The sequence below is a fragment of the Triturus cristatus genome, chromosome 1_2 (genome assembly GCF_964204655.1).
Source record: "Triturus cristatus chromosome 1_2, aTriCri1.1, whole genome shotgun sequence".
NCBI lineage: Eukaryota > Metazoa > Chordata > Amphibia > Caudata > Salamandridae > Triturus > Triturus cristatus.
In genome coordinates, this window is record NC_140580.1 from 951,011,781 (window position 1) to 951,155,959 (window position 144,179).

Consider the following 144,179-nt stretch of genomic DNA (forward strand, 5'->3'; position numbering starts at 1 on the left):
TGACAGGTGGTAGGAATTGTGTGGATCCACAAAGATTCAAGAACCTTCCATCACAGAAATGGAGAGAAAATGTGATTTTTTTGGTCACATTTTGAAGTTTGTAACAGATTCTATGTAAGAAAACCTGCTGACAGCCATGCACGCTACACCACCCTGGATTTACCCGGGTATCTAGTTTTCAAAAATGTGCAGGTTTGTTAGATTACCCTGGGTGCAGACTGACCTAGGGCCCAAAATTTACAGCTACCCACTTTGCAGAAAAAAGAGTCAGTTTTCTGTGGAAATATGTGATGTGTTGATGTTGCATTTTGGGTCCTTTCCTGTTGCAGGCACTAGGCCTACCCTTACGAGTGAGGTATCATTCCTATTGCGAGACTTGGAGGGATGCTAGGTGGACGGAATTTTGTGTCTACCCACAAATTTCACAACTTTTCATTACAGAAATGTGAGGGAAATGTGTTTTTAGTGAAAGTGTTAGGTTTGTAAGGGATTCTGCGTCAAAGAAATCTGGTGAGCGCTATGCAAGTCAATCCACCCTGCATTCCCCTAAGTGTCTAGTTTAGACAAAATTGCCGTTTTGCCAGGTTCTTTTGGTGCTACCTGAGTTAGGGCCCAAAATCTACTGATACCCACATAGAAAAAATGGGTCTGCTTTCAGTGGAAAAATTTAATGCGTCAATGTTGTGTTTTTGCCCATTTTCTGTCGCAGGCAGTAGGCCTACCCACACAACTAATGCACTATTTTTATCAGAAGACATGTGGAAACATTGAATAGGGAAACATATGCTATTACCAATAGGATTACACTGCATTTGTGCCTTCCAAATGTTAGCCAGTGTGTAAGAAAGAAGACATTTTTAAAAATGCCCTCTGAATCACATGGGTACCAACAATTATGGAGATGTACCAATAACCTCTACTCCTAAACTCCATGGGCCCGATTCACAGAATTAACTTAAGACAAAATCCTAAACTTACTACTTTTGGTATTCACAGAATGCACTTACTACTTTTGGTATTCACAGAATGGATTTACGACTACTAACTTTACGTCCGCACTCGGGCCGGAAATTCCGGCCCGGAGGCGGAGCTTCCGGCCCGGAGGTGGGGATTCCGGCCCGGAGGTGGGGATTCCGGCCAGTGGCGGATATTTAGCCATGCGAAATCTCTACCGCTGAGCCGGAAGCTCCGCCTCTGGGCCGGAAGCTCTGCCCCCGGGCTGGAAGCTCCGCCTCTGGGCCGGAAGCTCCGCCACTAGGCCGGAATTTCCGGCCCGAGTGCGGACGTAAAGTTAGTAGTCGTAAATCCATTCTGTGAATACCAAAAGTAGTAAGTGCATTCTGTGAATACCAAAAGTAGTAAGTGCATTCTGTGAATACCAAAAGTAGTAAGTTTAGGATTTTGTCTTAAGTTAATTCTGTGAATCGGGCCCATAATCTTGTACCCATTTTAGAAATACATAGGTTTCCATGATACCCATTTTTCACTCTCCATATTTATCTATATAAATTGAACTACACTTAGTACACAAGGGACCTCAGATTCTACAAACCATATGTATCTGCACAACCAGAAGGGACTAGCAAATGTAATGATATAATGTTTTTGTAAACTGGCCATTGTGACAGAAAAGTTACAGATGAAAACCTTGTCACAAATGGCAGATTTTTCATACTCATTTTCAATGTTTCTTTACTTCATCAGTTAGTTTCTTTTGGAAAACCTTGGAGATTCTAAACATATGTCCACTGACTGAATTTAGAATTGTGTCCACTTTTCAGAACTCTATAGCTTTCCTGGATCAACCATGGGCTTCATACTGGTTACCACCAGAAACTGAAAGTAGGTTGAAAGCCCCAAAAAAAGGAAAAATGGGCCACCTCTTCAAAAAATGGCAAAACTGTGTTAAAAAATTAGCTTTTTTGATTCAGCTCTACAGGTTCCTGAAAACTGGGATGATGGTGACTTTAGCACAACAAAACATTCGTTGATGTCATTTTTAGGAACAAAAAACCTACTCTTTTATTCACAGCACTTGTTTCATATTTTCCCGCAAAAACTCAAAATATAGCTTTATTTTGCCTATTTTCTCGGTTTACTCCAGGGGAATCCACAACCCCTGAGTACCTAACATCCTCAGGATGTTAGAAAAAAAGGATGCAAATTTGATGTGGATACCTTAAGTGGGAAAAAATTATGGAGCCCTTAGAGTGAACTACCTCAAATAGCCAAAAAGGGCTCAACACTAGATGCGGTTGGGGAGGAGCCCCAGCATTAAGGAGTCAAACATTCAATACATTTGGAATAATAAACAAACTATATTTAAAGAATTGTTCAAACACAAATCATCTTGACTAACAAAATAATATATTATGATACATAACAAAACAAATCTGAAGTTCAAAGATTAATCTTCATCCTCTGGGATAACACAAACTCAATTTCAACTCAAGGCTTGCTTCAGAAGCAAATGAAATCCAGGCACGAAATTTCAATTATGTTTAGGGCTGGGTCGGACTTGTTTTACTGGTGTAAGAAAATACTCTTCTTGGGAGGAAGCTTGAAGGGAAAAATTAGGTGGTGTGGTATGGGTGGGTAGTGGCAGTTGTGTCAGTGTGTGGTGATGATTGCATTGTGTTGTTCGTGGGTTGTTTGTTTTTCTTTTTCTTTTTCTTGTGTGTGTTTGTGTGGATGTGTGTGGAAGTTCTTAAAAGTTGGTTTGTGTTGATGTGTGTGGTTGTTAACCCCTTCAGCGCGGCGCGGATTTCCGCGCTGTGCTGAACGTTCGGTGCGCGGGCGGGGCCATGACGGAGCGGTTCCGTCATGCGCACAGCGCAACTGACGCGCATGACGGAACCGCTCCGTCATGCGCATCGAAAGGGTTAATATGTGGGTGTTTTTGTTGATTTCTGTGGATGTGTTGTTTTGTGTTTTTGGAGGATGTGTGCGGATATACTGCCTTGCAGGTATGTGTGGATGCATGTTGTTTCGGTTCTTTGGGTGTATATGTGGATGTTTGCCTCTGTTAGTGTGTTGGTGTTAAAATGGAAAAGTCCCTCGCACAGTGACAGACATACAGCCCTGCCCTGAGCACCTCAGCTGCACTGATTTCGGGATCCCTGGTGTTCAATCAATCAATCAACTTGGATTTGCAGGGCTTGGCTAATCACCCATGTGGGTGTCCAGTGATAGGTTCTTGCTGGGATCAGTCAAAAGAGCCAGGTCTTGAGTCCCTTTCTGAATCCCAGGAGAGAGGATGTTGAACGGAGGTGAGGGGGAAGGTCGTTCCTGGATTGTCCTCCACTGTAGCTTTGGCGGATGCAGGGAGTGTGTGCAAGGGCTGGTGGAAGTTTAGGAGGTGGTTGAGGTATGCTAGTCCTTGGTCGTAGAGGGCCTTGTAGGTCAGTGTCAGAATCTTGATTTGGTATCTTTTCTGGATGGGGAGCCAGTGGAGGTTCCTGAGGTGGGGCATGATGTGGGTCTGTTTGGGGAGGTCGAGAATGGGTGTAGCAGCTGAGTGTTGCATTGTCTGGAGTCTCTTCAGGAGTAGGGCAGTGATTACTGTGTAGTGTACATTGGCGTAGTCCAGCCAGATCGTGACTAGGGTTTTTCTGGTGTGGACGATGAACCATCTGAATATCTTTTGGAGCATGCAGAGGTTGTGGAACAGGCGGTGGAAACTGCGTTGATCTGGCATTTCATGGTGTTTGCTGTCCAGGATGATGCCAAGGTTGCGGGCGTGGTCTGTCAGTGTGGGTCTGAGTTCGGAGGGCCATCAGGAGTTTTTCCACGGGGAGGGGTTGATGTTTGTTGTTATGAGTCACCTGGAATAATGGGTGTGGGCCATTATAAAGGACTATCTTATGGATTGTGGTCTTTTTGGACTAGGTGGGGAGCCCAAAGCGCTGCCCTCATTGTGGTGAAAAGCACTGCCTTTCCCAGGAGTCGCACAAGCGTGGTAGTGGCACATACCGTGTAGTGATCAGTAGGAGTGAACAGGGCTTTGGGGTGGGAGGGTTTGAGGTCAGGCTAGTTTTATGAACGGGGGATGTTTTAGGGGTTAGAGTAGTTTTAGGAACAATGAAGGATTTAGGGGACTGGGTATTTTAAGGTTTAATGGTAGTATTTAGCGTTACAGGAGGAAGTGGAATGGGTTGTGGGTTTCGAGTAAGGGTAGTTTTGGAACAGGAAAGGGTTTAATGGTAAGGGTAGTGTTAGGTTTATGGGGGCTTTAGAGGTATGGGAGGAAATAGGTTGGGTTCTGGGTTTAGGGTAAGGGTAGTTGTAGGAACAACGGAAGGGTTAGGGCATGGGAAGATGTAGGGTCCAGCCATGTGTGGTAGTATGTACTGATGTTATTTTGCTGTTTGGTTGCATGTCTGCAAGTCTGTTCCTTGTATGTGTGTGTGTTTGTGTGCCTGTAAGGATTTTTATTTTATGGCTATTGTGGGTATATTGTGTAATGTGTATTGTGTCTCTGCAAATAAGGAGGTAGTTGGGATGGGGTCAAGACTTTAAATAAGAGATAGAGAACTGTACACGTTTCTGTAGACAAGTTTATCACATGAAAAAACTATAAAATGTCTGTTTGATAACAACAAGTTTTTTAAAAAAATGTGCGAAAGGATAAAAGACTGCTTCTGCCTAGCTTTGTTGTTACTTTAGGGGCCAATAACAATCTTAACTACTTTGACTTACTTTCGCCTTTCTCCCTTATACATCTTGACTCCTAAGAGGAGTATTCCTTTAAGGATGCACTGTTGTAAATGAAGGTTTGTCTTTTAATTTTATAGACATGTTCCTTTGGTTGGCTTAAATACTAATGCGGATTTGGTGTCGCATTCCTTTGATATTAAAATGAATTAACACGGTGATATGTGTTTGTATGATTCTGATTCAAATATCGTGGTGGGTTATGGTTACACACGGAGGATCCGCAGCCACTAGCCTAGATAATTGATCAAAGAGTTAAGTTATGGTAAAAATAACCACTCAAGATAAAATCACACATCGACTAGCATACAACACGATACTTATGGTTCTCAAAACTGTGAACTTCACATTTTTTAACGCATTGTCTTTTTCTTTGGAATATCTTATAGCCATTCCAAAATGGCGTGAAAAGTTTCGGGTATTATAACCCAGTCCGCTCTCTATGTTCACTTTCGCGGTCGCGTGGTTATAATTAGAGACGTTAGAAGCTGTAGATACGTCTTTTCTTGGCTCAAGAGTCGAGACGCCAACACCGGCTTTTTGTACAGGTATGTTAATGAAATCCAGCCACCCTTCGCTATTTTAAAAGGTAGCATGACTGTAGTATTGGGTGTGTTATCTACACTCGGGATAACGTGTGTAGAGGATATAATGATAATATGGGTGGTAATGTGCCGCAATTATAATATAGAAACGTTGTAGTCCCGTATTAGTTTTTCACGGTTTTTGCATAGCCAAAGTTGTTTGATATCAAGGGAAGGGGTAATTATAGCGATTCCCCTTTTGTACTAACGTAAAGCTGCCCCTCCGTGTACATAACAATGGGGTAAACACGTTGTTTAGATTGGCATATTATGTTTCTATAGTCAAACTTTTTTAAAGTTAAAATTTTCTTATTGCCTATAGGTATATCACGACCTGATGGCCACTCTAAATATGGATAGGATTTAAATTGAGAGATGCGATTACTTGTCCCACAAAGTAAGGATCAATACAGACTTTCAAAGGACTTAGCTGTCTATATATGGGCAATCGACGAAGGATGTTCATAACTTCCAACTGAATACGTAGTAGGTGAGGAAGTACAACTTGAGCTTTTCTGTTTTCGTTTTGGTGTGTTATTCACACACGGGGAAACGTGTTTTGAGATAATAATGATAATATTGATGGTAATGCGCCCTACTTTTAATATAAAGATGTCGGAGTTTCTAATTAACTCTTTTTGGGTTTTAAATATGTATCTGCGTAACTGAACGTACTTCCTATCAGGGGATGGTATTAATATAGCGATTCCCTTTTCTATTAACATCAAATTGCCCCCTCGTGTATATAAGAATGGGGCTAATACATTGTTTAGACCATTATACCAATTTTTTTTTAAAAATTCAAATCTTTCTATTGCTGATAGGTGTACTATGACCTGATGGCGTCTGTTAATATGGATAAATATTAAACTGGGAAATGCGATTACTTGTTCCATAAAGAAAGGATCGATACAGATTTTCAAAAGAACTAAGTTTTCTATAACTGAGTAATCGACTAAGGAGTTTCTTAACTTCCGTCCGAATACGTAGTAGGTGAGAAACTACAACTAGAGATCACTTGATTTGTTTGTGTCACTTCTTGCACATGATATTTGGTTGGTGACAGTATAGGATTCACTTTTTCCTAGACACTGTGTTTTTTTTGTGGTGGTTCTAGATCAGTTTATTACTGGTCAATAATAAGGTACTTCTGTCTGAGGTATTTTTCTTTTTAACAATCATTGGACACAAGCCCCTTTGGCCTGATCTTTGTTCTTAGAAATAGCCATACAGTTTTAATGCCTTGACACTAGCATATGTTGATGATCGTTACGAAAACAATGTTTTTTTAATTATTAAATCATGTAAATGTGTTTGTTTTTAAGATTGTGACTGTTTATTTGTATATATTTGTCTACAGCCTTGAAAAAGTCCTTATGGACGAAACACGTGTCGGCTGTTTTTGTACATGCATGTGGGCATGACAAGAAGGAACAATAAAGAATAAAACCAAAAGAAAATTGTGAAGCTTTTTGTGGACTTTGAATATATATCAACGCACAGTGGAAACCATCTTTACTCGGCTAAACTTTTGTTTATGTGTGCCTCGACTGATGTGTAATAAGAGATAGAGTTGGATTGGGCACCTGTGCGGAAAGAAGGGTAGAATCAGGAATTGGTGGAGGTGTGGAAGAAACACTGGTGTCAAGTGAAGCTCTTGGGGGACACAAACCTCTTTGTAGGGTGAATATGGCAGCTGAATGTCATCCAGGATGCTGATCACTTGTGTAAGTTGTTGTCCAACGTCCTGGATGGCATTGAGCAATGCAGTCTGCTCAACAGAGGGGCTTTTGAAACCTTAAGTGCCTCTTTTGAAACCAGTTCTTCTGACATGATGGCAGGGAGAGAGGTGCCTGGGATAAATGGTACCCCAGCTCACCCAGGGACTGGGGCCCAGATTTGCCAAAGGACTGCATTGCTCTTGCATCACTCAAGGTGATGCAAGGGCAACACATTCCTTAAGTCAGATTTACCAAGCCAAACAAAATCACCTTGCGTGACTGTGCATGGCTTGGTAAATCCGGAATAACACAAGGCAGCGCAAGTCTCTGCCCCACATTACTCTGCACTAAGAAGGCATTACATGGGTGGAGCGTGGTTGTTGCCACGCATCCACCCATGCTTTTTGGCAAACAGGTGGGGCTGGCACAGGTAACACTGGTGAGGTGGTAGGTTGGTGGCGGGGAAGGGCTGGTGGGGGGAGGTGGACAGACAACAAGATAGGGAAAGTAAAATAAATGAAACTACTTACCTTGCGCTCGCTGTATCGCCAAGTCACTGATACAGCGAGTGCAAGGTAAGTGGTTTTAGTTATCTTTTATTACTTTCGTGTTGGTCCATTTTTAAATGATGTTTGAAGGGCTGTAACATCTTTTGAAAATGCTGAAATAGGACTTAGGGCCTCATTATGATGGCAGGTGGACTAGAGTCCACCCGCCATCGTAGCAGGGACTGGGACCGCCCGCCTGTAAGGCAGTGGTTCTGCAACACCGATTACGATGCGACCGCCACAGCGGTGGTGGCATCGCCCATACTTTGCATTGTGGCGGGGATACGTTCAGCAGCCCCCGCCACAATGCAAATACGAAGGCACTTGCATATCCCTGTTCTATGTGGCAGGCCCAATGCAGAGCCTGCCACATGGTGCAGGTATATGTAGGGGGGCACCATAGGTGCTCCCCAGTGCACTTGTCCCAGGCCCAGGGAAGCAGGGGGCCCGCTACGGGCTCCCGAATCCGTTTCCGCCTGTCTTTTCATGGTGGGTTGACTGCCGTGAATAGACCGGCGGAAAGGGCTATTGTAATCCCTACGCCGGTGCCGCAATGGTGGCCTATGTTTTTGTTCCGCAAGGCGGTCGGGGAAGGATTGCCTTGCGGATCCATGGCGGGCAGTCTTTGCGCCGCCACACTTCCCCATTGATTCCCCCTGCCATCATAATGTGGTGGGGGAAAAATAGCAGTCAGATGGTGGAGGGTCCGCCACAGCATGGCTGGCGGTGGCGGACTCCCGCCATCATAATGAGGCCCTTCCTTGTAGTTACAAATTGTAGATGCCACTTTTAAATCCATATAGGAACCTTAACTTCAAAATTTGACTTTTGCAATGTCAAAAATATTTATATATTTCACCAAGCACAGACATTTTAGGGCCTGATTACGATGTCCGACACTATTGCGGTTTGGATACGTCCGCCCTTAGGGAGGAGGTTCTGACCCCATGCTTATGAGGTGACCACCCATAGGATGGTCGCAAACATTCATTTCACAATAGAAGCTTGTGCGGTGGGCGTAAAACAACATTGTGGTGCCTGCCACATGGTGCAGGGATGCTTAAGGGGCACCTATGGCCCTATTGCAGAGGGCCAAGGCCCCCCAATGTCACTTTCCGACAGCCTTTCCATGTCAAAAAGGCCAACATCGAGTGGTTGTCGGAAACGAACATCAGAATCTCGATGGTGGAACCGCCCTGTCATTAAAGGATTATGCTGTCGTTGCTATGCATCGACGGGCTTCTTGAGCCCGTCGGAACCATGTATGAATCTACCCACAGGTTTAACTCTGACCCCGTCCTCCTAACATGGCAGACAGACTGTAAACCTACCATGTCAGGCAGAAAGACTCCGACCGCTGGTCGGAGACTTTCCCCTGGACATTGTAATGATTATTTAATATTAATAATAATAAAAAGGTATTCTTTTGTAAGACAAATACACGTTACAAAACAGATAAGTTGTTTTAAAAAACACCATTTAAGTATTTGACATACTTTGGACATTTGAAATAATTTAGCACATTGATATGTAAAACATATTCACAATTATTTAAAACAATGTTATAGTAAAACATTTGAAGACTAGGAGGTAGAGATAAAGGGCCTAATTACAATGTCGGTTGGAAAGCCTCTGCCTGACATTGTAGGTTTAAAGTACAACCGCCGTATTATAATGACTACGGTCAGAGTTTAAACCAGCCGGGAATCCGATGTGGTTCTGATGGGCTCAAGAAGCAAGTCTGACAGTCGGACAGTCGGAAAGGCCTCATAATCCCTTAAGCACAGCGTTTCCGCAATTGGGATCATGATGACACTTTCTAGCAGCAGTTCAATGCCGACCTTTCCGACTAGGAACTGCTGTCGGAAAGTGTCTTTGGAGGCCCCAAGCAGGGCAACCATCCCTCCGTGGCCTCCGCATACTGTCCTGGGGGCACCTCATGGTGCCTTCCACATTTTGCAGTCGCATCCTAATTACGGGGTCGAAACCGCCAACCCGAGGTCAGTTGGTTCCCAATGCGCAGCGATGTCAGTTGGAGGCAACTCCGACCGACATCGTAATTAGGGCCAAAATGTCTGCAAGGATGCATGTAAGCCTACGTGATGGATATTTATGCCAACGTATGAAAAAATGCATGGCATAAAACATCTATCATGAAAGTATAACATCAAACAGTAATTAATAACTAACTAAAAAAAAACATGCCACACTGATGTTAACAGTTCGTCTTCAATGATGAACATGACAGTCATCTGACAGATAAAATAAATATACCCTAATCTGAATTTCCCTCCCTGACAATATGACAGACAAAATTTACAAGGTAGACACAAGAATCCATAAGCCTTTATGCAGCTCAATAATACAAACACCATAATGCTTCACAAAGTCAATTATAGTGCCTATAAAACAACAAAAATATGAAAATATTTAATTAAATATATTACAAATAAATCCAAAGTAATGACATACCCATTTACTTAATTTTGTTATATAAAAACTCAATAAATAATGTATAATATTTCCCTTCACCATTGAAGTGCAGCAATTTCACAATGAAAAGAATAATAAAAATGAGATAACATGTATGATAATGTATATACAGATATTTTACAATGTATAATGTGCCACTATTTGTTAAAGATGAACAGGACTTGTATTTTTTTTCAAAATATATATTTTTTAAATGTATAACTTATATTGTTGAAGATATGTCCGTAGAGCACTGCAAGGGAGGAGAAGAGACAGTAGAGAAAGAGTTCACAAAGATTTTCCTGGAACGGATCCCATGCAAGAGAGAAATATAATAAAGAAGTTTGGATTAAACAGACCAACTTTTAAAAGCATTAAGCCAACAATGGATAGGAGATTTGATGCTGGAAATCAGAAATCCAACTTTTATCCCTCCTATTGCAAAGATAATGTCTGTGTTATATTTTTGTGCAAGTGGCTCATTCCGATATATTGTCAGTGAATCCAATGGAATGCCTCAACCAACTTATGCATGACTACATTCAACTTCCAACGGGTAGAGCAACATTGAATAAGCCCAACTTTTTTTTATTGTAAAAACATTTCAGTGCATCCACCTTCAAAGAAATAGAAGTTCAACTTTGATTTTTAAAAAATGCCTATCAAAGAGCACAAACAAGAAGCCCACCATCGGAACAAAAATATTCCACAGAAATAGTAACACACCAGTTAAAAATTAAGCAAATTACCTTAAAATACAAATGCTTGTAAAATAAATCAAAATTAAGCCTTCCACACCCTAAATTAACTATAACCTAAAAAAATCATATTAATATGCAAATACTAATCTTTCTAACAATCTTCCATGTCCTCGCACGTATACAATCCTTACAAAATTGATAAAAATTAACCTTATATAGAAAGGAAAAAGTATGCAGTTCCTCAAACAGAAGGGGGGGTGTAAAGGAAAAGAAGAGACCGTAAGGAAGAGGAATTCCTCTATTCGGAACTAGGGTCCTCACACACCCAGCAAGCTAGGTGTCATGCTTCATCATATGGACCTGCTCCTCGTCGGGCCGGCGCTGCAATGCCCGACGGGCACCCTAAAAGGGGCTCTTTAGCGGAGATCTTCAGTTCCTGGCCGTATGATGCAGTGTGTGTGAGAGGGACCTAGTAGTGTAGATGTGAGTGCAGGTAAGTGAATTAAAACAAGTTAGAGAGTCCAAAAATAATTTTATTGGGGATGGCTCTCTACCTGAATAAAAAGCGGAAGCAGAATGGCAGCTAGCTGATGTTATGATTCAGCTTGGCTAAGCTCATCTGTGCTGGTCGACATGTTTCTTGTCTAATGGTCCTAGTGATCCGTGGCAATTCCTCAGGACCTATATAAGCTGTCAATAATCTACACAAAGCGGTAAGTACAGCTGTTACCTACTACCTGTTATATGGGAACGGTCTCGCCATATGCCTAGGGGAACCTAAAAGGAAAGGAGATCGTAAGTAAGGCATCCCAAGCAAAGGCAATATAAAAAGTGAGTACTGTACAGGTCTAAATCACATAGTGGTGGTAACCCCCTATTGACTAAATGGTCTAACTTAACGTCCTTATTCACCATGTGTCAATGACTCTATACAGTGAGTAGTGATACTCCTACAGCTAGTGAATTTAAAACCAATCTAAAAACAATTAAAACAGAAGACTGGAAGTGTCATGGTATCCTAATGGAAACTTGGATAAGGTGACTACAGGTATTTTAAGGTTAAACTCATGGGACACTCACCTAATATAGTTTAGTACCATGCTCCTATCCGTGGCCGTGGCGCCACCTGGACACCAAGATTCTGGTGTCCTAGTGAGAAACAAAGTAATACATGGGATGACAACAACAAGTCCGACAAGTATTGTCAGCAAATATAAACTATAAAGCCCATGTGTGATCCTGTCACATGAGCTGCTGTGATGCGAGTCTCAGACCGCAGGAGGTAATCAGATGATAAAATAGCACCACGGAACGAACTTAAAAATAAAGAAGAAGTCACAGAAATTGTAAATGCCAAGCCGGTAAAGGTATCAGCCAGTAAAAACTGCTAGACCATCGACTACAGGTAACAACTCACACTCGCTCGCTCCACATGGAGAGTCCAGGGCAAGTCCGGATCTGCCGTGAATGGTAATCGGCAAAATACCAGGGAACCGCCAGCTCTCCCCGAGTATCGAGCGAGACGCGTAATTCTGCCCATAGCTTGTGTCTCGTGTCGCTCACTTGCAAAATATGGTGACAGTACCTAAAATTAAGCAGGCACTGACAACATCGCGTCTAAGTCATGTATTGTCAGTTCGGCGGCGGAGATATGACCACCAATAAACATCCCAACAGATACAGAGAGCGCACAAACACCACTCACCTGACCAGTCATTCACCTCAGGGCGCGTAGCAGTATCGCTGATATACTTACTTAAAGGTTGTTGCCGGAAAGGGCTATCAACCTACCCTCGCGCCACTCGACCCGGGAATACTGATGGCCGGTATGGTGCCAAAACAGATATACCAGCGGAATCGTTCAGCAGGGGGCGTGTCTCTTACCCGGAAGTGTGTATCATGAGAGAGTGTGGGCAGAGCCTCGCATGAGAATGTCAAATACAGCGGCCATCTTGGAACGGTATCTATGCACATTCGAATCTAAGTATCCCCTTGAATACGAATGTGGTGATTACGTGGAACAGTGTGGCCGGAGCCTAGCATTAGGGTGTCAAATACAGCGGCCATCATGGAACGGTATCTGTGCACACTGGAATCTAAGAGACCCTATGAATATGGGGGTAGTGGTTACAAAGTAACAACGCGGATAATGTTTACCGCTAATAACATGGAAAACTGCTTTATCTGTCCACAAGCGCTGCCCACGGGATCTGATCATTCAAGCCTTCTCGGTCTGTCCTGAGACGGTGCACCCATCGCTGTTCGATCTTGAATAGTGCTCTCTGTGTAATCCTAGGGTGTGCCTCAAGGATTAACCATCTAAGGGAGTCTGGTGTGTGGTTGTTCTCTTTGCAGTGGGTATACAGTTTCGTAGTAATTCTCTGACATCTCACATTGCTCTTGTGCTCTGTTATGCGTGTTTTTACTGGTCGCATGGTCATGCCTACATATCTCTGTTCACAGGGGCCGGTAATTAAGTAAATACACTGCGTGGTGTTGCAATTGGTATGACGTTGTAACCTCCATGTGAATGAGTCTGAAAAAACCACCTCTTTAATCACCGCAGTTTGATGGCACACAGCACAGGAACCACAAGGGTAGTGTCCTCTCACTGGGGGGAGACCCCAGAGGGTGCTTTGGTCATGGTGGTTAGTCTGTCTAGGCCTCGTGTTGATAAGAATATCTTTCAGATTTTGGGTGCGTTTGAAGGCAAAGCGAGGGGGCGGGATAGTGAGGTCACCCGCGGTGAGAATACCCCAATGCTTCTTAATTATACCCTTGATGGTAGTGGAATTGGGAGTAAATGATGTGACACAGGTCAAAGTTTCTGTCCTTTCCTTATTGTTAGGTTGTAGTAAGACTTCTCGCGGGTTATTACGAGCCCTCTTCAATGAGTTTTTTACTTGGCGCTCAGGGTAGCCTCTTTGCCTAAGGTTAGAGCTCAACTGGTCAGCTTCAATTAGGTAATCATTGGTGGTAGAGCAGTTCCTCCTCAGGCGGAGGAATTGCCCAAAGGGTAAATTGTCCCTAAGGGCCTTAGGGTGATGGCTACTGTATAAGAGTAAACTATTCCTATCAGTAGGCTTTTTGTAAAGTGTGGTGCTCAGGCTTGTGTCCCCTAATGTGACCATAAGATCCAAGAAAGGTACATTAGAGTCAGAGATAGTGTGTGCAAATTTCAGGAATGGATTCTGGGCATTAATCCAATCGCAAAATGCTAGGCATGTCTGTTGGTCTCCTTTCCAGAAGATTAAAATGTCATCAATAAAGCGCCTCCACAAGGTTAGATTGTTGATAAAAGGATTACTGGGGTGCCTGATGACTTCCTCCTCAAAGCTGGCCATGTAGATACAGGCCACACTAGGGGCAAAGGTGCTACCCATCGATGTACCCTGTGATTGGTGGAATAACTGTGTATTGTACTCAAAGTAGTTTTCAGTTAGAGCCAATGTGGCGCACTCCATTACAAAGGGAATGGGAGTAGGTGATGTCCACTCCTCTTTCATAAGGGCATTCTCGATTGCCACCAAGGTGGCACGTTGGGGGATATTTGTGTACAATGCCTCCACATCCAACGTTACCAGAAGGTCGATATTGCTTATGTCATGTGTCTCCTCTATGATTTGTAAGATATCCGTAGTGTCACGGATATAAGATGGAGTTTTTTTGACCAGAGGTTGTAAGAAATGATCAACAAATCTCGAGAGGGGTTCCAGGAGTGAACCTATACCCGATACAATAGGTCGTCCCGGGACTGGTGTGGTGCCCTTATGTATTTTGGGTAGAGTGTAAAAGTACGGGGTCTTAGGTTCCCTGGTATTAAGGAATTCAGCTTCCTTTTTGCTGATCCAACCATTACTCTCAGCTTCAAAAGTGATGGTCGCGATCCTAGTGGTAAGCCTCGGTGTGGGGTCAACGGAGATCCGGGTGTAGTACTTAGTGTTGTCAAGTTGTCGTCTACACTCTCGGTCATAGTCAGTGGTATTCTGTATCACCGTCGCCCCTCCCTTGTCTGCCTGTTTGATAATAATGCTATTATCATTGGCTAAGGTTTTAGCTGCTGACAACTTCGCATTGGACATGTTGTGGTAAAATCCCCTAGCAGGAATTGTACCCAAGTCACGAAGCACAGCTTTCTCAAATGTGAGTACTTCAGGGGGCACCATGTTGTTAGTGGGGGTAAATCTAGATGGATTACGTAAACCCGTGTCCATAGACTCAGTGGCTGGTTGGTCTTGGAAGAATGCCTTAAGACGTATTTTTCTAAGGAATTCATGGATCTCACAGTTATCCCTGAAATTGTCAGTTCTCGGTGTGGGGACATAGCCGAGTCCTTTCTCGAGGACTTCCTTCTCCAAAGGACTCAAGGGTCTGTCTGACAGGTTCACCACTAATTCTTTTTCCCTCTGTTTCTGCCCCTGGGTGCTGACGGGAATTGTTCCTGGTCCTGCCACTGAACTCCTTTGGTTGGCCCTCTTTTTCGACCTCTTCCTCTGCCCCAACCTCTGTCTAAAAAAGGAGGGTTGCCAGGGGGATAGAATTGGGGCTGGCCATGTGGAAACATAGGGAACTGCCTGAAAGGAGGTTGTGGTGGACCCGTATAGACCGGGGCGTTGCTGTAAACAGGGTAAGGTGATTGAAAGTTCCTTTTCTGTTGGTTCCCTCCCCAGCTATTGGAACTCGAGTCACTACTCGTTGACCCCCTTCTCGAATTGTCTGGACTCTCATCAGATGAGTAGCTATTCTTAGTTGCCTGGAAGTCTGCTCTCAAATATGGATAGATCTTCTCTTTATCAAACTTCTGAATGTCCTTCTGAAGTTTGTTGATCTTAAGTTTGAGTAGATACTCTTTGTTTTCAGCGATCTCATTGTTTATTTCCGCCAGTTTCGCTTTAAACGCGGTATTCTGGGTTGTGGATTTTAGTGCACTCTCTGCTGCCTGGATCCTCACTAATAGGGCGTCTGCTAATCTCTGGGCCGTGTTAATAATGAGAACCAAGAGATCTCTGGTGCATTTCCACGAGACTAGACTCCATTCCTTCTTGAAAGTCGGGTCTTCCAGGAAAAGTCTAGGGAAGACGTTAATGATGAGTCCACTGGGTGCTATATTCGCTCTTAAATATTCCGTCATAAGGGCCCCATGTAGTGTGATCTTAATCCACTCCCTTTTTAACGCTGTTAGAGAAGTCCAGTCTTCTGTTTGTGACCCTGAGGCCACAGAACCCCCACTCCCAAGAAGGGAGGGAGTTTTTCTTAAAATGTCAGCTACTGCTTCATCATTGAAGCTAAGCCCCAGGTTGTCCTCCATGACAGGTAGGTCAACACAATGAAACCGTTGGATGAGCGGTGCTTTGAAGATGAGAATGGTCCACTCAGCGCAATTACACCGTGTGGTATCCTAACTAGTGTCCCACGGGGGTTGCCCGTGCATTAGACTATGTAGACAAAGGAGGGACTGATGGGCTTTTATTTAAGGAGGTCCAGCATACATGCCCAGTTAGTTATATAGAAAGGAAAAAGTATGCAGTTCCTCAAACAGAAGGGGGGGTGTAAAGGAAAAGAAGAGACCGTAAGGAAGAGGAATTCCTCTATTCGGAACTAGGGTCCTCACACACCCAGCAAGCTAGGTGTCATGCTTCATCATATGGACCTGCTCCTCGTCGGGCCGGCGCTGCAATGCCCGACAGGCACCCTAAAAGGGGCTCTTTAGCGGAGATCTTCAGTTCCTGGCCGTATGATGCAGTGTGTGTGAGAGGGACCTAGTAGTGTAGATGTGAGTGCAGGTAAGTGAATTAAAACAAGTTAGAGAGTCCAAAAATAATTTTATTGGGGATGGCTCTCTACCTGAATAAAAAGCGGAAGCAGAATGGCAGCTAGCTGATGTTATGATTCAGCTTGGCTAAGCTCATCTGTGCTGGTCGACATGTTTCTTGCCTAATGGTCCTAGTGATCCGTGGCAATTCCTCAGGACCTATATAAGCTGTCAATAATCTACACAAAGCGGTAAGTACAGCTGTTACCTACTACCTGTTATATGGGAACGGTCTCGCCATATGCCTAGGGGAACCTAAAAGGAAAGGAGATCGTAAGTAAGGCATCCCAAGCAAAGGCAATATAAAAAGTGAGTACTGTACAGGTCTAAATCACATAGTGGTGGTAACCCCCTATTGACTAAATGGTCTAACTTAACGTCCTTATTCACCATGTGTCAATGACTCTATACAGTGAGTAGTGATACTCCTACAGCTAGTGAATTTAAAACCAATCTAAAAACAATTAAAACAGAAGACTGGAAGTGTCATGGTATCCTAATGGAAACTTGGATAAGGTGACTACAGATATTTTAAGGTTAAACTCATGGGACACTCACCTAATATAGTTTAGTACCATGCTCCTATCCGTGGCCGTGGCGCCACCTGGACACCAAGATTCTGGTGTCCTAGTGAGAAACAAAGTAATACATGGGATGACAACAACAAGTCCGACAAGTATTGTCAGCAAATATAAACTATAAAGCCCATGTGTGATCCTGTCACATGAGCTGCTGTGATGCGAGTCTCAGACCGCAGGAGGTAATCAGATGATAAAATAGCACCACGGAACGAACTTAAAAATAAAGAAGAAGTCACAGAAATTGTAAATGCCAAGCCGGTAAAGGTATCAGCCAGTAAAAACTGCTAGACCATCGACTACAGGTAACAACTCACACTCGCTCGCTCCACATGGAGAGTCCAGGGCAAGTCCAGATCTGCCGTGAATGGTAATCGGCAAAATACCAGGGAACCGCCAGCTCTCCCCGAGTATCGAGCGAGACGCGTAATTCTGCCCATAGCTTGTGTCTCGTGTCGCTCACTTGCAAAATATGGTGACAGTACCTAAAATTAAGCAGGCACTGACAACATCGCGTCTAAGTCATGTATTGTCAGTTCGGCGGCGGAGATATGACCACCAATAAACATCCCAACAGATACAGAGAGCGCACAAACACCACTCACCTGACCAGTCATTCACCTCAGGGCGCGTAGTAGTATCGCTGATATACTTACTTAAAGGTTGTTGCCGGAAAGGGCTATCAACCTACCCTCGCGCCACTCGACCCGGGAATACTGATGGCCGGTATGGTGCCAAAACAGATATACCAGCGGAATCGTTCAGCAGGGGGCGTGTCTCTTACCCGGAAGTGTGTATCATGAGAGAGTGTGGGCAGAGCCTCGCATGAGAATGTCAAATACAGCGGCCATCTTGGAACGGTATCTATGCACATTCGAATCTAAGTATCCCCTTGAATACGAATGTGGTGATTACGTGGAACAGTGTGGCCGGAGCCTAGCATTAGGGTGTCAAATACAGCGGCCATCATGGAACGGTATCTGTGCACACTGGAATCTAAGAGACCCTATGAATATGGGGGTAGTGGTTACAAAGTAACAACGCGGATAATGTTTACCGCTAATAACATGGAAAACTGCTTTATCTGTCCACAAGCGCTCCCCACGGGATCTGATCATTCAAGCCTTCTCGGTCTGTCCTGAGACGGTGCACCCATCGCTGTTCGATCTTGAATAGTGCTCTCTGTGTAATCCTAGGGTGTGCCTCAAGGATTAACCATCTAAGGGAGTCTGGTGTGTGGTTGTTCTCTTTGCAGTGGGTATACAGTTTCGTAGTAATTCTCTGACATCTCACATTGCTCTTGTGCTCTGTTATGCGTGTTTTTACTGGTCGCATGGTCATGCCTACATATCTCTGTTCACAGGGGCAGGTAATTAAGTAAATACACTGCGTGGTGTTGCAATTGGTATGACGTTGTAACCTCCATGTGAATGAGTCTGAAAAAAACACCTCTTTAATCACCGCAGTTTGATGGCACACAGCACAGGAACCACAAGGGTAGTGTCCTCTCACTGGGGGGAGACCCCAGAGGGTGCTTTGGTCATGGTGGTTAGTCTGTCTAGGCCTCGTGTTGATAAGAATATCTTTCAGATTTTGGGTGCGTTTGAAGGCAAAGCGAGGGGGCGGGATAGTGAGGTCACCCGCGGTGAGAATACCCCAATGCTTCTTAATTATACCCTTGATGGTAGTGGAATTGGGAGTAAATGATGTGACACAGGTCAAAGTTTCTGTCCTTTCCTTATTGTTAGGTTGTAGTAAGACTTCTCGCGGGTTATTACGAGCCCTCTTCAATGAGTTTTTTACTTGGCGCTCAGGGTAGCCTCTTTGCCTAAGGTTAGAGCTCAACTGGTCAGCTTCAATTAGGTAATCATTGGTGGTAGAGCAGTTCCTCCTCAGGCGGAGGAATTGCCCAAAGGGTAAATTGTCCCTAAGGGCCTTAGGGTGATGGCTACTGTATAAGAGTAAACTATTCCTATGAGTAGGCTTTTTGTAAAGTGTGGTGCTCAGGCTTGTGTCCCCTAATGTGACCATAAGATCCAAGAAAGGTACATTAGAGTCAGAGATAGTGTGTGCAAATTTCAGGAATGGATTCTGGGCATTAATCCAATCGCAAAATGCTAGGCATGTCTGTTGGTCTCCTTTCCAGAAGATTAAAATGTCATCAATAAAGCGCCTCCACAAGGTTAGATTGTTGATAAAAGGATTACTGGGGTGCCTGATGACTTCCTCCTCAATTAACCTTACCTTTACAGGGAAGAGCAATGAATAACAGCTAACCTGCTAGCATCCTAAAACATAGAACACAGACTATAAAATAAAGCAAGCAGTTAAAAGAAATTGCAGACGATTTGACATGAGAAAAGTCTTTCAGACAATGAAAGACGATCCAATAAATAAATGCAATTATAGGGTATATATACTTTTTAATGGACACAGATCCTGAAAAAATTGTGAATATATGTAAGAAATATTCTAATAAATGCCTCACTTAGAAATGTAAATATTTATCAAGCAATACTAAAAAATGATAAATAATTTATTGAGGTACTTTTTAATATATTGCACCTTGAAAGGATAAAATTGTGACAAAATTTAAAAACATTTCTTAAAAAAGATGAGAAATACAAAGTATGAAGAATTTTATGAAAATGTAAATAAAACATGTTTTTTTATTTAAATATACATACATTTATTTTATTTAAACTTTAAAAAATAAAACATATTATTATCAGTAAAGATAGTTAAAATAAACGTTGTAGGAAAAGAATAAATGTGAAACCTTCCACACCCTAAATTAACTATAACCTAAAAAAATCATATTACTATGCAAATACTAATCTTTCTAACAATCTTCCAAGTCCTCGCACATATACAATCCTTACAAAATAGATAAAAATTAACCTTACCTTTACACAGAAGAGCAATGAATAACAGCTAACCTGCTAGCATCCTAAAACATAGAACACAGACTACAAAATAAAGCAAGCAGTTAAAAGAAATTGCAGACGATTTGACATGAAAAAAGTCTTTCAGACAATGAAAGACCATCCAATAAATAAATGCAATTATAGGGTATATATACTTTTTAATGGACAAAGATCCTGAAAAAATTGTGAATATATGTAAGAAATATTCTAATAAATGCCTCACTTAGAAATGTAAATATTTATCAAGCAATACTAAAAAATGATAAATAATTTATTGAGGTACTTTTTAATATATTGCACCTTGAAAGGATACAAATCTGACAAAATGTAAAAACATTTCTTAAAAAAGATGAGAAATACAAAGAATTTTATGAAAATGTAAATAAAACATGTTTTTTATTTAAATATACATATATATTTATTTTATTTAAACTTTAAAAAATAAAACATAGTATTATCAGTAAAGATAGTTAAAATAAATGTTGTAGGAAAAGAATACATGTGAAAAAAATTGAAAGATAAAAATAAATGTTAAAACTAAACTTACTTTCTAATATTATTTAGTAAAATGCTTATACTGTTCATTCAAAAGTAACCAAATTAGCGAAACTGAGAATAGTTTTGGAAAGTTATATTCTCTGTTCCCACTATAAACTTAATATTTTTTGAGGAAAGTGTTTGACTTAAGTGAGGTTATATTTACTACTCCTACAAATGTAACTGCACTGGGGAAAGTGTTGGACTTTGGAGGGGGGGTTGAAAGGTTAGATTAATTGTTTTCACTCGAAACCGAGTCACATTACAAAAGTGTAAGATTTGGGGGGTGGTTAGATTTGCTGTTCTCACTACAAACTTTACCACGTTGGGCAAAGTAATGGACTTTGGATGGGGTTTTATTAGATTTTTTCAATTTAATTTTAACCACACTGGGGACATGTTGGGCTTTGTGGGAGCTATATTTACTATTCCCACTCCAAATTTAGGGCAGATTACGAGTTTGGCGGTCCAATAGCTGGGCTGCCATTTTGGCGGTCAGAAGTACGCCACCAAGCAGACGGCATTGTGGCTGCTGTATTCTGATAAGATCGCCGGGCTGGCGGTGTTGTGTCTGTCGTGCAACGGCAGCTGCATAGAGAGATTGAAGCATATGCTGCCACTGTGGCAGCACCGCCGACAAGTCAGTGCACTTTGTGTCATGCACCATGTCATGCATGGCAGACAGTGCATGCACAACAGTGAAAGTAGAGGGGGGCACAACATTTGCCCCCATGCACACACTCCATAGGCTAAAATGTTCTGGGGCCCAATTTAGGGCTACTTTCCCTGACTTTTCATCTGCCTGTTCATGACTGGGTCCCCTCCATGAACAGCTCATTGGAAAGACAGGTCGTGATCTGCATGCCACTGCTGCTGCAGGATGCCACTTCTCACACTGTTGCCCCATTGGGATCCAGGATCCTGGTTGTGGGGGTGGTCTTGTATCGGGCTTGTGGTGGTCCGGCCACCTACCTTATAATTGGGCAGTTGCATACACGAGGAGGCAGTGGTCGGACCACCACCGCTGTTATGGCAGTCTTGGGACCGCCGTACTCGTAATCATGCCCTTAGTCACACTGGGGAAAGTATTGGATTTTGGAGTGGTTAGATTAATTTTACCCTCCCCAATTTAGTCACATTTTAGAAAGGGTTGGACATTAGGGTGGGTTAGATTTGCTATTCCCACTCTAAACCTGCTCACATTGGGGCAAATGTGGACTTTGGGGGTATTCCTACCCCAATCCTAGCCATATTGGAGTAAGTGTTGACTTTGGTGGGGGATGCAGATTAACTATTCACACTCTAAACCTAGCCACATTGCGGAAAGTGTTGGCTTTTGGGGTGATAAATGAACTATTCCCAATCCACACACAACCACATTGGGGCATGTGCTGGATTTGAGGGGTTAGATTAGCTATTCCCACTCCAAAAGCATCCACATTACTGAAAATGTTGGCGTATGGTGGGTTAGATGTTACAATTTCCGCTCCTAACATTACTACTTTTTAAAAATATTAGTTTTTGAGGGAGTTATAATCACCATATAGATTTCAAAATTGCACAAAAAAGCACACCTTCTTTACAAGTAAACAAAAAAAAATGGAAAAATTAAAACAAAACATTCACTTAAAATAAATTACTACAAATACACATTTTTTTATCAAACCACTAAAGTACCACTTTAAAGATAATTCTAATGCAAACAAAATAATAAATCACAATTATAAAATATTAACAAATAAAATGTAGCTCAAATATAAACTAAAACATTTATTAACAACTATTTGTAATGTAAAACAATAATCCAAATAGTGTAAACATTTTAATAATTTACATTAAAAATGTGGGAAATTATTAATAAAATACATGTAAAATTTGATTTGATATTTAACAAAATAGTTACATGTTTAATTTTTGTTTTCCAGAAAGCACAATTTTAAAACATTTTAATTGACATGCATTCTAAAAGTTTTAATGAAACAAACTTTTCCCAAAAATATTCAAAACATATATTTGAAATATAGCATTCAAAAATAATTAAAAAAATTACTAAAAAAACATTTAAAATGCTTCCAAACATATTTCACTACAAACCATGCAACCCACTCTTAAATGATTAACATAATTAACATACATAATGTATATTACAATTTTTAAAATAAAAGAAATAATTTAAATAACAATAATAATAAGCATAGTAAAAACAATATTTTTAACAACAATATATAAAACTGTAATACTGATTTCATCGATATTGAGGAAGAAAAATACTGTAGTCTTACCTGCAACATACAATCCCCCAACATCTATGACTTCACAATATCAGTGCAAGATATTAAAGGTTGGCAATATTTTTGACTTGGGATTAAAGTAGAACAGTATCTTTATTGAGAGTTAGTTTGTGAACTTACTGCTTTGGTATGTTCTCCACATAGCAAGGCTAGGGATGAGTATGAGGTCAAGAGGTCATGCAATTATTACTTGCAACTCATCTTCATTACTCAGATTACCCTTCCTCTACATACTACCTATGTCCCGCCATTCTCCCCATGGTCTCCAATCTCGATCCCAGGTATGCTTGGTGATGACAGGGTAGGCTATGGACAAAAATAATAGCTAGGAATGCAAAATCCTATTTCACTGTAGCACTTTCTGCTTAATTAATAGGAAACAGACAAACAGTAATTGAAAGGCTTACAGTTGTAGACTCCACAATCATTTCTGTGAGACATTTATGAAACAAGTTCTCCTTATTGATCAACTTTGGGTATTGACTCAATGTGATTCCCATTAGTCGTTTCAACAGACGTACTGCATATAAGACAGCCAGCACTTGTTTTGTCCACTGAAATCTGAAATATTTGGAACAAGGAATATAGCTCTCCAGGTCCATATCGTCTACCCAAGGCGTCTCACAACACGTATATCTGAGGAGCATTTTAAAAAATGAGCTGCTGTACAGCAGACCCAAACATTAGGAAACATCCTGAATACTAAGGATAATGGATGGTGTGAAAATATAATCACCCAATTGGTGGAACGCCTAAGGATTAAAAATAAAACCAAGTAGAACAAGGTGATGGTAGGAAAAATAGAACCCAAAGATAAGATCTGGTTCGATGAAGAATGTCGTAAAGTAAGAGCAAGTATTAGACAAAGGGAACCCTCTATTGGTTGAATTATTGCATTAGATGTTATCAATAGAAATGTTTGAATGACTACGCAGATTGATGTGAAATGGTGGAGTGAAGCCATCTGAGTTGTATATATGCAATTTATATATTTATGAAAAATATAACTGTGCACTACTGTCAAGGCCGTCGATTCTCCACAGAGGCAGAAGAAGCTTATTCCCAATTCCTTCCTCTCAGAACACACTGCGTTAAGCAGCTGCTCTAAGCAGGGGGAAAGGGGAGTGGACAGAGAAGAGAAAGACACTCGAGCTGGACCTGAATTCCCTTGTCTTCTGTTTTCCTGTCTTCTGGGATTCCTAATGCACATAAGGGGAAAAGAAGCATTCAAATACACATAACAGTTCTGCTCATTACTAAACTATTCACTTCTTACTCTATCCTACCAGGTATGGCTGGAGTATAGGCTCCTCTTCTGTATTGAGGTCTCTCAGTCCCAACAGGCCTGGAACTGCAGCTTCCTAACACATATAGAAGACACTACATTAATATCACAGCACAACTTTCTACCTTTCTTCTACTGACTGGGAAATGGACGTCTCCTACCTAAATGGTAGCTAGACCTATCTCATATGGTTCTCATCAAATGTTCAGGATACTAGTCTAATTGAATGAAAGTCTCTCACGAAGTCTCTCTTCCTGAAGTCTGGTTCAGTTCACCTTGACATAGTGAAGATAAATGGCTTCTGGAAGGTACGCGCAAAAAGGATCAAGGAAGGAACTTGCAGTCTCCTTAGTGCAGAAGCTGGATAAATTCTTGGCTTACTTGGCTGTAAAGAATCAGGGCACACCAACCTTGGACCCTCGAAACTCCTGGAAGGCTTCAACAACTGGCCTCTCACAATGCGGATTTAGCAATGTCCCAAATAAGAATTGGACACTAGTACTCCGCCCACTTGAATGGGAAATAATTCCCTCTGTGAAATTATATCTTTGAGTAAGCGCCGCTTCCGCTAATTACTTAAAAAGAAGCGCGCTTTGAATTCGGACTTCTCTACCTCAGGTACAAATTGAAGTGCGCAGTTGAGCGCGCTCGCGAGCCACATCATTCCGAAAAGCCTTCAAGACTAGAACGTCACTTTCGGAGGCTCTGATACTTTGTGGGCAACACGGTGGCCATCTTGAAATGGTCTTTTTCGCCGGGTTTACATTAAACCAATAATTCACAGTAGAGGGTTTGATTACTACTCTATGTTTCTTGGGATAACACTGCCCTACGGTAAGGGCATTCACCAGGTTCCTGACAGTACCCCCTCTCAATGACCGATTTATCGGTCTAGGTTTGAGAGGATTTTGCAAATGGAAGCGTTTAACTAATTGGGAAGCATGTACATTTAAGGCCAGTTCCCAAGATCTCTCTTCAGGTCCATAACCCTTCCAGTCCACCAAATAATATAGCTTACTTCGAATCCTTCTTGAATCTAAGATTTCCTTGACTTCATATTCTGTTTGTCCTTTGATTCTCACTGGAGGGGGAGGAGTACCTTTGCGAAGATGGGAGACTGCTGGCTTAAGGAGGGATACATGGAAAACTCAGTGTATTTTTAATTGCGAGGGCAATTTTAGCTTAACTGTCACTAGCCCTAACACCTGTTCTACTGGGAAGGGACCAATATACCGTGTTTGAAATTTTCTATTCCCCTTCAATCGCAGGTGACGAGAGGATAACCACACTGAATCTCCCACCTGATACTGAGGGGCCTTCTTTCTGTGTTTATCTGCTTGTCGCTTATAACTCTCCTTAGCCTTTAGAATATTGGACTCTGCAGATTTGTGAGCTCAGGGTAATTCTTTCAAATACTGATTAGCTGCAGGAACCCCAAACTCTTCCACACAACTGAAGGGATTCGGATGTCTTCCAAAATTGAGGTAAAATGGAGTGAACCCAGTGGAGACATTCATCGCATTATTGTGAGCGAATTCTGCCATCCACAGCAGATCCGACCACTCGCCATCCCGAGCCAAAAGGAACAGGCGAAGGTATTGTTCCAACTCTTGATTTACTCGTTCCGTTGGACCATCTGTCTCGGGATGATAACTGGTAGAATGCCTGATTTCTACCCCTAATCCCAGCATGAAGGCCTTCCAGAATCGAGAGACGAACTGAGGGCCACTGTCAGATATCAAGATCTTAGGCACCCCATGAATCTTAACTATGTGTTCACTGAAGAGTTTGGCTATTTCTCTAGCTGTGGGAACCCCTTTTATAGGAATGAAGTGACTCATTTTAGTGAAGGTGTCCACTACAACTAAAACGGTATCATAACCCCTGCTTACTGGGAGGTCTACAATTAAATCTAATGTGACTGTGTGCCAGGGTTCTGTGGGAGTAGGTAGGGGTTGTAAGAATCCTTGGGGCGCTTGCCTACTGGTTTTCCCTCGAGCACAGATATCACAAGATTCCACATAACGTTTTACATGAGCTTTCATATCTGGCCACCAGAAGTATCGTTTGACTAAGTCAAGAGTCTTGACCATGCCTTTATGCCCTGCTAATGGTTGATCATGACAGTCTTTCAAAGCTTGTTCTTGGATTGCTTTGGTGGGCAAATATAACGCACCTCGATGGTAAGGCAAAGAGTTGACAATCTCTCGGTCTGTTTCTTGATTCGCCCATTCTGACATTTCCTCGGTAGTCATTTGTCTTCCAATTTCTTCTTTATAGTTCGTGAAACTAAGAGTGCATACAATCTTGGATTCAGGAATAATTGGATGTGGTTCCACCAGATGTTCTGTGGCCTCTGTTTGAATTCGGGGACAGTGCGTCCGCTTTGCCATTCTTACTGCCTGGGCGATAAGTAATCACGAAATCAAAGTCGGCAAAGTAAAGGGACCAACGTAGTTGACGGGGAGTCAAAGTTCTGGCTGATTTCAGAAACTGAAGATTTTTATGATCCGTGAAAACTGTGACAGTATGCTTGGCTCCTAATAAATAATGCCTCCATTCCACGAAAGCATCCTTTACTGCTAGCAGTTCTTTCTCCGCAATAGTATAATTCTGCTCTGCTGCATTCAACTTTCTCGACCTGAAAGCTACTGGATGTAGTTGTCCAGTAGATCGTTGTTGCTGAGACAGGATTCCACCGATGGCTTGATCTGAGGCGTCCGCTTCAACAAAGAAAGGTTCAGAAGGATCTGCATGAAGGAGAATTGGGGCCGATGTAAAACTGGTTTTGAGATAGACAAAGGCCTGTTCCGCCTCTACCGTCCAATGAAATGTTTCTCCTTTCTTTAACAATCTTGTGATGGGGAGAATCTTTTGAGAAAAACCTTGAATGAATCGACGATAAAAATTGGCAAATCCCAAAAATCGCTGTACCTCCTTAACATCTGTGGGGGATGGCCATTCTACCACAGCCTGCACCTTCTTTGTGTCCATGGTGATTCCGTCTGGTGACAGTACAAACTCCAGAAACTCTACTGTGCGAACACTGAACGCACACTTCTCTAATTTTACATAGAGCTGATGTTGTCGAAGTCTTTCGAGGACCAACTTCACATGCCTCGCATGTTCTTGTGGGTTCTTAGAAAAAATCAAGATGTCGTCCAAATAGATCACCGCTACCTTATCCAACAAATCTCCCATGGCATCATTAATAAAATGTTGAAAGGCTGCGGGAGCATTGCACAGCCCGAAGGGCATCACCTGATATTCGAAGAGCCCGTACTTGGTTCTGAAGGCAGTTTTCCACTCATGGCCCTCCTTCATTCGGATAAGATGGTAAGCTCCCCGAAGATCTAATTTCGTGAATATCTGAGCCTCTTTGATCTGATCCAAAAGAACGGAAATCAAAGGTAATGGATAGCGGTTTTTAATCGTTGCTCTGTTGATTGCTCGATAATCGATGCAAGTCCTCAAAGACCCTTCTTTCTTTGGAATGAAAAATAAGGGAGAGGAGACCGGAGACTGGGATGGTCTAATGAACCCGTTAGCCAAGTAACGATCCAAATAATCCTTCAAATACAGTTTCTCGGCCTCCGTTAATGCGTATATCCGACTGCAGGGCAAAACGGCCCCGGGTTCGAGGTGGATGGTGCAATAATAAGAGCGATGGGGGGGGGGCAATCGTTCCGCTTCACGTTCACTGAACACATCTCCAAATACCTTGTATTCATCCGGAACAAGAATAGACTCGACAACCCCAGTGGAATCTCCCCCGTAAGACAACAAAGTGGCCGTGGAAGGTTCAAGATTCTTCTCGTCTGAAGAGAAACAATGTTCAGAACAAACACAAGGAAGTCATCTCAACAGTCCGATTCTCCCAGTCAATAGTCGGATTGTGTGTGGTGAGCCACGGAATACCCAGAATGATCTGAAAGTGTGGCGCATCAATCAGGTTAAACTGAAGATATTCTCGATGTCCATTTGATTGGACCAATTCTAACAACTCAGTGTGATGGGTGATGGGACCTGACGAAAGGTTGGTCCCATCTACAGCTCGAACCAACTCTTTCTTTTCCTTTAACATCGCTTGGATTCCCATCCTCTTCGCATACTTGATGTCACAGAAGTTCCCAGTAGCTCCTGAGTCAATCATGAAGGCAACTCCTGTGATTTCTTGTTCACGGAACTTCAACGTCATCTGTAGAATCAAATGTGGTGCTTGAGTTTGAAGGGTGTTCATTATACAATGAGATTCTGGAACCTTCTTCTCACATTTCGCCATCTGAGCGGCTCCTCCTACAGATGGTTTTGAGAGTTTCCCGGCACAACAGGTTTAGGTCTTTTTGGACACTCTTTCACGAAATGTCCTGATGCTCCACAGTACATACATAATTTCTTTGCTCTCCTCGACTCCTTTTCTTCTTTACTTAAGGGACCCCTCACCGTTCCTATCTGCATTGGTTCACTCTCTGATGTGGATCCATTCGTTTTACTCCCTTCAACTCTAGGTCTGTCAAAACGTGAAAAATTCCATTTGAAATCTCTAGACTTCTTTTCTCCTTTTCGCTCCGCGCAGCGAAAATCGATTTCTAACACTAAATCTACTAATTCTGTAAAATCAGTAGGTCGGTTTGGAATCTGTGCAAGCGTGTCCTTTATCTCATCTCGTAATCCTCTATAGAACAGTGCAGCCCTCTTCTCCGGTGGCCAGTTAGTTTCCACCAACAGTTTGTTAAATTGAGTTAAGTACGTGAGGAGATCTTTGGATCCCTGACGCAGTTCCAAAAGTTCGTTGTCAGTGGCCTGGGAAATTCTTCTCCTGTCAAAAATACGAAGAAACTCAGTCTTGAACCGATCAAAATCATATAAAAAAGGATCATCTCGGGAAACCAGAGGCATAGCCCAATTGGCGGCATCCCCACTAAGTTAAGACAAAATGAAAGCCACCCGGGATTGAGCGTCTGGAAATAGGGTTGGGCGACACATAAAATGAAGGGAACATTGTGTGAGGAACAATTGGGCCTTTTGAGGATCCCCGCTAAACCTTTCGGGTGATGCTAATGGAATAAGAGGGGAAACCGAATGAACAACTTGGGCCACAGTTCGGGGGTTAGTATCTGGCAAGGAACCCTTTAAATCTGCTACGGAAGGAGGAGAAGCTGGGGACGTCATCTCACTAACTCTTTGGAATAGCATCATTGTTTCCTGCCGCGAAGCTACCATTTCTTGTTTAAGACTCTTATTCTCAGCACTAAGATGTCCTACATCCCGCTGAATTCTCTCTAACATGTCCCCTAACGCCTTCAAACTAAAACCCTCCGCCATTCTGCCTGGGTGGAGTGAAGTCGTGGGCACTTCAATCTGTCAAGGCCGTCGATTCTCCACAGAGGCAGAAGAAGCTTATTCCCAATTCCTTCCTCTCAGAACACACTGCGTTAAGCAGCTGCTCTAAGCAGGGGGAAAGGGGAGTGGACAGAGAAGAGAAAGACACTAGAGCTGGACCTGAATTCCCTTGTCTTCTGTTTTCCTGTCTTCTGGGGTTCCTAATGCACATAAGGGGAAAAGAAGCATTCAAATACACATAACAGTTCTGCTCATTACTAAACTATTCACTTCTTACTCTATCCTACCAGGTATGGCTGGAGTATAGGCTCCTCTTCTGTATTGAGGTCTCTCAGTCCCAACAGGCCTGGAACTGCAGCTTCCTAACACATATAGAAGACACTACATTAATATCACAGCACAACTTTCTACCTTTCTTCTACTGACTGGGAAATGGACGTCTCCTACCTAAATGGTAGCTAGACCTATCTCATATGGTTCTCATCAAATGTTCAGGATACTAGTCTAATTGAATGAAAGTCTCTCACGAAGTCTCTCTTCCTGAAGTCTGGTTCAGTTCACCTTGACATAGTGAAGATAAATGGCTTCTGGAAGGTACGCGCAAAAAGGATCAAGGAAGGATAGAATGGAAGGAAAGGAAAGGGAAGTACGCAAGGAAGGAAGGGTACAGAGGCAAACGCGCTGCTCCGAACTTGCAGTCTCCTTAGCGCAGAAGCTGGATAAATTCTTGGCTTACTTGGCTGTGAAGAATCAGGGCACACCAACCTTGGACTCTCGAAACTCCTGGAAGGCTTCAACAACTGGCCTCTCACAATGCGGATTTAGCAATGTCCCAAATAAGAATTGGACACTAGTACTCCGCCCACTTGAATGGGAAATAATTCCCTCTGTGAAATTATATCTTTGAGTAAGCGCCGCTTCCGCTAATTACTTAAAAAGAAGCGCGCTTCGAATTCGGACTTCTCTACCTCAGGTACAAATTGAAGTGCGCAGTTGAGCGCGCTCGTGAGCCGGATCATTCTGAAAAGCCTTCAAGACTAGAACGTCACTTTTGGAGGCTCTGATACTTTGTGGGCAACACGGCGGCCACCTTGAAATGGTCTTTTTCGCCGGGTTTACATTAAACCAATAATTCACAGTAGAGGGTTTGATTTCTACTCTATGTCTCTTGGGATAACACTGCCCTACGGTAAGGGCATTCACCAGGTTCCTGAAAACTACTTTAACAGGGATGGACAGTCCAACTGAAGGAGATTTGAGGTTATTTGGAAGAGGAGAGATGATATTTGTTGTTAACCAGGTTGAACTGACAGCAGTGACGCTTAAAGGTCATTGTGATATCGATTTGCATAATCAGTCAGATTAATTGTTTACCGGGTCCACATGGTAACATGTAAGATTGTCAACTGCTTGTTTTCCTTTTTGTTTTCTTTTTCCTATGTACAAAACTTAATAAAAAGATCAAACAAAAAAAATAGGCAAAGGGAAAGAAGACTTAGGGGAAATTATAATGTTGAATCATTCCACAACCTCCAGAAATTAAGGATAAAATATAAAATAATTATTATAAATAAAAAAAGAACATACAAAGAGAGCTGCTGGGAAAATGTATTGTCTGTAATAGAATCTAAAGACATAAAAGGCTTTTGGAAGCTGGTCCAACAAAGTTCAGGCATAACACTAGGGTCTTTGAACTGCGTAGTACCAGAAGATTATTGGGTAAGGTATTTGGGGGAAATATATGGAAAATGGCCAGTAAAAGAGATATTTAGAACTATATTATGGCCAGGTGTAGGGAGGAGATTAAGGAACACTTCACACCTAGTAATATTAAAAAAGTACATCTAACTTAACCTTGACTCGAGTGCTGGCCCAGACAACCTCCCTGCAGTGATCAAGAAAACCAGATCAGAGTGATGGGAAGAATTCTTTAAAAAAGGTTCCTTGGGATTCTTGATAGAGGTCATATACGAGAAAACTGGAGAGGAGCAATCATAAGACCCATTCACCAATGAGGAGATACAAAAGCTCCGAAGAACTATAGATGAATTAATCTACTGGACGTAGGAGAAAAAGTATTTGCCAAAATAATCTTGAAAAGACTCAAGAACTGGGCAGAAGCCAATCAGGTTGTGCCCCCGGAACAGGGGGGGTTTAAGGAAGGGCACTCTACAGTCGACTGCTTTGTGCTCTGGTCCATTACGCGGAAGTCAGTCGAGCAGAGGGGCAGTTTGTTCCGCTGCTTCGTAGACTCCTGTGCAGCATTTGACCTAGTGGACCGCGAGACGCTGTGGGAGCCGTTGATCGGATACAGCATCCCAAGGGATCTGCTAATGTTAATACAAGCACTACATACTTATTATTGGGCGCAGATACTTTTCAACATAGAGGGGAGTCTATCACAGAAAATCCCAATTGGAAATGGGTTAGGACAGGGATGCGTACTGGACCCCCACTTTTCTCCTTATTCATAGCAGGCTTACCTTCAGTCTTAGACACTGCACGGGGGACCAGCCCAAAGTTAAACGGAAAACATATTGCATGTCTATTATATGTAGACAACCTCATAATAATAGTACAAACAGAGATCGGCCTGCAAAGAAAGATGAATATGTTCAATGAATATTGCAGTCTTAAAAAACTTGTAGTAAATATGGATAAGACAAAGGTACTAAGCTTTGGAAGAAGAAAAATAAGGTTCTACTGGTTTTTGGGCTTCACAAAGCTGGAAAAGGCAAACTAATATATGTACCTAGGGATGTGGTTTGAGAAAAATTTGAAATGGCACACCCATCTAGATGCATTAAAACTGAGGCCATCAGCTTCTGTCAGTAGTCTAAACAAATGTAATGGAGTCTATGGTGAAAAGTCTGACAGACCAGTTTTAAAAGCATATATAGCCATGATACCACCACAATTCCTATACGGAGCAGAGTTGTTATATTTGAGTGGTAAAAAGGGATGGGATGCCGAAGAGGGAAAATGCTTGAAAAACGTATTATCATTGACCATGTCCTCAATGATCCAGGCAGTAAGATTAGAAACAGGAATGACATCATGGGATATAATGGCATGCATGGCGCTATTAGGATTTTGACAGTGCCTGGGCAGTGGAGAAGAACATAAAACTCGCAGCGGTGTAGAAACGAGATACTGAAGAGTGAGTTAATGTGGGCAAAAGGGATAAGAGAAACTATTACTAAAGCTTGTAGAATTATGATTATCCTCATTATGAGAATTATGAGGATCAAGCTGTGCCCTCAGACTTTACAAATCGAGGTTGATAAGAGGGAACTCAGGGCCCAAGGTAAAGAAATCTCTTGTGCTCACGACCAAGATTATCTCATGGGAAATAAATGTGTACGTTTTATGGCAAAATAAACGAAATGTCCTTTGTATTAATAGACTACCCTGTCATTGGATAAGAAGAGAATTACTAAGGTTAAGAATTGGTGTTAACCCTTGTAATGCTAACAACGGGGTAAAAAAATCAATGATTGATAGCAAAGTGAAATGTGTTTGTATTCGGGGAACTACGTGAGATATAGTACATATTTTATTGGACTGTCAGAAGGTTTTGGATATACGGAAAGTTTTTTCATGCCCAATTTTTAAAAAGTATGGTATTAAAAATAGGATTCAAGCAGTAGATCTTCTAACTGAAATGAGTAATCTAGATATAGCTTTCGCTATGGGGAAGTTCATCCAAAGGACTGTAATACTTGTTTTAAAAATATGATATGACATACAGTACGTTAAACGGAATGATGGAAGGATCAATGAATTTTAAATGTATGAATTTTATGACAGATTTATTCAAGATATGTGATTTTATGAGTCTGTATTTATGGAGATTTTAAATGTTTAAGGACTAATTAGTCCAAATAAACTTTTGTTTGAACTGAACTAAACTTGTTTTGTCCACTTAGTGGTGTGCATTCCTGGGGCATCTTCAAGACTAATGAGTCAGTCTCCTGTCCAGAACAGGGATGAATGATAAATAGGGTTTAGAAACTGTTGAATTCTGGTGCGGTTTCTGATGCTAGCTACGTTAGTAATGAGGGACAGTGAAGTGAAGTGAGGTGGTGCTTCAAAGGGCCTAACTCTAGTCAGCAGGAGGGTGGTGCAAATGCGAGCTGACCAGACCTGGGTTCCGAGGTCAGCCTGACCCCACGCTGCCTCTGCACTTTACTGAGGCAGCGGTTCTCAAGTTCCCGCACAGACCAGATGCATGACCTCGATGAACCTCTCTATCAAAATCTTCCAACATTTTTAACATAGCTAGGACATTCTTATTAGAAGGCACAATAAATGTCAGCATCTTCGAAATCTGATTTTGATGCACTCCTATCTAGGACCAGTGCTTGATTTGAGCCGGTGGTTTCCGGTGCTCGACACGGCACTTAATTGTCAACACCAGCACTTGGTACAGTCTGCCACAAGGTGGCGCTGTCTGGCTGATTTAGAGATGACCACAACAATGGTTGATTATCAATGCAGTGTACATTAAAAAATTACCTGCCACCAAAGCTATTCTTATAGCTTTGGGGGCCTGGAATTGCCCGAATTGTCACACTTGTAAGAGTGTGATGGTTAGTAGTTGTGTAATTACTTACTATCATTGGCACCATAGCAGGGGCAATGTGTGATGCTAGCTGCAGTGGCCTCCTGACGAGAGCTGTGGCACCTATTCTTTTACAAATTAAGCACTGTCCAGGACAAATGAGTGACACTTTATCCTTGAGATGCCCCCGGCCTGCAAGCTTTTGATGGGTGAAACATGTGTTGCCTTTCATAATTCCAGAATGTCTGTTGAAACAACTGATGGGAATAAAACTCAAATAGAGTGAATAGGGAAAACAACATGTTAAAAGTGTCCCACAGATGTTATTATGGAATTTACAAATGTATGCTTTTCAATTATTGTTTATGCTATATTAAGTAAGCAAAAGTTGCTACTGTTAAATTGGCTGATGGCATTCCTCGTGTTTACATTTGTATATCTCTGGGACAGAAAGCCTCAAACATGTACTAAAAGGAATGTGTGCTTACACCAACCATATTGCTTAATCACACCAAATTGGCTATAAAGTGAGATACCAAGGTTCTGCTGTCCTTCATCCTTTTTTAGGGGCTTCAAACAAGCCTCCCTTCATGGGTCCATCCAATATCGGGAGTGATGTAGGGTCAGAATAGACCTGATGCCTGGATGGAGGTGAACATACCTCGCTTTAGAAAGGATTGAAACGAGGAAGGGTGATCAAAGTTGTGAAGGTTACCATTTATTAATCATTATATTAGCCAGCATGGGAAAACATTGTGAGTTAGATAAATGTGCTATATCATTGATAGCAATAAGGAACCATGGAAACATCAGGGGCGTAGCAGCATAGTCGGCGTAGCAGCATAGGGGCGTAGGTCAGCTCCCGCGGCACAGTTTGCCCCCAACCCTTCGGGGGCCCACATATCTCTCATGAGGGCCCCATTCTGTCCCAAATCAAATGAATATCTGTGAGATATGGGAGACTCAGGGGCCCCTCTTTACATTCTGCCGGGAGGGCCATCATTTTACATTATGCCACTGAAGAACATGGCTAGCACAAATAGGGGTCGCTTCCACAAGAGAAATCCAATGGCATTAGCGCTATCTGACTAATAGTAAGAGTGGAGGAAAGGTGATCCCACTTAGAAGTGGGTAGGCATGTGAAGGACATCCAGTGCACAGAACTGAAAGCCTGACATAGTGCATAGAAGACATGGTGTACCAAGGGACTAGTCAAAGAATGAAAGGCTGTATTCACAGTCATACAGCGAATCATGGGCCTGGTGTACAAAGCCCTTTTGTGAACATAAACCCTATGATTTGAATAATTTCCGGATTTGTGATTGCAAAAGTGTTTTTTTTTATGTCAGGGACGGCTCCTCCGAGCATCGCCCCACTGCTGTCTGAGCAATGAAAAAAGGATAAATAAAATGATAATAACGGAACGTTATTGTCATTTTATTTTTCCTACTGCAGTGGCTCTGTTGTTTCCTGCTGGGGGGCTGGGCTCCGTGACTGCAGAGCACTGCAGGGGGAGTGGTGGCACTCTCCAAGTGTGCATGACAGTTTGGCCAGCCATCTCCAGCCGAATAAACAGTCATACGCATTTGGCATGTTCTCCACCCAGGTTGCATTACATCCTGGATGGGGAACATGCCCAGGCTCCCAGTCCCTGCCTGAGTGCCGAACTGCGGCGCTCAGACCAATCACAGCGCTGCATTGCAGTGTTGTGATTGGTTTAAGGGGTTCTGGGAGCCCGGGTACTCTCTGCTGACAGGACTCCAGACAGGAAGACGACAAGTAGATGAAGAGGACGGAGGAGAGCAGGCGGCCGGCCGTAGCCAGGTAAGTGTTTATTGTTGTTGTTATCCTTTTCATTACTCTCACTCCCCCTGCCATCCCCGCCTCACCACCCCCGGCCGGTAGCAGCCACTACTGCTTTATGTACAAAAGCCCTTTTACGAATAGGAAAAGGGCTTTTGCGATCTTGTCTGAATTGCAAATAGGCAGGGTTATGAAAGGAGCGTCCCCCTCCTGTTTATGAATTGGAGAGAAATATATCAATGGTTTGTGACTGCATTTGTGGTCACAATCCATTGATTAGATAGACACGCATCAAAGGGGTTGGCCTCTGATTCCCGAAGGAGAATGGGTTTCTTTGGGACCTTCACCTTCCCCTTTATGAATCATCAAAAACGTTTCAGGGAAATTCGACACTGGACCTGTAGTCCACTGCCATCTCAGTCAAACTTTACTTTTTTTTTTCTTTCCATTTAAAAAAAAAAAAAAAGAAAATATCTTTATTGAAAAGCAGTCGGACATGGTGGTCTGCTTACCCCAGTTGGCCATAATCCGTGACTGTGATTGAAAACAATCGTAGTCCATCGCAATTTGCGACCTACCAGAATATTATTTATGAGGTAGGTCTACTTGAGACCCTTAGTGATTTTGTATTTTATGACTACACCTTTTACTACTTAAGTCTGTTCGCAAACTAAGAATACATTCGATAAAAATTACGACCCCGAGGCCCTATGTGTTTTTCATAAACCCCCGGCACCCCTGGTCCTTTTTTTGTGCACCCATATAACCACACCCCGATCCAATGAGTTTAGGAGACACTCCCCAGAGTAAGGGGGGCGCCATAGGTGACCATCTGTGTGGCTTATATATAGACAAGGCCATGCCAACAGGGTTTCCCTGAATCCTTCTATCATATTTTTGACAGCTATTTTATTTGCCAATTAAAGGCTTGTTTTTCCTAAATCTGTTCCTTTTGTAGTTTGTGTTGTGTGCGGTTTTTCATCTCCTTTTCACATTGCAAACCTTCTGCCCAGACCTCTTCCGAATTCATCTCTCTACCCATCCCCTCTCCCCCTCATCTGTATCTTGGTTGCTTCTTTGTCCCATCTGATCACCGGTTCGTTCTATTTGTATGTAGCGCATTGAACTTGCCCCTGACATAAGTGCTCCGAACCAAAGGATGCTCTCATTCATGCTGCAGACTTCTCGGCCCTGCTCCCAAAATAGACCCGGCGCCCGGTGGCAACTTGCCTGAGTGCATCTAATGTGGGCGCTTGGGAAACATGGCATACAAGAGATTTCTGTGCTCACCGCTTGTTTCTTGTTATATCTGTATGGCCGCCAAATAGTTTGTGCAGCGCACACAGCATTCAAATATGTCCACTTGCAGACACTCATTGCTTTGGCTTTGTGTAACTAATGGCGCATAATAGAAGGGAAAAGTGAGTAAGAGCTCGAAGACGGGAAGAGTGACCGACGGGTAATGAATTTTCTGTCTATTTTGAGAGCACAGTAAATGAGTGTTTTTGAAGCTAGCATCCTCTCCACGATTCTTAATTTTAAGAGACAGGCAATTAAATGTTGTATATACTTTGTTTATAACTAGGGCTTTCTGTTTTATGGTATTTATTTATTTAACATATCCGTCTGTTTGTATCCATATTTTTTTTTTGGGCCATTCCAGTGATATTTATACATATTTATTTTGTGTTTGTAGAATAAATGGAGTCGTAAAATGGTGTATTTCCACATTTATATAATTGATAAACATGCACTTATACACCAATGCCTGTCTCGTGTTAGCATTAAAGCAGCCAAATATAATCATTGGTAAATATTAACATTATATACAACTATATATATTAAGATATATCTGTATATAAGTGAATTTCATCTTGTATTTTAACTCCCCATGCTGTCTATCTGGTCAGCTTGGAATTCAAGGACACCATGGAGAGTCATTCAAAAGAAGCTCTATTTTCAGTATTTTTGTACTTTAAAAAAATAAATACAGTCAGGAAACACATTGTTTTCTGTCTATATTTATCTGTAAAAATCGGGAAAAATTAAAAACTGGAAGCTTATTTATAACCTCAGCATGGTAAGAGTTTGCCTATTTTTATTTCCAATTTACTTTAGCGCACACAGCACCACACAGATTCCCCATTTATATAGAAAATGACATGATTACACTCATATTTGTAAAGCTCCTTGAATGTGCATGCTGTTTATTGCAGAGTTCATGACTGCACATAACTTTAGTAGCAAGAGACTGGGCATGCAAAAAGACGGAATACGAGCTCAAGTTACTCAAGTGACCAAGTCCAACTCTACAAGAATAAGCACAGACCCTTCACCAAGAGAGTAAGTATTGTACTTGAAGGGACGATTACCCGACATCACTCACAAATGGTCAAATCTGAAGACAACATCTTCCCACTCCACCAAATTCGTGGTTCACCTGTCCCATTATGAAGTGGGGGGGACACCATGTTAATGACAGTGGCTACATCAACGTCACCTCACTGCACCGTGGGGAGCCTTTAACCCCGTGGCCTGCCTGCCACAGGTTTTCTGGGTCGCAGTGTGGGTAGTGGCTACTGCCACTGATTTTTTGTGGGCCAGGACCACATCTGAATGAGACTTGTTAGTCCCAGGCAGAAAAACCGAAAACAATGTTTCTTACACAGTTCCTAGGTATCAAGTGCATGATATTTTTGTTCTCCACAATTAGACCTAAATTTTAGGAGGTTTATTTTATTGTGCAGGTTAAAATAGAATGCAAAGTGAACCACTTAAATATGGTGCCTGCTCGACAATCTGCACTTCTGCAATTGCATTCATCACACTGGTAAATGTGCTTAAGGCTGTGAGATGTCTTCCAGGCAGGCAGAGATATCGTAACATGGGCAGTGGGAGAGAGGCCAGGGCTGGGAGGCTGCCTGCCGAAGTCAAACTGAGATCCTCAGTCCCAAGCAATATCTATGCACAGTGGTTTAAGTTTTGATAATTTGAATAGGCCTCCCAAAGAACCACTCAACTTATTTCTGGATTAGCCCCCTAAACCATATCAAGCCAACATCCTGTTCTTGGATCTTGGTCCTACTATATTGAGGTGAGGTTGCAAAGCAGTTCCTGGAAAGGACAGAGGCTCTTTTGAAGTTAAGGTTAACATTTCTTGAATGGCATTGAGGAGAGGTTGCAGTGGTCCCCTAAACTTCTACTCCCTATCCTGGAAGCCACTAAGCACCAGGTGGAAGCTGTCCCTTAGGAACAGCATCCATTTGTAAATGCCTTGAGCCCATCTTTTAGGAGGCAATGCAAGATCAATTATTTATGAACTGAATTGTGGCTGGAAACCATTTATATATTGCAGAGCAAATCCCCAAGGAGAAGGTCCCATTACAGGGCTCTTTCTTTTGAGATTTGTTAACGGTTGCAAAGATCCCTATGCGAGTTGGATAAGCATTTTGGACTTGCTATGTGGCTTTTGTCCATTGCGACCTGCATTTCTGCTGTCGCTAAAGGCTGCAATGTTGCGAATCGCAGTCTTACTACCACAAATTTGCTTCTCTCAAAAAGCACCTTTTCAGAGAAGTACTTTTACAGAGAAATGACTGCAGAGAACCTCTGAATTTCAATGTTTCTTTATTAAATAATCCAGAATTTTTTTTTTTTTTAAATGAGTTACATTTTTTTGCTGCACAAATCTAACATTATTTATTTTTCTTTGCAGTGATTTCTCGCTTTTAATGGTTTGTTTATAAAGGCATTTCTGGCTAAAAGCCTCTCTTTAGTGGGTTCTCTCCAAATGCATTTCCTTGCTCAGCTTACTCTGTAATGCCAAAATGCCTTATTTAAAGTTAGAAGAAAAGCCTAAACAAGGTTTCAATTTACTAAACATAAATTCCAAAATGCAGCCAAGGGATATTAGGTGGCACTGCCTGCTACGTCATAAAAGTCTAGAAAATAATTGTAAAGAACAATGTTGCCCACCTCAATGGCCCGCTGCTCATAGACCATTCATTATAAACAATACATTCATGATAGAGAAACAAAAAACATGTGAGAGTAATAAAAAAGATGTTCTTGAGTCTTCAGTGTGGAATCCAACATTTTTCTTTAATATATGTTTTCATACAAGCACAGCCAACGGGTTTCACCTTCAAAAAGGCTTCATCAGGGCTGCATATATGGCACAATCACATTTCTCACAATTAGAAAAGTGTAAATACTGGTAAAATACAAACTTTTAGTTCAAAACTTACTATTTTTAACATTTGACCATTATATTTTTATTAAAATCCCATCCAATGCCACTAGTCCTAAATTTGCATCAAACACTATCATTTACGTGAGAGAACCAACATCCACAGTTACAGTTCAGACATGAACAAAGATTGACAAAATACATCGAAAATGGTGAGAAAGCTAGATTATTCCAAATGAGATATATTTATAATGTTCTTAAACACAAACCAAAATGCCAGTACAGATACTTCTTTAGAAACTCCATCCAAACACGCCGGGATTTGCAGACTAAGATTGGTACAAATTGGTTTAAACTCTGACAATGAAATGCATTATTTCTTGCAATAATATACATTGTAACAATATTTTTTATATTAACTTTGGGTTTATATGCAATGTATATTGATAACACTAGATATTGTATTATTTTGTTCAAGGGGACTTGTTACACGGTATGACATGTCATTTTGTCATTTATTATGTTCAAGTATATCATCTGGTCCATGTCATGGAGTGGGAATTATCCAGCCCCATTATGTATATTAATTATTTGAAATATAGATTTTTAGACAATCAAATGAGTGTGGAAAAACCACTTAAAATATAGGTTTAAGAATAACTCATCCAGTCTCAGAATAACAATATGTCTTAATTTTGGACTTTGATTTGTTGTAATGATACTGTTGCTTTATTACATGTTTTCTGTAAAATACTTCTCTTAATAACTCACAAATTTCCTTAGGTGCTGTCATTGTCCGTTTTATGGTTATTCATTTCGGGTCCCCCTTGTTGGAGTCCTGTGACTTAGCCAGTGAATTGTAATTCACCTTTTTGCTATAAAATGGCTAGGATAGCATATCACCGACTGAGCTTTTTTGGGGGATTCTCCGAGAGAAGGCCCAACAGACACCTCTTTACTGCCTGTGGGATCCTCCAACCTGTAGTCTCCTGCAACTGATCCAAAATCTCCGTCCAGAAATGATGTAATACGGGGCAGTACCAGTTCATATGCAAAAAGGCTGCCGGTACCGAGTGACATCTCGGGGATTGTGGGTCTCTAGTGGAGTATATGTCATGTAGACTTTTGGGGAATAAATAGGTCATATGTATATACAAACAAACCTTTATTAGCAACGTCAGGATAGAAAGACTGGAAAAAATCATAACTTTCTAACCTGTATCATGCAGCTTGCAGCAGTTCATAGCTCACTGTGCTAGATTACGAATGTAAATTATGAACTGTACAGTAACAACAGAATCTCTTTGACAAAAGCTTTAACCCACTGAGCTATCCACATAGCATATTGATCTTTGATATGCATGGTACATGCTCTTTGCAGCAGACATATTAACCTTCTGTGCTACCTGAGATAAGTGAAAACTGTCACTAGACAAAACTCCCATCTCGATTCAGAAAGTACAATAATAAATCACCAGGTTAACTTGACACTTTTGTTGTTGCCCGAAAACTAGTGAATATACAAGGAAGTTTGCAGTGCTTTTAAAACTGCTGCACTGCTACAAAACTGGCCCCACTAACAAAACCTGCCCTCCACCTTTCCAGCTTTAACCCACTGAGCTATCCACATAACATATTGTTCTTTGATATGCACGGTACATGCTCTTTGCAGCAGACATATTAGCCTTCTGTGCTACCTTAGATAAGTGAAAACTGTCACTAGACAAAACTCCCATCTCTCTTCAGAAGGTACATTAAAGAATCACCAGAGTTAACTTGAAACTTTTGTTGTTTCCTGAAAACTACTGAATATTCAAGGAACTTTGCAGTGCTTTTAAAACTGCTGCACTGCTACAAAACTGGCCCCCACCAACAAAACCTGCCCCCAACCTTCCAGCCTTCCGGGAAAATGCCCACACGTCCCTCGGTGCCCGGTGGGGCCATTCCGGCCTTAGTGGTATTCTAAACAGACAATGTCTTGCTGGCCAGTCCACCAACACTGACTGGCATGCGCATGCTGTGGCTACACGGATGCAGTGTTCTACATAAAACAACAGCAGTTAACCCCTTCAGTGCCACGCCCTTTCCCCCTCCTGTGCCGGGCGTTTCATTAGTGGGTGGGGTTCATGACGAGATAGTCTCGTCATGGGCACAGCGCGACCGTGCTCCATGACGAGACTATCTCGTCATGGGCACAGAAGAGGTTAATGTGTTATCCCTTTACCTAAACGAGGGCTAGACCGCTAGAAAGGATGAACCTGAAATGCATGCTCTTTAACAATCATTTCTGAAGTTTTGCAGTAGGCCATTTGAAAATCTTGTGTAAACTCCAAAAAACGATAATCTTATCTTACTTTACATGTTGCTTCTGTTAGAGGTTTGCACAGTGCCTGCAGCTCACAGGAGTCACAATGACTGGCATCACCACAGAGGGAGTCGGAGTGTCGAGATTCTAGTCGAGTTTATGTGAAAACTCAGTCAGTTTCACTCTCATACGACCTCACCTGCCCCCGCGGCCTGCACGAGATCCGACCATGCGACTCATTCAGAGAGTGACAACAAAGTGAAGCAAGTCACTCATGGCCCAGCCCCAAACTTGTTTTGATTGTAGTCAGTCACTCTAAAGCAGGAGTCTCCAATGTTGGTCCTGAAGGGCTGGGTGGATGCCAGATTTTAGCATATCCAAATATAGATAAATGTAGTTATCATGAAATTCTGGCATGGGTCCGGCCCTTCAGGACAGGCATTGGAGAACCCTTCTCTATATTCTTGACACTCAGCACCCATGCAGCAGGCACGAGTCCAACTAGACTCCAACTCCGAGGCTGTGCCTCATCAGCATGGCTTTTTCTGCAGTGTGGGGGCTGTTCAATAATTTTTGTGTGGGCTGTCATCATTGGTAGCGCTTACGTGCTACCAGATTGTCAGCCCTGGGACCCAGTTGGCAGTCCCAAACATGGTGGTACACATACGCACCAGTCACCGTCTCCTCAACTAGGGTAAGGTGCAGCAGGTGCGTGCTTGCACTTACTTGTGCTGCCAGCCGCAGCATGTGCAGTTAGTCACTGTCCAATAATGTCCAGCCATGCTGCACTTCGTGGTCATTTGCTCAGCTTCCTGACCCAGGCCCGCAGCAGATACTTACAATGTTTTTAATCAAGGACTGTGCTGGCCAACCGCCAAGGTCGCTATAGCAACGAATGAGATGAGTTCTATCCCCCACCCAGGACCAGCTTGCAAGCCATCATGATGTCGCTACTGGCAGAACCTCAGCACAGCAGTGCAATCCAGCGCTGCTCACACTGTGGCTGATTTTATGCCACCTGAGCGCTCTCCAATGCTGAAAAACAACCAGGGGTTGCAAGCAAGGTGGCAGGGGTCACAACAGGTGGCTTAGGGATTGCAGTTGAGACCCCTGTCCACCCCTAATTGATGTCTATGCTTTCTCACTCCAGACCAGTGCAAGGCCTCCGGCTTTCTATTCCTTTACATACACTTAAAATGCCTTCTATTTCAAAAGTACCTCACTTGGATGACATAAACCATACTGTTAGCAATATTAGGCCTAATTCTGCACAAGCTGTAGTGGCTAGCTAAAGACACTGTCTCTCTCTTGTATTTTTTTTTGTTTAAATCAAAATCCTTTTATTGAGCATTTTCAATATCACATGGACAAAACCATTTACAGTAAAGTATCGTACATTGTCCCGCTCTCTTGACAAAGCCATTGTACAATTACAGTTGTCTTTCCGTCTGGGACTAGATCCTCCTACCTATTTACGCATGTTATAGAGCTCAATTTTTTAATATGGTGAATATCAACTTAAGAGAAATCCCTCACCCACCCCTCTCCCACTTCCACCCTAACCCAACTGCCGCCCGTCAACATTGATTTAGTGGCACTTAAGAGGAAATGAACAATAAAGAAAAGAAAAGAAAAATACGAAGGAGGAGTCTGTGCTAAAATCGCTGTGTCAGATGTCAGGGGCTACCTAAAGTGAGCAGCTCTCTCCATTTGGTCACTACTATCTCCGGAGTGTGTATGTATGGTGAAGGTGATGGTGCTCGTGCAGGGGGACCCATCCACCTGACAATGGTAAGCTGCCCTGTGTGTCCATCTAGCTTTAAAACTGGAATAGGTGAAGTGCTCTAACGGAGGGTGGGCATAATGTCAGCGGTATACTTATAGATAGATATGAGACCAGAGGGCCCCAGCTGAACTCGAAATTTTTAAAACTATCTCGAAAGATGTCCGTCATTCGTTCCATTATGAGCGTCCGCCATAGTCGAGTCTGCCACTGAGTCAGGGCCGGGAGGTCTTTTTTCTCCCAGGCCGCTGCTATTGCTAATTTGGCCACCCCAAGCACATCCACATAATTGCCTAGTCTCCCTTTGTTTGATGTTCTAGCGTCTCGTCCCTTACTCCTAATAGTGCAAACTGCAGCGTGGTGGGAATTGGGTAGCCGAGAATTTCTTTTATTTGGGCTAGAATCTCTGTCCAGAAGGGTCTAATAGTAGGGCCTCAGCCTCTCAAGCACATATCTGAGGCCTCTGGAAATATTGTTTTCAGCCTCACCGGATGAAGATACCAGTCATAGAATATCTTATAGTGAGCTTCCCTCATTCCTGTGGAGTGATTATTTTTTACTATATCTCTCCATAGTGACTTCCATTGAGTCTCTGAGAATCCAGTCTCGCACATGGTCTCCCATAAGGTGATGTGTCTGGCACATGGCGAGTGCAGGGTAGCGAGGACGAGTGTATATAAGAATGAGATCACTCCCTTCGAGGTGCCCACTCTCATTACGAATCTCTCTATTTGAGTCAGTTCCCTGGTGGCTGCCTATCGCAAATCAGGGTGTAGAGCCCAGTGTTTAAGTTGGAAGTAATAGTAGTGTTCGGAAGGTCAAAATCCCGTCAGCAATTCTCTAAGGTAATTATATCATAATTATGAAATAAATTAGACATGATCAGACAACCTCCCTTTCGCCATTCATCAAACGGGCCTGGGTTGAGCGCCGGGGGAATCTCCGGGTTAAAGTGAATCGGTGTATGTGGTGAGGGATATGATGCCCATCCTGCCCTGCCCAATACTGCATCCCACACTCTCAAGGGTGCCTGGGTAGGTGAGATAAGCATTACGAGGGTGGTCCCTCTTGGGTTTCCATAGCAAGTCCTAGATGGTACGCCCCACTATAGCTCTAGCCATATGCAACCAGTGTTTATCTGATTCCCCTAGGAACCACTTTGCTATTACCCGTACCTGAGCTGCTTTATAGTATAACTCTAAGGGGCATATCATCAACAACCGGCGATAATTGTCGCTAAGCGCACTTAGCGCTAGGATAATTATCGCCGGCTATTGCTTGTTTTTATCGCGGAGATAGCGCGCTATCAGCGACGCTTATCTCCGGAGCGATAAAAATAACTGAGTTAGCTGCCAAATGTGCAATTATCGCTGGGATTCCAGCGATAATGGCACAACGTTTGGCGCTACGTTGTTGATAGGGCAGGGCATACTTAACCATGATATCCACCTTCCATTGGATATCATGGCTAAGTCAAACTAAAAGCAGGCGTAAGGAAAGTAGCGATAACCGCGGTTAGCGCTACTTTTCTTATCGCTATGCTTGCTAGCGTGCCGATTAATAATTGGAAAAATGTCTCATTAGAGATGCAAAGGGAGGCGTAGGGAAAAAGGGTGCTCACATGCGATTTCGCATGTTAGCACCCTCTTGTTGATAGGGCGATAGTTTTATCTCCGTAAAGCGTAGATAAGGCCCTTGATGATATGCCCCTAAATCTGGTAATGCAACCCCTCCTGCATTCCTGGGGCGTCTGGGTAGAGCGAAGGGTAGTCTCGTTCATCTGTTCAGCCTGATGTATTGTGTGATTATCGTGCATACCTTGGGGCGAAAGTTTTTGTCCAAACCTATAGGAAGAGCTTGAAATAGATATCAAAATTTCAGGAGTACTGTCATCTTAATTGCGTAGATACGGCCTAGCCACGATATATACATCGGTTTCCAGCATTTCAGCTCTTGCTGTACCTGTTAGAGTAGGGCAGGGTAGTTAGATTCCAATTCCCCAGTAGACAGCGTCAGATTCAGTAGAGAGGACTTGGATGTGTTGATGCGGAAGCCCGCCACCTCTTCAAAAGCCTGAAGGTCTTTCTAAAGCTCTCTCAGTGAGGCGCAAGGCGACGACAGTGTAAGCAGAACAACACCCGCAAACAGCGAAACCTTGTGTTATAGTGACCCAATATAGGTTCTCGCATGTCTTGTGTGTTTCTCTAATCCTAGCTGCAAGGGACTCTATACTGAGGGCAAAAAGTGGTGGTGACAGCGGACATCCCTGTCTTGTCCCTCTGGTAAGGGGAAACATATTAGATCATGCTCCATTCAGCATCACCCTTGATGTGGGATAAGCTTAATGGGCCCTTACCATTTTAATAAATGATTCTCCCAATCCGAATTTCCCCAGTGCACGAAAAAGGAAAGATCACTCCACCCTGTTTCTCCGCATCCAGGCCCAAAAGGACTGCAGGCAAGCAGAACTTAGAGTTACTTTTTATATCAGATGGAGAACCCTCCGAACATTATCATGTGTCTGCCTTCCCTTGATAAACCCGGATTGATCCGGATGAATCAGATTTGGCAATATCTCCTCCAGCCCAGTAGCTAACATCTTTGAGTACATTTTTGCATCGATATTTAGAAGTGCTATCAGCCTGTAGGAAGAACAGAGTTGAGGGTCCTTCCCTGCTTTTGGTATGACAGTGATCATGGCCTCTCACATCTGCTTCCAAGGCCATGTAGTTAAACAGCAGAGTGAGGTGAGGTGAGGTTTGATTTCTGCAGCATATGTCTTAAAGAAATGAACCGTTAAGCCATCCGGCCCCGGAGATTTATGAGCCTTAAGCACAGATATTGCCGCCTGTACCTCTTCGTCAGACATAGGAGCACTGAGTGCTTCATTTTGGACCTGAGTCACCTGTGGGAGAGTCACTGAGTCAAGGTAAGCGTCCTGGGCCTCTGCTTCTGTGGATGATGCTCAATACAACCCCTCATAGAATTGCATGAAAAATCATGCCTTGGATTCTTCAGAATCATGTAGGGTGCCCCCTTCATCGCGGATCCCCCCTATGTATTACCTCTCCCTTTTCAACCTAAGTTGCCACGCTAAATGGGATTCTATTTTGTTACCATGCTCATAAGAGAGATGGCGCAGAAAGAGGAGCTGGAGTTCTGCTCTATTTGTGTATATAGCAATAAGTTTCCCTTTTACAGCCATTAATTTGCGGTGTGTTTCCCGTGTTGGCATTTGTTTGTGTACCTGCTCTGCTGTTTTTAGGGCTTTCTCTAGATCTGTGCACTCCCTAATTCTTTGTTTCTTTAATCTAGAATTAAGTTCCATACACTTGCCTCGCAGTACTGCCTTAAAGGAGTCCCAGTTATTTAGGGATGAAGTATCTATCGAGCGATTCAGCTGGAAAAATTCCTTAATTGTCCATCTCAGCTCGTCCCTGAGAAGCCTATCACCTGTAATTGATGCGGGAAAGAACCATTATAGAAACCTGGGGGAAAAGGGGCCCCAATGAAGGCATATCAAAGTGGGCTCATGATTAGAGATTGTTATGGAGTGGATCTTAGTTTCCTGAAGGGTGCCCAATATTTCCTGACTGATGAAAATGTAATCTAAACAAGAGTAGGTGCGGTGCACGTGAGAGTAAAAAGAATAATTTTTCATCGTAGGAAGTGCTCTCCTCCAGGTGTCTCTCAGGGCCAAATCGCGTATTTTCTTCTTGATATTTTTCGGGAAACTACCTGTGTGGGCTCACTGTGCGTGTGAGCTATCTACTTACGGGTGCCACATGAGGTTGAAGTCCCCCATTATAATAATCGGGCCTTCAGCAAACCCTCCAAATAGATTCAAGAGATTATCCCGGTTCCCTATCGGGTGTTCGTGTTCTGGGTATTGCCTCCTCTTAGTGCCTGGTGCTTTTAAAGTTCCCTCTACACCGGGCTTCTTGTTGTTAGTGTTGCTGCTCGCTTTCAATAGGTTGAAGCCGCCATCTTAAGGCCAGGCATCTTCTCCCTCATGCACTAGTGTTATGGCTATTCTCCTAAGGCCTGCTGCTCAGGGATCTCATTATATCCCCTTTTGCCTTTGTACCTTTCTCCGCTGGTGAAATTTGGCCTCTCAGCTCAAAGCACTCATTGCCGCCCGCCTCGTCGAGTCGGCTGGTCGCGGTCAGGCCCCCTCTCTTCTCTGACTTTCTCTTCCCGCCGGCCCAACCCTCGTCACGCTGCTGCAGGGTGGTTGGATAGAGTAAGACTGGTTGGACTTAAAAACCACTGCCCACGTATGACTACCCCACCCCCTTGTTTTTATCTTCTCTCTACCCACAGATTTTCTGGAGTGAGTTACTGAACGGGTCCCTATCTCTGAGAACAACTTGTTCTGGAGTCCATAAACACGGGGTACAGAGGGACTAATAAATATTTTGGAATCAGAAAGGTCCTGATGAAAGCTGTGGTTACCTAATATTGTAGGCACAAGTTATGCAGCTGAAACATGTCGACAACCTGGCAGTAAGGAGGGGTGAAGGAACTCCTAATACTTTCCTGTCACCACCATCCTTCACGTTTTTAATCCTAGTCAGTGGATCTAGGAATAAATTACTTATAAAAGATACCACTGAACTAGTTTTAATCTTCACTGCACTTTTTCTTTTGGTGATCCCAGTATCCATTACTTATATTAATATTTTTATATGTTTGTAGTGTCTTCCCCTCCCTTTTGCTCCACCCCAGGCGTTGGTCTGCGCAGGGGTGTATTGAAGCAAGCCCGATGATGAAGCATGTCACAATTTTGTGAGTGAGGGCAGTATTTTTTCAATGAGCATGTGCCACCTCTTTTGAAAAAATGTATACACACTACTCCCCTCTGTGTGTGCTACAGTATGATGACAAGTTTCGAAAGCGCATGCCACATGACACAAAAGCTAAATTTGGGGTGATTGATTCTGATTTGTGACAACATACGATGGGGCCCTCCAAGCTTGGAAAAAACATATTTACAGCCAGTGGTTTACCTATAGTATGCCAGCCCTTTCAGGGGTGCCCCACCCAGGTGGGGGTGACAACGAAGAGACAGATGTCCTGTTGGGAGCCTGCTGGGACTTCAACAAAGGTTTATGCACATGGGTAAGTTTAGGCATGACTGCTCAAAATGTGCAGAGAAGCATGCATTCATACCTTGCTCCCAGTCTGCGGGAGGATACCAGGGATCACACTCTGGACAGTGAAAGGAAAGGTGTGAACACACACACACCTGGATTAGACGTTAAAGGTTACGCTATAGGAAGTGAACTTAGTTAGATGTGGATGCAGTGATAAGCTGTGGGGGGAAGTTAAAGGTTACAATTACAGAAGTGCAGTGCGAGTAGGTAAATATAGGTGACAATTTTGCATAGTGAGGTTTTAGTTTTGTGAGGCGTCACACCTAGGCATTTTGTGACGTGCTCCTGTTTCAATAAAAGTGGTCTTTTTCACACAAAGATGCGTCAGTGGTCTGTGCTGCGACTCTCTCCCCCAAGTACTGCCTAGTGTGATGTCATCAGCACTCACTTACTTCCAGTGTATCCACAAGAGCTACTGTACTGTAGGTGTTACTGTTTTCACACACATGTTCTGCAGGAATAGTGCCCTCTGATTCACAAAGGCATCTCACAATGACTCAGGAATGTGGTGAGCTCCTCGGGCACGTCTGCACCAACTCATTTCCAGTATGTAATAATGGCTTAGGCTGTGTCAAAGAACGCTTATTTGTTTAATATTATTATTATGTTATTTGCCTTTTATGATTTTTACTTTCTTTTTGTTTGTTTGTTTATAATGAAGGGAGATGTTGTATTCTGTGAATATGTATTAGAATGTTAGCTTTGTTTCTGCTCGTGCTACCTACCGTCTGTGGCAACGTTCGTGTTCTGATATTGGCAATTGGGGAGTTGGCAGATTGAACTCACAAACGCAGGATGCAAATAGGTGAACTCCTGGTGTTTCCTGGAGTTCTTCAAATGAAAAAGACTTACCTTCAACTTCTTGTCAAAGACACAATTACACTCTCTCCATCACAAGCTTTCCACTTGCTCCTCTCTCTAGTCCAGGTCTATTTACAAGGCGGCGATAGCAAATTATCGCCGATTTTGCGGCCGTTTTCGGACGAAAAGCGGCGATAATTTTATCGCCTAATTAGCAAAGTCATGCTAACGCGTGAAACCTTGCATTAGCACACCTATTCTTAACGCCCAGCTTTGCATCTCTAATGAGATGCAAAGTGGGCATTCCTGACCTGACATGACAGGAGAAATGTCGCTAAGCGACATTTCTCCTATCATCAAGCCCCACGCTATGAAGCATAGCGGCAGGAAAAGTAGCAATAACCCCTGTTATCGCTACTTTCCTTACGCCTGCTTCAGGGCTGACTTAGCCATGATATCCTATGGAAGGTGGATATCATGGCTAAGTTTGTGAGTCCCTATAAACAAGCTAACGCCACATTTTGTGACATTATCGCTGGGTTTCCAGTGATAATCTCACGTTGGGCAGTTAGCGCTAGGATTTTTATCGCTTTTGAGATAAGCGTTGCTAATAGCACGCTATCTCATCGATAAAAACGCTAGCCGGCGATAATTATCCTAGCGCTAAGTGCGCTTAGCGATAATTATCGCCGGTTGTTGCTGATATGCCCCTAAATGTGTTCAGAAATGGATACCAATTCAGTATTTGGAAGGGATGTTTTGGAGGTGCCCCTTCCAAATACTGGATTGGTATGCTATGTATCAATGTTTTGGGACCGAAATCTGGTTGCAAAACATTGATATTTTAAAGACACCTCAAAGGAGGTGCTAACACAATCACAAAAAAGAGGTTTTCTTGGGACACCTTCCCCTATGTAAATGTAAAAAAAAGGTTGTTTAACAGGAGGCAGTGGTCCTGTGGACCACTGCCTCCTTTGAAAAAATATATACTTTTTGAACACAACCCATTTTTCTTTGACGAAAACGGGCAGCATTTAAAAAAAGATATTGCTTTATTTAAAAGCAATTACAGACATGGTGGTGTGCTGACCTCAGCAGGCCACAATCCCTGTGATGCCAGCATATTGTAGCGCATCGCAATTTGTGTCCTACCTCAATTATATTAACGAGGTAGGTCAAACTGCAACCCACTGCGATTTTGTATTTTATAAACCAACCGATTAGTACATAGGTCGGTTTGTAAAATGCCACACTGATTGCATAAATAATGCCCGCAAATTGCGACCAGTATTTTGTGATCAGCGTTTAGTGCATCTGACCCTAAGAGTCCTATACCCTCATCAACTTTTTGAAGCAACAAATGTATTTGGAAAAGAGATGTATCTAAATAATAATGTAATAAGGGCCATATGTGGGAAATCTCGGATTTGTGATTTCCAAATTGTAAATCCATAGACATCACCATTTGGGAATTGCAAAGCAGTATGTATGTAACCACCAATTCCACAAATAACGATTCCTACAGATTTGCAATTAGGAAATCGCAAAATAGGAAATCGCAAACTAGGAATGTGAGCTTTCTGGATGCAGAATGATGGTATCAGATCAGTAAGTTTACAAATATAAGGTGTGGCCACATCCCAGAGGCCTAGAAAGGTGCTCAAAGTGAGGAGTTCTCCTGCATCACTTCTGCCAGTGAATCACACCTTTCCTTGAGAAGACCTTGGCTACAGAAGAAGGGAACAAGGACTAAAGGAGCAGGAAGAGGAAAGTAAACTTATCTGAGAAGGAGCTGGAGCCCCTGACAGAAGAATGTGCCTCCCATATGGGCCAACTGTTAGAGAAGGCCTTCTTCACAGTACCAGAGAGCCAAAAAAACAAGGATCTGGACCTGCATCCCGAAGAAGTTTAACTCACTAGGAGTCATCCAGAGGAGCATCCCAGAGATCCAGAAAAGGTGGTATGACCTGAGGTTTTGCACAAAGGAAAAGGTGGTCATCAGGATGGCTGAGCGATGTGGAACAGGTGGAGTACCCTCAAAACACCCCCCTCCAACTACCATGGAGACTCTCATAGAGGGAACCCTGGAACTAGAGAATGTGGCGGGAGTAGCTGACATTGACACTTCCAATCCAGCAGGCACCATCCAGGGTACGTCACCTTCCCTTTACTTACCTAACTAAACATAATGTTAGCAAATCCATATATCAAACATCGCAGCATGAATAACTCCATTGAGATGCTTACCCCACCCTGGCATTGCATCATGGAAGTTATAGTACACATCAGTTGATTGCTGTACTGTGTACTGATGACTACACCAAACATATTTATTCAACATGATCATGCCACAAACACATCAAGCAGAGCCACAACAATATTGTGGGCGAGTATTAACCATTTATTTACACTTACTATTTATATGCATTTCTACAGATCACAGCCCAGGATGTGCCAGGAACCATTTTAGCCAAAGAGGCTATTGACACTGATTTGGTCTTTGAGGACACAACACCACCACACCTCAGCCCATCATCCAAACTCCAACTGGCAGGAGAGAAAAAATCTCACAACCGACAGAGTTTGTGGACAGTGATGAAGGACAATTGCAGTCCAGGGACCTCACTAAATCACAGTGCGGGATGCACAGACAGTGCAGAGGCCAAACATTTGCTGTACATCCTAATACCATGTGAGTTGACATGTTGGAGAGTTCCCCTGTGCATGGTGGCTTGTAAAGGTCCATCATCTCGGTCCAGTGCCTGCAGACCAAACAAATGTGTGCTGTCAGTTGGCATCTGCTATGAATGTCTAGATCAATGCAGACATTTGAGAAAGGGCAGGACAGGTGGCTAGCAGCAATTGAGAAGGAGCACCGTGTGAAGGGTCAGAGGCACAGGCAGTACCTGGCAAGGTTTGATTAATTCACCCAGTCTATGAACCACTTGGTTGTGCCACAATGCTAGCAAGGAGGACTGTGAACATTCAGAATGACATGGGGCACTGCTGTCAGGACTTTGCACGGGGGCTAGTGCAAGTGACCACAGCCCTTGAGAATATTCAGCCCCACAACCTCTGTATTCCCAGGATCCTGCTTCCACCTGAGAGCGAAGAGGACTCTAGCCTCAAGTGGCACACCCATTCAGGAGGCATGCAGTTCCAGACGTTCACGCTGACACACTTCTGGGACTGACAAGTGAACAGTCCCTCAGTCCAGTGTTGCTGACAAGTCACCCAAACCCAGAGGCTGAAAGAAGTGAACCACTGTACATTCAGAGGAATGAATCACCTTTATTTTGTTTGACATTACTTACTTTGTTGCTTCTTTTAAACTATGTTACATCCACAAGGATACAGTTGATCCTTAAGTGAAACAATGTTGTCGCTACCTGAATAAAGGGTGATCTCTCAGTTATGCAGCAAGCATTACCATCATGTGTGATGTCTCATTATTAGATGTTTTAATTACTCTTAACTCTGAAATAGTTGTTAGTGATCTATGTGCATTGTGCTCATCCATCTGCTACACGTGTACCCTCCTGCTGCACCTGTAGTGGTGGTAATTCATCATCAGATTCGGAATCAGGTTCTATGGGGATGTTGTGCAGACCCTTCTTCTTTGCGATATTGTGCAGTATGGCACATGTGGCGATGATCTTGCAGCATGTGTCCGGTCTGCACAGTAGTGCCCGCCAGACTTGTGGAGGCAGCAAAACCGGGACTTCAGGACCCCAAAGGTCCTCTCTATTACTGAACGGGCTGACCAGTGTGCTCTGTTGTACTTCCTTTCATTTGTTGCCCTTGGAGTCAGGCATGGTGGGAACATCCAGGAACGTAAGGCATATGCGCTGTCACTTAAGAGCATGAGAAGGAACATCATTAGGTCACATTACACATACTGTCCTGGCCACTGTATTCTAAGGGTGGGCGGACAACTCCGTTCCGCCCACGGAATGTGCGGAGATTTGCCCTTCCGCCTTCCGCGATAATAGGCGGAGAAACAGGGCAAATCTCCGCACACTCGGGGCATAACGGAAGTTGTCCACCCGCAGTATTAAATACATAAAGAAATAAATGTTTGAATAACCTTACCTGTTGGGCGGCGTCCCCGGGCTTCAAACCTCTTCCAGCGCGTCTTCTTCTGAGAACTGCGCATGCGCGGGATACCGCGCATGCGCATCCCTGCCAAGGAATGCGCATGCGCGGGCTCCCGAGCATGCGCAGTTCTCAGAAAAAGAAGCGCTGGAAGAGGTTTGAAGCCCGGGGACGTCGCAGATAAGGTAAGGTTATTTAAACATTTATTTTTTTATGTATTTAATACTGCGGGCGGGAGGCGGGCGGGAGGCGGGATGTGCGTAAGGGAACTATGCGGAGAGTGCGGACATTGGTTCCATCTCCGTGCCTCTCCGCGTAGGTCCCTTACGCACATTACGCCCACCCTTCCTTGAGTCTGTGATTCTCTTACCTACTAGGAAACCATTGCCAAATTCACCCTGTGACAGTCAGGATTGTATTCCACTGTAGTGGAACATTAATGAGTCATGGGTGCTGCCTGGGAATCTGGCCACAGGTTCGGTTATGATACAGGGAACATCACGCACTACCTGCACATTGAGTTGGTGTGAGCTTTTCCTGTTCCTGTAGATGTATTAATTTGCTGAGGGGGGACAAATGTGCAATATATCTGACATCAACACAGCCAATAATTTTGGGGAACTGTGCTAACCTGTAAAACATCAATCTGGTTTATTGCAATAATCAGGGGGTATTGGGGAATGATATATATTGGTTAACTTTGCTCGCCATGATGTCCCGAAATCTGCAAAATAACCTGGAAAAGGAACTTTGTGACACCCCCGCCACTGTTATGACCCCCTGGTAACTGCCAGAAGCTAAGAGGTGTAGGCAACACAATGCTTGCATATGTGGTGGGATTGTGTTGCATCTCAGTGTTCTGGCCTGTATCTGAGGTTGTAACTCCACAATTAAATCAAGTATTACCTGACTACTGAATCTGTACATCTCATAAATCTCCCATTCTGTCCATTCAAACAGGGTCACCATCACCCTGAATATCCTCTACAGTCTCCCCCTCCTTACCTGCCTTCAAAATCCTCATCCTCCTTGCCAGAACGTCCAAAGCTACCATTGTGAAAGAGCCTGATGCATTTTGGGTGCCTTTTTATAGTTTGCACATGGTTACCACGTGGTCCAAATCAATGATAATTGCATTTCCTGAATGCCAATTTTGTGACTAGTCGCAATTAGGAAATCCGTTGTACTTGCGATTTATGGTTCGCAAGTTTGAAATCCCTATTTGCCATTTCCTATTCTCGAGATTACCAAAATGGGATTTCAGCTAGGTAGGATCTGCATTTTGCACCACCGCAAATGCCTTTCGTACATTCCGAAATAGCATTTTGCATTTCCTAATGGACCAAAATAGCGTGTCGAACCAGTAGTTAATGCAAAATGCCTTTGTACATATGGGCCTAAGTTCTGTACACTTACAGCAGTAGTACTTGACTTCACAGAAAAAGCTTCTTCAAAAATGGTTCCGTCATACACAGTCATCAAATCTTCAAGACCGATTCTTTATATCCATGTTAAATGTATGCAGTTCTAGGAGACTTCCCACAACACCAGTTCAGGTTCAAAGTGACCCTTTTAATTTCTCTGCAGCAGCAACAGTTTTCTTTGTCCAAAAGACCTTCTACCCCCTTACAGCTACAAGAGGGAATTCCCACAGAGGGAAGCTGATTTCACTAGCAAAGATATGGGCCACTGCACTCTTGGCATCAACAGGAGAATGGTGTGCCTCTGTTCCTGGAGGAAATTGCAAGGAAGCAAAAATTCAAGAAATTCAGGACAGTTCTGGAAATAATTCTCTCCAGATGTCTCAGGCAGATGTTCTTCTGTGCAGCAGCATGGAAATCTTTTCTCTTCTTCAGTATTAGACAGATTCTCTCTTTTGGGGTCAAATATGTGGATACTTATCAAGGACTTCTGCACACAACCCTGTCGGAAGGAACACTTTTACTGAAAATGCCATGTCAGAGCATTATTAGTACATAGAGTAACAAGGGTGACCCAAGAATCAATAGGGTTCCGGGGTATTTTGTAAAGGGACAGTGGTCCCTACTTTGAAGAATAATAGCCAAAGAGCCTCATAGAAAATGGGTTCTAGCATTCACAAACGCCCTGATTCAGTAAATCAAAAGGTTATACAGCCGCTAAGACCCTTTTTTTAATGTACTAAACCCATTTAACTAACCAGAAAAGGTTTTGAGAAATGTTAAATGGGTTTAGGAAACATTAAAAATTGCTTTATGGAATACCAATTCCTTAAGGTATGTATTAATGTTTTGTGACTGAAATCCAGTTGCAAAACAGTAATATTTTACCGACACAAAGGAGCTGGTAACCATTTCACAAATGGGAAGGGGTTCCAAGGGATGACTTTGCCTTTGTGAATGGTGACAAAAACATTTTTATGAGTAGGCAGTGGTTACATGGACCACTGCGAAATCTATAAAAAAAAGTTTGTAAACATATTAATTTTCTTTTTAAACGCGTCCTGTTTTCTTTTTTATGAAATGGGCTGCATTAAAAAAAAAATAGCTTTATTTAAAAGCAATCACAGGCAATCACCACCCCAGTTCAGAGGCAGTCAACACTGCCTTATCGCCTTTATTCAAAACGGTGGCTGGCAGTCCAAAACCCTGCAATTTACCTACTCCAGGTGCCCCTTCCTACCAGGATAGTCCAAATTATGTGTATTGTCCTCTGGGCTATATGATGGCCCCAAATAGCCTGGGAGGGAATGAACATCCCCTGTCGGCTGCCCCCAAGCCCCTTTAGTGCTATTCGGCACTAGAACAGCAAGGTGTGGGATACCAATGTCGGCCCAGAAGGAGTTCTGCTTTTAGGGCTTTAGATTACATGCACATCCCTTACAGTCCTGAAACCAGCCTCCAAAAACACCAGCTTTCTGGGAAGAATTCACCCAAAGGCACTGTCCAGCACTGCCTTCACCTGCCCAGCTGACATTTTATGCCCTAGATAGTGACCACGACCTGTGCTTAAGGAAATTAAATGCTTGCTTCGCAAAAGCATTTATCCTGGTCTTATTAGGTGTCTCAGGAACAACAGAGCAAGCAGGGCTTTCAGTGGGAAGGGACTCAGCCCTAATAGTAATTTAAAACGGACATTAAAAGGGGTCCCTTTCGGGGCCTGTATTCATGTCCTTAACTTTAAAGACCAAAACACGGATCGATTTCATAACAGTGAATGTAAAGAACATTATGGTAAACCACGTTGCTCTTGTTTATATTTCACATGCTTTACTTAATCTTGCATTTCCTAAAAGTGTTTGCTTTTTCCAGGATACTGTGTAATGGTAATTGTTTTTCAGCATCATAATACTCTTGCATGGTGCATAATGTGAACTGAATCTCTTCCAGGTTTTTATAAGGGGCCGCGACTGAGAACTCTGATGCTGAGGCTGGAGGCTGCGCAAGTTTCTCACAGAGCCTGTCCGTGAGTCAAAAAGCAGTTCAGAATACATGCTCATTCAATCCTGAGCCTCGTTGCAAAGCACACAGAGCAAAGGGTCATGTATGCCAGTTGCTGTTGTGATTCCATGCAAATGTGCTTGAAAGAGGTATACGGTTGTCAAAGCATTGAGAAACTGAAAATAAAAGAAAATGCAGTGCTTACATGTGAGTGGGTGCATTGTGTGTTTGGGCTAGGTTGTTACTTCGATTGGTGCAGCAGGTGCAGTGGCACCATGGCCCAAAGCCTTGAGGGGCCCAATGAACCCTGAAAATTGCTGAATTTTACTACCCCAACAGCAGTCAAAGGTGCCATTATCCTGCTTGAACCAGGGCCCATGGCATCCTTGCCATTGCTACTCTGTTTGGAGCTGTTGAAGTGTAATGTTGAATTTACAGTCTCATAATTTCAGAATTGAAACCGTTTCAATATTAATGAATTCAACAAACTCAATTTTGGTAATTATTTATCTTAAACAGCTAACACCCAATGGTAAAGCCAACATTCCTGGTTTTCTTTAGTTGTATGTCAGTTGTGTGATATATCCAGATGCATTAACAGAAAGCCCAAAAAGGCACCAAAATACCAATTGGGTGCCACTCTATGCACAACACATACTTGTGTACCTGTTTAGTCCATACCCTTAAGTGCATAGGCCACACCCCTTTTAGGGACACCTCCACTTTTTTCATCCCACTTAAAGCCCTGAAAGCAATGGGCAGTTAGGTTTAAAATCTAGGCGCGATCGGAGAGTGTCATGAGGGGGTGCACATTGTAATTAGAGGGGAGGTCAGTGGAGTGCAACTAGAGGGTCAGAGAGTGTGAGAAGCATGAAGTGTCAGAAGAGTGGGATGGAGGGTCAAGACAAGGGCAAGGTGTGTTAGGAGAGAAACAAGGAGTGCCTGGAGTGGGGTCAGAGAGTGACTGGAGATTGGCACTGTGTCTAATGGGAATCTTGGCTGATTCACTTTCCTCTCAAAACTAAGGGCCTCATTTACAAGCCCATTGTGCCGCCAGTGCGTCACTTTTCATGGCCTTGTAAATATGGGCCCCATTCACGCATTACTTTGTGTGAAAGGGGCGTTTCATGGGTGTGCTGTGGGTGTTCCTAAGCAACATTCATGGAACCTGAGACATTCCTAGATTTACAGAGTGTCGTAAACCTGGGAATGCGTCATAATCCTATGCCTCAAGGGGAGTGTAGGAGTGGTACAACATTTTTCTGCAGCATTCTGCAGCACACATTGAAGGAGCAAAATGCCATTAATGATTGTTTTTATGCAGGACGTTGTTCCTTCCTTCACAATAACAATCATCCCTGCAATGCAGGCCCTCTTGCACCATGGCGCAAGGGTGTCTGCGTTGGTGCATCTTGTACATATGGTGCATTCCTGGCCTTTTATCCTGACGCTTGCCAGCGCAGCAGGAAGGCTTGCTGTGCTGCCATGCATCAAAATATAGTAAATCAGGCCCTAAATCTCCAGAGTATCAGCTGACACTGTTGTAGAAGTTGAATCTGTTCCTTCAGAAGCTGATTTCGGAACAGTGTCACTGAGTCTGTCCCTTCTTGATGCATGTAAACCTTACTCAAACGTGTGCCTCAGACCATCCTACCTCCAGTAAGTGTTTTATGTTTGCGGTTGCCCCTCTCATCAAAGGTCTTTCCTCGTGTGACTAAATTATTCCAGCACTCAGAAATGTACACTGGTTCCCACTACCCTCATGCATCACTTTCAAGATCTGGTGCCTCCAATACATATCTGTCAATACCAATGACCCACCATACCTGGCTGCCAAGATCAAGACCTCCAGCAGAACGTGTGTATCATGCAACCATAGCATTGCTAAACCGATGTCGAAAGAATGCAAGAGTGAGGAGATACCATGTCTTCCCCAGCAACTCCCTAAGATGATCAAATATAGCAGAACTCATCCTTTTTCCACTTCCGGAAAGGTCTAAGGACTAATCACTTCAAGGAACATTTTGTTGCAGTCATCGTCTGGTCTGCACACTGTTACTCTGTAGCAAGGTTCATGATTTGTAACTCACATCCATGAGTACCTACATTAGAACTGCTGTGATGAGGGTAGGATGCCCAAGTGCACCTATCTCCCATGAGCAAAAGTGGCGGAGGCAGGTTTTAGAGCCAGAGCGGGTGGAACATTCTCATGGGACACCACTCTAGATTATGTTTCTACTTTGAGAATATAAGCAATTAATTATAATTTTTCGCATTCATAAAATAATTATGCAGTATATGTGTGTATGTGTTTGTGTGTGTGTGTGCACAGATGTTCATAATGTAATATGACATTTGTTTCCAAAGTTGAGTGTGGGAAGGGCCATAACTCATAAGAGAAGAAGCCTCATGAGTGTTATGTTATGTTGTGTTAATTTGTAGGGGTCCTACTCACCCCAAAGTGATATCTAGGTGCCCAGACCTTTTTCAGAAGAGCATGGAACTGGAAAAAATAAACTGAGCCAGGATGGTGAAGCATCCAAGCTTTCAGTTTCTTTTTAAAAGTGATTAAGTTGCCAGTTAGTTGCTGATTAAGGGGGATCAGCTTCCAATGATTTGCTGCCTGAAATGAAAAGGACCGGTATGTCTATTCTTGTGAGGCAGATTAGTGAAATTGTAGCTAGATTAAGGGGATTGGAATAAAGTACTATTGTAGGCTTGTTTAAATAAATCCTACTACTCAGATAGTCTAGGGCACTGTGTGTGAGGCACAGTTATTTAAAGATGACACATTTGCACATAGAAAGCCAATGTAAGGCCTTAAGATGGGAAGACATTGATGTAGGTGCTGGAAGGTTGCAAACCAGGTGGTCTGCTGCGTTCTGAACTGTGAGCAGCCTCCTCATGTGGGACTGAGGAATGCCAATATACAGAGTTTTGCTGTCATCTAGACTGCTGATGATCAGGGATTGTGTGACAATTTTACAAGGGTAGGTATTTGAACACCTTGTGGAGCACTCTGATGGTGCCAAATGAAGGAGAGGAACAGAAATGACTTGATCCACCGTGGAAATATTCTGTCTAAGATGCCAAGAAGCCTTACTGAGGGCCTGATTACGAGTTTCGTGGACCAACCATCGAAATACCGTGGCTGCAACTGTGAAAAGATCACAGGGCTGGCAGTCTTCTGACTGCGTATTACGAGTGCAGCACCACAGACAGGGTCACATTCCTCGGGGTGAAGATGCTGCTGTGTAGGGGGACCTGAAGTAAGGGATCCACGTCAAAATCTTCTGGGAAGAACTGGAAATGGGTGAGCATGCACCCCAAATCTTCCCTTCGTTTTATGTCGACCTTTAGATGATGGTCTGACCGCTGCGGTCGGCACATGGGAAAGGCAATTTGTAATACGGATGACAGTTCCTTTAGTTTCCATTGACCTTTAGATGGCGGTCTGACTGCTGCGGTCGGCTCGTGGGAAAGGCAACTGGGAATACGGATGACAGTGTTGCTCCTCTGTACCACCCTATGGAGGATGCCTACCCACAACCGTGGCCCTGGCAGTCGGGATTGTGTTCCCTGTTCCGGCGTTCCCTCCGCAGTCTTTGCTAAGGCAGTACTTCCAACTTGTAATACGGCAAATGGACCTCAGAGCTCATGGCGGTTGGAATGCAGCTGCGGATATGGCAGTCCACGGACTGCTGAACTCTTAATAAGGCCCTGAGTCAGTAGGACTGGGCAAAGTGACCAATTCTTTAGGCCACCAACCATTAGACCAGATGGAGATGGATTACCTGCCTTATTGCTCACTGAGCAATATTTTTGTTTTCTTTGTCTACGTCATTGCCTTTAAGTTGGACGCATGAGGTCATCATTTTGCACCACACCTTAAGTGAGGATGTATGTTTATGTTCCTTTTCTGGATAACAATCTCGGATTCCAGGGATGCTCTTTTATCCAATCTACCTTTTTATGTAAGCTATTTCTGACATGAAAGTACCACTGAGAACCACTTTGAGTCTATCCCAGAGCCATCTCTGATCCATGGTTTTTCCCTACCCTTTCTTTAATGGTAGGATGGTGTAAGAGGAATTCATCCTCCCGGCATGGTTTGTATATGGTAGCTTTGGGATCTGGCTTGTAAGTGATAACTGGCACGGTCTGAGCGGGCCAGAGAGACATCTGTGACTGGGGCTAATGAACCAGTGTTTAGTAGGAAGTAGTCGAGATGTGTATACGATTTGCATGCATGGGAATAATATGCGTAATTCTGTTTGTCACTATGTTTTACCCTCGATCCATCTACCAGCCCCAAATCCCTTAGTTAAATCCTAAAATCCCCACTGGTATCCCTACTTAGTCATGGCTGCAGTGCGAGCTGTCTCTCTCTGACCATCCATGACTATGTTAAAGTTGCCAACTTTTTTTTCCTGCATTTCTTTATTGATTTTCCAACTATAACAACAGTGTGTGAACAAAAGTTCAGATTGTTTTTAATTCATTTTTTTTATTTTGTTGTGTTGAATTAAATAAAAATTACAAATTCAAAGACTGGTGTATTTCTTTTCTCAATTTGTTCAATTGTTTTGTTTCATCATACATTTTAAAAAGTTAAAATAAAAAAGATTGCTTATTTATAAATTAATTACATGAAGGTAATGCTTTTCACATTTCTTAAAATGACAAACAAGAACAAAAAGGACAAATCAAAAAGTATTTCAATAAATTGGAATCAATAATTTTTTTTCATATTTTTCAAATAGATTGGAACCAATGGATAATCCAAATACTTCATGCAATATTTTTAATTACAGTTCCAGACCTTGCCACCAGTCAACAGAAAACATGTCTAATGCAATCTTAGAAACTGTGCAAATTGTCTTTGTTCAAGATATGTACATCCAAAGTGTGTGTGTGTCTTTCACTGGATAAACCCATGTTCCCTTTCACAGGATCAACCCATGTTCCCTTTGTACTTCACAACAGCAGCATATAACGGCAAATGTCACAACTTTGAAATGCCCAAATGAAGATGACATAGTGAAGGAACCTAAAACAGATGAAAACTAAAAGATTAATTTTTTATTTCAAAATAAACAAAATAAACACATTACAAATGCCAAATTTTGAAGCCTGGGCGTAAAACTCTGCTCCACTCCCAGAGTTTGCGGAGTTTTGGCAACTCCACGTTCCATGTAGAATGCAGAGTTGCCTATTTACTTTGCACCCTGCAATGAAGTGGAGTTATTTTTGTGTTGGCATGCCCGAAATGCATTTTTGGCGCATGCAAGAGACGACTTACCGGGTGCCTGCAATCGCGGATGAGATGTCCGAGCAGATCGCGAGCACCACGAGATTTGCTAGGTGGACGAATGGTCCAGCGAGAGTTTGTGGTCACCAACATGCAATTCGCGAATGGCAACAGAGTTCCGGCTGAGGTTTCATGACGAGCGCGATCTTGAATGTGCAGGATCTACTGCGACTGCAATCTGGAGAAGGTTCTCTCCCCGCCAAGCATCAAAACCTTCTCAAAATATAGATTTGGAGTAAACAAAACTCCTTAAATTGACATTTGGCTGTAGTTTTTTTGTGCAAGGAGCCCTTTTTCTTTTTGTACTTTTCTTTCCAGAGGAAGGAAGTGCCTTAGAGTCTCCCACTTCCTGTTCCGGTCGAGCAGGCTCCTCACTCTGCTTTGTCCATCTCCTAGTCACTTTTCATTTGGATTTGGAGCTGGAAGGATCACTCTTTGTGTCTGCTTGGATTTGAGGACTTTGAATTTGAGATTCCACAAGTAAGTTGGAAAACTAGTGTTGTTTGTTTGATTGGGGCCATGCACCTTGATTTATTTGTGCTTTTCATCGATTTTTTAAATGTGTTGTGGTGGGTGACCTGTAGTTTCAGTAGGGGCCTAGTTGTTTGTATGATTTCTTCTTTTATAAAGGAAACATGTTGCACAGTTCACTATATCTTCTCCATGTTTTTTAAATCATTTTTCAATATTGATAACATTTACTATGTAGCCCAGTAGTCTGCCAATAGGCCTTTCAGCCACTAGGCCCAGAGCAACTCATGGGTGCATGAAATAACTGTTTCTGTGGGGTCTGTTGAGTTTAAACATCATTTAGGCCATGGAAAACATTAGATCGAAATACACAATGTGTTTTTTGGTGGTATTTTCATGTCTTCCCTTTGTTCCTCTTGGCTTATTGCTTCTTGTTGTGGCCTGTCCATGCGGCTGATGGCCATTTGTAAAGGCAGCCAGTGTGCCTTTGCCATAGTCCTGCATGTCTTCCTTTTGTCGGCATATTGATTCTTGTTGTGGCCTGGCCATGTGCCTGGTGGCCATTTTGTGAAGGCAACTTGGATTCTCTTCAACTTGGAGATCTAAGATAAGTGCTGCTGCATGCTAACTAACAGCTTCAAGATGGCCCCAAAGAAAGGTACCAGTACCAAGAAAGTCAAAGTTGCCTGTGAGAAGAAGAAGGCACTGCCACTTACCACCACCGGTATGTCCCCCAATATCGTTTTTGGGAAGACAAAATTTGCGCCTGCAGTAGCTGTGTCTGGGGAACAAGCTGGGATCAGCACCCCCGCATCAGTGGACCCACCCCACCATCCTAGGCCCAAGACCATGTCTGTCTCAGAGGCAGCCAGTCTAATCACTGCAACGCTGGTGAGCAGTGATGTTGAAATTGACTTATCATTATCGCAAAGTAGTATCCAATCAATTGAGGAAACTCAGATAAGTGGGCGACAACAGCCGCAACCACCACAAATAGTAGCAGTTCCTTCTGAAGTAAGGGCTGTTCAGGAGATCGAGCTTCCTGCTGAGGAAGAAGAGCAAGCCACCCTTTCAGAAGATCCATTGTCTTCTATATCCTCAGCAATAAAAAGGAGGGTAAGTCAATCAACTTCTTCTCCAAGCCCCCCTTCTGATGATCTAAACACCACTTGGATCCTGCCTCAGTCTAAGAGTGAGACACGCCACGATTCAAGACCAAAGAAAAGGAAGCTTCCTGAAACACTTAGAGTTAAGGCGGTAGATTTAGAAGAGGAGGATGATGATGATGATGAGCCAGTCATCATGGACGTTAGCCCCGCCCCAGTGGAGACCAACATTACCCCATCCCAAATTTCTGTGAGGGATGTGGCACCACAGATACCACCAACACAGATACCACCTTCATCACTTCCAGCTGTCATATTTACAAAGTCCTGGTAGTGACCTAAATCCACCACAACCACCTCAGTAGAAGTAGGTACTGCAGAGAGTCAAGCCCACCTACCAGTTCATCCAACATTGCAAGTGGCACCAGCTTCGTCAAAAAGTTGACCTCCCCAGTTTGGGATTTCTTTTCGGTTAGCAAGAAGAAGGTGAACATTGCTATATGCTCCATTTGTGGAGCAAGTGTTAATTGGAGTGAGCTTGGTACAAACTATGGTACTGGAGGGCAAATAACCCATCTGAGAAAACACTACTTGATCCAGTGGAAGGCGCACCTTAGTGGTAAAAAAACTGCAATTGTTGTTGGTGGAGGGGGTGAAAGGCTGAGCAGAGAATCAGATCCGATCACTGGGGAAGGTGAAAAAGGGGAAGACATTTTCTCCGATACACAACAGAGCAGCCTTGTCCCCAGCAGTACAGTGGTATCGCACACATCATCATCAGCAACATCGCGATGGCACAAGAGTCAGGTCAAAACACCAAGGGGTCCAAGGCAAGAGAGTACAGTGACTGCTGGACCGAAACACGCATCGAGCCTACCAATGTCTGCTCTCAAGACGTCACCTGCATCAGTGGCACCAGAAAATAAAAATATCCAGGATAGCATTCTCGGCATGTTTAAGCTGGCGGGACGGTATGAACGCAACCACCCAACGGCCTATTTGTACAACGCAAAGCTGGGTAAAATGTTAGCACTGAACCTCCTCCCTTTTTCTTTTGTGGAAGGGGTGGGTTTTCTTGAATTTGTGGAAGCCATTTGCCCGAAATCAAGGTGCTGGGACAAACGTTGCAGCAGAGTGCTGTTCAGACTATCCACCTGAGGACAGACATTTGGACCAGTTGCCAAGCCACAGTGATTGCATGTGCATCACTGCACACTGGATCTCTTTTTTGGGGCTTAGAGAAAAGATATCTGCAGGTGTTGACCCTGCTGAGATTTTTAATGACGCTCGGAAGCATGCGACAGTAGCCATGTTTGCAAGGAGAAATCCCAACCTGCTGCAAACATTTTGGAAAACTTAACACTAAGGTCTTTGAATGGCTGCGACCAAGAAGGCTTAACATTGGTTTTGTTGCCACGGACAATGGCAGTAATAAAGTTAAGGCCATGGCCTATGGTGGCTCTTTCAGGGTCCTGTGTTTGGCGCTCTGCAGTACCATCATTGTTCAAGACTTGCTTGAAAAAGAAGACTAAGTCAGCAACTTACAGTCCACCTGCAGAAGAATCTGCACACATTTCTGCCATCCTTTTAAAGCCTGAAAGCAACTGAGGATCATTCAACGTGATAATAGAATGCCAGTTAAAGCACTCATACAGGAGGTGCAAACACATTGGAACTCGATTTATTACATGCTGGAACATGTGTTTGAGCAGTACAGACCAATCAATGACTATTTCATGCAAAGAGGGGAGGCAACTGTGAAAGGCATGATCATTGAGATGGACCAAAGGGACCTAGTTAAATGCCTGAGATGCTGCTTCCTTTCGAGGTGTTCACACGTGAAGTCGGAAAGGAGGACAGTACCATGGGCCATATCCCATTGTTGCACTTGCTACAGGAACAGCTAAAGCACGTGTCTGCGATGTACGCAGGTGTAGAGGAAAAAAAAGAAGCATATGGCTTATTGGAGTGCTTAATCCTTCACTTATCTGCAAATAGAAGGGTGCAAAGAGACATTGTGTCATCCAACCATTACATGTGTGCCACAATTCTTGATCCACGGTACAAACCATTACTGACCACTTTCATTCCTTTTTCAGAAGGGGATGCTGCCAACTATAAAACTTGGATATCTGTGCAAGCCAGTAAGCTAGAAAAAGAATGGTCGGGAATTAGAGGCCCGCTCCTCCAGGGCACAAGTACTGCAGGGCAGCCTTCAAGTTCAGAGCCTGAGGTCAGTGAGGTTGGCTCACAGCAGCCACAACCACCAACAGCAAGAAAAACATCAACAACAAGAACAGGAGCACCAGCCCCAAAAGCAGCAGAGGAATGGTTTCTACAGGCAGGGCTTGAGTCCAGTGCTGAGGCAAAGGCAAATGAGGTCGAACAAGGCGGAGAAACTATGACAATTGAGCAGATGGTCCAGGCTTATCTGGATGACCCAACAGAGTGCTACTTTGATCAAAACCCATTGCTGTATTGGTATGGGAAAAGGTGCAAATGGCCCGTGCTCAGCAGGCTGGCAATGAACCATCTGGCTTGCCCTGTAGCCAGTGTCTCTGCCAAGAGTGTTTTCAGTGCTGCTGGTGCTGTTCTGACAGTGAGAAGGATCAGTCTCTCGCCCCAAAACTTGGAGAGATTAACCATGGTCAAAATGAATCAGCACTTTATACCACCGGATTACGCCATACCTAAAGTACCACAGCAGGAAGATGACAGAGACTCAGGTCATGGAAGTAGTGTGTTAGATGACCTACTTCTATGCAAACCACCACAGTTTGAGGACGAGCTCTACTTCCCTGACTACTTGGCTTTTCTAGTTTCTTTCTTTCTTCGACACCAAAAGGAAACACCCAAAAAAAGATATAGATGTGTGCCTGCCTCCAACCCTGGGCCCTGACTTTGAGAGATCGGATAGCAAGATTCCTTCACCGGGTCCTTTCCACGCTGTCCACACTGCTTTGTTGTATTGTTCTATGCTTTATTTATACTCCTCAATGACAGACCTGACCAGTCACTTGAATAATGCAAAACTTGCAAACACAAATCAGTCCAGTCTACTCTTCATACAAAAGTGACTCAAGTCAAATGTTCCCTTCTTGTTGTTCAATAACAAAATGGTACTACTAAAGGCTGATCCATTGCATTTTGAGTCGGGACGAGTCGGGACTCTCTTGGGACACTATTGGTACAAAGTTGGAGTCAGACACCATACTCGAAGTCAGACTCAGGAGGATCTGAGATGATGGAATAACTCAGGACATGGGCGTGAGCGTGACTACTTCGAGAAATGCCACCAGAAGAAGTTAGAAGTTATCAAACTCACTGAAACCAACCAATTTGGATGACGATGACCTTGAAGTGGCCTAAAGGTAAACAACAACACCAAACCTGCATGTCTGTGTAGTGGTGGTGTTTTTGTACTTTATTTGGAAAATGCTATGTTGCTGTGTGTGGGCTCAGTGCCGTCTGGCTCAAATTCGTAGCTAAGTGGAGGTTGGGTGGTGGGCCTTTTGTTGGCGGTAACTGCCGGAAATACACCTGATTTAGCCATGCTGCTTCTGAAAGTTTTCTTTTTGCACTCCTTATGCAGTTTAACTTTTCTTCTTGATTTTTCAATATCAGTTTTGTTTTTCCATCTACAGACCCTTTACCCAGCAGCATACTGGAAAAACAGCTCTACCTTACCGAACTGCATCCGCCAAGCACCCATTATTGACGGACAGTCCAAGAGGAATGCAGAGATACAACTCTCAAGTCGGCAATACAGTATCATTTTTTTCTCTTCTATCATTACAACTGTGTGTGTTATTTATGTTTGTTTATTTGACTCCTACCGATATTTTAATTTGATTTGCTATCTTTCAAAGGCCGGTACATCAGAACATATTGTAACGTGGGACTATCTGGGGGCAGACAGACAATTTGATATACCTGTACTAGTCTACTACTCATCATCATGCATGCATTTCCTTTTCCTCCCATAACAGATTTATGATGGTCGGCTGCCAAGATGAATGTGTCTTTGTCAAACCTTTCCCTTAAATCCCCCTTCCCATCCATTCATTGAACCCCTGACCCTCTTCCTCCGGGCTGTGTGATTTATTGAGGTGTGACTTAATTATATTTACACCATGAAGTGATCACATACTTGCTGGGGCGGATGTGGTGAAAGCAACACCAACTCAAGGCAGGGCGAGGATCTTCTTCTGCTCCAAGTATAACCCACACTGGCAATATTATATATATTAGATTGCCCACCCATGCACAGTATTCGATATACAATTTTTTTCCAGAGGAACATAATCCATCATAATTGCCAGCATCATCATCCTTCCAGCACTGAAGGTTATGCTTGCCCACTTTATAGCTTGATCAACTTCAGTTTGTAACTTGTACTAGCCCACCCTTCTGATTAATTTACTTTAGCATTGCTTATCATGGTTTCTCAGTTGGCAGTTTTCTTCTTGTGTACTGTACTACTAGTCGTACTCTTGTCTCCCTCAGGTGACTGTCTCATTTTTTTGTTGCAAAGCTTGCATATAAAATGGCATTAAGTCAGTTTTGAATATGGCAATTAAATTAGTTCCCTGCGATGATTATTCATTCCTCATCCTACAGCTTGAGTTCGGTTAGGAGGGAGTGGAACTTCACTGCAGAATCTGGTGCTTTAACTAGTATTCGACTGGTCCGCTAGCATACTGCTATTACTGTCTACTACTACCACCACCATGGCACCTTGGGAAACCAAACCATCACTATGCAGCCAATGCTTTGCCTAATCAAAGGTAAGAGAAGAACTGTAGGGCATTCATTGAAGATGCAATAATCTATATACTATGGAAATTAATTCACACACCCACACCCCTTCCGAGTCCATAGGGGTTAATATAGTTGTAGTCTGCATAGACTAGGAGGAGAGAGTAGCAGGACAAGTGAAGGTTCCGCATCTGTCTGCTGGTGTGTTACACAATCCGCCCTGTGCAAAGGAAACAGTGCGAAGTAAAAGAGTAACCCCAAAAAAAGATTTACATCATATGTAAAACTAAAAATGTATTCCCCTAACAAATATAAACTAGAAGAAAAGCCCACAACACCTGACCCACCCCCTCCCTAACCCCAACCAATGTCCAATGAAATCCAAATTTTCCCAAAAAAGTAAGTAAAAAAAGATTCCATAAACCCCAATCCGATTTCCCAAACTCCTACATTCCCACCCTCTCCCCAACAGGTCCCACCCACCCAAAAAAAAAATTAAAAAAGGGGCAAGAGACTGAGGCCTAGCGGCGGGCTAGGAACTGCATCTCCTTCTCCAGCTGGTCAAAACGCCCCTCTATCCTGCTTTACAGGAACGCCATCCTCAGGAGCATGAGGTGCTCAAAGGATTGAAGTGTACAGAGGGAGCAGCAGTGGTTGAAGAATGACGGCGGGTGGCTGCCGGACCACTGTGCCGTACCACAGGAGGCACTCCTGGGGCCTGGCTAGGGCTTGGGGCATTGGAGACTGCAGCTGCTGACGCCTCCTCCTCCTCCTCGGCCACCAGCCACTGATATTCAGCCCTGATGGCCTATAGCTTCCTTTGCTGGGTCCTGGCTGCTCTCTCCCACCTGTCATATGGTGGATTGACAGGAGTAGCTATATCTAGAAATAAAAGGCATATTGTAACCAATACTCATAGCAAAATAGTAACACACAAAATTATATAGTGGCACAGTAGCACTAGCAGCACATAACATTTGTGGTATCCTCTATTCCTTGGCCCCTAAGATTTGGATGTGAGTAGAGTTTCAGGTATTAGGCACTATGGAATAGACAAGTATTCTTCCAACTAGCCCACCAGGTACCTCCAGTAAGCGCCACAGGGCTGCATTTGCAGAGAGGTGGTCCGAGGCCACGCCCCTTTTTACACCTCTCTGCAACGCAGCTCTGTGGCGCTTACTGGAGGTACCTGGTGGGCTAGTTGGACCCCAGGGACCCTCAGGATTCAAGGGGACTTAATCCCCCTCCCTGCACCACTGTGCAAACGCACACCGTGGTGCATTTTAAGTTGGGCGATTAATTCCCCTTCAATCCTGAGGGTCCCTGGGGGCCAACCAGCCCACCAGGTACCTCTAGTAAGCACCAGGGAGCTGTTTTGCAGAGAGGTGGTCTTAGGCCACGCCCCTTTTTACACCTCTCTGCAACGCAGCTCTGTGGCGCTTACCGGAGGTACCTGGTGGGCTAGTTGGCCCCCAGGGACCCTCAGGATTCAAAGGTGCTTAGTCCCCCAACTTACAAGCACCAGGGGGCACGTTTGCACAGTGGTGCAGGGAGAGGATGGGTCCTGATATGACAAGTGTGCAAACACACCCCCTGGGGCGTTGTAAATTGGGGGATTTAGTCCCCTTGAAGCCTGAGGGTCTCTGGGGGCCAACTAGCCCACCAGGTACCTCCAGTAAGCACCACAGAGTTGCGTTGCAGAGAGGTGGTCCGAGGCCACGCCCCTTTTTAACACCACTCTGCAAACGCGGCTTGTGGAGCACTGCTGGTGGGGCGATGAGGTCCTCTTGTGTCCTGAGGACCTCAGGACACAAGTGGACTTCATCATCCGAGCAACAGTAAACCAGAAGCAACGTTTGCAGCGTAGTGTAAAAAGTGGCTTGACCTAGGAACACCTCTCTGCAACGCAGCTCTGTGGCGCTTACTGGAGGTACCTGGTGGGCTACTTGGCCACCAGGGACCTTAATAGGGATGTTACAGTTAGAAATTAGCATTTAAAAAACCTTTGAAATTCACTGAAAGAACCATAGGTTTCAGGCAGGTTATAGTTAGAAATTAGCATTTAAAAAACCTTAGAAATTCACTGAAGAAACCACAGGTTTCAAGGACGTTATAGTTAGTTGGACATTTTACTCATACACAACCAGAGAAATTAATATCACGCTGCACTACAGCAACCACAGTGCATTGTACAAAAAACTGAAAGTAATTGTTTCCAATGGAAACGCAAGATGCCCTAAACAGCTGTAATATTATCCCGTGATCATGGTCCGAGTAGCAGGACCGAAACGCGTTGAGCATGGCAACATCTTTCTTGCATGAATAAACCGCCATCAACTTGAAATCCTGAGAGTGTGCGATCCCTCTTTGCTGCAGCGAATATATATAGATATATATATATGTTTTAGAAAGGTTCCATTTACCGGGGGCCCCGACCCTGCAGGGCGGGCTCTGCAGTCAGGAAATGGAGAATCCTGTGTATGGGTTTTGCCAAGAGAAAACACAGAGCCCAACTTCGTCTTCCTTTCAAGCGTGACCTTTATTCATCATCTGCGCTGCAGCATTTAAAACCACTCCTTTCCTTACGCGTTTCTGCTTTAACAGCCTTGATCACAGGTGAGTGGTGTTTGATACTCCCAGTGGTCACATGGTCCGTAGTGCCAAACTACAGTCCCCAGGATGCACCTCCATACATATTTCATAATGTGGCCCAGTGCAGTATTTCTTTTTTGCTTAATAGCGTTTTTTCCTGCAAATGTCCCAAAAATGAATTATCAAATTCAAGGTGCATACTGTTCCAATGTTTTTTGTCAAGTGCATATTTCAACTGCAGTGTTTTTATATTTGCTTGAAATGCGAAGTTGCCAAAGAGAGGATGTCACCTCTCTCATCTCCTTTTCTCACTTACGCTTTCCATATAGCCATGGCAATCCTTTGGCTGGCACGTTCGTTGAGCAGGTCATGCCCCCTCCATAACATGTTTTAGAAAGGTTCCATTTACCGGGGGCCCCAGACCCTGCAGAGCGGGCTCTGCAGTCAGGAAATGGAGAATCCTGTGTATGGGTTTTGCCAAGAGAAAACACAGGGCCCAACTTCGTCTTCCTTTCAAGCGTGACCTTTATTCATCATCTGCGCTGCAGCATTTAAAACCACTCCTTTCCTTACGCGTTTCTGCTTTAACAGCCTTGATCACAGGTGAGTGGTGTTTGATACTCCCAGTGGTCACATGGTCCGTAGTGCCAAACTACAGTCCCCAGGATGCACCTCCATACATATTTCATAATGTGGCCCAGTGCAGTATTTCTTTTTTGCTTAATAGCGTTTTTTCCTGCAAATGTCCCAAAAATTAATTATCAAATTCAAGGTGCATACTGTTCCAATGTTTTTTGCCAAGTGCATATTTCAACTGCAGCGTTTTTATATTTGCTTGAAATGGAAGTTGCCAAAGAGAGGATGTCACCTCTCTCATCTCCCTTTCTCACTTACGTTTTCCATGTAGCCATGGCAAACCTTTGGCTGGCACGTTCGTTGAGCAGGTCATGCCCCCTCCATAACATGTTTTAGAAAGGTTCCATTTACCAGGGGCCCCCGACCCTGCAGGGCGGGCTCTGCAGTCAGGGAATGGAGAATCCTGTGTATGGGTTTTGCCACTGAGGTTCCGTATGACACGGGACCGCAGTTTTGAGTGGTAACGAATATGGATGAGTTTGGTATCTACGAACCGCAAATGACGAGTATAATGGGTGTACGCAGTTTCGCTATGCAGTCACGTATGGTTCGTCTCATTTTTGGGTTCGTTCATCTGGACTCTCGGGTTCCATTTTAGATAAAGCATCCATTTTGTTTCTTGCCCTCAGGTAGCCAGCGAACGGGCTTCTTGTCCGCTCCGTGACCCTGGGACTCTCAAGCTTACACGAAGGACACGTGTTTCTTTGAGGTGACTTTTACGATGAGGGAAACGACACGACTAAGGCAGATGGCCCCGCTCGAGGCTCATCTTGCCGCGCCGGTCTATTGTTTCAGCCATGCATGCATTAGACATGGGGTCTTTGACCCCTCTATCAAGTTTCCTTTATTGCCCCCAACACTCTTTTCTAACCTGTTGTGCATCCTCGTCCTTTCCTTGCATCTGTTTTTCGTCCTTCCTCTTAATGTGTTTATGGTTAGGATGGAATGTGTTTATTGCGGAGGAATATGTTTTTACAGTTGGGAACCGGCAAGACTGTCGTAATTATGTTCCGGCCTCCTGAGACATGAACGCGACCCTTTTGAAGTTTATTGTGGGAACTGAGTTGTAACCTTTGTTCGCCATACTGCGCTATGGCAAAAACCTGTATAAAAGGACCGACCCACTTCTACGAATTTGAAGCAGTCTCCGAGAACCTACACGTTGTGTACTTCTTGTGACCTCTGTATCCCTGCAGTAAATAAACGCTGATCTCTGACGTCGCTGGAAGTGTTCCGTGTCTCTGTGTTTAGTACGCCAGAACAGGTAACCCACGAAGGTTTCAGGTGTTGTTCCCTGGCACCGCTGGGTCTTAAGAATAACCCAGTCCTTCAGTTGGCGCCCAACGTGGGGCGACATCAACGGTACCGGTCCAAAGCCCGACGATCGTGAGGAACTTCGTGTGAAATCTCCGAGGGAAGGTGCACCCCGCTTCATCGATCCAGTTGTCGAAATAAGTGGCCCGACGTCTTTTCCCGCGAAGATCCCCGCCTCCTGACGGCTGCGACGGACCGATGCCCTGACTGTCGACCTGTTTTGGCGCCTGGCGTAGTCCTTTGTACGGCGAGACGATTGACGGACCTTTCTGGTGACGCCATTGTTCTCTCAGTTAAGTATTTGTGGGTCGCTCCCAGTGTTGCTTTGTTGTTTGCATGGTTCCATAGCATTCGTGGTTCTTAGTAGTTGGGTTTTATTTGACGATTGCAATTGCCAAAACCGAGGGTCTTGCATTTTTGTGAGGACATCGTAATTCGATAAACCCTTGAAGTTTGTAAACTCGGTTAGTGTGCACGATGCCTGGCCGTAGTACTTTGTTTGGGTTTCTCAAATGTTGCAGCATGGATTCCCGGCTGGAGGATTCATGTCCGATACCTCCGGTTGGAACTCCGATTTACGAGCTCTATAGTCGTCATGGCGTGGGTCCTATCGTATATAATGAATATTGGGTCCGCTACACTAAAAAGGATGGCGTCCTCAGTTGGCCATCTCATGGTAGTTTCGAGACTGCCGTTTTAGATAATTTGGAAGCTAAATTGTTTAAAAAGAAAGCTAGGCCGGCCATGTTTGATTCCTTCCGGTTGTGGCGGAAAGAGGCCAAGCAGAAAGAAATCAAACAGAATAAGAAAAATAAAAGAGAAGGTGTTATTGCAGTGATGCGAAATGCAGAACAATATCAATTAGACAAAGACGAGAAAGAGCAGGAAGTTAGTGCTCGGCTACACCATATGGCAGTGGATAAGTGTTATCCGGTGCTACCTTCTAATATCGATAAGACAGGAGAAGAAGCGATGGAGGATCCGCTCTTGTCTTATCTGATGAAATCGCCACCTCCCTATGCTCCCGATGTTATGGGTCCCGTGCGTCCACCTCTTCCTCAACCCGCTGTTTTTGCGGCTGCTGGTCAGCCCGCCGTTCCTCTCGTACTCCCGAATCCCCTTGGGCCCCAGATCGTACATCCTCTTGTTCCGGCTTCTCTCCCTACTGCGCCTTTCCAAGTCCCTCCTCAGCCTGTTGTTCCCGCTGCTCCTGCTGCTGCGTCTACTTCTACTGTTTCCACCCCTATTGTTGCTGCGCCCGCATCTTCTTCCTCTTCTCCTTCTGTTCGTAGTCGTCTTTTGACTGCTGTTGCTTCTCTTTATTCTCCGCTTTTTGGGCCGATACTTGGCTCGACTCTTTCAGATGTCACTCAAAGGCGCAGTCAGCTTCCTGATGGTAGGGAACGTGAATCGTTGGTGAAAACGGCACGTAGATGGATTCGTAACCCTGTTAAATACACCTCACGTGTAGTGTTTGAAACGTTCTCTCAGTTTAATGTGCCTACGCAACGATTTGTGTTTGAAGAACTGTGTAACTCGTTGAAGGAGGAGTGGGACGATGATGTGACAGATAATGTACCGTCAGAGGTTTCTGAGCTGCAGCATCGGTTTGCCTCGGGTGTAATCGTAGGCGACAAAGTTCGAGAGGCTTTAGAGCGCTTGTTATCCTTTCGATGTACAGTGCAACCTCGTGCGTTGTTTAAGGACGAGACTGCAGAATGGATGGCACAACCTGGTCAATATCCTATGCGAGAAGTTCCTCCGGTATGGATGCCAGGTGATCCTGCTGCTAACCCTCCTGTTCCAGGCCGTTTTCAGAGAGTGTGGATACACCTCCCTTGGAAACGATCGGAAGTTTTACAAGTGAAGCAATCTTTGCCCGATCCCCGTAAGAATCCTGCAGGTTATTATAAGGAGCTGTCCCAATTGGTGGATGCTACTGTTATGAACCTAGCCGATATTGATATGTTGTTTGGCAATGTGGTGCCTCAGCCGATTTGGGCAAAAATTCGTCACGAGAATCACGCAGCCGAGTTAGGCGGTGACTGGGCTGCCCTTACGGCGGCAGATGCCCAGCAGGTCGGTGGGGCTAAACCTGAACAGCTTATTGTGGCTTTGCCTCAGAGGATAATCACCCTCATGAAAACGCTTATGCCAGCGATGCGCGTCAATTGGGACAAATTATCAGCATGCAAGCAAAAGAGGGATGAAAGCGTTTCTGATTTCTTTACGAGATTCGAGGAAGCGTTTGTTGATCATAGTGGTCAGGACATGGGATCTGAGGGTGGTCAGCGGCTGTTTGTTGATAAGTTTGTATCGAACTTGCTGCCCGACCTTAGCAACAAGTTGAAGAATTCTGAGAGTTCATGGGCTGTTTCTACCACTGCCCAAATATTGGCTACGGCCCAATATTACGAAAACAGAGAAAAAGAGGAAAGTGAGCGTGCAGATAAGAAAACGAAGGATCTTAAAACTAAGGTCTTATTGCAGCAAGCCTATCCTCCGCATTCGCATTTCAGTGATACACAACAGCAAAATAGATCACAATCACAGTTCTCCAGATCGCAGACGCGAAATGCTTCCCCCGCACCTCGTTTTGTGCTGGGATATAATCAATGCGCATATTGTCGTGGGGAGGGCCATCTGAAGTTTGATTGTCCGGTTCTCCGTGATAGGAACAATGGTGTGTCGGCTCGAGGAGGACGTAGTGGCCCTCAACAGGCTTCCCGTGGTAGAGGTCGTGGAGTTACCCAGAATCAGGCCGAACGCTTTGCAACGTCTTCGGACTCGCAAAATTGTTTCGATAGGCGCGAACCATCGTCCGGTCGGTCTGCACAGTATCATGTGGATGACTGTTATGTTGCGTGTGATGTTGATACGGATGGTATCTACTAGGACAGCCATAGACAAAGGAAGGGAGAAGTATCAGTTCCGGTTGATCAGAGAGGGCCTTATATTGCAGTAGCCACTTTGGGCGTCGTTGAGCCTTTTCTGTTGGACACTGGTGCAGCAAAAAGTTCCATCATGCATTCGAAACTCCCTGGCGCGCCTTTGTCTGGCTTAACGAATGTTTCCGTTGGATTTTCTGGCGCCCCCGTTAGCAATCCAGTTTCTAGCCCTTTGCCCCTTACAATTGGGTCTCATGAGCTAGAAGCTCCTTTGATTTTGACTACTGGTTGTGGTGAGAATCTTTTGGGTCTGGATTTGTTGAAAAGGTTACATGCGACTTTGTACTGTTCTCCTACGGGTGTGGAGCTTACGTTGGGTAAGAGCGTGATTTCCCCTATGTATTTATCGATCGACAAGCTCCCACCAGAATTGAGATCTCTTCCGGACTCCTTGTGGGCGACAGGTCCCAATGACGTGGGACTGTTGGATATACCACCTTATGTTGTCCAACTGAAAGTTGGTGCGCGTTTGCCACGCATACCCCAGTATCGTATTTCCCTTGATGGTGAAAGGGCACTATTAGCGATCATTTACGACTTGATCGGTAAAGATGTTATTGAGGAGACACGGGGTAATGTGTGCAATAGTCCCGTGTTGCCTATTCTGAAACGAACGGATCCCTCCAAGCCTCCTGTGTACCGTCTAGTTATCGACTTACGGGAGGTGAATAAGGTCGTTGTTCCGCAGTTTCCTGTGGTGCCAGACATTACAGCTTTACTGACTCTGATTCCAGCCACTGCGTCATGGTTCTCGGTCATCGATCTGAAGAATGCGTTCTTTAGCATTCCGATTGCTGAGGAAAGCAGAGATTTGTTCGGTTTCTCATTAGGTGGTCGCAGCTTCAGATTCAAACGCGCACCACAGGGCTACTGTGAGAGTCCATCAATCTACAGCCAAGCTCTTAAGAGCCAACTTGATGCGTTTGTGTTACCGGCTGGTGCAGCCTTGATTCAGTACGTTGACGATCTGTTGATCGCTGCTGACACCGAACAGCTTTGTAGGACTGCTACAGTGTCACTGTTACAGCATCTTTGTGACTTACATCATAAAGTGTCACCTTCCAAACTGCAATATTGTTGTCAAGAAGTAACCTATCTAGGTCACTTATTGTCAAAGGCGGGAAGAAGGTTGACCCCTGAAAGAATTGAATCGGACAAAGACTCAACATCTGACGAGTGCAAGGTTGTCTGGGTACGAGCTGACCCTTTTGGCAAGTCATATACAGATTAAACGTTGTAATGTACTGAATCCGGCGACATTGTTGCCGATTAATATGGAATCAGATGATGTGCTGCCACATGATTGTTATTTACGGACTGAGGAAGAAACAAAAGGTCGTGTGGACCTGAAAAACACTCCCTTGGCAGATCCCGATGGTACTTTGTATGTGGATGGTTCTTGCTTCAAATTGCCGAATGGCGATGTGACGACTGCGTATGCTGTAGTGACGTTGAGCACGGTTGTGGAAACTGCGAGATTGAATCAGAACTCCGCACAAGCGGCAGAGTTAATTGCATTGACAAGAGCGTGTGTTTTGTCGAAGGGAAAGCGAGTGAATGTGTTTACTGACAGTCAGTACGCGTTTGGTGTTGCGCATAATTTTGGAAGGTTGTGGAGAGAAAGAGGATTTATGACATCGCATGGTACGAAGATCCAACACGGGCAGCTTGTGAATGATCTTTTGGATGCACTTACATTGCCTAAACAAGTGGCGATCGTTAAATGTAGTGCACATCGGAAAGTGACGGATGATGTTGGTCGTGGTAATGCGTTTGCGGATGAGATTGCTAAGGAAACGGCTAAGAATCTTGCGACTCGAATGTATGCCACGAGTTCAGTGAGGTGGCCGACGGAGACTGGTATGTGTGAGAATACTGTTGAGAGTGTGAAAGCAATTCAGAATGAAGCTACTGTAGCTGAAAAGACCAAGTGGGAAGAAAGTACAGGAAAATTGGATATGCATGGATGTTGGGTTGACCTGACGGAATGTCAGAGGTGGATGTTACCAGATGCGTATGTATTAGCTGTTGTGACGATGGCTCATGGGTTGTCACATATTAGTGCGAAAGGAATATGTAAGTTCTTGTCCCCTGTATGGAGGAATGAGGGTATTGCTAAGTGTGCCGAAAGAGTGGTTAAGAATTGTATGGTGTGTTTGATGCACAATCCCGGAAAAGGTACCCCCACTCCGCCTGGTCATTTCGCTCCTCCTGCTTGTCCCTTTGAGGTTATCCAGTTGGATTTTATCCATATGGAGAGATGCAATAACCTGAAGTATGTTTTGGTTGTGGTTTGCGCGTTCTCCAGATGGATTGAGGCCTATCCTCTTAAGGATAATACTGCCCTGTCCACAGCAAAAATCCTGCTGAAGGAGTACTTTCCTAGGTACGGAATGCCACGGATTGTGTGGTCGGATAATGGAAGCGAGTTTGTGGGAAGTGTGATGCAGAGTGTGTGTAAGGGCCTTGGAATTCGGCAGAAATTCCACAGTGCTAATCATCCTCAGGCAGCGGGTTTGGTTGAAGGGTACAATGGTACCCTGAAGCTGAAACTCGCTAAGATTCAAGCTACGACTGGTCTGTCATGGCCTGATGCCTTGCCTCTGGCTCTCCTATCGACCAGAGCAACCGTACACTCTCGAGTAGGGCTTAGCCCATATGAGATTGTGTTCGGTCGCCCTGCGAATATTTGGGGAGTCCCGAGGCCTAGGGCTTTTGATAGTCTTGAGTATCCAATGTTGATTGATTATCTGCATGATTTGACCACTAAACTACGGTTAATCCATCAACAGGTCTTTGAAGCTCTACCGGCGCAGACAGAGGGTTCTGGACACCAGCTCCGGCCAGGGGACTGGGTGGTTACCCGAAATTTTGGTCGGAAACGTAACTTGGAGCCAAGATTCGTTGGACCCTTTCAAGTTTTGTTGACGACGAGGACAGCGGTTCGACTGGAGGGCCGGAAAAACTGGGTCCATGCCAGCCACACAAAGAAGGTACCGATCCCTTTACCAACTGACGGTTGGGTGAGGACTGGGATTTCGGCCACAGAAACTGAGACTCCTTTGCACTTTGTACCGTTTAGTGACGCTCAACTTGTGGATGAGGATTCGTCACTGCCAAACCCATATGTGGAGTCATCAGTAGCAGAAAACCCAAGGTCTGACTCGTTGTCCACTTCATCGAATCCTGTTGCGCCAGCTGAACAATTGTTTGTAGAGCAAACTCGACCAGGAAGAAATCGATACTTTCTTCGTTCAAGGACTAATAAAAATTAATAGTATGATGGTTTTTGACGTTACGAATATTATGGACAATTACATCCTTTCTTTTTGAGTTTTTATGTGCCTTTCCACTGCTAAGAGATTTGTAATAAATTTGAAAGTTTCGAGGAAACCTCTCCATCCGGGTTACCGTAGGGCCGTGCGGGTACTTCTTTCTGTTTAGCAGGTTTCCGACGCTAGGTCGGTTACTTTTGTCGATCTCTGGGAACTCCTGGGGATTGATAATCGCTATTCAGAACGAAGTGCGTCAAGTACGTCACGGACGGTTTGTAGAGGATGGCATTCTCTAAGCTGTTGGAAGAAGAAAGGGTGTTGGCACAGAGATTAGAGTTATGGAGGGTTGTACGAACAAAATGTTTTTTGTTTCAGGTGTTTCTACTGTTTCTGACTTTATCTATGCTATTGGTGGGTGGAGTGTATTTTGGAGTATCGTTGTTCTTGCCTTCTGTTTCGCCTACCTTTTCTCCTAACCTAAGTTCCCTCACCACTGTCTCCCCACATTCCTTTCATCCTTTGCCTCAGCATGAGCAGGTTAGACGTGCGGAATTCATGAATAATTCCTTTGTTCAACTTCTACATCAGCATCAGTTGGTGGTGAATACTACCAATTGTTGGGTATGTGGTTTAATGCCACACACTATGGATAGGGGTATTCCGTATTTGGTCCTTCCTTACAGCTCCCAGGGTTCAGCTCGAGCATTCCAAACTATGTTCCGTAGTGCACTAGATTCCTACCCTAGTCGAGAGCCACGGTCTGTCAATTTTGGTCCTGGGCCGTACCACAAGCCTTTGGCGATAGCCATAGCAGATCTGGATAGAGATGTTTTTGATGCATCACTCATTCCAGATGAAGAAGTGCAGGCCTATAAGGATCTGAGTGAGACTGAATATAGTACGTCAGTGGGTGATAGACAGCTTAAGAGCTCGTCCCCGATATGGATTGTACCGCACCTTGGTAATTTCTGCTTGAAAGGTTTGGGTCGAAATCCGAGAGCACAACTTGGGAACAGTGCTTGCACTGATACGTATGTTCTACCCATGCTCTCCTCCCCTGTTTTTCTAACTGCTAAGGGCACCTATTTTGTATGTTATGAACGCGCATATACATGGTTACCCTGCGACTTTTCGGGTACCTGTTATATTGCGAATCTTTTACCTCTGACTTTCACAGTTGCTTCAGACTACCACAGAACTAGAGTCGTGAGAGGCGTTATTAGCAAAGAGGACACTGCTGGTCAAGAAGCAGGAGACTTCTTTAAAGGTTTCTTGCCGTTTTGGGGACCTATGGTTAATAGTAGGAACCTAAGACAGTTGACCCGTGTAGTTGAGTCGACTGCTAATATTACTGCAAATGCCCTTGGTAATCTAACAGCTGAACTACAGGCGGATAGACTCATGACGTTGCAGAACCGTATGGTTCTAGACGTTGTTCTTGCAGATAGAGGGGGTGTGTGTAAAATTATCCATTCGAGTTGTTGCATTTTTATTCCTGACAATGCTCCAACTGTATACCAAGCCATCTCGAAGTTGCACAAGATTTCCGAGTCCATACACGTGGACGAAGGTAATTGGACGCTCCTAGGATGGTTGTGGGGCCTAATGTCAACCTGGGGTTGGAAGATTCTAATGATCGTAGGGGCTGTTGTAACGTTTCTGTTCACGTGTTGTCTTTGTGTACAGTGTGGTCCTGCCTTATGTGGCCTGTGTGCTGCGACGTGTATAAGGCGGCCATCTGTTACCAAGGAGACATTGATGAATAGGATGATGTTCCAGCAGCAGCTGAACGATCTGATGAATATTGACATAGATTCAGATCTTGACTAGTGCTTGCCTACATGAGGGCAAAAGGAGGGTCTGAGGTTCCGTATGACACGGGACCGCAGTTTTGAGTGGTAACGAATATGGATGAGTTTGGTATCTACGAACCGCAAATGACGAGTATAATGGGTGTACGCAGTTTCGCTATGCAGTCACGTATGGTTCGTCTCATTTTTGGGTTCGTTCATCTGGACTCTCGGGTTCCATTTTAGATAAAGCATCCATTTTGTTTCTTGCCCTCAGGTAGCCAGCGAACGGGCTTCTTGTCCGCTCCGTGACCCTGGGACTCTCAAGCTTACACGAAGGACACGTGTTTCTTTGAGGTGACTTTTACGATGAGGGAAACGACACGACTAAGGCAGATGGCCCCGCTCGAGGCTCATCTTGCCGCGCCGGTCTATTGTTTCAGCCATGCATGCATTAGACATGGGGTCTTTGACCCCTCTATCAAGTTTCCTTTATTGCCCCCAACACTCTTTTCTAACCTGTTGTGCATCCTCGTCCTTTCCTTGCATCTGTTTTTCGTCCTTCCTCTTAATGTGTTTATGGTTAGGATGGAATGTGTTTATTGCGGAGGAATATGTTTTTACAGTTGGGAACCGGCAAGACTGTCGTAATTATGTTCCGGCCTCCTGAGACATGAACGCGACCCTTTTGAAGTTTATTGTGGGAACTGAGTTGTAACCTTTGTTCGCCATACTGCGCTATGGCAAAAACCTGTATAAAAGGACCGACCCACTTCTACGAATTTGAAGCAGTCTCCGAGAACCTACACGTTGTGTACTTCTTGTGACCTCTGTATCCCTGCAGTAAATAAACGCTGATCTCTGACATCGCTGGAAGTGTTCCATGTCTCTGTGTTTAGTACGCCAGAACAGGTAACCCACGAAGGTTTCAGGTGTTGTTCCCTGGCACCGCTGGGTCTTAAGAATAACCCAGTCCTTCACCACGCCCCTTTTTACACCTCTCTGCAACGCAGCTCTGTGGCGCTTACTAGAGGTACCTGGTGGACTAGTTGGACCCCAGGGACCCTCAGGATTCAAGGGGACTTAATCCCCCTCCCTGCACCACTGTGCAAACGCACACCGTGGTGCATTTTAAGTTGGGTGATTAATTCCCCTTCAATCCTGAGGGTCCCTGGGGGCCAACCAGCCCACCAGGTACCTCTAGTAAGCACCAGGGAGCTGTTTTGCAGAGAGGAGGTCTTAGGCCACGCCCCTTTTTACACCTCTCTGCAACGCAGCTCTGTGGCGCTTACCGGAGGTACCTAGTGGGCTAGTTGGCCCCCAGGGACCCTCAGGATTCAAAGGTGCTTAGTCCCCCAACTTACAAGCGCCAGGGGGCACGTTTGCACAGTGGTGCAGGGAGGGGATGGGTCCTGATATGACAAGTGTGCAAACACACCCCCTGGGGCGTTGTAAATTGGGGGATTAAGTCCCCTTGAATCCTGAGGGTCTCTGGGGGCCAACTAGCCCACCAGGTACCTCCAGTAAGCACCACAGAGTTGCGTTGCAGAGAGGTGGTCCGAGGCCACGCCCCTTTTAACACCACTCTGCAAACGCGGCTTGTGGAGCACTGCTGGTGGGGCGATGAGGTCCTCTTGTGTCCTGAGGACCTCAGGACACAAGTGGACTTCATCATCCGAGCAACAGTAAACCAGAAGCAACGTTTGCAGCGTAGTGTAAAAAGTGGCTTGACCTAGGAACACCTCTCTGCAACGCAGCTCTGTGGCACTTACTGAAGGTACCTGGTGGGCTACTTGGCCACCAGGGACCTTAATAGTGATGTTATAGTTAGAAATTAGCATTTAAAAAACCTTTGAAATTCACTGAAAGAACCATAGGTTTCAGGCACGTTATAGTTAGAAATTAGCATTTAAAAAACCTTAGAAATTCACTGAAGAAACCACAGGTTTCAGGGACGTTATAGTTAGTTGGACATTTTACTCGTACAAAACCAGAGAAATTAATATCACGCTGCACTACAGCAACCACAGTGCATTGTACAAAAAACTGAAAGTAATTGTTTCCAATGGAAACGCAAGATGCCCTAAACAGCTGTAATATTATCCCGTGATCATGGTCCGAGTAGCAGGACCGAAACGCGTTGAGCATGGCAACATCTTTCTTGCATGAATAAACCGCCATCAACTTGAAATCCTGAGAGTGTGCGATCCCTCTTTGCTGCAGCGATATATATATATATATATATATATATATATATATATATATATATATATATATATATATATGAAACAAAAATGTTATAATCCAACAAATAGTGCAGCTCAGATGATGTCACTGAAATAGATTAGTAAGAGGAGGAAATACCAAGGGAAATGGCTACAATTTTTAGTTGTTTAAAAGAGCCATGCTGTTTTCCTTTCTAAAATTGCTTGTGATTGATTTCTCAAAATTGTGTTACATCAAAACAAAAATTTACATTTTTGTTTCATTTTTTGTATCTATACAGGTCAAGTTCCATCAGAAGAAGGAGATTTGGAAGGCCATCGCCAAGAAGGTGCGGACCTTGGGGTTCTACAAGCGGGGCAGATTCCACTGCTGCAAGTGATGGAAGGACCTATGACAATGTACCAAGAAGTCAGCAGAAGTCCAGCAAGGACAGTCCTTCCAACATTGGAAGCGTGTGTGCTGCACACTAACCCCACTATTGCCCGCATACTTGTGGTGGCCTACCCCAGCTTGATAGGCAGCTGAAAGCAATACAGCAGGATTTAATTGGTACGTTTTTTAGTGTTTTTCATTTTTAATAACTATTTTTTGTTACAGCAACAAAATTTGGCATCAGCATAAAGTTTGACCAACGCACAAGAAAAGCTCTTGAAGCTGTAAGCTTTGCACAAGGTATATCACGATGTGTTTTTAAAAAACAATTGTTAAAAGTGATGACAATATATTTTTGATCACCTACAAAGGACTTTTTTGAGCAGAGATATGCCTCCCTAAAATAAATTAAACATAACTTTATGTACTTTGTTATGTCAAGATGATAAATCAATAATGAACAAAAATAGACTATTTAAAGGGTCTTTTGCAGATGGAATGTTCTGTCACAAACGAAACAGATATTTTGTATAACCTATTGAAGGGCAATATTTTATAATACACTTGGAATTTGACAGATGGAAATTCCATCACATATATGTTGGAGTATCCCATCTGCAAAACCCAAAATCAGGCACAAAATATGACTCATTTAGAAATATTTGAAATGCATCAAAGTTAAAAGAAATGTAATTATAAATTGCATTTTGATTTTCAATTTTAAACATATATATGAATCAATGTGTTTAAAATGTTACTGTAATGTTGTACACATTTTTTACTACAGTGGAAGCAGAATATTTCTTTTTCACAATGATAAAACAAAGTAAAAAGAAATTAAGATATTTTAGAGTCAAATTTGCCATCGACACTAAAGTGGATTGCAAATGTATCAAGCCATGTGTATTTGCTTATGCTCGAGAAGTAATTTAAAACTAAAAGAAATATTATTTTTGGATTTCTTCAACAGCAAAAGTAAATACATAGAGCAATATACATTAAAAACAACTTAAGTACTCAATCAATGAAATTAATTTTAACATTTAAAAAATACTTACTTGAATTAAAGTAAGTTTTGCCATTGTGAAATGCCCAAACAAAAAAACAGGCTTTCAATTTATAGAAATATAGGTACAATATTACAGTAAATATTAACTTACATTGATTGATATTTTTATTTGTTTAAATAAAGAAACAATCAGAAATGTTTGCTTTGTACACATAATGTACAAAGGGATTTTAGTTTTTTATTCAATTTTTGCAACATAAGTATGCTATTCAAAACAACTAATCAGAATCATTCAGAAGTGTTAAACAGTTGCTGGAGCGAACTGAAAATAGTTAAAATAAATGTTCACAAATAAAATAGGAGCAATAATAGAAAATTACAGAACTGTGATGAAATGGTTTCTGAAAATGTTTCCTACATACAGGAGATAAAGATAAAAATAAACCAACTCTTAATAGCCTTGAGGCAGGTGAAATATGAAACGTTTGAAAATGTTTTAAGAAAAAACTTCATGATCAGTAATATTTACATAGATACAATACAACTATTGTATATGTCTTTTCAGCATCTTCAAGAGCAGGCAAAGGAGATATTGGCCAAGAAGGTGGGGAAGCAGCTGGCCACTGTGTTTCAGGTGGTGAAACATCAGACACCGGTAGACACAGTGGCATGGAGGGTGAGGAGACTGGAACTGAGGCCACCACATCATCATTTTCACTGGAGGACCCCACAAGTGACCAGTCCCTAGTGGTGGTGGATCCTACCAGGACTGTAAGAACCTCATCCTTGTCCACCACCCAGAGACACATCTCTACCCTTCCTTTTGCTCCCCCCCCCCAGTTGGACAAACTGAACCCCTAAAAGGGCTGGAGGTCTCATTTGCTACAGACACTTCACTTCCGGACCCTGTCACCCTGGCTGAGCTGAGTGAGGAGGCTATTGACTTACTATACATTATCTCTGTACACCAGACTGCTATAGTGAATGGCATCCGGGGGCTAACATGCTAAATGCAAAACATAATTGCATTTCTGGATGTCATTCACAGTTCAATGTCTGGTTTGCAGAGATTTTCACAAAATAGCAGCCTCCCCACTCACTCCAGCCTCACGAACCAACCCAACCTTCTGCAACAACTCAGGTCCCTTCCTTAACCTAAATCCAAACTCCTGCCCCAATCCCAAGCACACTCACTTCTTTGTAGGAACCCACTCCAACAGACACAAGCAGCACAATGACATACACACACAAACACACAAGGAAAAACAAACAAACAACCTACACTATTGAATCTATACCCACAAACACCACAAGAACAACACCCACAAGCACCACCACACCCATAAGCACCACAACCACCACCGGTACTACAACCACAACCAGCACCACACCCACAAGCACCACAATCACCACCAAAGCCACAAGTACCACAGCCACCACCACACCCACAACCACCACAAGCACCACCACACCCACAAGCACCCCATCCATCACCACACCCACAACCACCACCACACCCACACCCAAAGCACAACCACACCAACCACCACAACAACACACTCATCAAAACCAACACATTCACACCAAAGCCCACCTACACACAAAACAACACCAACCAAAAGCAAACACACACACTCACCAGAATATCAAACACCAGCCAAAAATACAAATCCAAACATACACAACAAACACCAAACCCACATGCAACTGTCAAACATACAGAGCACATCACAACTCCAGCTCCCTCTACCTCCAAAAGCCAATCGTCTGCCATCCCTCCTACCCTTACTCCTCCTTCCGAATTCACCTCTCATCTGTCCTTAACCCCCTACCAAACCTAAATACATCCCTCCCAAGAAAAATCATTAAAGTCCCACTCTATGCCCAATAGATGCCCGTTCCTGAGGAGGTTACCCTTGAACTTTGTTTAGGGGGCAAGTTACGGACAACAAAGCCACAAGGTGTTGTTATGGGAAAACCATTTGTTCTGTTTTTTCTTTTTCTTTGAGAAAAATTCATAAGAGAATTATTTCATTTATAGATAAAAAAATAATAATTTTACAAAGTTTGTCCTGACATTATTATTCATTTACAATTCATTGATAATTAAAAATGTTAATGATGAAAATGTGAAATACATATTCTTATTTACATTTATAACTGAGAATACAAAAGATTGTTTAAATGACAGATTTGTAAAATACAAACATTATAAACAAAATTGCAATGGACATTAACATTTTGGTGCAAGCATTCATCATGGTAATAGACTTTACACTAAAAAAGACAATATTTTTATTTTTTATTTTTAAATGTTAATACAGATGTGTTTATTTTAACTTAATAAGTGAAAAAATAAACACATATGCATTACACCTTAAAAACGTTTTTCATATAATGTAATCAAATACAGAAAATGCACTAGACAAGGGGAAATGTTAAATAAAAATGATTTAAGTTTAGAACTAACATTGATTTTTCATTTATTTGACAGTTTATAAAAAATGATTAAACACACCTGTAAAAACACATTATTAATTTTTATTAATGTCAAAGTTTGGGTAAGTGTCCATTATCATGCATGCACCAAATTTAGAAAAAGTTATCACAGGTGTGTTTCTTTAAATTTCCTAAATGACAACATTGCACACATTTGTATTACACATTAGAAAAAAAATTGCTTGTAAGAGAAATGGAAAAATGCACGAGTCCAGAGCAAATGTAAATAGACAATTCAAAAGAAAACCAGAAAAAAGGAGCTTACCTTTGATTCCGGCAACAATGGGGTTAATTTGCTTCATGGTCAAATAGCAGTAGCAAAGAAAGGACTTGGACGATCGGGTTCATGATGGGAACAGAAGTGGAAAGAAGTAAAAAAGGTACATTTCTACCTTATATCCTTTCAGAACCACCAAATCAGGTGTGGAGCTTTACCCACCACAGTTACATCAACAGGAAGGCACATGGTAATTGGCCCTGGACCACAAATTAAGCATTCTGAGACTGGTTTTGGTGAATCACCCCTCATCAGCCAGGCTAGCTGAAGCGAGCATGGGACCCATGTCTAGGCACACCCTTTCCAGTTAGGATGACAATTTACCGGTCCCAGGATGCTTGTTTCCAGTCTAGGGAGGAGCTGGACTGGCAGTTCGGACTGGCCTGTTCCCATGGGGAGCAGGGTCAAAACTGATTTGCTGATGGCTGGGTCAAAACTGGGGTGGCTTGGTGAGCAATAAAACAATGGATTAAACCCAGATCTGTGAAAGGGGGTGGACGTTTGATATGCTCAGCATTTCGTCCATCATTAATTTTTTTTGCTTTTGTCACAACAAAACAATGGATTACCCAAAATTTGTGATTGAGGGTGCATGTTTGATTTCTTCAGCATTCCGTCCTTCATTTGCTCTTTTTGCTTTTGCTGCTCTAAGTGGGATGGGTATGCCCAGACATGGGTCCTGTGCTCACTGTGCCACTGGATTCAAGCTAGCCTTGCTGATGAGGAAGGATACCCCGAAACCGGTCCCAGGATGCTTGTTTCCGGTCCAGGGGGACCTGGCGCGGCAGTTTGGGCTGGACTGCTCCCACAAGGAGCAGGGCCAAGACTGATCTGCACAGGACTGGTCCAAACTGGGGTGGTTTGGTGAGCAAAAAAAATTGATTAAACCAGGATTTGTGATTGAGGGTGAATGTTGACTTTCTTCAGCATTCCGTCCATCATTTGTTCTTTTTTCTTTTGCTGCCCTAAGTGGGAAGGGTATGCCCAGACATGGGTCCTGTGCTCACTGTGCCACTGGATTCAAGCTAGCCTGGCTGATGAGGGATGATACCCCGCAACCGGTCCCAGGATGCTTGTTTCTGGTCCCGGAGGACCTGGCCCGGCAGTTCGGGCTGGACTGTTCCCATGAGGAACAGGGTCAAGACTGATTTGCCTATGGCTGGGTCCAAACTGGGGTGGCGTGGCGAGCAAAACAATTATGGATTAAACCTAAACCTGTGACTGGGGGTGAATGTTTGATTTGTTCATCATTGTGTCCATCATTTCTTCTTTTTTCATTATAGATTTCAATGAGTTTTGGGCAGAGTAATGCATTGTAGATGGCTTAATATTCCACAAGGAGGCTGTGGGTGCCTGGGGCTTTATTACGAGCCATTTGGGTAATTGCCATGCATATTTCCTCCAGTTGAAGTGGTTCATCTAGATTCCCTCTCTGGAGTGGATTCACCCAAGGAAGTGGGCTGCCCTCGAGATAAGCCTGTAGCTTCGCAGCAGTGGCGCTGCCGCACCCTGCGTACAGATGACAGCAGTATGTGACAAATGCCTCATTAATGTCTGCTTGAATAGTGTGTATGTATGTGCCCGTTATTCGTTTTAATGGCTTCTATGGGTGGACAATTTTGATCACCTCACAGCAACCAAGCCAATAACTTCCCTTGTCTGTCTCCCTCAGTATGTTTGCGGGTGACGTAATGATTGTAATCCAGTTTCCCTAATCGTGCCCCTAGGTCATTGTGTTCCTTTCTGAGCTCTCGCAGATGTCCCAACCTGTCCGGTTTGAATGGCGTCTCAATCTCGGGTTGATACTGGGATGTTTCCAAGTCAACTAGTTCTCTCTGTCGAGTCCACCTGACCCCCCCAAGCAGTGACCATATGTAACTACCCTGTCGACCTCCCACTCAGCAGTTCTGGTCTGAGCCATGCCTGTGTTCTGCTCAAACTACTGGGCAATGTGTGTCACAATGGTCTCTCGGAATGACGTGTTCTGCAGGGCCTCCATATGTGTCTAGCCCATCCAAGTGTTGGCTGCAAAGGGCAGTGATCAAACAGGGTGCATGCTAAATTTTTTGACCCCACCACCCGCTGAACCGGTATTTCACTGCAGAAAAATAAGTCCAAAGAGCTGTGGACTCCATGCATCGGGGAGTAGAATGACTATTCTCTGCCATCGGGGGGTTGTAGTCGCAATATGTCATGTACTGTCCTACTATCCATCCAATGCTGGAAACCATGCTCCACCCTGTGACAGAGGGCTCCCACCACGGGGGGACTGAAGCAATTCCTGTGCACATCTGGGGTGCAATTGAAATCACCTCCCAGATGCACAGGACCTGTGGGTAGCAGAACAGTGCTGGAGTCAATCCATCTAACAATCTGGTATGGTATGTATTTGGGGCATAGATTGCCACCAAATCCAGGGGAGATCTGTCTAAGCTGCCCTCAACCACCACATACCTACTATCGGGATCTGTGTGGTGTCTGTCTGGTGTAAATGGTACTCTGGGGGCCACCCATATCAGCACCCCCCGCAAATGCTGATGTGGTTGTGCCATATAGCTTTCCTATCCACTTCCTTCACACTTTCTGCAATACACTGTGGGTCAGGTGTGTTTCTTGCAAAAAAGCTGTGTGTGTCATAGCGTCTGAGATGTGTGAGCACTCTTGGTGGCTGTGGCCATGCCCCTCACGCTCCACATCAGCAAGTTATAGTGTAGTAGGAAGTAAGTTGTGTGTGTACCCATCATGGATCTCCCTGTCAACTGTCTTGTGAGTGGTATCTCTATGGTGTGCAGTCCTCCTCGATGTCCCTTCTTGGTTATCTGTGCAGATAGTGAGTGTCGTTTAGCATAGTGGAATCTGACTAAAGTTCTCCAACCACATAACAACAAATAAATAACATCCTGAATCTCCCCCCCCGGCAGGGCCTTCGTCTACGGCCATTGAGGCCATTAGTGCATAACATGAAGGCATGGCCCGTGCCGGTAAGAGCAGAGGGGCGGGTGGGGGTGATTCGACATACAATGACAAGGGAAACTTTTAAAAAAAGACAACAATGGTTTCCATTTAGTTTCCCTTGTCATCATATGTCGAATCCCCCACCCTGAACCCCTCACCATACACCCCGTCCCACCGCTCTTACCTGCACGGGCTGCACCTGATAAATTTTTCTTTTTCCGTAAGGTGGGTGTGTGGTGTGTCTCCCCTATGGTCCCGGCCCGGTAGTCCCTACGTGATGAATGAAGTAGTCTATGGTATTCCTCCTAGCATTCCCCTCCCGCAGGCACCAGGAACAACAGGCATTTACCCCTATTGTCCAGTGTGCAGCCTATGGTGGATATTCAGCCAGTTCAGCCCAAATCATCTGCCAGGCGGCACGTCAGTTTCGGACCACACCCAGTCTATTTGGGTAAGGCCACGGCCCTCTTTGAGTTCCATTCTGTGTCTGACGTGTGGAGTTTAGACTATGGTTCAGGACTTCCGCCACCAGCTGTGTTCTCTCCTTCACCATTTGCACCATACAGGGGCAGTTGTGGGGTCTCGTGTGTTGCCTTCGCTTTGGGTGCAGTGTGAACCATTCTCTGTTGTGCTGGTCTGTTGTGGAAGGCACTTCAGTACCTTTGGAGTGCAACCATTCTCATACCTCCGTGGGTGTTTTGAAAAAATGGATTGTCTCACCCTCAGTTTTGAGGGGAAGAAGCGAGTATATTTCAAGTCCATGGAGGGCAGTTGCTGTTTGACCCCTGCGTGGGCACTGCATCACTTTTGTACCTCAGCAGTGTAATCCGAGTAGGTAGTGATAACAGCTGCAGGATGAGGTCCCTGTCCTTGTAGTTGAGCAGTCTCGTAATCATGTGACGTGGCCTGGTCCCGGCTGCGTGGCACTTCCCGGTGTTCTGTGTGCTTGTTTGATGGAAAATAATTTTGGTATCTTTCCAGCCAGTACAGATGACATGAGCCATGTTTTTGGAAAAGTTCCAAGATGGGGCCCTCCGAGAATTCCAGGAAGCCTAGGATGTGCCTTCTGCATCTACCGTCCGTTGTTGTAGGAAGGCAGTGTGTTGGTGCAACTCCAGCATCTGCCCATGAACATCCAGAAGCGTGGGTTGCACCCTTTTTAAGGTTGATTCCAACTCAGCCACGTGCTCCACCAGTTTTTTGTGGTCCAGGTGGTTTGTAAGTAGGTTAACTCACAGTAACACCCTGTCGTTCTTGGCCTCCAGAAGTGGTTGTGGTGTCAAGAACCTCCTGCAGTAGCCTTTCAAACTGACCAGAGTGCTTCTCAATGGTGGCCTCGAGGTAGCTTATGGAGCTCTTCCCCGATGTGGGTGTTCAGAGGTGTTCCGCCATGTCTTCAGAGGGGGGGATATTTTAGTCATCTTGGGTTTTACCATTATTTGTTTTGTGGTTAAGTCTTTGGTAGGCTACCTCTGCATTTACGATAAGTGTTGCACACCCCAATCTCGAATATTGGCTGTGCTCGCAGCCCCACCAGGTGCTCATCTTTTATGGTAAGGCTTTGCCGTATTGAGTGTAAACAGCTCTGCATTGAGGCTACACCTTGACTTAGGTAGTACTCACTGCACTATGACCTGGTTGTGGCTAAACACAGGTGGGTTTTTCAGGTCCACTGGGCTGCGGCATGCGGCTCCCCATGTGCACAAGGGCACTCTTCATGTTCCCCACATCACCGGGGCTCTTGTACGTCGTGTCCTGAGAAGTCCTTCATCCCCGATTCAGCACTTCCTTGGCTGTGCAGGTATCAATGGCTGGACAAGAGCTTCCTTCCTCTCAAGGCCCCACTTGATGGGCCCATTGGGTCTGCAACTGTTCGCAGTACGTTTTCCACGCTCTGGCATGGGCTGGGTCATCAAAAGCAGGCCATGCTCAACCAGGGGTCACAGACTCCATCACCTCTCTCTCGAGATGTATGACTGTGTCAGGTTGCTCCTGCGGAGCCTCTGGCAGTGAGCCGCCACACCTTAATCCTGGCCCACTCAGATCTGCAGCTCAGATGGATTGTCCATTTTCTCGCACCTTGGATATCGCTGGGTGCAGTTCTGGGTCCGTCAGTGTTCCTGGGGTTGGACCACTCATCAGGACAAGCCTAGGTTCAGAGAGGATTTTACAGGATGAAAACAGGGCCTGGGCAGGGGCTCACAGGTACCTGCCTGATGTGGCTGCCATCTTGGCCACACCCCAAAGTCACCAACTTTGATGACTTCTCCTTTGGCGAATCCAAATACTGATAAAAATGTGGATTTAAGAACTGCTAAGGAAAATGTGTTGCCCCCAATCTGCAAGACCACCCTTAGTATTCTCCCAGCTTTATATAATATCATCTTTCAAATCATGCCCCTAAAGAAATTGCTAAACAGGATGCCCCCCCTTTGATTTGGAGGTGTATGATGCGAACAGTTGCAGTGAACAAAAATCTAGCACAATCAGCATTTAATAAGTGGGTTTCTTGGAAGAGGCATGTTTCCCCTTGGCTATCATTCAGTAGATTAATGATAACCTTCCTTTGTGCTGAAGCATTTATGCCTTTCAGGGTATTTCTGAATAACAGCCCCATAATGTATAAACGTGATTAAGACCATCTCCCCTGCAATTGTTTATGACCAGTCCCTTTCATGGTGTTGCAAAAGAAGCAATATTCTGGTTTCCTAGCGCTGGGCCCATATGAGTAACTATTTTTACTCAGATTCTATACTTCACCCATAGAGGCAATGGACCTAAGATGGACCTTTCTTCGTTGTAGTGATGGGTGAGAAATCAGGGTGTACCACTGTCGGCCACCCCTGGGAGAACCAATAATTGGCAGCCAACCCACAAATTGGCGATCAGGTTCAAATATATTACTCTCATAACCATGCTATAAAAACAGAGGGCCTTATTTCTGAGGCCTTGCAACAGTTTTGCGCTTCCGTTGCGTCACTGTTTGCGACGCATCAGCGGCATAAAACATGCCTCCTGTTGCGCCCTATTTACAAAGTGACGCATCTAAGCAGATCACTTTGTAAACCCCTGCGCTACATTATACCTGCGTCAGGTATAATGTATGCAGGGTGGGCGTTCCCACATTTGTAACCCTCGTAGAAGTGACGCAGTGAAATCTACGAGATTTCACTGCGCCACTTCTAGGGTGCAAATGCGTCAATATCTTACGCCTGCCTCACAACTGATGTAGGCCCTTTCACATGGGGCTTGCCCCATGTGAAAGGACACAAAGGACACATTGCTGGAGTTGCGTCACTTTTGTGACACACTCCAGCAATGCGTCACTTTTGCACCTAGAGATACGCCAAAAATAATGACGTATCTGTAACTCCTTACGACATGATGCGTCATACAGTAAATATGACGCATGCATCATGTCGCAACGAGGGCGCACTGAGAAGTGATGCATTGCTGCTTTCACGCAACGATGCGTCACTTGTCATAAATGAGGCCCCGTGTATTACAATTGGAAGACCCAACCTCCTAAAGAAGAGCTCTGCTGTTGCTACAAAATACAAGAACAAAACAACCTGATGTTCTGAAAATAATCCATGACTTTCTCTATCAGGCATTTAGAAAGCATACAATTGAAACTACGGTTTCTGTAGAAGGAACATAAAGACATAAATAAAGACTAAGACAAATTCAGATAATTTGGTGATTGTATAAGAGATCCAAAATCAATGCATATAAGTAAAATGCTTAGGAGCTCAGTCATGAGTCTAACAGCCCGTAGTATAAAACCACACATTTAGTCAAAGTAAATCTATTGCTAAATAAATTAATCCATAAGCAGATGGTTTAAAATTAGAGTTTACTACCGCCTACAAAGGCAGGAGTATGGTTCCCAAAAGCTCTCCTAGCATGAGAAAAAGGGATCAAGTTAAAGTCCATTATTGACAAGTCCACGGGCAAGCGGAAAGCAGCAATGATCAGGAAACTTCAAGTCTCTCACCAGACAGCTCCAAAATGTCCAGCAGGCAAGTTCACTAGCAAGGGGGATAACACAAATGGCATGTAAAGATAGTCCGGCAGGTAGGCTGGAGGCAAGGAAATTAAGTGGGGCTGAACCTCCCTCCTCCTTAGAGAGTCACTTTTTATACTCAAAATTGGTCGTTTGTGACATGAGTTGTCACTATACAATGGTCTGATTGTCATATGATCATTCTTCCAATCTCCAGGTACAAATTGATACTCCAGCATACTTTTCCATGCAGCTCATGAGAAATGACTGTCCATTTCATCCTCAAAGGTTAGTTGATAAATAACTTATTTATTTTGTTGCTCTTTATAAATTTTGTCCGGAGGTTGGGTACCCACCAATTCACCCAAAGAAGTACTTGATTAAAGAATGTTGCATGAACAGAATAGATAAAGCAGCATTTGAGAAAATATATAAAAGGTCCATTACACCAGGCTATGAAATAATGCAGCCTAAATGGGAAAGAAGGCAAAACAATGCATTTTAAAGTTAGCATCTCTTACTTAGTAAAATAAACTCATGATTAAATTAAAGCATAACAGAAAAGGCAAACATACCATATATGAAAATGTTCAACTTCAATTAAGGCCTACTACCACAATTTCAACAAGCATTTGCAATGCAACAGGTCTCGCATTTACGTGAGTTTGAGCTATTGGCATTGTAAATGACAATGCTTTTTCTTTATTTTTTGTTTTTGAGACATAAATAAAATGCATTGTCATTTACAATGGCAATAGTTTAAACTTGCATAAATGCTTAACCTATTGCAGGGCAAATGATGACTCCGAGTTCGTCAATACTGATCCCAGTGTGGACCTGTCCTTGCCAGTGATCAATAATACAAGACCCGCTGAGGGTTGGGGGCACTAATGACGGTTTTACAGTAGCATGCATTGGCAAGTACAATAACCCCAGCTGCCAATATTGGAGAGTGCGAACACAACCCCTCACAGGGGCCGGTGTCGGGGGGTCACCCTGGCTGCGCAGCCACCCTCTGGCACTGCAAGGCAATGCTGCTGGGATCCATTCTGGAGCCGTGTCGCTGACAGTATGATTTAAAAAAAAAATGAGGAAATATCCAAGTCCTTCGACCTCTGAGATTCTGGGAGGCGCTAGCCATAGTCCCTGCTCCTGTACATGCGGTGTTCATGTGCCCCCTCTAAAAATTAAAAAATAAAAGACGAATGGTATGGAAGAGTCTGCCATGCGGGTCATATTCTGTGAGCACTGGGCTCGGTACTGTATTTGCAGAACTGGTCTGTGGTTCAAATCAGTTTCAGCGCCTCAGACGAATCTGCGTATTTATAAGTGATTTATTTTTTATTTTGTAGCACAAACAGCGATCCATAAACTGTTGGTTCAACGCCATTGACTGTTTGATCAGTTACAGGCTATTTTTTCTTCCGTCAGTGAGGGGAGATTAAACACCTTTATTTCCAGAGCTGTGTCTGCAGCGAGGCACCGAGCTAAACGCACAATAAAAGTGTACTTAATAAATGTATACCCCCCTCTCTCGTACTGCTACTTCATTTGCGGTCCTGAAACTTATAGCAGTCTATATAAGCCCCTTAATTAGGCGAAAGCGATTTCCGAAAACATTTAGGCTGCTCTGAAAGAGACGCACATTGTTCCACCACAGAAGGCGTTTAAACCTAACCCCATTTTTTGATCAAGGTAAGTAAAACTTTGTTTATAAATACAAGGAGGGGGAGACTGACACTCGCACCGCGCGCTACACTGAGCCCAGAGGAAGCAGCACACTTTGTCAAAATGAATGTGACACGAGAAGAGTTCGGAGAATACATCTGTAAAACTCATGTGCGCATTGTTTTGTTGTTGGTAAAGGATGCACGGCGCTGAACGCTTCTACCTGAAGCGTTAAATTGCATGTTTAGCTCAGAACGTCTGGGAGAGACCTTTTTTGCTTAAACGGCACACAAACATTTGAATATGCCTCAATAAAGAATTATGCACCGCGGTGGGGAGTTAGCTGTGATGAGGCTGTCTCGGTGTCGCCTGCTTATCTTTGGGGGAAGATGCACGAGGCGAGGTAAATAATTTAATAAGCCGCTGCGTGTAATTATGTTATTTACAAGGGCTGTTAACAACAACAAAAAAAACAGCCCCAACCCCAACGCTATTTTTTAAACTGGCACCACTGTTCTCTGCCCGCATCCATGCAAAGCACACAAGTGTGAAAGAGAAAGAGTTAGGCAGAGATTAAGAGTGAGGGGTGGGCAGAGACAGAAACAAATATATGGGAAGAGGAAACGGGCGGGGGAGCGCCTTCCAGGCGGGGGAGTGGAGAGCAGGGCTGCATTGTATAAACAAGCGCGCACTGAAGTTGACGAGGAGGGAGTGGGAGGGGGGAGTGGGGGCGGGCACAGTGGTGCGGGACATCAAAGGGGCCGCGAAAGTGAAAGCAAACGAGTACTTTCAGGCCTCCAAATGGTGCGCGCGCCCGGACGGCGCACATGCACTGTATTTAGAGGCCTGAAAAACCACTGTTTGCACTGCCAAAACTCGCTTACTATAAGTCTCGCCAGAGCAGCGCTAAAGCGCTGTCTCAGGCGAGACCTAAAAAGCACCTAAATGTAAACCATTTATAACAAGCATTTGCAATGCATTAGGTCTCGCATTTACGCGAGTTTGAGCTATTGACATTGCAAATAACAATGCCTATTGGCATTGTCATTTACAATGCCAATAGCTCAAACTCGCGTAAATGCGAGACCTAATGCATTGCAAATGCTTGTTAAGGATAGTTATGGCAAGGAACGACTGTTCCACTTTGGATAGATGTTTTGATTTAATTCAACCTTAAAAGTCAGCAGGGTGTGTTTCTTTTTAAAGTAGTTTTTTAGAACTTCACCTACATGTTTACCAAATGACATTATATGCGTGCTGTTGTGCCTTCTGTTGAAAGCCAGATACCAAATTGCAGTGCATGTTGTTTATTATGGCACCACAGATGTTTGTATAACAAGGAAAAGGAAAATTGCGACCTTCTGTAAGAAGTTACAGAACGCTGTGGTTGTTTAAGGAAGTTTCTAGATTATTACCGTGCACAAAAAGGAATCATTTCTGACGTGTATGGGGCAGTTTCTATATTACTGCTTTGTTCTTTTCTCATACACGGTACTGAAATGTCACTCATAAAAAATTAAAACCGAGTAAATTGGCACACATAAGCAAATAAAAATTAGCAGCAATACAGCTACTTACAGGGACCATCCGTGAATCAAGCCTCATGTCCGTAGCTGATCGTTAACGCATGCTATTGGTTCGTAACGTAGGTACTTCCGGTCGTTTAACAACCAATCTCACCATTTAACGGATTCTGAGGGTAATCTGGAGGGGGCGGTACTGCTAATGTGTAAAGTGGCTCGGGATTGGAGCATTGGAGACATTCAGCCACTATTAGCGCATCACAGTCCCGAAGAGCTGATAGGCTGTAGAGTCTGCATGTGCCTTTTGGTTGGACAGACCAGGGTGTACTGCTGCCGCCTGCTATTGGGGTGGCGTGGAAGGAGGATTTGGCACCCAGTGATAATAGTGAGCGATAAATTTGTCTTTGAATTCTTTACGTGGGCATGTGCACCCAGCTCTCGTTTTTTGCAGTAAATTGAGAGTTTGTAAACTTTAAAACAAGCAGGAAGGGGGTGGCAAATGGTGTTCACGGGCGCTTTGATGTCCTCAGTGGCCGCGCGGCTCACTGAAAACATCAAAGCGCCCGCGAAATGTAAGTGATCGCAATCGCGATCACACTTCAAAGCGCGGCTGTGTGACAGGCGAAAGTGAAAGAAAACGAGTGCTTTCAGGCCTCCAAATGGTGCGCGCGCCCGGCACACATGCACTGTATTTGGAGGCCTGAAAGCACTCGTTTGCACTTCCAAAACTCGCTTACTATAAGTCTCGCCAGAGCAGCGCTAAAGCGCTGTCTCAGGCGAGACCTAAAAATCATTAAAATAAAATTGTTTCTATGGATATAAGATCTTTACAATGTTAAGCGCTCATACTGGAAGTTTCAGTAATATAACACATTTCATGAACCTTTTGTATCATTTTCTAACTTTCTACGGCGCACTACAATATTATCAATTGAAATGCTAAATTTCAAAATTTTCCATAACGATTTTGTTAATAAACTTATTGAAATCATTATTTGATTAATCTTGTTAATGCTACCGATCAAGGCACACTTGTACGGTGCTGGTACATCAACTTTTCTCAGTTTCAGTGTCTTTTTTATAGATGTGTGCAAGGTACACATTAGAGTTTTCATTGTCCAAGTTCAGGTTGTATGTCATGTAAGGGATGATCAGCTTTTATGCTGCATCAATAGTGATTATACTCAAAAGCCATGCTGCCATGAGCTGAAATGATACAGACAGGTGCCGCTCCCCATTTAATATTCCCTTTCCGAGCTTAATACTCTTGGAATCTCCCTGTGCAAAATCTATAGCAGAACAACTTAGATCCAATTCCCACTCCCCAGTGTTCTCAAAAGTCTCCCCATCAATAAATCCCCCAGGATCCCCTTTAGGAGCAGTCAAGATCACCCACACCATGTGCTGATGAGGTATAGTCTTGTCCGCTGGGTGCATTGCATTGATCCGGTCTAACCTCTGTAGCTTCTCCGCTTCCAACAGGGGACCTTTTGTGGCCTTTTTAATCTCTTTGCCGGTAGGGTATTCCCTCATCTATTCCGGTGCACAGATTGCCACCATGCTCAGGTGGGGCATACTGAGGGCTCGACGGCTGCTCCTTCTTAGCTTGAGCCTCCACCTTTATGCTAAGGACATGGTTAGCTTCTTTTACTGATTTGACAAAGTGTTTTGCATTATTCCATGAGAAGATAAGGAGGAAAAGATGTTCCTGTTGATAGCAGACGTTGTGTTTACGGGGGTGCTCTGGCAATTGGCAAAAGCCTCTTCTCTTCAGTGCTGCTATAGCCAAATCCTGCTAAGGCTTAATTTGTGGCCTTCATACTTCACAAACTCTGTAATCTAACAAGTGTTGTAATGCTTCTCCTTAAAGCAGTGGACCTTTGTAAGTATGTCTGGTGGGGCTTCTCAGCCTAACGACCTTGTGTCCAAGACCCAGTAGGGGTTGTTCTATGAGCGGGCTCCACCTAGCCCCTTTCCTTCCTGTGCATGGTTCTCAAATTAGGATTGCATGCATATTCCATAGTGAGGTGAACTCCCCTTGGCTGTGTTTGTAGAAGACCCACATGTGTGTCATAGGCACCTGTGATGTGCTGCTAAGCCCGACAAGGCTTCTGTGCAGAAGCGGGAGTGAATTCTCACCCTAGGTCGCTCACCAAGGATCCTGGCTACTTTCCCCTTGCCAGAATAAATCAGTAAATTTTGGTCCAGTCCAGCGCGGAGACCACTGCAAAATGGTGGCCAGCCACACTGCCTCCACAGTAGGTCCCCCGACTTTCTGCTACACCTTTTAGCTGTGCTTTCGGCAGTGCCGGTACTTCCGCTCAGAACCTCTGGCCCTTGATAAGTGCTGGTTGGAATGGACAGGCCACTCATAATGACGACCCCAGTGCACTCAAGCGGTCCTGAAGGGATTTTAAAGAACGAATAAGAAAATGAGCCGATACTATGTAAACAGACACATGAATGCAATAAGAGACGGGTGAAGATCTATTAATGCTAAGCAGTGCAGCTACTAAATTGAGCCAGTTGCATTGAATGCATTGAAGTCTAGAAGGCAAAGATGCAGTTTCCCCTTCCCTAAATTAACATTGAATAAAATGATAGTTTATAGGTTAATGGCCTGCTCTATAGTGCTGATACCTACATAAAAGGCAGTTTGTGCTGGACTCTCATCCTCTTTTTACAAAGTAAGAATTGTGCATAGCACCGTTTAAAAAAAATTACGTATACAGAAAAGGTAATATAGAGTAGCTAGCAGGGATTGCATGTGCATCTAGCTAGAGTATGCTAGAGTAGAGATATTTGCATAAGAAGAGCTAATTCTTAAACACATTAAACCAGAAAGGTGTCCTAAGAGCCCTGTTTGCTTTATGTGAATCAACACTGGACACCTTTCTGGGCTTCTGGTAATTTTGGAACTGCTATCATATTACTAATTTTTGATTTTAGTGTAAAACTCTTAAGTGTGTATATTCCATGACCAGAACCTGGTTTGTTTGCTCACAAGCCCCCCCTGATCCCTTACTCAAAGAACACGATCACGTTCCTGCATCTGCCCCACATTGTCTAACATTGTCTAACACATGATGGATACAGGGGGTAGCAAATTTCTTTGCAACTGAGGCTTTTGGTGTGATGGATCATGGAAAATAATTATCACGAAGAACCAAAATCCTCTGCGTTCAATCTGTGCATACATATTCTTGTTTTTGTGACAGAGGTGGCTCACCCCCAAATAATATCTCTCTGGCATGAGGCACCTTGTCTATGACACTCTTCAAACATTATCAAGACAACCATTAGGTCATCCAAATTGCTGTGGGACCACTGCCTGCTCTTAAAAAATGTTGGTGGCCTCATTCACAAAGGGGAATGGATCCCATTGGGATCCCTTTTCATTTGTGAACGGTTACCACAAACTTGAAGTTGGTGGTAACTGCGAATGTTTTGCGACCGCATTCCTGGTTATATACCAGTGTGACTTGCTGTTAGGAAGAGATGCTCTAAAACACCCCTTCCTAATAGCGACTCGCAAACACAATTTGCGATTTGGTAATAGCTTACCGAATAGCAAATAAGGCTTTGTACATTTAAATCGGGCCATTTGTGAGCTGAAAAAAGATTCGTACATCTGGCCCTAAATGTTTGCGTCGTACATGTGTTCCAAAGCTTTTGCCTCAGACCTTGCAAAAACGCCTGGAAAGCCTTCTCTCATTCCAATGCCTTCATGTCCTGTGAGGTGTCACTGACATTGCATAGCTTTCAGAACTACACATCCATTCGAAGGCAGTATGAAATCAGGGGAGCTGCCTTCACTAATCTCCCCAAAGGGCATTTCTGGAGAAGAGGGTTGTTTTCGCTCACACCCCCACGTCATGCGATCGAGCCAACACATCTTTGAGAGCTCACAAAGAAGAGCCTTCTGAACAGAAGGAAACATTAATGTTTGTCCATGTGACAAAAAAAAAATAATAAAAATGCAAGTGTTTTAAGCAAAAGCCAAACTGAATAAGGTGAAAATGGCCTAAACAAATATTCATTACCCAGGCTGGAAAAAGCAATGTACTGTGTCTATTTTCGGAGATAAATAGGATGGAAAGCCACCGGCCTTGAAGTGCCATCCTGTACTTCAACACGTGAAACAAACAGCCACCTCTCCATGGCGAGCACAGGTAATTATTTCAGCAGGAAGCCTAATTGTCCACAGTACTTGCGCTGCATTGTGGGAACAGTGGCTCGGATGAGGGGACTATTTTGTTCATGAGCATAAAGCACACAAGTGGCTGCAAGGGGTTCTTCATCCTCGCATTCTGAAAAAAATGTACCTTTCCCCGACAAAGCGCTCTGCAAAAACATGTTTCTGAGAAAACTTTTAATGAGCTTTGTAGCTGGCAAACGATTTCCGTGGGAGAATGTTACTTGTGCCGAAATCAGGTTAAAAATATAACGCTGCAATTGCCAAGAACGAATTAAAATTGAGAAGTGAGAGAAATACAGTGGGTGTGCACGGCGAAATGCATGATGGGAGCGAAAAAGAGTCAGGAGATTAATTGTAGTGGGACCTTTAATATTCAGTGGGCCAAGTGGCATGGTTCCTGGTTCCTAAAAACAGCACCCAAGATGTGGCTTTGGTTGTGGGTGGTCAGCACCGGGAGACATTTTTGGGATCTAGTAAAGATTTTTCGTTATCAGACTTTGACCCAGAGCAAGAGACAGCATGGATGAAAAGTGAAAAAATGGGGGATGATAAAGATAAAATAACAGAGACAAAGGGAAAACAATGGATAAAAAAGCACATGTGAGATAAATTAAAAATAAAGATTACAACATTAAAAACTATAAATAAAATCATGTTAAAAAGTATTCACCAATTTAAAATAATTTTTTTAAAACCTCCCTCTTACTAACCTAAAAACCCAATACTCGCAAAAACAAGTAAAAATACTAGAAAAGTAATAGTACACAGTAAATTTAAAAAAATGCTATAACGTAATTATATGTTATGCTATGATATGCAGTTTTGTAGTGCACATTCTCACCCAGGAGGGTATTCAGGTGCTGAGCAGATGTGTTTCTAGGCACACCTAGGCTCTTGTGGGACTACTCGAAAAGTCAGTTCTTCAGCTTCTTGCTCAATTCAAGAAGTGAGGAGGAGACTCTAATGTGTAATGGCAGGCCGTACCATACTTTAGGAGCGATGTAGGAGAAGGCTCCACACCTAGATCTGTTTTTTCATATGCGTGGGATTTGTGCAGGTAGGAGTTTGGACGAGTGGAGGTGTTTGGAAGGTTTGGGAAAGCAGATGTGATTGTCGAGTTATGCTCGCCCATTGTTATGTAGTGCCTTGAAAGAAGTGAAGGTGAGGAGTTTGAATTGTGCTAATTTGTGAATGGGAAACCAGTGGAGCTCCTTCAGTTGTGGTGTGAGGTGAGTGCGGCGTGGGAGGTTGAGAGTGATTTTCGCTGCCGAGTTCTTTTCCAACTGCAATACCTGCAATGTTATTTATTTGATCTCATGCCCATGTAACAAAATCTACATCGGCCAGAGCACACAAAAAGTTAAATTGCGCATCGGCCAACACAGAAGCAGAGTGCGATGTAAAACCCCAAATGCCCCTCTTGTTGAACATTTCACTGAAATGGGGCGCAAAGAGGATGACATCAAATGGACTGTAATCAAAACCATCAAACAACCGCCGAGAGGTGGAGACATTGCCAAAATCCTTAATAAAGAAGAACTTAGAATGATCATCCGCACAAACAGTATCAGACATGGCCTGAATCGTAATGAGGACTGGACCAACCTCATTTGATGTGCTGCATTGTTGCAATTGAATTGCTGTAATACTTCTTTTCCCATTGTTGTTTTTTCCCCGTTTTTGCTCTCCCTTATTCAGGTTCATGTGCTCTCTGCTACATGGCAATCATCATGCCTCAACTTTGAATTGCTTAATTTTGTTTTTTCTTTCTCCCCCTCCTGTTTGTAACCATCATTGCCTCCTGCTTACTGCATTATTTTCGTTTGTTGGTTCGCTTAAATTAAGCACTTATTGTTGGTTACTTCGTATTTATGCCTGTAATTGTCTCCAAAGAATTGCGTGTCCCCCATTGCAATTGTATCGTCAATATAATCTTCACTACCCCCCTTTCCCTTTGCCTCTGTCTCCCCAGTCTATCCTCCCTTTCTATATTACTCACCCAAGATGGCGCCATTCACGTACTTATCACGATTTTAGTCCCGAGCATTTAACCACGAAGAGCAAGCGACCGCTCCGTCACTTGGCTCATTATACCATTGGACTCGGCAGGAAATCAGTAAGCGCTGGCACCCCCGCCCCCCCATGTACAGTGTTAATCCCACCGTCACTGCTGTCTGATCTACTTAACGCCTGGCATTGTTATCCCTAGTGTAATATCACGCTGCCGAAGAATTGCGTTACATTGGAAACATTCGTTGGAGCATAACCTTGTTGGAATTTATAGCACGGACCTCAACTTTAGTAGGTGAGAGGTTGTGTCTAATTTTGTAGCCACTCATACCCCGGTTAGTTGCTATAGCACGACTCTAGCTTGTCAATTGTTTACTCTTTCGCCAGTGGTCCCGATCCTCCGCTCTCCCCTCAGACCTACGATACGGAACTCTCACTGTGTCTTCCTTATAACCTTGCCAAGGTGAGCGCTGCCTTGTTTACCCCTTGCCTTAGTTCGAATCGTGCATGTCACCTTTGGACACCGCATCTGTGTTTTCGTTTTTGGTTGTTGGTAATTGTTGAGCGGTTTATTCCATCGCCAGTTACAATCACGTTGATCACTATTGACACCATCTATTACTGATTGCTAGCATTAATGCCAAACTTCACGTCTATGCAATAGCCGTTCCTCACTTTTCGCCTTGTTTCATACGCGCTCGTGAATTACGAGCTATACGCATGCTCACCGACACAGCATGCCTTTTGGTTACCACACCCACACTATATGTGTTATCAACATGAGATCCTACTACGCCACCACATGGTCGCCTTAATTCTTTCCTTCGATACCCCCTTTCTCTACCGCTTACCCCTCCCTTCCTTCATCCCACCCCCGTTTTCTCACAGGCAATTTCTGTTAAAATCAGGCATGCACCTATCAATGTCCTGAAGATGATCCTACTATCCTCATGAAAGGATCGAAACGTCGTCGACCCAAACAAAACAGTGTGCATATCAATCCATTGTGTTAAAAAAGTGCACTGACTGTTTTTCCAAGCTTAAGACAACAGATATCTTACAAGCTCTAACTGTCTTGCCTGAAATGCCCTTGTGTGTTTTGTAATGTTGCTGTTCCTTACGGGATACAGGACTGTGTCCCACGTGAATTTTGTTTTTATATATGTTCATTAGTTTATTACAATATTAAACCACTTGTCTGGCTGGACATTCCGAATATAGCATTGATTCTAATCTATATTTATCTGACTGTCATTTATATTGTTTGAGGACCACTGTTTTTGTACTTAACTGCTACCCATTGTGCTTGATTACCTTTTGGGTCTCCTTGTTTTTTTTTTCTCAATATGCTAAGCGCATTCGCCGTATTGCAAGGGTAGGATACCCATCCCCTCACTGTTAAGTGGGCTTTCCTTGTTCCCTTCTTCCTCTTCCTCCCCCATCCCCCCTGTAATCTCCTCCTTGTTATGTCTGACCACGCACCTTTGTACTCCGACGAATACATCAAGAAAATATGTGAGGGCCCTTCCTTGTTCTCTGACTCAGCAGATACTCTGACTACCACCAATATATCCTCAGCTGACCAACTAGAAAAGTGCAAAAAGAAACAAGTACGTCTTCAACTCATGATCCGTATGCTCACTGAGTATCTTAAAGCTGACACCATTCCTGTTGGGTTACAAGTACGCAATATTCCTGGAATCTTTACTGATAACCCTAAGTATATCAATAATTTTAGCTACATAGGTACAACCTGTTCGAGACATTGGTTGGTGCTCGGCATCGACACTGCCGGAGAAGCACTCAAAAAACTGGAAGAAGAGATTGAAGAGATTGAAAAACAGATTAGAGAATCCTGCCCTATCCCCGACAGTAAGAAATTACTAGAACAAATACAAAAAACAGTCGATGACTTCTATAGAATAGAGCAAAATAAAAAATCAGTTAAAGTAAAAAAAGACATAAAAGCGTACAATACAGAACGCACTTACCCATATTTGCAAAAGGCTTTTTACACGAATCGAGTATATTCCAACCCACAAAACAGCAGACCCTGGGGCCGTTTTAATAGACAGAACAATCTAGTGGGTTTTTCAGACACCTCAGCTGAATCTTCAGACAACTCCGACACAGGTGAAGGGACAAGTACATCCAACCGGAACCCAGGCCCTAATTTTTCAGGTCTTCATACAGTTAGCAATGTCAGTCATGTAAGCATTGAACTTGATCCGAGTACTGGGCATTTTGTTTGTGAGGGAGAGAATCAGTTGTGTGTCATCAGCATAGGAGAGGACATTGATATCATGAGAGCAGATGATGCTGGCTAGAAGGATCATAGATGTGTTGAAGAGGGTCTGGCTCAAAGAGGATAATGTTGGAACTCTGTAGATGAGGATGCGGGCATCCGGGGTGCAGGGTGCCATGTTGACTGACTGGGTCCTTCCGGTCAGGAAGGAGCAAATTCATCGGAGTGCGTGTCCTTGGATTCCAATGTTGTATAACAATTCTATAATACATATTAAACCACTCCCCCCTCCTTCTCTACAAACCCAACAACCCACCAATTAATATTTTTAAATTACCAACATCTCATCATCCCCTTCCCGAATTTGTAAATGGTCCCTTATTCACTCCTGGCAAGGGCAGCGATAAAACATTTTTCAGGGTGGGAGAGGAACCAATCCTTAAAAAAAAACAAAAAAACGAGGGTGAATAGATAGGAGTTTCTCCCTAAGGGAAATAGCTTCCCCTGGAGAAAAATGAAAAAAAGATTTATTAAGTGAATTTGCACTTGTGCAGCAGATTTTGGCACAAGCAAATACATGTCTGTATATTCCTCATGTAAAAATGGAGTTCACAAGCAATGTTCCCTTTAATTTATTTCCTCTTTGTGCGACAATAAAGAATCTCTGTGCACTGAAGACAAACCTGTGTGCACTGAAGACTTACAACAACTCACAATTCATGCGAGTACAACAGGCAAGTTACCAAAATCAAAATGTAAGCATGTGAGCCCGACCCTCCCTGGAAGAGCTCCTTTGTCTCTTCCATCCAAGCATCTATACATTCATCCTTTCATCCTTCCCTCCACCCGCTGATATCCACCGTTTCACCTTTACATTGTCATCCATTCATTCTTTTATCCACTATGCAGTCTTTCACCATTCCATTCTTCCGGTCATTCTATCCATCCACTTAGATCCACCATTTTGCCATTACATTCTAGGATCCATTCAATCTTTCAATGCTCATTCCATATTTCACCGTTCCATCAATCTATTCGCAATTTAATTTATCCACTCACACATCCATTTATGCATTTATCTACTCATCTACCGATAAATCCATCCTTTGACTTACTTATCCATTAGTCTTTCATCCATCAGTTAATCTTTTTGTCTATTCATCCAGAGTTCCATTTACTTTGCCATCCATTTACTTGTCCTTTCACTTAGCTATTCACCCAGCCATGCATCCACTCACTCATCTATCCACATGTATCTACCTTCTCCTCCATCCATGCTTCTTATCCACCTTCGTTTAACCGTCCTTAATTTCAAACTTCTTACATTTTTCTATCAATCCTTCTTTCATCCTTACCTCAATTATGAGCTTTTGTCGGTCCTTCCCTACTTTAGCTGCTAAAGCAAAGGGGGCGGGAGGGTTCACCATGCCCACGCTCACCACAACTCCAGTAATAGGAGTCTATAAAAATACAGTAGCTGCACTTCATGCAGTGACGCTCCTCCGATAAGGCGGAGGAGCGTTGCCCCACTGCGCAAAAAGGAAAAACTAAAATGACAATAATGAATGGTGATTGTCATTCTATTTTTCCCTATTGCATGCTGCCTGTGTGCAGTGTGGGGCAGGGCTGGCCAGAGCAGGGGAGGAGTGGTTTGCACTCCCGAAGTGCGCATGAACTGTTTGGCCAGCCCCCTTGGGCTGACCAAACAGTTCATGTGCACATTGCATGTTCCTACCAGGCTGCATTACACAGTCGAGTCTGAGCTCCTATTCACGGTGCTCAGACCAATCACAATGCTGTATGATTGGCTCAGGGGAGTCTGTGTGCCAGGTGCTTCCTGCTGCCGACTGGACTGCAGGAAGGAAGAGGACGCAGGGGAGATGGCGACACCAGCCGGCCGTTCTAAGGTACGTTTTTGTTGTTTGTTAATTAACCCCCACCCCCGCCTCACCACCCACGTCAGGTAGCAGCCGCTACTGACTGCATGGGGCTATTTATGCAGCACAGCAGGATGTCAGCAGAAACCTCAGCTAGGATTCATGTGCCCTGCTTGCCTCCCCATGTACTGTTTGGGCATATAAAGGTGAGAGCCATTCCTTGCTGATATTCCGATCCGTAACGTTTCCAACAATTAATTGCTATTTTTTCCATGAAGCAGCCCGACTAGCCAGCTAACCCTCATGGCTCTCGACTGCTCTGTTACCAACTGAAAGGCAACAGAGTTATTCTACAAATGAACTGTAGAGCAGGCGGATGGACATGATCCGTGCAGGTAAGAGTGGTGGGCAGTGGTGGCGCGTGGGGGGGGATTTCGAGGGACGATGCAGAGGGAAAATTAAATAAATAATAACTTTTCCCTCGGCATCGTCCCTCAAAATCCCCCCCAATGCTTCCCCACCGCTGTTACCTGCACGGACTGCGGCTGCGTCTAGGACTAAATGTGGAGCAGACAGCTCTTGATGAACCCCGTGCTTCAGCCCTCACAAATACCCCGGAGTGGCTCTATCACAAGCACGTCTCCTCTGTCTCCTTTCCCCGTTCAGTTCAATGCTTTTCCGAGCAATGCCGCACAGCAAGAGTAACACTAGCTTTAATGCTAAATTTTCTCTGCCGGTGCCTAGATTGACACTCCCCCAAAAGTTTTGGTCACTAAACAAGAGCGCACAGCCTACAGGGAACACAGTTCACAAGTATTTCCCAGTAGAACCCATGAAACGTCCAACTGTTGTTGGTATCCAGTCCTATTCCTTAAACTCACAATAATCTCTGGCAGGCCTACATCTTCATCAGGGTCACAAAACGTTGGGTTCACTTTTAACAACTTCCATAAGACTGGTATGCTTTAAAAAAAAAAAGACTTTATTGAAAGATTGATATAAACCATAACAGTTACAGCTGCCAAAGTTCTAATGTTGCACAACAGGCGCATGCAATATTCAAACATTGGCATATCGTGCCGCCAACAATGCATGGTATAGCATATTGCATGTCAATCAGTGTAAGTTAGCAGCTGAGTAAACCTTTTTCAGCGGGGTGAGGGTAAGGTTTAGGTAGGGGAGGAGGGGCCAGGTGGATTTGTAAAAAATAGTGGACAGTGAATAAAGGCCTCCAATCTGTTTAGAGCTTTGCTTTCTGCCTCAGCCCATTTAAAGAGGGCGGTGGGCCAGGCACCAACATGGGAGAAGGGGTTGTCGCCTTCCAGCAGCTGGTGAGTGCATGTTTTTTCAGAAGAAGGGCCAAGTTGGTGAAATGAGACGTGACCTTATCAGTTTTGGAGAACTTATAGATACCTAGTGCAATCATCACCCAGTCTGGGGATATATTTAGTCGTGACGGACAAAGCCAAGGAAACAACTTTGGTTCAGTAGGGTGTTTGGGTGGGACTTTACCAAACCATAGAAGTCACCTGAAGCAGTAAAATAATGAGGACAGGCATCATTGGCTAGGGGAAAAATTGGTAATCACTGTTAGAGAGAGGTATGCTCTTTGAAGAATATAATATTGGATCAGGTTAAATTTGCCATTACTGAATGCAACCTGGAGGAAAGACAACACCTGGGACCACTCTGTGTTGTGAAAAGCCCAGCCAGCGTCATCTTCCCACCTCTCTTTTAGGAAATGTAGGGAGTGGGCTGTGTGGGGTTGAAGTGCTCTATAAGTCCAAGAGACATGACTGCACCAAGACCCCATGGTATAAATGGGCTGGACAAAAGAGTGTGTCCCAGGTTCTGTGTCTGTAATGGACCAGGTGCATCAGAGAATGATTTTTATATGGCAGCAGGTTAAGTATTGCCCGCTATGTAATGCAAATTAGTCCGAGAAGTCATCAAACGAAAGGAGGCAGCTGTCTTCAAATAGACTACCTAGGGTGTCAAGGTTGGAATGGTGGCAATGTGTCCAATACCCATGGGTGACCTCAAAGAGGCATGAATGGAGTTTAAGGAAGGGTGCCACTGGTGTGACGCAGAGCCTGAGCATAGGAAGCAGGCAGAGTGGGGCAGCAAGGCACTGGGAGCCGGATATAAGAAGCTCATTAAGAATGCTGGTTCAGAGTGGGGGTCTCTACGCACATATCTCCTCAAGGTAGAGCCCCTCCAGCCAACAGCTCAGCCACTGTAGTTGAGTGGAGAGGAGATAGAGCACAAAGTCTGGTGTACCCATGTCACCCTTATCCAAAGGGAGGTGCAATTTGGAAACGCCACCCTACGACGACCTGTGTGCAAGAGAAGCTATGCGAGTAGCGCATACAGGGCTGTAAAGAACTTACGGGTAAGAGTGATAGGTAAGATGGTAAATAATAATAAGGCAGGATAATCATTTTAGGGATGGTGATTTGCCCAGTTGTGCCAGTGTCAGAGTCTTCCAGAACGCTACCTTAGAAGTCAGAGCAATAACGGCCCTAGTCAAGTTGCCATCCAATAAGTCCTGATCTGAGTGGTAGATTTTGAACCCAAATAGCAAAAGGAGCTACACTCACAACAGAGAGTATCCTCCTCTCCCAATGAGAGGTCAACTACTGGAATAGTGGGAGCAAGTGAGAAAGTGCACGGTTTTGCTTTGTTCACACACAGACCGGATACAGTTGCAGAGTCCAAGGATCTGACCTATTTCACTGGTATCACAGTGGAGGTCCCTGAAGTATATCAGAAGGTGGTCACTGTAGAGAGACGCAGAGACAGCCCTGTCTTGCAGCAGGATTCCCCAAACCGCTCCTGCTGCCCTAAGGAGCACCACTAGAAGCTCGATGTTGAGGGCGAATAGCAGGGGTACGGGGCAACCCTGCCTCATTCCCCTGCTGATCCAAAAAGAGGGGGAAAGAGCCCTCCAAACCTGACACGCACCGTTGGGCGGGAATAGAATAAGCTAACATATCTTATGACACGGGGCCAAAGCATTGAAGAACGGTGAAGAGATGATACCAACAAAGGATGTCAAACATAATTCTGAGGTTTAAGCTAAGGACTGCTGCTTGAGGCCAAACACAGGGAGCCGCATGAGTATGTTTAACTAACAGAGGTTCAGAGACATGTTTCTGTGGGGAATTAATCTGGTCTGATTGGGATGAATAAGATTGGGAAGTAGCGGCAATATGTGAGTAGTCAGGATTTCCGAGAGAATCTTATAGTCTGAGTTAAGCATGGCAATCACTCTATAAGATGCCGGGTTCTCTGGGGGGAACTCTGTTTGGGAATTAGGACCAGTAGCGCCTACCTAAGGGACGAGTGCAAGAATCCTACTATCAGATCTGTCTCAAACAGCTCCGGGAGCTTAGAGGCCAAGATCACAGAGTATGCATGATAAAAGTTGAGCGGCAGGCTGTCTCTACCAGGCATCTTATCAGCCACAAGATCCTTGATGACAGCCCAGACTACTGATCGTGTGATTGGAGCATATACTTCATCTCCAAAGTCTGCTGGTACTTGCAGAAGTGGGAGATCAGCAAGGAATTTGCTGAGTGTGTATTGGTTCTTAGTATAAATAATGCAAGAAAAGATGCGTAATTCACAAAAGATATCCCTCTGCAAGTGTAGTTGCATTCCAGTTGACTCTTGCAGTATTAAGTTTGGGGTTTGGGCCATGTCCAGGAGGCTAACCAAGATAGGAGCTTGACAGTACAGTCACCTTCCGAATGTATGTGGGCAATCTATGGAGAGTAATGTAGGTACTTAAGCCTCTCCAAGTGGGCAGCCTCATGGGTAGAGGCAGACAGAAAAAAAGAACAGAGGGGGGACCAGAAAAGCCCACCGCTCAAGGCTAGTAGAAGCTTCCTCAGCTTTTGAGAGGTCATCCTCAAGGACCTTATGAACTGTTGCAGTTTTGTGGATTCAGTAGCACCAGAGGACTATTTTAAGGGCATTCCACTGTTTAAGTCTTGAGGTTGTCGAACTCGCTTCCATTTGAAAATATTCATGAACAGGGGAAGCCAATGAAGAGCATAAAGGATGGTCTTCAAGCTTGGACCCCTGCAAATGCCATGTGGGGATTAGAGGAGTGGAAGCGACTTACCCCAGGTCCAGGGGAGCATCTCCCCACTGCTCTCAGAGCAGTGGGAAAGCGAAAAATAAAATGATAATGACAAGGTTATTATCATTACATTTTTCGTTTCTGCTGGGCTGTGTTAGGGTGGGGCTGGTGGCTCAGGGAGGAGAAGTGGACTGTGCACACTAAGTGTGCAGGACTGTGTTACAGAGCAAATTATGCTCTTTCATTTGTAGGGGTGCATTATAATCATGGGTAGTCCGCACTTACTTATAATCCTTTATTGTATTAACTTAGCCCATTAGAATGTAAACTGCAATAATGCGAAAGGTGATGTGCTAGGGATATTTTCAATGTAAATGTGAAAAATTAACGTTGCAACTACGTGTGGTTAGTAGAAAACATTAACGTGCAGAATTTGTACATGTCACTGACAGGTACTCACACAATTGATGTGCTTATGTAACATGTTAACTTAAACGTGCTCAGTAATAATGTTAATTTTATATGTCTAATTTCATGAGGCCTTCTGCTATTTCTTATGTTGACCGATTTCTGTGTTTTTTTCTCCTGGAAGCTCTCACATTAGTTTAAATATTGAATTTCATGTACATGTTGTATTTGTTCTTTCCCATGTTTCTGTTACGGGTGGAGAACTCATCCTTGCTAGCTAGAATACTGTCTTTATTTTTAGGAGTTCGGCTTAAGGAGGAGAGGATACATCGAATGGTTATACTGATAATAAAGAACTATTGTACTTTCTCATCGGAGTATGTCTGGGAATCAAGGTCATCTTGCCTAGGCCTGGGAGCATCGCTATCATGTGGAAAATTAGCCTGGGAACATCGCTACCAGGAGGTGGCTTGACTGGTGGTGTGATGCTGCAATGCATGTTGGGATACTACCTGTTCGGTGAAGTATCAAAGTTAGGGACAGTGTCCAGAGACTTCTGCCTTGCCTTGATAGAGAGAGTATCTTAGAACGAGCTCTGTAGTTTTATGTTACTTGACCCATCTAAACGTAAAGAGACTTCTTAGGAAGACTTCACACACTGACTCCTTTATTGATCTTGCCTTGGGGAATGCTAAGTAGGGATGTTAAGTTAGTGTTAGTGTAGGGACAGACTAATGTTTTATACCCACGAACCTCCAATTAAGGGGAATCTCGACGTTGGTGCTATTATCTTCGGTATCCTGATTCTTGAACTGATTATTCTGTGAATGCTGCACTGCATTAATTTCACCCGTAGGTTCAGCTTTGTTAGTTCCAATGTATTTCTACACCCTCATTCTGAGGTGCTTGTATGTCCAACTGTTCTTGGCTTTGTAATAAACTAGCAAAATCTATTCTGGAGTCTGTGATTCTGTGAGTCATAGTTCATTGGAACTGTAATGATTGATTGGTTAATGATTTTTCTTCCCCCCACCCTTTCATGCTGACAAAGTGAGACATCGGCCTAGGGTTCCAGAGTATATCTAGAACATGGAACCTGGTTCAGTCAACTGCTTGGCCGTCCGTCTTGGGCCAGCCAAACAGTCCTGTGCACTTTGCATATTCCCCACCCAAGCTGCATTACAGCCAGGGTGGCTAACATGCACAGGCTCCCTGTCCATGTCTGAGGCCTGAACCACTGCGCTCAGACCAATCACAACGCTGCATTGCAGCATTCTGAATAGCTATGGGGAGCCAATCACAATGCTAAATTGCAGTATTGTGATTGGCTCAGGGGAGCCTGTGTGCTTCCGGACTCTTCAACAAAGAGGGAGAAGGGACAGAGACGGCCGCGGTGCGCGTAGGTAAGTGTTTTTCTTTTGGTTTTTAAACATTTTGTCCCTCCCACCCCATGCCTCCCCGCCTGCACCCCCACCCCTGTTCCCTTTCAGACACCACTGCCCAGGTCAGCGAGGTAATGAAAGGGCTACTATCAGATAGGGAGCAGCCTTGGTCAGTGGTGGGTCCCAAGCTGATATTTGATGAGGCGCGAATGTCCACTTAATAAATAAAGATGCCTTTAATTCTATATTTATTTTGTCACATTTTCTGATCTTCAAAGACAGAAGTCAAATGTCAGCTGCTGTTTCTTTTTAAATAGGGAGTTGTGTTTACGAACTCCTCTTAGTTTGCAGTCAAGTGAATTATGTGACAATCTTGCTAGGTAGGGTACATGATGTGTGAATGGAAAGGACAAAGCATACCATTATTTTGTAACACACAACAAAATGTAAATACCTGTACATGAACGACACATGTCCACCAGTTATGAAAGCAAAAATGAAACACATTTTATTTGTAGTTCTGAAGTGTGATAGAAGAAAAGATTTACATAGGATCAGAACAAATCAAGACACTTTATTTGGCGATGCACAAATAATAAATATTCACTTACACCCGTTTCTACACATTCTCATTTGTGTGCAATATAGTTTTGCCAGTAAAGCTGTATGCCTGTGCAATTTTAATGACCATATCAAATGAAAAATGTGATTCCAGTAAATGAAAATGTGCTACCACACAATGCTTTAGTTAAAATAAAATCGCCTGCTTCATGTCCATTAAAGCTAGGTGGGTTGCAAAAGTTGTCGTACTAAAAGGTGGGTCATGGTTATAAAAAGTCTGGGAAGCAATGACTTAGTTAGTCCGAGGAGTCAAATTGCAAAAAACACAGGTGGGTTGAGAAAACTATTTGGTCAAGCCAGTGTACTAGTTTGTGATATCACCAGACATCCAGGAGCAACCAGTGAGTGAGGCAGGAGGTCAGAGTTTTGGTGTTGCTAACTGATGAGGCCTGAGGAAGGAGAGGGGAGCAACCTGTCAAGGACCGCAATAAAGTTAACACCAATGACCCTGGGGAGGTGCACCCATTTGGATGAAGCAAGTGAAAGGTTAGCTAAGAAGGCAGGCTGCTCCATGTTACCGGTGTAAATGCAACCGAGGACCAGCGAGCCTTTCACAAGGGTGAATCTACCACTAGGGTTTACAATGGTAGTCATGGGCATGAAAGGCGCTCAGAGAATACCCAAATCAGAGCACATCAAGCGAACGTAGAATTAGTTGTGGAAAAGATTTGCCCATGCCATCACTTTTGGATTCAGGGCACCTCAGGGGCTGTAGTATGCGTCTCCTGAAGAAATGCAACATGGGTATTCTTGCTCTTTAAAAATGAATACATCTTTTCATGCAGGTTTGCAGTGTGCGTAGGCTGAATATTCCAGGATAAGAGGGTATTATGCAGTTGTCCCCCGGCATGGCTCACGGGTGGGGAGGAGGGCGCAGTGGGGTCGCACAGGGGGTGTCAGGGGGAGGAGTGTCACGCAGAGGGGGTTTGCATGGGGGTCATAATGAAACAAAAATAAAAACTTACCATGAGGAGGGACCCGCGTCTTCTCTGCTCCTGCTCTCCTGCCTCTGACTCGGACAGGAACAGAAAGCAGGCAGCCAGGCTCCCTCCCCTAAGCCAATCACAACGCTGCAATGCAGCATTGTGATTGGTCTGAGTGCCGTGACACGGTGCTCAGCGAGGGGCTAGAGGGGTGGGCGTGTTCTCCATGCAGGCTGCAATGAGCTTGCATGGAGAAGGGGAAAGTGTGCATGACTGGTTTGGGGGGCCCTAGAGAGCCGACCAAACAGTCACTGCGCACTCAGGAGTGAGAAAACCACTCTTCCCTTGCCCTGCTCCGTAAGTAGAGCAGCCCCGCCCAAGCCGCCCCACGCCCGCCAATGAAACATAAAATGTTAATTAAAAGTCATTACCATTTAATTTTTTTGCTTCTCGCATTGCGATAAAGCAATGGGTCAATGCTCCTCCACCATAGCGGAGAAGCCGTCACTGGTATAATGTGTTACATGCGCCACTGGCATGATTGTGGAAAGGCTAGACTCACAACCCCTGGCTGAGAGAGCAGGAAGATCTATAGCTGAATAGTCTCATAAAGGAAATAGTAAGATCAGCGGAATATGCCAGATGAAACACCATCAGCCCAGGGATAGGAGGCACAAATGGGGGGAGGAGAACCAAACAAAGTTGGTCGCAAACGGCAGACCACCCAAACCAGTATTTGAACAGAAAAATCATCTTTATTAAAGATGGCTGGGGATTATGGAGACCTTTTGGAAGGTAATGTGGGGCAAGCAATGCGCAGTGACAATACTTGTTTCGATTTTTGGGGGACTCTTCCCTTATCCGTAGCGGGCAGGGTTGCCTTAGTGAAGATGGTCACTCTGCTGAGGTTCCTCTACTACTTTGGGACACTCCCCGTTTGGATCCCAAGTACGTTTTTTACGCGCTCAACACTTTGATTACAGGGTTCTTGTGGGGGATTGGGAGAAGGAGGGTTGCCCTGGTTACTATGCAACGGCCCAGAGTGGAGGGAGGCTTTGCGCTGTCGGACCTTGAGACCTATTACCATGCTGCGCAGCTCCAAAGGTTTATGAAATGGGTAGCGGGTCACATCAGGCAGCCGGAGGACCTTTGGGGGTCGGATCCGAGTTGGCGTCTTTTGTCCTGTGTTCTTCTGCGGTTACCACTGAGAGATGGGTCAGTGCCGCCAGATTTGCACGTGGTGCGACAGTGCTGGACGCGGCTGGCCAGGAGGGCGCGCGCCAGGACCCCGTACGCACCCGAGATTCCATTGGGGATGTGCGAGGTGCTACCCCATGGGGGTGACTGGAGCAAGCTGCGGTCCGGGGAGGAGGCAGGGGTCATCTCATTAGGTGACCTTTACGAGGATGGCAACCTCTTTCTTTTCAATGATCTCATGGAGCGCCATGATCTCCCGCGAGGGGACTTTCTATTTCATGCAGCCCTGACGGTGGCTGTCAGAGAGCACTGGCGGGGAGGACTGGTGGAACCTAGCACGTTTCTCGCCTGTCAATATATAGTGATGGCAGCGGGAACTGTTAAAGCGGTGACTTGTCTTTACCAGCGAATTACCCAGGACTTCTGCCAACCCCTGACAGCGTTATGACTCAAATGGGAAGCAGACTTGGGGGAGTCTATTGAGGAGAAGCCTTGGGGGGAGGTTGTCGAGAGAGCATGGAAGAGCTCTCTGAATGCGCGCTTTCAGCTGATCCAATTTTATGTTTTACATAGGGCGTACCTAACTCCCGGCAAAATCAACGACTATTTTGGGGTATTGTCCGCTTGTCCCCGTTGTACTGTGGAAGGGGCGGGGTTTCTACACATGTTCTGGGACTGCCCACAATTAGAGGACTACTGGCGAGGGGTGACGACTACCTTGGCGACTGTGACGGAGAGGAAGATAGCCATGACACCAGGGTTTTGTTTGTTGCTCTGGTTTCCGCACACTGCTAAGACCAAAATCACCAGCAAGTTCATTGATCTGGGGTTGGTCCTTGCAAAAAGGGAACTTACTACCCATTGGAAGGCGAAAAAGGGGCCTACTCTTAGGCGCTGGCGCAGGGAGTTTGCGAAGTGGTCAGAGAGTGAAGGGAACTGCAGACTATGCCTGGCCAGGCACATTAGGAGTGATAAATCAATGGAAATGGCTCGGGCGGCGCTCGTGGAACTGGTTAAGCACTCGATTGAAGAGGGGGCGGGAGTGCCCCGTGAGATGGAGGGCGCACAGGCTGATTGAAACCGCTGACACTTGATGGAGGAAGGGCATGATGGGTCCGGAGAGGGCCTGGCAAGGACTCTCCCCCAGTGTTCCTGGACCACCCTAGGTTGAGATCTGCAAGGTAGGGATTCTGGTGGGCGATGCAAGTGTTCTAGGCGACTGCCTGAGTATTCTAGTGGCCAACAGCAGGCCTGGGGGGGGGGGTGGATGGGGTGGGGAGACTTTGTTGGGGTTTTTGAAGACCGGGGGGGTGGGATGGGTATTTGGAGTTTTCTACTTGAATCTGTCTATTGCACTGTAACATGAGTGGAGGAGAGCCGAGCTGTATGCTGAATTGATTACGGGGGGAAGTGAGGGGCCAGTAGAATGCTCCTGGTGGCTCCTTGATGGGACTCTTTGATTGCAGTCAGTTCTGGGAGGACCTCAGGAATGCTAATGTCTGTAATTGCAATGCATATTGCCTTCCCAACTGCTTCTCTTTACTGCCCACCGGGCTGATCATATGGCTTCTTCCAAAAATCAATAAAAATGTGTTACAAAAAAAAACAATGGCTGGGGACTAGGCAGCAATGATCAAGAGGTGGCACTAATTCAGTTAAGGAAGTATGGACAGGTCAGAACCCCGCACAAGCTAAACTGGCAAGGGAAAGTGAGGGAATTTGGGGTTTCTGAAGACAATGAAATAATTATTGGGCTGGAAGTGAAACCAAATAATGACTCAACCTGCCTACTTGTGACAAGGTAATCTGAGCGTACAGAAAACACAATTGCATATTGGTATACATAACACAACAGGAGACTACAGCAATTTGTCCGCTGGCTGGAAAATCACCAAGGTGGGGAACCAGAGATGTGTAGTGAGCCCAGAACTTAAGAGGCATCATCACCATCTGAAGAGGCAGAGATAGCTGATGGCAATTCTGGATTGGAGTTGCAGAGAGCCACAGCCATGTATAGGGCTGCTTGTCTATCTTCCTGGGCTTGTTATGGTGAAGGAGCAGTGGGAGCCGGGCATGGGATGGCGAGACTGCGTTAGAGGGTGCCAGTGGTGAGCCAAGTAGTTGGAGGATCTTTGGCCAGAGTCACCCATCTGGGAGGAAGCCCATTCACCTTCAGCCTAATCCAGGCTGATTCTGAGTCAGTGAAGAACAAGGTGTCTCAAGTGGTCATAATTTTAAGTTTAACTGGGAAGAGAAGGGTGTATTTAACATCCATGTGTCTAAGCTTCCTCTTCACCACCAAGAAGGAAGTGCTCCAGGGTATAGTCTGGAAAGACCAGGATCTGTTGATTCTCATATTCAATACATGCCACCAGGCGAGCAGCCTGAAGTGTTTTGTCTCTGTTCTTATAGTGCTACAGCCTGGATACCGAGGGCCACTGGAGCACACCTTGAAGAGGGCGTTTGGAGGGGAAACAGTGTGCACTTTCACTCATAAAAAAGGGTGAGAGATTGATAGCTGGCATGAGGGATTTGATCCATCATTCCTGAAAGTCTGCTTCATTTCAACCCTCAGCACCCTCTAGGAGACCACCCACCCACAGGTTGTTTCTTTAAGAGCGGCCCTCTGCATGCTTAGCTCTGCCTTTGAGGAACTGGACATGGTCTGTCAAGCACAGGAGTTGACAATGAAAGTCTTGAATTTCTGTGTGAAGGTCTCCAATGCGAAGCGGAAGGTTTTTATGGCCTGCAGGATTGGCTCCAGCATGTTGTTGAACGAGAGCAAGAAGGGGAACAAGGAGCTTGGTCATAGCAGATGAGGCAAGATTTAAGCCGGAATGGGGAGTGCTGTATAGTAGGGCCTGTCAAGGGAGGCCCCCTGGTAGCTCAATATGAGAGGGGGCATGCCACTCCTTAATGAAAGGTGCGATAGGGACGTCCAGCCTCAGACAAAAGTGTGAAGCCATGTCACCCTCAACTCAGCAACAAATCCCTCAGAGGACAACTGAATAGGGAGATGGAGGGGCCCAGAGAGTCTATGACAGTGTCATAGAGGCCCCCATTGGGACCCGGTAGAAGTGACGGGTCAAGTCCGCCCCCAAATCCAATCAGGAGTAACCTCAGGAGGTGGTCCAAAATGAGGGGGATATGAGGTGCCGATCCAGTTCAAGATGAAGGTCGGTATGATAGGGGAAAGGATGCCCCAGGAGTTGCGACAGGGTGAGCCCCCCAAAACTAGATGCAACAAGGGGAAATCTGCATCGATGTTGGGGGGCTTAAAGGAACACATCCAGGAGATGAGAGGGGGGAGCACCCACCTCAGCAGCCTCCAATAGGTCTCCATGTGTTCAGAAGCTACAGCCATCGATGCAGGGAAAACCGACACTCAGGGAGCCCCTAGCTCTACCAGAACAAGGTCCAGACAAAATTCCACCTGGAACTCTGAGCCTCTGACCAGAAAAAACCCTCAGACAGTGGTAGAGGCACACCTGTAATGGGTCAGGTCCATAGGAGGAGCGGGCTTTGATAGGCTGCCAACAGGGGCACACAAGACCAAAGCGAGATTGCCTGTAGAGAGTGCCCAATTTGATGTTCCAGGAAAATCCACAGCTTCATCCACAGGGTAGGCCCAGAAGGTCAACAGTTCACAAAGAAGCCAGACAATGAATGTGGAGCACAAGGATGAACCTCCATCATCTGATAAGGTAGGACTTACTTGGGTAGAAGAGGAGAAAGAAGTGGGATGAGCAGACTTGGTACTGGACCTCTTCTATGTCGCGTCCACCATATTAGATGTGCTGGCCATGCTCCCTGTTGCCCCTCATTGATATATGGTTTACCTGTTGCCCTAACGCTACTCTATTAGTCACCTTTATTTTAAATATCAGCATACAGCAAACGTTTTATTAAATGACGTCTTAAAGAAATGGCATACAAAGCTGTCTTTAAATATTGCACAGTTGTTTAGTAAAACTGCCTTAAACATTTATCTGTTTTATTTTTTGAATCTGCAAATATTTTTTGGGGTACATTTTATTTTGACCAATCTGCTTCCATTCTTCTGTATTGATTTGCATATTATCAAGGCTCATTCAGGGAGCATTATAAACAGCCGTAAATAGTTATATTTTAAATATGTAAATGATATAATGGAATCTCTGTCAATAAAGCAGGTTAAATTTATACTTCACTATGACCTTGGGATTTACATTAGCCAAGCAAGACATTGCACGAAAGTGGAAGGCAGAGGCCCCGCCCTCGTTGTCCGCATGGAAAAATTGTCTAGATGTTAATATGGGTCTGGAGGTTCCTATTTTTGAAGCCCGGGGATGTCCGCAAAAGCACCCTAAGATCTGGAAGTGATGGGCGGATTGTAGAGTCCTTCACCTGGAGCCTGTCTCTGCGGGAGATGCTGCTCTGCTGGGCTAATTGGGTAGGTCTGTGGTACAGGGGTCAAATTGTACAGCGGGACTCATCACAGATGCGATGGGAGGGTGGTTGATGTCTAATATGTGGTGCAAAGACAGTGCATTTGGGGGGGAGTTTTGTTGGTGATTTATAATTTTTTCTTTTACAGCATGTATATTTTAAATGTCAAAGCAAAATCTGTGTTGTAAAATGTAGCAGTTAGCCTCTGGGTTACAGAGCGCTGCAGTGTATTTGACACTTGACGCAATAAAAATTGTTTAAAAAAAAAAAACGTATACTTTACTAAATTTCCTAAAAGCACTTGCCCTAAAAATAAAGGTTTTTGTGTCAATGAATGAAATGTACAAGGTTTTTGGGAGTCAGAGTTACATATTTTGCCTTAGCAGCAGCAGACAATCCTATTTGCTACAACTATGCTGTGGGTGTTGGGTCCGCTTGTACCCAGGACAAAATAAACAAATACTTTTTGTCTTTGAATGTCCCGCGATTCAGGTTACAGGGATTACGCACCTCTGCCATTTGTACCCAACACGTCTGTGCATTCAAAACCTTATAGATATTTACAACTTCTAAATGTGGCTCCTAAGCCACAGCATTCGATTTCTATAGACTTTATAAGCACCTTTCACCTTCTGAACAGTATCCAGCAACTTTTTGAAAATGACAAATCTTTCTCTTTTGCGAATTTAACTCCAGCCGAGAAAATAGCTTAATGTTATTAATGGATATTTTTCATCTTCATGGGTTACCTCACACCATTATTTCTGTGTATTTATGTGTGCAGAATTTTAAGCACCGGAAGACTCCACCGTCGGTGCGGGGAACTCAGCACACATAAATATAGGGAGTGGGGAGTCTTAAAACTCCTTATGTAGTTTGTGAATACCAAGAAGTTGTAAACTTACTCAAAAGTTTGAGTTTAACTTTGTGAATCAGGCCCCATGTATTTGGACAGTGCAATGATTCAGAAGGAAAATTGGTGGTGAAGTCTATGAATTACCCTTCCCAAGATGGTGTATTGTCCAGAGAACTCTACTGGAGGTTGTCAATCTAAAATGATGTATGTATCTTTCCTGTGACATCAATTCATGTTTTAATCACATTAAAAGGAGGCTGCGTTGCAATACATTGGTTTCTGTTTTTCTTCACATTTATTGCCTACTTTTTAATCTAGTTTTACAATTGATTTTAGTTTCTTGTAGCAGGATTCCATTTGGGTTATTGTTATGAAGTATTTGCCCTAGCTCTTCTTCCTTCCTTCCTTTTCCCATCAGAATCATGATGAAGATATCTTGTACCCAGAGTTCCTTATAAAGGTGTCAAAACCTTAGCCTAAGAGTAGTTGTACTATCGGTCATTGCCTGTTGGTGGGTCCCTTAACCTTGGAGAAAGAATATATTAGTAAAACAAAGTGATATTTACCTTTGAACATGGAGAAATGATATAAAAGGTTTTCAAATGTGTATGTAATATGTATTGTAATGCTCAATTCACTTTGCTTTATATAAAATATAGGTGTATAAACAAAGTGTTGAATACAGCATGGCACTTTCATTCACTAAGGTAAATGCATTTACTTGCTGAAGAGGGGACTTTGACTTCTAGGTATAATAAAAGCTTATTCTGAAGGTAAGAAGGGAAGTCCTGATTATCCAAACACATAGAAAATAATCCCTCAAAACCAGGAACCGCACTGAGAGGTGGCAGTCCCCAGGGCCAAAATGGCTCCATGAGGTGGGCTGTGCGGCCCGTCTCATCGTAGCACTTAGCCCCGGGGAGGTGGTGGTTCCTGTGGCTGCGGGGGGGGGGGGGTAGTGGGGCCGCCCCTTAATTTGAATGAATTGCCCTTGGTAGGTGGCAGTCCTTGGGGCTGGGGGGGGCTATGCTGGCTACATTTTAAGTTTAACCCTAAGGAGATGGTGGTCCCCGGAGCTGCAGGGGAGGCCATATGGGCCACCCCATATTAATAGTAAATGTTTTGCCCCCCATTAGTTTAGCATGATTTGCCCCGGGGAGGTAGGGGGTCCTTATGGGACAGACGGGCTGAGTGGACCCACCCACATACATATTTCAAGTGCCCTGGGGAGAAGGCAGTCACTGGGGCTGCAGGGGGGTCGCACAGGCACCTTCTTCTGCATACATCAAAAGCAGTGCCCTGGGGCTTTCAAAAGCCCTAGGAGGGGGCCCCATGCGCACCCCTACTTTATGTAATTACTCATGCCCCCGGACCTGGCCCACCTGGGAGCTAAACATCACATTTATTATTTTTCGGCAGGAGCTGTGGACTCCTACTGAAATTTATAAAGAAAATGCTTTTTTTGCCTTGCAGGGTCCCTGTGGGAACACCAAGAGACCTGGGGTGTCAGGGTATTCCTACCCCTCCCATTTCTCTTTATTTTGATGGTTTTTGGTGGAACTCAGCTGAAGCCGAGTCCCAAGATGGCTGACAACACTTCCTAGTTGAAGTGTTGGCAGCCAATCACCGTTCAGCACAGGGCCATTGGCTCCCCCAAGGATCCATGTCCCTATATATCCTTTTTTTAAATTTTACTGACCATATTTACACCAAATAACAAAAGCTATCTTTCTGCCAAATTTGGTGTAATACTGTTCAATGGTTCTTCATATTTATATATATTACCTATGGGTAGTGCCCGCTAGGTAGTCAAAGTTAGGACCTAGCTTCCATAGGAAAAGCGTTTCTTGACTTGCCTATATCTTTGATGTTGTTTGATGAATCTTCATAAACTTTTCCCCAAAAAGTGCCCTGGTGATTCTTGTTGCACATGGAGAGTTTTGGGGTGATCCATCAAACGGGGGCCGAGAAAAAAGGGGGGGGGGGGTAAAAACAGTGCATTTGCAATGTGAATTCCCATAGGAATTTTAGACATGACTACAGCCAGAACTTCTGAATGGAATTACACCAAATTTTGAAGAAAGTTAGCTCTTGGTCCAGAAAGCAACCCTTTTGTAAACTGGTGTAAAACCATTCAGTAGTTTGGGAAATATAAAGGAAATCCCAATTTGTATATAAAGGGACGCGGATTCATCGAGGATCCGACAGTCCACGTGCTCATATCAGATTGGCTGTCAACACTTTAAACCAGGAAGTGTTGGCAGCCATCTTGGGACTCGGATTTAGTCGAGACCCAACAATTCTTTTTTTTTTAAAAGAGGAGGGGTAACAATGTTTTGAAAAAAGGAAATTTTGGCGGGAGCCGCGCTGGAGTCACGGTTTCCACTGAAAACAAAGCAGCCTGTGCTTCTCTATTATTTATCCCCTGGATGGGCCAGGTCCCGTGGGCATGCAACTGTAAATGTAGTAAAGAAATGGGGGGTTTCATGGACCCCCATGCCCTGGGTAGCACCACCTCCCCGGGGCGAATAGAAAAGAAATCGGGGGCCTCATGGACCCTCGTGCTCTGGAAGCCACCGACCTCCATGGGGCTTATTTATTTGCTATGGGGGCCTCACAAACTCCCCACCCCATGCCCCAGGGACCACCACCTCCCCGAGGACCACCACCTCCCGGGGGCTGAATGTGGTTTTAAAAAGGAGGGGGACCCTGATTTGAGATGTCTTCAGTGATGTCATCAGTGATGTCACTGACCATGCCATGAGTGATGAAATATGTGAAGTCATAAGCAGTGCATGGGGTGGCCTAAGTTATAGTTAACCCAGCTGCTCAATTTCTATGTTTTTGTACGAGTGAAATCTGAGCCTCACTGTAACATCACTGCAACCTTTGAATTTTTAAGTTAATTTCTATGGTCTTTATAAATCTATTTCCTAACTATAACATCCCTGTAACCTTTGTTTTTTCAATGCATATGTGTGTGTGTGTGTGAGCACGCATGTGTGTGTGTGTGTAGATATATATATTCCCTGAAAAATAAGGATTAAAGTAACATGATAGGTAAAGAAATTGGGTTGCTGGTTGAGGTGGGTGAAACTCTTCTCAATCAGAACCTTGTCAGGGTGAAGACACAAGCAAACCCCAAATTAACCTGTGCTCAACCCGTAGATTGGCACAGAGCAGTCAGTCTTAACTCAGTTGGACTTTCCCATTATTGAGGTTTATTCATTACAGTTCCAAAAACACCAAACATGAACTGTTTACCTATTCCCATTTGGAAGTTATTCTTCTGAAACGTAATACGGTAACTTCATTGTTGCCCAATGGAGAGGTAGGCCTTGCAATAGTGAAAAATTAATGTAAGGGTTTTATAATATCAGGACATGTAAAACTTAAAAGTACACGTCCTACTTTTTAAAAATATTACACTCTACCCTATGGGTTGTTTGTTGCCTACCAACCCTAAGGGTGACTTCTAAGTATTAAAAAGAAATGCTTGGGCACAGCAAAGGGTTGATTTTGCCAGGTCAAAATGGTAGTTTAAAACGGCACACACAGAATGCAAGGTGCAGAAGTCATTGTGTTGTAATTGTCTGATAACGTTTTGTGGGGTTTGTCATGAGACGTCGTTGACTGCCCAATTGAGATAGGGAATTTTTGTGTGCAACATATAATTGTGCTTTGTGTGGTAGACCTTTTGCACAGGAGGGAACTATACTGATCAAAATGATTCCCAGCTTGTCGAGATTTCATTTGTGAATGTGTGTTTTTCAGTTGATTGAATTCTGTTTATTCCTTTAGAGGAGCAGACAATTGTTATTTGTTGTTTCTTCATATGATTATAGTGAATGAGAGAGAGCGTGAGGAATTGTGAAGGAGGTGAACTACTGGCAGGAGTGAGAGTGGCGTCAGAGTTTCCCTCGCAGGGATAGGTCAGTTGGTGTAATGCCGCCCTGGAATTGGTTATATTTGCCATTTGGTGTTGCACTGCTATTGGTGGTGGCGTCATTACGGAAATTGGAACTATTAAGTTGGGATTAACTTGAAATTGTTTAGCAAAAGGTTTTAAAATGAGATGCATTAGAGCAGTAAGGGATATGATATAAGGAGATGTGGATGTTCCTACTAGAGTAGGCGAAGGGGTGCCACCAGAAGATACGCCAGCTCACTACATGACGACAAATGTAGGGCTCCACACTATTATTAGTATTAAAAATTGGCACAAGATCACAGAGAAGAAAGGCGCATTAGCATTTCCACGCTATGGTATATTTTATTTGAGGAGAATTGACAATTTGGGAGGAATATTGTTTGCAATAAAACCACTACCTAGACCTACACAGTTTGAAGCACTTAATCTCTGAGCAGTGCAGGCAAAACAAAGAGACAAATATGAAGGGAGAATGAAGAAAGTGATGCATACATATGCAGACGCGAGATGGGATGATCAGCAAAGGAGATGGAGGGTAGAAATGATTGAGGGAGCAAGATTGTACCCTGCCACAACAAGTGAGGGAAGTGACACTGGAAGAGAAAGGAAGAGTAGAGAAAAGAATAGAACGGGAGATGGGCATGAAGACAGTGATAGTGATGCGAGTGACAGTCTTATGGATCGATTGTTAGCAGAACATCCACCCCCATATAATCAGCCACACTTTGGAGATTAGGAAGGTATAGATGTTACTAACAGTTCTGGTGGTGCTTCAGCTTAGGAAGCTTCCAGCTCTGGTGTTATTGGAGTCATATCAACAAGTATGGCACAAACTGTAGTGGGAGGGAATATAGGAGCATGTGCTCCTTGTCTTTCGTGAAGGTGCAATTCAGATTCGGCTTCAAGGATTCCGGATGCTCTTACAGTGCCAGTTACCATTCGTCATCTAGTCCCCATGTCTGAACCTAGTTCAGTTGGGAATGTTAGTCAGAAAGATTCCTGTTCTTACAGAGGTGCTCTTTTTTTTAAGTTTAAAGAAAAGTTTATTGGAAATAAACATAAGATAGAGAAATAATACAATACAGTATAAATCAATGGTACAAAGTAGAAAAAATATTGCGTACAATAAGGAAAGAAAAAGTAAGAAAAGGAGAGAAGAAAAAGGAGATAGGAAGGAGAAAGAAAGAAAGAGAGGAGGAAAAGTAAACAGATAGAAATAGCATATGCTTATATCACTGAAAACATTGGTCTAATATACAACACAAATATCATATTGATCTCACTACTACAAACTTAATTATATATTGAGAATAAAGCACAAAATACAAACATATTAAACTGATTATAATCTATGGAGGCTTGGAAACTTCTTCTATAACTGGAGTATGCGATGGCAACGATTGAGCAGACACATTTAGGAAGTTAGTCACAGGCAGCCACAGTAAGTCACGTTTAATGGCTAATGTAATCGGGTGAACATAGGCTCTATCTAATCGATGGTTATAACAAACTCCATACCACCAGGCCTGAAAAGAAACATTTGAGGCATTTTTCCATGATTTGGTAATTTGTTGAAAGGCAACAGCAATAAGTAAATCAATAATGAGGATATTAAGGGAGGTGGAAGAGGACCAAACCTCCGCAACACTACCGAGAAAAATATGGACAAAAGAAAATGGGATTTGCGTATGAAATATTTTATTAATTTGTTGCCAAACCCTAGACCAAAATTGATGAATAACTGGGCAAGTAAATAGCATGTGCATAAGGTCTGCAACCGGGGCCGGGCATGACCAACAGGTAGAGGGAGATAGATGATTAATTTGATGTAGTTTAGCAGGAGTGAGTAAGAGTCTGTTATATAAAAAGAACAGTGTTTGTGTGGTATTTGCTGCCCTAGAAGATTTCCGAAGTTTAATCCAAATTTTATCCCAGGTTGAAGTGGAAAAGGATGTAGATAAATCAGACTCCCAACTAGACTCAACTGCAGATTTATTACGGGACTGACCAGTGGATCTTAATTTGTTATAAATTTGAGAAGCTGAAGTGTTCCCTGTTAAGAATTTGATTGGAACTGGAGAGGGGGTGGTCTGCACAGAAGAAGTCATAAGTTTATCATAAGAACTTTGAGCAGCTAGGGTCAGTAATATATATTTAGGGTGATACGAAGGAGGGAGGGAATAACACGATTGTAGTGTAGAGAAGGGTATACAGGTATCACCTAGAAAAAGCTGATGAGTCCACTTAAGACCAAGATTGAACCAATCCTTCCAGAAAATAGTCCGGTTTTTAATCTTAATATGATTGTTATACCAAATCGGAGAACGTAAGAACCTATTTCGGACATCTAAACCATCTAACATAATAGGATGAAATATTTTACGCGTATGCATAAGAATGGGGAGAGAAAATTTTTGGGGAGTGTTAGATAAAGACAGAAATTCATCAAATGAGAAAGGGGTAATGAAATGAGATTCAATTTCTACCCACAAAGGCAAGGACAGCAAATCTGTTGCATTCTGTGATAGTACTGCAGAGGAATTCTTCAGGAAGAAGGAGGTATGATAAGATGCAAAGTCGGGAAAATTAACACCACCCAAGTGTTTAGGTTGTTTGAGCTTGGAAAAAGACATCCTAGACTTTTTCTTTTGCCACAGAAATTGTGAGAGAATAGTATATATTTTTTTGTACCAGGATTTGGGAATGTTAACAGGAAGATTGGACAATAAAAATAAAATTATAGGATCCAACATCATTTTTATAGAATCCAATCTACCCCACCAGGATAAAAACAAGGGGTGCCATCGCGTTGTAGAGTCGGATAAAGTTGATAGAAGATTTTTAAGATTGAGCGCTACAGTATCTTTAATAGATGGAGTGAACCATAGGCCTAAATATTTAATCTTCGCAGGGCTCCCGTGAAAGGAGGAAGATACAAAGTCAGCATGGAAACAATACTTATTTAATGGAAGAATTTCGCATTTGTCTACATTCAATTTGTACCCTGAGACCGAGGAGAAATTAGAGACTTCTGAGAGAAAGGCCGGTAAAGAAGACTGGGGGTTAGAAATAAATAAAAGAATATCATCGGCATAAGCTGAGATTTTTAATTGCTGATCACCATATGGAAAACCAGTGATGTTCTTGTTCATCCGGATTTTAGATAAGAAGGGTTCTAGGGTCAGGATAAATAATAGCGGAGAAAGAGGACAACCCTGTCTGACTCCTCTGAGTAATGGGAAAGACGAAGAAACTAATCCATTAGCCAGAATAAATGATTTTGGGAAAGAATAAAGCAATGAAACATAAGATAGAAATTTAGGGCCGAAACCAAACCAAGTAAGGGTCGAAAAGATAAACTGCCAGTTAACTCTATCAAAAGCTTTCTCAGCATCCAAAGCCACGGCTGCTAGTGAGGAGTGATGGGAATGAGACTTACTAAGTACATTGAAAAAGAGACGAGTATTATCCGAGAGGTGGCGACCTTTAATGAAACCACATTGTTCTTTGCCTATTAAGTGGGGTAAAATATTATCCAGACGAAGCGCAAGAATCTTCACGAAAATTTTATAATCCAAATTAATTAAAGAGATAGGTCTATAATTTTTACATCGGGAATGGTCTTTACCTTCTTTAGGGAGAAGACAGATTAGAGCCTCTTGAAATGAACCGTCAGAACTCCGGGAAGCAATAAAGAATAAGAATAATTTAAGTAATTTGGGAATAAGTACATTAGAAAAATGTGTGTAGAATTCTATTGTAAAGCCGTCCGGACCCGGAGCTTTCCCCTTTTTGAGCGACTGAATAGCCTTAAGAATATCTTTAGCTTGTATATCAGATTCTATGGAAGAAAAATCCACGTTCAAAGAAGAAGGAGGAGGAGAAATGGAGGCTAAATACTGATCGATATCAGATAGAAGGGGTTGAGACTCTGGGGTGTATAATGTTTTGTAGAAATTGGAAAATTCCAAGAGAATGTCCTCGTCCCTATGAAGCACAGTATTAGATGACGATGAGATAGATTCAATTTTGGTACGTTCTTTTTTAACCTTGAGGTACTTAGCCAGGAGATTACCGGATTTGTTTTGTGCAGTGTAATATTTAGCACTAGATTTAAGCAAGTACAGATTTGCAGAGTCAGTAGACACTTTGTTAAAAGAAAGCTTAGCGTTAATGAGTTCTTTTAGAATAGATTGGCTATTTGACATGTAATAAAGGTGTTCTAACTTTTTAATTTGTAAGTTGAGTGATTGAGATGAAAGAAAGGCTGCGCGACGTTTTTGTGCAACAAAGGATATGATGAAGTCCCTAGAGGCAGCTTTGAAGGAGTCCCATATAAGCTGAGGAGATAGTTGAGGAGATTCATTCTCCTCGAAAAATAAGGAGGCAAACTCGAGAAAGGCTGGTGTGAATTTAGGATCCAGTAAAAGGGAATTATTAAACCTCCAGCGTCTGGACCCTTTAGTGGGAGGGAGTAGATCCAAACTCAAGGAAATGGGGGCATGATCAGAAATCAATATAGATCCTATGTCCGCCCGGGAAGTGTGTTGAAGTAGGGCCTTGGAAATAAAGAGGTAGTCTATTCGGGATTGTGAGGAATGGGCAGGTGAGTAGTAAGTATATTCTTGAAGTGTGGGGTGGCAGAGTCTCCAAGAGTCTACAAGAGCTCTTTGAGAAATAGTGGAAGTGAATTGGGAATGTGCAGCGGAGGGGACAAATTTGGATTTAGAATGCCTGTCAATAAAGGGGTCTACAACCATATTACAATCCCCACCAAAAACCAAATATTCGTCAGTGCATTGCATTAAAAGAGAAAGAATTTGGGGCCAGAACAGTTTATCGTGTGTAGTAGGAGCATAAACGTTAAAAATAGTGAGAGGAACCTTATTAATCAGCAAAGAGGTCATAACCCATCTACCATCAGAATCATTGTCTTGCTTTATGAGATGAACATCCAAGCGTTTATGGCAAAGAATGGCAACCCCATTGCGTTTTCCTGAGCCCGGAGATGCAAAAACGTGGCCCACCCAATTTCGCCGTAATTTAGTTATCTCAGTATCCTGTATATGGATTTCCTGCAGAAGAACAATGTCTCCTTTTAAATTTGCAACATGTGACAAAACTCGTTGACGTTTGATAGGAGAACCCAAACCTTTAACATTCCAAGATATAATGTTTAACGACATTTAAATCTTTATAAACTTAGCAAAAACAATTCGTTAAAGAAGTTGCCATGCATGCAAGCAAAAAACATGTGAAGAATGCAGTAAAATACAGAAAAAAGGTATTATTGTAGCGAGATAGCAACAAGACATATAGACGATCATAAGATAGCAAAGAAAGAAATGAATTACATAAGAAGCATAAAAGATAAGCTGAAAATATAACTGGAGCAGAGGAGAAAAGAGAAAAAGAGGGAGAGAGCGAAAATAGTGGGAAGGAAAGAGACAGAACAAGAATAAGAACAATAGAGATGACATACAAAAAATAGAAAAAACATACCACAAACGAACAATCATGGTGGGGTAGGTGGAGCCACATGAAGGAGGCCAGACGCCGGATGAGGGATCGCAGGACGAGGGGCACACGCAAGACATCATCCAGGATGAACGCAAAAAACGAAGAAAGTAGGGGAACACAGAAACCGCAACCTGTTAAAGGGGAATATAAGAACAATAATTAACAATATTTAACATGGGAAGCAACATAACTCCAACGTATACACATATGGGAAACATAAAGAAAAGTCAAAATTGAGGGCAAATAAGAAACAAACTATGAGCAATTGGAACTAAGGCATTCAACTCAGATCAAGGCTTAGAGATGTCCATAGAGACTCCACTACATGAGTTCAGAAATTTTTGAAGCACCTCAGGGTCCTCATAGTTGGTTGTTTTGTTATTGTAAGTTACTTTGAACAGACAGGGATGGAACAAGCCATAACGAGCATTCATGCTGCGAAGTACTGGCCTCATATCCAAAAATTTCTTGCGTCGATCAGCCGTAACCTTGGCATAATCTTGGGCAAAAAAGAGGTTAGAGCCGTTCCAAATGATCTTTCCCTTCTGTTTGGCAGCGTGCAAAACCTTAAGAATATCAGTATATTCTAAGAAGTACAAAATGACTCCTCTAGGCTTTGCTGAGGAAGATGAAGCATGAGAACTCTGACCCAAACGGTGTGCACGTTGAATATTTAATGGAGGAGATGCTGAAAAACCAAGAAGTGTAGGAAGGAAAGATTTAAAATAAGATAACGGATCAGAACCTTCAAGTCCCTCAGCCAGGCCATAAATGCGCAAATTGTTGCGCCTATTGCGATTTTCTAACTGCTCGACCTGTTGTTTGAGGTGATCGACTTCTTTGTGAATATGAGGAACTTGAGTAGCGAGATCTTGAACAGTATCAACCCGTTTCTCCAGAACGTCGACCCTTTGCACAGTATGAGACCAGTTATCTTCCAAACTCAACAGACGGGTGTTAGTTTCCTCCATATATGGTTTGAGGGCACGAATCTCCTCAAGGATAAGCTCCAATGAGAGAGGTGAAGAAGAATTGGTGGGAGAGGGCGGATTCGCTTTTCCTCTTTTCCTAGGCGTAAAGGAAGCCGATGATGGTATTTTGGAACCCTGTTTGGCACCTAACCGAGTCATAGAGGAAGAAGAGCCCTTCGTAGTGACAGGATCACCAGAATTATCGTCTGTTCCCTCTTGCAGGATGTTAAAAGGGTTAAAGTCCTCCAGAGCGGTATCACTGGTTTGCAGAGTATCCTTACGGGCAGTCCGGGAAGTTGCCATGACTGAGTTGAGGAAAAGCACCCCACAGCAAAAATTTTAGTGAGAGAGGTATAATAGTAGGAAGTCACTGAAAGCAGAACACCCTAAGCACGAATATGGTCTTAGGCATAAAAAGCGCCAATTGTAATGTCAAGTTATTGCTCAGAAAGGAGTAATATTCAAAAGAAGCAGGCAACAGCTGAGAGCGGAGGATTCATATGACTGACCTCTGAGGAGCTCAGACCTTCTCCAGCAACAAGCATGAGAGAACAAAAAGTTAGTCAAGGCAGTGAAAAGGCAGAAAATGCGTTCCCATAAGTGTTCCAATAAGTTGTCCCAGAGTCTTCATTATTGAGATTTTTCGTTGGGAGTCTGCATTGTTTGCGGAACAGGGCGGCAAATGTGAGGAGATTACTTCATGAAAAACAAAATGGCGGCCGCGGGTAAATCGTAACCGTCATGAAGACGAAAAAGTGTCTTCTCGCTCACCATATGCCAGGAATTGGAGCATAACGACTGGAGCAGTACTTCCAATGAAGTCGGAAGCAATTTCCGTGCTCCGACAGCAGGAGAAAGTGCCCTGGAACAGCTGCGGCGTCTCACATCGCTGCGGAGCTCATCGTAGCGGCAGCCATCTTCTAAGGCGCCGAAACCACGCCCCCTTACAGAGGTGCTCTGATGAATGCGAGTTCACCTTGTGCAGTGAGTGCAGATCCCTTTTCAGTACAGAGTTGTTTTGCATCCATAAGGTCCTTTCCTGGATTGGCAGGTATGGATTTGCCTGTATGGGAAACACTCCCAAATGTATGCAACAGTACGCTTCGAGAAAGCACTACCCCAAAAAGAACTTCTGATATATTTGATATTTAAGATTTAGAGCAATGGTGGATGGCGCACAATAATAATTCAAACGAGAGCCAGAGTACAGAGACAAGCCATGGAACTATAAAATCAGCTGTAAAGGTAGATTTGATTGATGTGGTCAAATTAAAAACTGAGGGCCATATTTACAAGCCCCTATCACCACAGGAATGGCATTTTTTTCGACGTTCATAGCGGTGTGACCCACAAGGGTATAGGGAGAGTCCTTCCATCTTCAACGAGATCTTTAAGAAGAATCTGGAGTCTTAGGTCATGCCCTGTAATTCTGTTCTAGTACAATATATCTACGACCTCTTGGTTGCATCGAACACTTGAGAAGCATGTAAAACTGATCCCATTGCCTTGTTGAACCATTTGGCTGAGAATGGATATAAAGTGTCTACAAGTGAGCTACAGTCCTCTACTTAGGACAACACATTGTGAAAGGTACCAAAAAGGTGTCACAAGAAAGAATTTCTATGCTTATACAAATGAATCCACCTAGCACACCAGTGGATACCCAACTTTTCCCTAGAGACCAAACCCCTGCAGAGGTTGACACACAAGGATGTGTCTGTTCCGGTGCCTTGGTGCAATGATTGCTTAAATCTATTCCTGGAGTTGAGAGAGAGTCTCTTTCATGTGCTGGCACTGGGAATGCCTGATTTTTTTTTTGTTGAAACATTTTTTATTGTTTTCATAGCAACAACACAGTACAAACCCGCTTCCTCCACGGCCAAAGAATGTTTAGTACACATAAAGTTACCAGCCAACAACCGGGAGAATGAGCTTCCGGCCCATACCGGCCCTCCCCCCTCCCTCCCCACCCCATGTCAGTGTGCCTCCTGTCTTTCACCTCGCTCCCGATGTGCCCCTTCCCTGCCATAAATCAGACATGGGTACTCGCCCTCCACTAGAGATCCGTGTCTTTCCCTTACACTTAGCCATAGCCTCGTTGCCAGTGATCACTACTACTCCCCTTCTACTCCCCATTCACCACCTCCTCCTGCCCGCCAGATGTGTCCCCCTCTACCCCATTGTCAGCGATCAGCCCCTGAAGTTCCACCACCAGCGCCTCCCACGCCCGGGCCGTCGCCAACGCCTTTTCGTCATCACGCCGAAGAGCTAATTGCAACCGGAGCGCACCCTCAGCCCCCGTCCAACGCACAAAGGCCGCCCTCCATCGCAAGAAGCTAGGCCCCGTCCTGGACTTCCAGTGCATAGTCAGTTCCCTTTTGGCCATTATCAATCCTAAGTCGTAAAACTTGCTAGTGACCTTCGTCCGGCGGGTGTGCGGGAACCAAAGCAGCAAACAGGCCCCCAGGTCCGGGTCAATAGCTCGGTCCGTCACCTGATTTAGGCAATCCATGACCTCTGCCCAATAATCACCCAGCTGGACGCAGGACCAAAACATGTGACGAAAATCAGCGCCCTCTCTTCCGCACCGCGGGCACTGCGAGTGCGCCCCCCCCAAAAATTGCAATATTTTCACCGGTGTCAAATACGCCCTGTGCAACGTGAAAAATTGCACCAACTGGAACCGGGCATTGCGCGTTCCCTTCCAGGCCCGCCGCACCAGCGTGGACCAGGTAGTCTCGGGGATCGGTTTCTCAAGGTCCAACTCCCACTTGCCCCTCAAGGTGGCAAGAGGCGGCAAGCCTTCCATCGCCAGCCTGCGGTATAGGCAAGTAATGGCCTTGGACGTCCCCGCTGCCATCACTACATATTGGCAACCCGCAGCAACCGGCGGCTCCGAGAGCCCCGCATTCCAGTGCCGCTGAAGGCTCGCTACCAGGGCCGCGTGAAGCAAGAAGTCCCCACGTGGGAGTCCATAGGAGTCCTGCAACTCTTGGAACGGCAGCAGCACCCCATCCCGGAATAAGTCACCCTCCATCTGCACACCTAACTCCTCCCAAACAGCCAGCCCAGACCAATCGCCTCCATGCGGGAACGCCGTACACATCCCCAAAGGAATCTCCGGGGCATAGGGGCGAGTTATCGCCGCCCTCCTCTGGCATCGGTTCCAACACAGCCGGAGTGTACGTTCTTCCAACGTGAGCAGGTCAAGGTCCAGCCTCTGCTGTAAGACTATGAAGGCTAGCACATGTCGCGGAATCAGCCTGCCCTGTGGGCCCTCCGGGCCCCGGTATTCTCTGGCAACCGCCTGCGTAAGCCACTCGAGTTGGGCCGCCAGATAGTACCACTCGAAGTCCGGGACTGCCAGGCCCCCTTCCGCCCTCGGCCACCGCAGGGTGGTCAACGCCACCCGCCTTCTCCCGGAGCCCCAAATGAAGCCCGTGGACATCGCCCTAAGCCGTTGGAAGTACGACGCCGGCACCCATATAGGTAGGGTGCGAAAGTAATAGAGGAGTCGTGGCAACGCCACCATCTTCAACAGCGCCACCCTCCCGGCACACGAAAGCGGGAGTGTACTCCAGAAACTCATGCTGCCCCGCAATCCGCGAATGGCTCTGCCAATGTTCCCCTCCAGCAAGTCCTGCTGGGTGTGGTAGATATTAACCCCCAGATACCGCAGGCAGCCCCCCTCCCATCGGACCAGTCCCAGTGACTGGGGGGCCCGGCCGCCCGGTCCCAGCGGGAACAAGCATGTCTTGCCCCAGTTGACCTTGAGCCCTGAGAGGCGTCCAAAGGCCTCCAACAAGGCAGTCGCCCCACTCAGTGCTCCCTCGGCATCCGCCAGAAACATCAGCAGATCGTCGGCATACAGGGAGATATAGTGAGCATCCCCCCTTAGGTGAACTCCAGCATAGGAACGCCCCAGCCGGGCATGCGCCGCCAACGGTTCAATAGCCAGGGCGAACAATAAGGGGGAGAGCGAGCAACCCTGCCTCGTTCCCCTCCGCACCGGGTAGGAGGCCGAGATAGTAACCCCCGTCTTCACCCGGGCCGTGGCCTCATTATAGAGCAAGGTGGTCCAGCGTACAAAGCCGTCCCCCAGGCCAAAAGCCCGCAGCACTTGGTATAAATAGGGCCACTCCACACTATCGAAGGCCTTTTCAATATCGACCGACAGAGTGCAGGCTTCCGGATATATGTCCCGGTCCAGCTCCATCACCCGTAACAAACGTCGCACCGACGTGGCCGTGTTACGTCGGGGGATAAAGCCCGCCTGATCCGGATGGATCAAGGCGGTCATATGAGTCAACAGGCGCGACGCCAGGATTTTGCTCAGGATTTTGTAGTCCACCGTCAACATGGAGAGCGGGCGGTATGCCGTGCGCGCGCCAGCCTCCCCTCCTGGTTTCAGCAGAGGCACCACAATAGCCTCTCGAGCGGAGGCTGGTAAGCGCCCAAGTCGCCAAGCCTCTCCGTAAAGGACTTGCAGCTGCGGCGCAAGCAAATCTGGGCAAGCCGCATAGAACTCGATGGGCAGTCCGTCTACCCCCGCTGGGAATGCCTGATAACAATAAAGCTTTTTCCCTTTCCTGCAGTGAAAGAGAAGGTTGTGCTCTCTCAGTGTTGACTCATGGAGGTACCTGTAGACCAGTTGGCTACTTCTCAGCTACTCTGGATCCTGTAACGTCAGCATTGCCTGGATGTCTCAAATCCATTGCTGCAACAGGTGTCAGCATAGAGGGATGTGAAAGCATTGTAATTATTCACCCTTTGACTGTTTATGTGCTCCACTCTGTTGAAATATTGTTGATCAGGACACCTACTCAGCACTTGACAAATAGTAGGCTCACTATGTATGAGAAGACTATCTTTGCTGTTGAGGACATAACCCTGAAGAGATGTTTAGTTCTGAATCCTGCTACTTTGCTTCCATTACCTGATTATGATGCGGATGAGACTGAAGTAAAGCAAGACTGTCTCGATGTCACTGAACTGTGCACCAAGCTATGTCCAGACATGGATGAGCCATTGCCAGAGTCTGATTATACCCTGTTTGTGGATGGCTCCTGTCTAAGGGACAATGTGGGAAGAAATCTGAGGGCTGTCTATGCTGTCTGTTCTATTACAGGGGGGTGGAAGCTGCCTGGCTATAAGGAGGATTTTCCACGCAGGTGGCTGAGTTGATCGCTCTTACATGAGCATGCTGTGTTTCAGACCAGCTGAGGGTGACAATATTCACCGATAGGCAGTATGGCTTTGGTGCTGTTCACGACTTTGGACAGTAATGACCTTGATTGGGATTTATGACCTCCTCAGGGTCCCCCATCTGCAATGGAGAACATGTGAGAAAACTGTTAGAGGCTTTACAAATGCCCAACTAGATTGCAGTTGTCAAATGGTCTGCCCATTGTCAAGGAAATCATTTTGTTACAGTTGGAAATCGTTATGCAGATGAGGTCACACTATACTGTGCCCTAAATGTTTGCACATTCAATGGTGAATACACAAATGAGGGAGCAGATCAAACCAATTTCCTCCTTTTGATGACTATTGCCGATACATGGGATGAAGTGAAGAGATTGCAAGAGGAGGTTACTGAGGAAGAACAACAGGGTTGGATTAGCGCAGGATATGTGAAATGAGATGATGACATTTGGGTTTCGAGGTAATGGAAACCAGTACTGCCTAATAGTTTCTTGCCACCGAAGGCGAGGCACTATCATGGGTCAAATCATGTAGGAAGAGACGCTATGGTGAGATTGTGTAGGCAAACCTAGTTTACCCAATGTTTCGAGTGATGACTGAGGTGTTGTGTCAGAGATGTGTAACCTGTCAGTAAATGAATGGGGTGGAAAAGGCTGCTGTTACGCTGAGTCACATAGGGAGAATTGGCGTCCTTTCAACAGGATACATTTGGATTTTGTTGAAATGCTAGTATGCATTGGATTGAGGGATATTCTAGTAGTAGTGTGCATTTTCTCTTGATGGGTGGAAGCTTATCCGGCTAGGAGATGTGATAGCCTCACAGTAGTCAAGCTGTTATTAAGAAAACTCATTCTGAGATTCGGATTTCCAACCTCTTTAAAATCCGATCGAGGAACTCATTTTAATAATGAAGTTCTGAGAATGCTATGTGCAGCATTGCAGGTGGAGCAGGGATTGCACTGCAGTTATCGGCCAGAAGCATTAGGCATCGTGGAGCAGGTCAATGGCACTCTGAAATCTAGGTTGGCTATAGTGTGTGCTTCAACGTCTCTGAAATGGCCTGATGCTTTGCTTCTTATGCTGATGAGTCTTCGTAGTGTACTTGATTGAAGAACAGGATTGTCACCCCATGAAATCATCATGGGAAGGGCTGTGCAATTGCCCGCTGTATCTGTGAATATGCTTGTAAACATCACAGATGATTTGGTGCTTGACTACTGTAAAGGATTTGCTGACCTGGTTCATTCTGTATACCACCAGGTTGAAGCAGCTATACCCTCACCACATCAGGAGCAATGTCATGATCTTAATCTCAGAGAGTGGGTCGTCATGAAAAAGCATGTGAGAAATAACTGCCTAGATCCCAGTTGGCGTTATCCGTACCAGGTGATTCTGGTTACTACGACTGCTGTGAAGCATCCCACACGTGCAGGGTCTTGTGTCCCCTTGATGAAATAACAGCACCTCTCGCAGAAGAGACACCAGCAGTAGTCGAGAGGCCACATGAGGTTAGCCAAGCTGTAGGAGACCAGACAGAGCCAGAGACAGCAATAGAACAATCTGGGAGGGTTCCCATTTAGTCAGATGCTGAAGGTGACTAGGAGGAAACTGTTACCGTGGTGGTGCATGAGTCAGATCCTGACCCTAACAAAGGAACTAATGCTGTGGGACCATGAGTGGTGGTGGAAGAAAGCTGCCCAAGAAATCAAGCGAGAAGATAACTGAAGCTGTTTTCTGAAAGAACACTTGCACCTATAGGTGAAACTGCTGGAGAATCTGAGCTGAGTGAAGGCGAAAGTGAAGGGCCTGACCTGAGAAGGTCAAAGAGATCAAGGATAGCTTGTCGAAGATATTCTTCTCCTGGTGGACTTATCTTGCTACAGATGACAGCGAGGGCGAATTTTGGAAATTCTGGAATAATAGTGCAGATTCATTTGAAACTTTCTGAACCTGATCTGAACATTCTTCTTACCTTTGAACTGCCTTAGCCGACAAGACTGAGTGCCTAGAGACACTAGTACTGAATGAAGCTGAATTTCCCTTTCTGGATTGATGGGAATTTCCTGTACTTGTTGATTAACTAAAAATAATGATATTTGAAATGCTCATTAATGAACTTGATCCTTTTATCATCAGTTATTTTGAATGACTTTTGTTGGGTTGCTTAAGAAGATTACCTAGGCCAGAGGGGAAGAAGAATAAAAATGAGGGTTGCCATCTAGAAGAACATGGAGTAAGGCTAGAGAAGCCTCATGAAGATTGTGCATATATTTGAAAATAAGGCTTAAACAGATAAAGACTGGTTTGGGTGTTTGCAGAGGTGGAGACCAACAGAAAAGATTCTGTTACTGGTATTTCTCTACTTACTTGGTCTGAGTCTAAATAGTATGGAGACTAATAAAGCTAATTGTAGATGTAGGTACATAATAGGTGCACAATAATAATGATAGTGTTGGGCCCAAAAATACTACATGTAGGATTATATTCAGATTCCACTGTACTGTAGAACAGAAGCATACATTTGAACAGAAATTGTCACCTGAAGTAAATGGACGTTTATACTCATTAAGAGAGATGAACTTGCTTGTATATGTCTCTAGAGGAGATTACACATTAAACGCTTACACTAGGTTGTTTTCTGAGCATGTCTATACGATGGAAGCTGGAGATTGCTATGTTTGCATGCAGTTGCCTGCTTCAGTAGCTGAAGGCATTAATTATCATCACATACCCCTGACATATGGTATCACTTGTGTGTGAGTCTTTTCTATGGAAAGGGTCATTTCCAGTACTACTAGTCTAATCATGATTCAGTCCTTTCAGAAGTTCCTCTATTCAAACATTTGAATAGACAGTCATATGCTCAGATTACTGAAACTGTCAGTGGATATTTTGACCCAAATAAAATGTTAGATACTGCCTATAAACATAGACACAATTTAACCTGCATTCTTACTGTCATTGAAAAGAGGTTTTTAAACCAAGTAGACGATAGGTATAGAGAAGTAAAAATGAATGCAACTAAAGAGACACATTTCCACATTTGGTCACATGAAGAAAAGGATCATCAGGCAGCAGGGAGCATTGGAGCATTGGTATTAGTTTGGCAACACCAAGGGACATTGTGTGAACGGAATGATAAAAATGAATATGATACTACCTTTTTAGGCAAGAGTGAGTGTGATCATACCTTTGATATCAGATGATCTTGGAAGTTGTTTGTGGATGGTAGTGATACTGTGATTCCTGAAGTTTATTTTATCTGTGGGAAGAATGCTTATTTCAAATTGACATAATAAATGGCATGGCACATGTTATTTAGGACTGCTGCTTTCAAAGATCTATCATGTTGGAAATTTTGATCATCCAGTTTGGGAAGAAAGATCAAGTTCTAAGTGAGGTTCTAGTGCTGGGATAAATCATAGGGGATGTTTTGGGTGCTATTAAACCAAATGTAGGGGTGATACTGAATGACATCAAGATCAGAAAGTTATCTACTGTAGTTGATAGGTTATCCACTAATACTGCTGGAGCGCTAGTGCTTGTAAATACTAAAATGGTTGCTATTAGGGCTATGGTTTTTCAGAATCAGCTTACTTTAGATATTCTGCTCGCAAAAGAAGTTGCAGTGTGCCGGATGTTAGAAGTTCCACAATGTTGCACTTATATCCCAGATAAAAGTATAAAAGTAAGGATTTACAGAAATACATAAAGAATATTACTGGCACACAAAGGAAATTGAGTGGATTGGCAACCGCACGTGTTTGGGATTTAGTTGGAAACAGAGTTGGTGCTATAGGCAGATGGTTCTCAAAATTTCGAAGTAGTATATTTGGTTCCATCTTGAAGTTTCTGTTGATCATTGCTCTTTGTGCAGTGGTTGTGATGTTGACAGTCAAAGTATGCAGGCGATGGAGAAGAAGGAGAGTGACCATTACAATCAAATTAAACATTTGAAAGAATTCAGATGAAAGGCAATCACCACACCAAGGGTTTAGAATGGCTCCTCCGATAAGATCAAAGATAAAATTAAGAGATTTTATGATGGCTTGATACGCCATCAGAAGGGGGATTGGAGCCTCGTAATTTTGATCCCTTCCTAAGACACTGTATGAGTACATCATAATCATGTGTAGTCAGCACTCGAATATACTCTGTGTGAGTGATGTTGCTGAGAAAAGATGGGGTATTGCATATTTAAAGTACTCCATGTGCAAATTAATGAGACTAATAACCGTGTGGATAAAACCGTAACTACTAAAGGTCTTTGTAACATATACATATTAATATTTCTGGGGAAGTTAATGTTTAGACGTGTCTCATTGTGAGGGTAATGCAACAGGATGTGTATGTGTAGACTAAAGTTTAAACATTTATTCGTGTAACAAGCAATTATATCAAAGTTGGTGCATTTGAAACCACATTTTCGTAATTCTTTGCAATTTATTCATGCATTAAGAAGCTACATTTGTTATATGTATAGAAATGCACACATATTTGTAACCCTGGGCACTGTTAAACTGACATAAGTTTGGGCCTCGAGAACCGTTTCAGTTCAAGCTCATGTTTAAAGTCTAACGTGTAATTCATATTTCACCTTCAATGTAGAATGTATTTGCTTGTACTTTTGTTTCCACTGTAGGGGCAGACAAAGCCTTATTAACTAGAAAAGAAGGGGTTTTGTTTTAGTTAGATAGTAAGGTATGCAAAGGTGGATTTTGGCAAGAAGAAACGTGGTAAGAGCAAGGAGGAGAGTTCTCATGGAGGAGGAGAAGAATGGTCAAGGACGAATTAAGTAGCAACTTATCAATGTGGGAAAGGTGGCGCCAGTAACCAATTTGTGCTGGAATTGTGGTAAGTTACTGGAGGAGCATGTGACCTACTTTGGATGCAACTAATCTATTATGATGTAATCTAGTGAGGAACAGACATCTTAGGACTTCATGAGGTAAAAACCCCTGCTTCTGTTTCTGCTTTGAGTGGCTTCATACTACTTTGCCCTTGATTGGAGTTTCTTCTACTGAAGACTCTGACAACTGACACCTTATTAATTTCACCTTTATTCAATACTTCTTAGTTTAGGGTTGTCCCTTTTAGGGCAGTGTAGGGAGAGATAGCATGCTCATGCTTACCTTTGTGAATCAATTGATGCAATGTATTTCTCAATTCTTTTTCCTGATTACTTGCATTGTCATTATAGAAGTCGTTATCTGCGTTTTCCTATACAGGGAAAATCACTATGAGATTGGGATTCATTTTATTTGTTCTGTATTTCTATATGATAATGTTGACGTTGCGAGATATCAATCTTTTTCTAATTTTATAATCAAATTTTACTACTCTCAGATTAAGTTGTCGACTGGGTTATTGTGTAATCTAATTAATTACACTGTATTAAACTTCAGTTGTGATTGCTTTCTCCCTCTTACCTCTGAAGATGCTAGAAAGACCATCCGGTTGAGTGGGGATGTTTGAGTGGGTCCAACTCTCTCAACAGTTAGTAAAAATCTTGCTTCATGTGTCACTCCCTGTTATGAGACCCTAACGGCTCTCATGCTGTGGAGAAAGATATGCAATCCTCACATTTATGTTTCCAACTACCCTCTCCATATTTATATTTGCAATTACTTGCGTTTTTTTCCTTCCTGTACACATGAACCAGCTTGCTCCAAACAATTTATGTTTCTGCAAAATGCAAAAATAGTTTTTTGCAATTGAGCAGACTTCTCACTATTCAGAAAATTCGAATTGTAATGCACTTTTTTGGCACAATGCCTGCACAACTGAAATAACTGTCCAAACTGGATATTCTTCTTTTGGCTTCTGGGGTGGTAACTCGAAAAATATAAGAAAGTGTTTTTGTCCATAGGCTTACTATATAATTCCACTTCAAGGTGGCTAAAGGCAGCTTTTATAGTTACATCTGAAAAATCACACTTGTAGTTCCTTTTGGTAGT